This window comes from Nyctereutes procyonoides, unplaced genomic scaffold (genome assembly GCF_905146905.1).
Source record: "Nyctereutes procyonoides isolate TBG_1078 unplaced genomic scaffold, NYPRO_anot_genome, whole genome shotgun sequence".
NCBI classification, from domain to species: domain Eukaryota; kingdom Metazoa; phylum Chordata; class Mammalia; order Carnivora; family Canidae; genus Nyctereutes; species Nyctereutes procyonoides.
The window spans coordinates 35,474,814-35,618,992 of NW_026575139.1; positions in this window are offsets into that span (position 1 = coordinate 35,474,814).

Consider the following 144,179-nt stretch of genomic DNA (forward strand, 5'->3'; position numbering starts at 1 on the left):
TAAAGTCAGTGGTACTGTAATAATGTTGTGTGGTGACAGATGGGAGCTACACTTGTGAACATAACAAAAAGTATAGAGAAGCTGATTCACTATGTTGTCCACCTGCAACACTGTGTGTCAGCTATACTCAAAACATTTTTTAGGTATTCTCAGACTTTCCACTAGCTCATATAACATTCCCATTCTGTCAGAAACCAAAGGGATGAGGAAACTGATTTTTTTTTTTTTTTGAGATCTCAGGGCCATCAACCAAATTATTATCCCTCAATTTCTAACACCTAACCCAAATAAACATCGATCATCAATTCCACCTGAAGCTACTCACATCCCAAATATTCCTGGGATTGAAATACCTCTTTATTAGTTGCCTAGTCCTCAGTAAGAGACCCTCTGCTCTGGGAGCCCAAGTGTAAGTAGATCTTCCAGAACCTAAAAAATCTTAACAGCCTCCTTCTCTAGACATCCCTAAGTACTAAAAGCCCTTTTTTGTCTACTTGTGCATGAACCAACTGGACAAACTCTTAAGGGTTTTACTCATGAAAACCATCAAAAACCCATCACAGTGGCCTCATTCTTCACCCAATTGCAAAGGCAACTTGTCTTAGAGCAATAACTTCTGCTATAATATTTGTTGATGCTTCTTTTGAACTAGTTCTTGGTTTCCCACCTGACCTAGTGGTCCTTCACGCATTTTAGACATCACTACTGATGAATACACAACACTTTCGTCTAGGCAACTACCTTCTTATGAAATTGTGCTACTTTCTTTCACATACTATCCACTGCTGCACTATGTGAACCCCACCATTCTCCTACCATTGTCAGGGAACCTCATGATCATCTCACCTCAATCAGGAAACTTCCTGCTACTTATTCAGATTGATTAGAGACTTATATTGTAAATCCAGACCTAGTATTCTTTTGTTATTGGATCATGCCTCAAAATTGAAATTGGGGGTGGGGAAGGGGCTTAGTAAGCAGGCTCTGCTATCAGTAATTTAAGTCTCCTTTAAAACATAGACCTCCGAGGTAAAATCAGCCCAGATGGCAAAATGTAGTCCACTTACTAGAGCTTGCCAACTAGCTGAGAACCAGAGTAAACATGTGTATGGACAATAAGTATGCTTTTGGAGTAGTACATGACTTTGGGAAGCTTTGGAAACAAAGCTTTTGCCTGGCAAAACTAAACAAGTTAAGGAACTGTTAACTGTATTTGTACTTCCGGTAACTTGTTTGTTTCTTTGTTTCGAGTCATAGCTGACATACAACATTCTTTTAGTTTCAGGTATACAACATTATTTGATATTTACATATATTGCAAAATGATCATCAGAGTAAGTCTAGTTATCATGTGTCATTTTAGTTACAGAATTTTTTCTTGCGATAACTTAGCAACTTTCAGATATGAAATACACTATTATTAACTATAGTTGCCATGCTTCACATTATATCCCATGACATTTGTAATTTAAAATTTGTATCTTTGATTCTGCAAAAGCCCTTTAAATACCTTCAGATGGATTTTATCCAGCTTCTACCCTCCAAAACAGGTTTCAGTCACTTGTCTATTTCTTGTCCAAAGGCTATAACCCTTAAATCCCTATAATTCTGATTGGTTTTGTGTTTCCAATCTAAGGCATACCAAATTTTATACTAAATGACTAAAGCTCATACTTTATGGGAACCATTATAAATGAACTCCAACATTTTACCTTTACCCAAAACTATACTACCTTTATCAACCACAATCTGGAAAGATAAAAAAAAAAAAAAAAAAAAAAAAAAAAAACCAACGGCATCCTTAAACTAAAATTAGGCAAACAGTCAAAAATCCTTGAACTGTCTTAGCAAAGTTACTTGCAATACCCGAAATGGCCCTCACAGGCATGCAGCTATCCCCTTATGAACTAGTAACTAGAAGGCCCACATATTCTGATCACTTTCTATTCACTCCATTGTTAAAAAATAAAGAACCTCTGCTCTAAATAGTATGAGATGATTAACAGATAACACTTGGCACTGAACAGATGATATTTACAGCAGTTTATTAATCATCTATCCTTAAAACCTGGAGAAGGAAAATACCAAATTCCATGTAGGACCATATCAAGGCTGTGCATGTGAACAGAGTGAACCACCACAGGCTGCAGAAGGCAGGTTTTGCAGGATAGATGACTTTTGCTTCCTGCAGGAGGATATGATTGACTTGTTTAGATAATTTCACAGGCTGTCAGGGAGGTGAAACTCATTAAGTGGAGGACTGGATGGTCAGCAGCTGGTCCAGCTGATAAAGAACTAGCTGAGTGGAAGGCTTTTCCCACTACACAGAAGGGCATGTCTATCAGAAGGCATAGCTAGGTCTTTAGGGCCCTAGAGGCTCAAAGATATCAAGACAGCACATGAAATTGTAAGTCTTATAATAAATACACCACGTGTTTAGGGAATTCACCTCTGGTACTAAAGTCTTCTCTGCTGCACATAAACATGGCAAAAAATTGCAAGGGACTCATGTACTTACTTATTCCTATTACCAACAGATTTAGGCTGCCCTCCCACATCTTCCTAAAAGGCCTCTATAGGATCTTCAACCACGAGATTTTATCTCCTTGAAAAGATATCAGAGAAAAAAATGCTCTTGAACCCTGTTGAAAGTACGGTTAACAACAATATAGCAGTTAACTCGAGAGAGTCAATCCTTGATTCACATGGTTCACAACTAAAATAATTCAGAACTCCACACAATTGGAATATTACTCCAATAGAGGATTCAAACTCAGGATTCTCCGAGATCCTCTAGAAGCATCTGATCTTTGAAAACAAACAGATGACCTAAGATCTTTGAAACAAGCAAACGACCTCAGATAGTGGACAGCTTCTACTCAAGACATCAGACCAAGACCTCTAATTCCTGCTTTGGTTTTCCTCTGCTTGCTTATAATCCATTATTCTTCTCATTTTATAATATCTCTTACTGTTGTCCACCAAGAATGACCCTTTTTCTCTCTCTTATTTTTTATAATGGTTTGGTCAGAACATACTGATTTCTAATGCTTTTCTCAGATTATTCCAGACAGTAGCCATTGCCAATTTATCAACTGCTGGATAGGTCATTCATCACCAGACTCCAATTATAAAAACTTCTGGGCAATTGTAGCCTCATCAAATGAAACTATAGAGAATTATAGCAGATTGCATTTCTACTTGTACGGATATGGACAAGTGACCTTAAAAAATCAATCCGTGTCTTTGCTATAGTCCTTCTCTTTTAGAAAAAGAATGAATTTTTACAGTCTTTTGATCATACCATGGATAAGTTGAATTCAATAACCCTCACAGAGCAATAAGCCAATTTCTTGCCACCAGGAAAAATCTAATAAAGATTAAAATATGAAACACAGCTAATATAAGACCATGGCTCTTACCTAATGTCATTAACAACTACTATTTTTCCTTGTTCATCATGGAACAGTCAGATACTACTTCCTTTATAGCCAGGATGCCTGGTCCTGTTTTCCCCAGACTAACACTTATGAACTTTTAGAAGAACATTCTAAGACTTATCTGTACACAGATAAGTCCTTAAATCACCAAGGCTGAAAATTCCAACCCAAACACAAGTTCCAAAACAGGGTTGTACTTGATTATTTAAGCACTCAACCTGGGGAATTATTGACTCATTATTTATGTAAACAATCATAGCAGTGTTGCCAACAGTAGAGATCATTACAAAAAGAGAGAAGAAAAAATGCAAAAAAAAAACAAAACAAAACAAAAAAAAACCCTTATCACTAACTCTAGCAGAAGTTATTAATGATGCCACTTCCTAAATGGACTACAGATCAGTCTCAATTTGTTGGTATAAGTAATGATGGACATTGCTTTAGACTTTTTTTCTTGGCTACTAATAATGGCATCTACCCATTGCAAATATTTCTCTGTATATTTGGGTCAATGGAATAGACAACGTAGAGTAGGCTTGTTTTTGTCATAGTGCTCATGATGCTTCTCTGGTGCATTCTACCCAGGTGCTAAATGCTTCTGTGCAGCCATTTCTAATGAGATGATTACCATGGTGACACAACAATAACAAAATTCAGAAGATCTTACAATACAGTTGACTCTGGAAACAACTGAACAATTCTTGAGTGGTAAAGATCTGGATCTCTAGCATCCCCTAAATTAGTCAACTTCTCACAAGTGAAAGAATATCCCAAAGGGAAAACTGAAACTGAATATGCAGTCAATGGCTAAACAATGTATGACAACAGAACTCTGCCCACAACCTCTTCGGCAATCAAGTTGCTAAACCATCACCTTTGCTGCAATAGACCCAGACCAGTCAGGACTCAGTCTATGACTTCCATAATTGTCACTCCTGCTGCCATCCCAGGATCAACCAGAGAAAGTCAAATATGTTCCCCAAACAATCATTTATGAAGCCTCACTGCTAATTAACCTACTTTCAGCTTCCCTATGCCAACAACCTCCAATTAGATCGTGCTTGAAGCCTTTCTTTTTTTCCACTATAAAGCTGTGCTAATCCTTTGCCTGCTTTTGAGTCTCTGCCAAGTACAAGTGAAGGTGACCTGACTCTATTGCTATAGCAAATTCTAAATAGCCTCCATGTGTTCTTATTATGTGATCTTCTCACACATGAGAGGTAATTAGGAAAGAAAGAGACCTGGGTTAGGGGAAGAGCATTTGCAAAGACACTATGACATAAGATTCTGAAGATGTAAATGACTAAAATATGATCACTATGATGGAACAGAAAGAAGTAGGGGAAGGCAAGCTATGGGTTACATCTGATAGGGTCTTTTCTTAGGCCATTTCAACAAATTAGTTTTTATTCTAAGAGCAATGGTAAACTTAAAGGACTTAGGATAATGGCAACTAAGGATGTTCTGTACATCTTTATTTTAATATAAAATTTATTAAAAAGTTAAAAATAGTATAAGCAACTCCATATATTAATTAGATTCACTAATGTTTATATTATTACATTTATTTTATCAGTCTCTTTGTTTGTATATGTGTGAGTTTGAGAGTAACTAGGAGATATCATATGCCATCATCCCTAACTATATCAGTGTATATTTCCTAAGAATAAAGACCTTCTCTTAAATAACTACAGTCTCAAGAAAATAACTGGATATTTACACTGCTGTAGTACTATTATCTAATCCATAGCTATATTTAAATTGAATTAGTTATTCCAATAATGTCCTTTGTAACTTTTTTTGGTTTGAAAACTCAGTTCAAAATCAAGTATTACATTTAGTTTTATCTTAGTTTTCTTTAAATTTAAAATTGTTTCTTAGCCTTTTCCTGTTTTTAACTTTAACATCTTTTAAGAGTACAGGTCAGTTATTTGTCAGAAAGTCCCTCACTATGTGTTTGTGATATTACTTCATTATTAGATTCATGCATTTTATCAGATCACAGAAGTGATGTTATGACCTCCACAGTGTGTTATAACAGCAGACAAATGATTTAAGTTTATTCTAGTATTGGTAATGTTAGCCTTAACATTTGGTTAATATAGTGTCTGCCAGGTTTCTTCCCTGCAAAGTTTTTATTTTTCCCTTTTGCAATTAAGAAGTAATTTATGGGGAGACATTTTGAGTCTATACATACCTTTCTCATAAAACTTTCTCCTACTAGTTTTGGCATCTACTGATGACTTTCTAAATCTATCATTTCTTCTACATTTAGTAGTTATCATCTACATTAGTAGTAGATGATTACATTTAGTAGTTATCATCTACATTTAGTAGTTATCAAAAAAGTTTCAAAATATATAAAGCAAAAATGTTGGAATTTCTAAAGGGAAAATAGATAAATCCATACTCATAAATGGAGATTTTAATACTCCTAAATAATTGAATAAATGACTAGAGGAAAAATTAGTAAGGACATAGATCTAAAAAAGCACTATGCACACATTTGACCATTTCACAATTTACACTCACCAACTGCCAACACAGTCTTTCCAAATGTATAAAGAGTGTTCATCAGGATATAACCACATGCTGGGTCATAAAATAAGTCTCAAATTTGAAAAAATTTAAGTATTACAGAATATATTCCCTGACCACAACAGAATTAGAAATAATCATAACTCTAGTATAATTTTCTGAAAATGTTCTCTAATTCTTTAACACTCCTTGTTTCAAGTGAAGACCTTAGTTCCCTTTGCCCTTGAGTGTGAGCTGTACTAGTGATTCCCTTTAAAGGGTTAAAATACGGCAGAAATAATGTGCATAAATTTCCAAAGAAGGAGATAAAAGACATAATAACCTGTAATTTTTGTCTTGGCTCTCTTTTTGATCACTCATTCTGGAAAGCTAACTGTCCTGTCATAAGGACACTCAGCCCTACAAAAGGATCTTGTAGTGAGGAATTGAAACCTCCAGCCAAACACTAGCACTAACTTTTCAGGTGTGTGAATGAGTCAGCATCGAAGTCAATCCTGCAGCCAGTCAAGCCTTCAGGGACCTGCAGTCCTGGTTAACATCTTGACTAGAACTTCATGAGAGATCCTAAGCCATAACTACCCAGCTAAGTCCTTCTCAGATTCTTTACTCACAGAAACTTAGAATGTTTGTATTTTGCTAAATCTTGGGATGATTTTTATATGCAAAAGATCATCATATCTGAAAAGCCTCAAATACTTAAATGTTAAATGACATATTTCTGGATAATCTCTAGAAAAGTTACAAATATTTAAATATAAACAATGTAAAAAACACAATTCTAAATAGCTTTTAGGACAGCATGATATCTGAAGATATCTGCTGTCCAGGCAAGATATCAGATATCTTGCTTCAGATATCTGATATCTTGCCTGGACTAGAAGGTTCACTTCCATGCTAACTCACTCACATACTTAACAAGTTAGTGCTGGTTTGGGGTCACAGGAAAAAAAAGTCACAAGTAAACTCTTTTATATGATAAATAGAATGGTATAGAAAACACAATATATCAAAACTGAGAAGATACATTTAAGCAGTGCTTAGAAGATATTTTATAAAGTTAAATAATATTTTTAGAATATTAGAATAAACATCATTGCTCATAATTTCTCTCCTAAGAAGCTAAAATGATTGATCAGTTAAACATAAATACACAGAAGGAAAACATTATAAGAGCAGAAATCAATGAAATAAAATGCCAATGACAGTGAAAGTTGGCAAAACCAAAAGTGGTTCTTTAAAACATTAATAAAAGTTGATAAGCCCTTGACAAGACTAATCAGGAGACTGAAAAAAATAAATAAAAATTACCAATATCAAAAATTAGGAAGGAACATCACTAGAGACCTTAAGTAATTAAAGGAATAACTAAAAGAATGCTGGATAAGTTTCTGATAGGTCTAGTGACCTAAGTGAGATGAACATTTCTTCAAAAAAGCACAATTTACCAAAACATTTCCTAAAATCAATAAAAAATGTGAAAAACTTTTTAGTAAGAAACATAATTCATTATCAAAAACCTCCCAATGAGAGAAACTCCAGTCCATGGTGGTTTTTACTAATGAATTCCATCAAATATTTAAAAAAGAAACAATGTCTATTTTAGAAAAACTCTTTTAGAAAATACAGAAGAAGGGAATGCTTCCTAACTTATTCTGTGAAGTAAGCATAACCCAGACCCTGTAACCTCACAAAGATATTACAAGAAAAGTATGCAGGCATTGACAAAAATTGCTTAACGAAATGTAAGTAAATCAAATTTGGTAACATCTGTCAAAAACTAACGTGATTATCCTTTACGCTATGCCTCACATATTCTATCTTTCATATCTAACTTAGAAAAACAGGTATACATGTACATGACATTATATACTGGAATGTTTACTGCAAGTTTTTAAGTTTAAAAAATGGTAAGTGATCTAACTAGTGTCAGGAGTGAAATAGCCACACATCAGTACTCTATGGAATATTTACTACAGCAAGGAAACTCTTGTAATAGTTCCATATTTAATAAATTAGATAGGTATCTAAAACATGCCATTAAATATAAAACACAACTTGTAGAATACAAAAACAAGGTAGAGAATTATGAAAAAAATAAATATTTTATATTTTCTAAGAGAATTTAAATATATAGGTATAGTAATGCATAGAAATATAGCTGGAAAGTTACATATTGAATGGCTAAGAAGGGTTATTTCTGTGAAAATGGAAAAGAAATCAAGGTTGGGGACAGTTGGAATAAAGTGTGTCAAGGGAACTTCAGCATTATATATAAGATTCTAAATTTAAACACTCTAGTATGAAAAATAATACAGACAATGTATTTCTTATATAATTTAAAAATCAATAAAAATAATATGGTGCTCACAAAAAGATGAGAGGTGGAAAGAGGGAAGAGGGCTGAAAAAAAGAAATGGTGCTAACATCCTCAATGACCAAGTAGGGAATGAAAAAATATAGAAACAAACATATTGCACTATCTCAAGTTACAATGGTAAACAACCAAGGAACTAATAACAGTGATAAAAATATATAGGAAGGAAGGAATAAGAAGAGTTTTTCTTTTTCTTTTTATTCACAGCACCTCTATTTGTAACAGCCCCACCAGCACTAATCCATATAGTCATCAACAGGTGAATAGACAAATTGTTTTATAGGTACAGGATGGGATACTACACAACAATAAAAGGAAACAAAGTCTTGATAATTATGACTATGAAAGAATCTCAAAATAGTTAGTCTGAGAAGAAGCCATGCAAAAGAGTACATATGAAGAGTTGAAAGATGTAAGTGACCTTATCCTGATCTGTCAAAGCAAGAGCCAATCTAAAAATCCAGACAGGGAGATAAGCAACAAGAGTTAATGCAGGTCATCCTAGAAAGCAGGACTGCATAGGGGCAGGGACTGTTGCTTTTCATTATAGGTCCTTCTATTACTTTAATTTATCGTGTACACTGTCACTATTATTTTAAATATAAAAAGATTATAAAACATTCAACTCTGCATTTTCTATAAAAAACTGAATTATCTTGTGTTTCATTTGAGTGTAGTGATATGGAAAAGGAGATGATTTAATTATTATTTGAACAATAACAAATTTTTTGTTTTTACTTCTCAGTTGTGATCTCTTAAACTTTTCATTTTAGAATTTTTAAATGCATAATAACTTGTGAAGATGGATAGTACAGAGAGTTCTCATATCCAATTTTTCCTATTATTAACATCTTACATTAATATGGTTATATTTGTCATAATTAGTGAGTGAATATTGATTGATACAGTAACTTAAGCCAAAACTTTATTCAGCTATCTTTAGATTTTGCCATTTTCCTTTTTCTACACCATGATACCATCAAGAATATCACATTATATTTAGTTGTCCTATCTCTTTTGGCTCCTCTTGGCCATCAGGCATTCCTTATTTTTTATGACTAACAGTTTTGAGAAATACTGGTTAGTATTTTGCAAAATCTCCCACATTTGGGATTTGTGTGATTGTTTTCCTCATGATTTGACTGGGGTTGTGGGTTTTTGGAAGATCCCAGTATAGTGCTATTCTCATTACATCATATCAAGAGCACATACTATCAGCATGATATATAAATCTTGACCTTGATCATGTTGCTAAGATAATATTTGTCAGGTTTCTCCACTCTAAAGTCATCCTTTTCCCCCTTATCTTTTTTTTTCTTTCCCCCCTTTTCTATATTGTATTCCTTAGAAGGCAGTCACTATGTGCACTTTACATTTAGGAAGCAGGGAGTTATGATCCACATCCTCGAGGCGGAATGTGTAATTATTTACAATTCTTCCACAAGGAAGCTTTGCTTATTTTCCTACATTTATTTATTCAATCATTTGGTAATGTCAATATGAACTCATAGATATTTTATACTTTGGGTTATAATCTAATGCTATTTTATTTTGTTGCTAAAATTTTCCCAACTTTGATCATTATGGGGGCTGTTTCATTTGGTCCCTCTGTCCCTTTACATAACATCATTGCTTGTGTGAGTGTTTAAGTTAAACACTTCCTGCATAAGTAACCCTCTACAAGGACCATGGACAGTTCTGAGGATTCTTGTTATAGAAATTATGAACTTTAAAGGAACAAGAATAGAGCTGCTCTAATCATCACAGAATTCTTGGAAGCCTGCAACCTCCAACCAAGATAGCGAGATGCCCAACTAGAGCAGCTGACTTTATCACACCCTGTTGTTTTGCACCAACATGACAAAAATCATGCAATTGCCATGAACACTAAACTAAAAAGTGTCTGAGACCTTGTTCTTAATGATGGAACTCCTATTCCATTTTGTAACTTTAAATGGTGTCCTCTATATTGATAAGGAAAAAATGAATAAGGCTACTTTTGAACTTGAAGATAGAAAATTTTCTCATTTGAAATAAAAGTACACAATATATCCAACCACTTTCAGACTGTGCTGGTAGCCTGTCTGTGTAAGGACCATCTCAGCTAAGACTCTTTAGCCTCCCCTCAGTGACATTCACATATTCCTCTCTTCAACCATTTCATCTGTCAGCCCTACCATCTCCTGCATTCTAGTTTCTAAGCTCATTAATTGGATGACTTTGAGTAGATGATAGCTGAGAAACCCTGTCCAAACAGATCCTCATCATGTTTGTCATTAGCAATAGCACCACCAGTAAGTGCCAAACATATTCAGGACACAAAACAGAATACAGAATTGGACTCAAGATCTGCCCTGTGGAATCAGCATCAGAATTAAAATGCTAAGACAGAAATGTGAGGCCAAAATGATAATGACTTCTGCAGAGAAAAAACAAATTCCTTGATGGGGCAGAGATTTCTAGGGGTGCTGTCAAAGTGAGTCACTCCTGTATTAGAAATGGTTTGTATGAATTCCCTTTAAATATGTGGGAACAGTATGAAACAGATAAGCACTACCAGATATGTAATACTAGTCAAACTTTCAGCTGTTATTTCCCTGCCTTGAGTTCAACAATAATGAGGCAGGAGGAGGGGAATATAACTTACCCAAAAGCATAGCAGATGTTGTCATATTAAGAGTTTCTTATGCAGACGGCCATGCAATTACATGGCCATGACCTGGCTCTAAATCCTGCCATCACTCCTTCTAACTCTCCCTGTGCTCCTGCTTCAGCTCTCACTTCTCCTTGCTTTTGGAAAGTCTGAGATAATTTTGAGAGAAGACCCCTGTCAAATTCTAGCACTTTGCTTTAAGATAATAGGTAATTGGGTGATAAGCATTAAGGAGGGCACCTGATGTGATGAGCACTGGGTGTTTTATGCAACTGATAAATTATTGAATGCTACATCTAAAACTAATGATGCACTATATGTTGGCTAATTGAATTTAAACAAAAAAGGATAATTAATGTTACCTGTGAATTGCTCCCTATAGCAGTCTCTAGGATATGAGATTACTAAACTTTGGTTGGGCAGGGGGAGGGAGGGAGGAAGGAGGGGGGGCAATGCACAGCAGGTAAATGTGACTGAGCATCTGAATTTGCACAGGTTGCTTGTAAACTTGGCTCCCTGTGTGGAGTCCTGAGGAGCCCTGCTCAGCCGTGACTCTGTTCTGATATCTAGCCAGTTTGTAAAGGAAGCTTGCTGTTCTCCTTTAATGGATATGACTAAAGATTCAAAGGACAAACAGCCTGGTCAGAAAAAAGGTTATTTAATAAGCTTTAGATTGTACTTACACATAGAGAAATCTAAACAATTGTAATCTCATTACAACCTACTATAAGACTTTAACAACGATGTTAAAGACATGTTTTATAAACTAATGACCTTTTGTATTAAAGAAATTTAGTCAAGCTAACACTTCCATATACTATTTCATTATGGTGTGGAACAAACTATTGAGAGCACCTTATTTGAGGTTATGGATCTTGAGTATTTAAACTTCAGTCCAGCTAATCTTTCTTTTGACATTTGATCATAGATTTGAGCATTCCTCCTGATTCTGTTTGGGCTCATGATTATCTCTGTGTATTTGCATTGGTAAAGGAGGATAGATTCTATTAACAATGTCAGAAAATGAAATTCCTGAGATACTTGGGGAAAAAACTGACGAAGTGAACCAGTGTCATAAATATTATAAGAATAGTTATATTATTTAGGGTAAGTCATTTTATCGACCATCCTTTGACTCAGTCTCTCTATCTTTCTATTTTATTTCTAAAATGAGGCTAAGATTTTCTTCTCTCTTTATTTGACAGGCTGTGAGAATCAAACATGTGTGAAAGAATCTTTCATATTAACAACAGCCCAGCCACTATAACCAATACTAACAAAATCCATTCACTTGTAAGGTTCTGCTTCAAGTGTTTTTTTTTTTTCCCTCAAACTTTTTACTAACCACTCTCTCTTATTCTTGCCATTCTTTTGAGCACTTAAGCATTCAAGAATAATCATGTAATTTGGATTTGAAAAAAAAGGCTAAGCCTTAATGCAAGCCCAAGACTTTACTTCTTTTGATAATCTCTTTCCTACCTTTACATTCTTGCATCATCTCCGTACTTTCTATCCTGATGACCACAGTACAGCCTCCTCTAATTACCACCCTATAAATCCATCCTAAAATTCATTGAAAGCCATTCTTTTTACCTCATCTGAGTACTCAATTTGCTTTCTCTGCAGCTACCATGGACTATGCTCCCATACCCTGTCATGAAAGTGGTCCTGTTTGCCATCCTACCCAACAAAGCTCTTCTAAAGGATGCACTCCTTTGATGCTCATTTCCTTTCTATGGCATTGAGGTGGAGGATGGGACCATTGTTTAGCCTACATCAAACCCAACACTAACAAGCCTGTAGTAAATTTGTAGAAGCAACGAGGAAGGCTGATTTGTCTGAGCCCATCCACCATCAATTACACTATTGAACAAGGGGCAGAACAATCAACTGCGGGGTCTGCTCAAATGCTTAATTAGGTTCCTAATGAGAACTGCTTAAAGGCAGTGTCTGAACGCTTATATTAATGAGGGTACCATCCCAGTATGATGACTGAGAGTGCCGTCAAAAGTCCGTCTTGCTTTTGAATTTAAGCTTTCTGTTCAAACTACAAGACAAAGTTGAAGATTTAAAACAAAACAAAAAAACTAGAAGATGGCTTGGTTCACTTGGGTCTGTAGGCTATTAAGAGTTTTATAAACTTGGGTGGGTCAGGAAACTTCTCTGTCTCCATCCCCCCATCTGTTAAATGGAGGTAAGATCTAGTTCAGAGGATACTCTAAGTATTAAATTAGATCACACGTATAAAGAATCCAGCACAACACCTGGAACTTCACAAATCTTTATTATGGACTCCCATCATTAGATTCAGTTTATTTAAAAAGCAACACTTCATTTTTTATATCTAAATGTGAGTAATGAGAGTGAGGAGAGTGAGATTAATGAGAAAGAACTAAAGGAGAAGCAACCATGTATGGGTGGTTCTTCCAAGTAGGGATGGACTTCCATAGACCTAAACCCCAGTTTAGCACAATATCCAAGAAAAAGGACTCTATAGGCATCCTAACAGCAGATCTCTGCCTCAACTTCACCTAACTTTCCATACCTTCCCCAGATGTGGCCTACATTTGTTGGTAGTTTCTAGATACTCTGAATCTATATCCCTTTGCAAAAGGATGGTATAATAAACTCAAAGAGCATTAGGGAAAGGGAAGACTGATTCAAGTACATTATGTTTATACAATATGGTTCAGATTCAAAGGCTTTTATAATAGAGACACCAGGGAATGGCACTGTACTTTGGGAAATGGTGGCTCAGCATAGGAGTGCCACCAAAGCATCTATAACCTTGAAGCCCTAAAGTAGCATATGCATGAAATAAATGTACATGGGCCTGAAGCAGTAAGGGATGGCTGCAGAGTGGGTTGTACTAGATCAAATTTTCTCTAGTGACACTGTACAACACTTAATGAATTGGATCTGAATAGATTAGAGAATGGCATTAAAGATGGAACAGCCTGGACAAGGGTGCAGAAGTGGACACACATAACTATTTTGGGGAGATAGGATATTCTGGCTTGGCGGAAACAAAGTACACTTCAATAAGTAGAAATGAAGCCAGAAGGGTCAAGTAAATACAAATGGAGAGCAGGCTGAAAAGTGTAGAGTGCAATTTGATAAGCAAAAGAAAGCAGAAGCTTGTTGATTAGAGCAAAGATCTGCTCACAACCACCCTTAATAGAATAATTAATTCTGAGGTGTTGAGTAAAGCACTGTGGAGGGAGACAGAGGCTACTATTTCAGGTTGAGGTTATAAGGATTTTTGACTAAGGCAGGAAGAATTACAGAAAAGGGTGAGCCTGATAATAATGCAGAGGTCAAATCCAAAGAACTTAGGAATTTCATGCATGTGGGAATGAATTTAGGGTACAGGGAATAAGATGGACTAATGGAAGGATTAAGATAACAAATGTGAACGTGTTTCGTCAACTATAAAGTGTGATACAAAAGAATTGTGGATGGCATAGTAAACTGATAGGAAATCAGGAGGTGTGTCTTCTTCACGGTGACAGTTATGTACATGTCAGTATCAGGTAGTAGAATAACACCCATGTGCTAATGCCCTTAAAACAAATGAAAATAGGATACAGGTCCAGTGCTTCAGGGAGTACTTAGGACTAAAAGGAAATTTAAATATTAACTGTAGGGAAGTGGGCGGTATAATTTTAAAAAATGGAAAAAGTCTTGGTGGAACAGTGTGAAGAGGAAAGATCCAGAAATGGTCCTTTGTGGCCTATATGCATTTAGGACATACAAGGGTACAGAAACCCAAAATGAGACTCACTGCAACTACTTTCTGCCATTATAGTGTGAAATCAGCCACAGAAAAAACATAAACATGGCTATGTCCTGAAAAATGTTTACCTAAAAATAGAGCAGGCTAAATTTGGCCTATAGGTCATGGTTTGCCAATCCCTGATTTAGGCAGGAGAACCATGAAAATACAGCATATCTCAGAAGAGAATTTCAGAAAGAATGAGGGGATTTTCATTATGCTGTAGAAAAGATCAGGAAGACAGAGAAGCTTTTAAATCTGAAGATCAGTTATGTTTTGCAAAGTGCCTCCTATAAGGGGAGAGAAACAAAGGATGACTGCCAAAGAGTAAGGAAAAATTGAATGGTGCAAAATGGGTTGCAGAACACTGAGATTTATTTCATGAGAACCAATAGTGGGAAAGAAAAGGTCAAAGAACCATGGGAACTAGCATCAGGGGACAGGAAGATGGCTGGATGACATCTTTCAGGACTAGAGAGATTTAAGCTTGTTTTTAGGTTTGAAGGACAGAATGGAGAGAAGAAAAGATATAAGCAAGAACGACTCCAATTATTTATGTCAAAATACAAGCTGTTCATTTGAATAGAAGATTAGCGGAAAATGTCACTTTTCAAAAGGCTCATAAAAACTTTACTTGACTCCCATGGCAGTGATGAGACACGTACAAAAGAGTTATTCTCAGCTAACATGTAGAAAGGAGTTATGCTCAGTTAACATAATAAAACAAAAAGCTAAAAGAAGTATTGTGATTGTCCTGGCTATGTTCTAATTCCAGGTCTCTCCCTTACCAGCATAGTGACCTTGGGCAAGTCATATCATTTCTCTGAAGTAAAATGGGGTTGATACAAATCATACATATATCATAAAGTTATTGTGAGGATCAAGTGACATTTAGCATAGTGCAGTTATAAAAGACTTAATAGAAATAGAAGGTGTTGCTCTGTTTAAAATTCTGAGTCTTGAGACGCCTGGGAGGCTCAGTGGTTTGGTGCCTGCCTTCGGCCCAGGGTGTGATCCTGGAGACCTGGGATCGAGACCTACGTCAGGCTCCCTGCATGGAGCCTGCTTCTCTGTCTCTGCCTCTCTCTCTCTGCCTGTGTCTCTGCCTCTCTCTCTCTGTATCTCTCATGAATAAATAAATAAAATCTTAAAAAAAAAAAAAGAAAAGATAAAATTCTGAGTCTTTGTAGGGGGAAGAAACTGGCCTAAGTTTTCTTGCTCATGATAGGATCATGTGAACTCAAGGAAGACTGTGGGCTCACTGCTATACCGAAGACAATGGATCCTGCAGAGAACAGTAAATAAAAGTAACCATCATTGGGTATGGTACAGTTTGACTCTGAATAGCCATTTTACAAGAGGAAAAAAAAAGAACACTGGAAAATTCCACATTTCAATACAGAGATCTTAGGCTGATGAGGAACAAATGCCAAGAGATAAATCACTCAGTGTTATCCCAGCAGTTGAATTCTAGAGCAATAAGAGAACCTGGGTTTCTGGTGTTGTTTATAACTTCTCCACATTTGTGGGATATTTTCTTTTTTCTGGTGGGGAAATGGACTGAGGGTGAGAGAAAAATTTTGATTAGACCACTTAGCAAACTTTGAACCTTATTTCCCCTGCAATAATTTTCCTGTCCTTAGTAACAAATGAAAAACAACCTAGGATATTCATCATTTTGGGTGAGGCTGTCTTTTCAAATGGATCCCAAACCTAACCATAGATCTGACTATTCCACCTAGACATTAAATTTAAAAGTCAAACACTTTCTGATATAAATGATAAAAATTAATCCCATGCTCATCAACCTGTCCATATTGCTTGACTAGCTGTAAGTATATGTGTTCAGGCAAGCATGTGCATACATGAGGTCAGAGCACTCCTAGGTACACAGTTAAGGATTTACACAGCTAAGTAGAATTTCATTTATATCTTCTCAATTTAAATTCTGTACAAGTAGAGAAAAATGTAATTTCCCATCTTGTTAATCTCTCCAATAGATTCCAACAACAGACCTATATTTACTTTACCCAGTTTGCATTAGATATGAAATATAATCATTTTCTCTATATTCCCACAGTCAAGTAAGTACTTAACATATGTTTCTGTTGAAGAAATTATGATGCTCATTTTATTTCTATCACAGACTAGTAGTTTGGAGAAAAATCTTTATTTTAAATGTACTGCAGTGATTCTCTTGCTCTGTTATTTTTCTGTTGCAATTTATCCTTCAGAAAAAAAATTCATGAAAATAATTAAAGCTATAGCTTTTTCAATGACTCGTATTCCTCCCCCCCGTCTGCCCTCTGTAACCTCTTAGACAAGGATGCAACTTCATTGCAACATTCTTCAAAAATTTTTCTGATAGAAGTTAGTATTTAAGACTAGGAAGCTTCATCTTAAATAAGCTTTGTGTATAGGCACTCTCCAGGAGAAGTAACATATACCATCTAAATTTAAAAGATGTTGGGACAAAAATTAAATCACCAGCTATTCATGTAATCATGTGACAAGCTCCTGCTGATCTTTCCTACTGGAAAGGAAAACAGTTATCTTTATTGGTTCCCACGTCTACTTATTCCATTCCTTTTAGGTGGGCTCAGCTCTCTTTGGTGACAACTAGTGGCAGGCAGTATCTGTATCTTTGCCTCAATATCTACTAATCCAATCTACAAAAGCCATCCAAACCTGGGAAATGAGCTCCATCACTTCCTAGTGCTTGAATTTCATCCTTTGTATGGTACATACTGGATGACTAGTTTATACAAGCATGTCCTGAATGCCCATGTTAATCAGTCTCAAAAAAATACAGAATCCCTTTCTTCCCCCTATGATTCTCATCAGGCAGTATATGTACAAGAACAGGTTGTTCAGCATTTAAGGCCATAGGTCAACCCAGAGTGTCTCCTTTGTAACAAGAAAGTAGATGGCAGGCCTTGATCTCTTTGGAACCCTGGCTGTGCAAAGAGGGAAAAGGCTACAGATATTTGCTAGGCTAGTTGCTATACTATAAAAGTTTGTTGCATGCAGATTCCAGCAGTGGATGTGAAAAGTGAAATCCATTAAACATAAAATTAAGTCCAACTATTTCATATAAAATTAATTATAAAAGTAAATGTAGATTTCTACTATAGACCATAATATATACTGGATTAACTGTCTTTCTGTAGGCAACCAAAATACTGGACCAAATATGTGAAAGAACAATTTGCAGACATTGAACAACAGACAGTGCAGAACCAAAGGAAAGGAAGAAGGTGAACTATATAATCAATTTGAATTTCTGCCCAAAGGTATTTGGGACCCAATGGGTTAAAAAACAGACATGTAACGAGGTAACATTTATACTGCCCAGCATCTAACAAAACAGACAGACATGAAAAGAACCATAAAGTATATTCCATAATCAGCAGAAATATCAATTAAAATAAAATTAAAGTAAGATAAAATTAGCAACCAAATTAGCAACCAAAGACTTTACATATTATAAATATGTTCAATAATATGAAGAAAAAACATGAACATGAGGAAGAAATAAAAACTTAAAAAATGGAAATATGGAGCTAAAAACAATTCTAATATCTGAAATGAAGTTTTCACTGATGGGCTTCAGAGCAAATCTGCATCACAGAAGTAAAGTTAACTTGAAAACAGGAGAAAAGGACCTATCACTACTGAAGTACAGTGAAAGAACTATCAGACAAAATTGTTATTGTCTCAATGATATGTGAGGCAATATCAATAGGTATAATACATGAATAACTGGAGTCCCAGAAAAGAAGGAGAGGCAAGTTAGAAAATAGAGAGGAAAGTTTATTATTTTAAATGCAAAATGTACATCACAAAACTAAAAAAAAAATAGGAGTTTCAAGTCAATCACTTAGGCTTCTGCTATACAAATCTAGAAAAAAAAAAGACAAAATAAAAACCAAAACAAACAGTAGGGAATTACTAATAAGAACATAAATCAGTGAAAAAACAGAAAAGAGAAAATCAATAATAGCAAATGCCTCTTTCTGAAAAGAAATAAAAACTGTAAGTCATTAACTTGATTTATTGATAAACAAAAGCCAGAGGAAGACAACATAAGTTTCTAAAATCACCAGTGAAATAGAGAAAAAAAAACATGACCTACAAACTACTATCATCATAAGAATAAATATGATAAACTTTGTCAAAAATCAACAACTTAGATGAAATGGACAAATTCTTTAACAACAAAATTGTCAAAACACTTTAGAAGAGTAGAAGTTTGAATAGCACTGTAACAATTAGAAAAATTCAATTTATAATATCAAGTTTCTATGACACCCTCTGCCTCACCCCTCGCCCCCCTCCACACACCACATACACACACACACACACACACACACACACAAACACATCAGGCTCAGTTGGACTCAGTGGAGAATTCTATTAAATATTTATGGAATAAATAAAGCTAATATTACACAAATGTTTTAGCAAATAGGAGAGGAGAGGTAATGTCCTAGTGCTTTATCCTGATATCAAAGACAGACAATGATAAGGAAATAAAATGGCAAACAAATATTCCTTAAAAACATAGATACAACATTCTAATTAAAATACTAGAAAATTTAATGTAAAAATATACAAAAGTATATCATTAATAAGTGATACTTATTCCATTAATATAAGATTACCTTAATATTAAAAAACAATGTAATTCATGAAACAGAATAAAGGAAAATAAAATTTACTCAGATATAAAGCATTTGACATAGTTCAACAATCATTCACAATAAAAAGGTACAAAATTTTTTTAAAAGGTTTTCTTAACCTGATTAAAGGCAACTCTAGGCAACTGTAAGAATCTACAGTTAATATGTAACTAAATGGTTAAAGAATAAATACTATCCCACCAAAATCAAAACAAGGCAAGAATGCAAGCTCTCATCCTTCCCAATCAATATTCTTTTTTTTAAATTTTTTATTCATTTATGATAGTCACACACACACACAGAGAGAGAGAGGCGCAGAGACACAGGCAGAGGGAGAAGCAGGCTCCATGCACCGGGAGCCCGACGTGGGATTCGATCCCGGGTCTCCAGGATCGTGCCCTGGGCCAAAGGCAGGCGCCAAACCGCTGCGCCACCCAGGGATCCCCCCAATCAATATTCTACTCGAGGTTCTACCAGTGCAATCAAGCAAGAAAAAGAAATAAAGAAATAAAACTTGACAAGGGAATAAGTAAAACTATTTTCATTTTTAATTAACATGATTGTGTACATAAAGCAATCCTGAAGAATCTATAAAAGAATGGAACAAGACAAATACTCACTAGAGCTACTAATTTGGCAGGATCATAAGATACAAAGACACTACATAAAAATTAATATTTCTATATACTAGAAATGAACAATTGAAGAATAAAATACAAAATATAGCAATACTATTTATATTTGTATCAGAAATATGAAATACTGAGGAATAAATTTACCAAGTGGTTGGAAAAGCCCCATGTCAAAATTTAAATTATTGCCACAATTAAGGAAAACCTATATAAATAATCATGTTTACCAAAGAGCCCATATTATAAAAATGACAATTCTTCACAAATTGATGTAAAATTCTATGTCAACCCCAATCAAAATCCCAGAAGACTTTATCTGCAGAAATTGATAACCTCAATCTGTATTTTTTTGTAGAAATGCAAACAACTAAGGATAGCCAAAATGATTCTGAACAATGACAAAACTGAAGGATCTATACTATCTGATTTCAAGACTTTCTATTATGCTATATAATTAAGAGAGTATAGAAAATGCGTCACTATTCTTCAAGTCATATTTTTCAGATTGGTGCATGCTTCTGTATGTAAATTATAGAATCACTACAGAACCACAAATTTCATTTGAAAAGACCAAAGTATTAAATTTAGTTTTCAAAAATTAAGATTTATATAATTCATATTGAAAATTACATTGCAAGAATATATATCAAATAACCCACTTTTAAGTCCCAAGATTATATAAAGAAGGGCAAGTAACTTAGCCAGGCTCCTATAAATGAAAACATTGTACACAGGGTGTATTATTTTATTTTTTACTTTGTTCATTTCAAGACATAGGTCTTAAAAGATTCCTACAGTTAAAAACTAGTAGAGTTTAAAACTGTCTGCCTACCTTATCCCTGAAGATAAGAGCAAATAAATCATAATCCACATAGCAAAAGTGGAAAACAAAATAACCATTAAGATTTCAAGAGAGAAAACATGATTATAGAAGCACAGAAGTAAAACTATCAGCTATACAAACTATCACTTGTATATGAATGAAAATGTTTTGGTCTTGACTTAGACATTTAAAATTAATTTCAAAGAATATTTGAATTACACATATTATAAAAGAGGATTAAAAAAGCAAGGTATATATATGTGCAGTAGGTCTACATTTTATTGTAGTATTCCCTATCTTTTAAAAGATCTCTCACAAAATATAATCTGGCTAACTGGAGAATAGGATTATAAACGATTATATTCTTCATACTTTTCTGTACTAATTATCTTTATAAATAAGAATTATGTTGACATTGAATGCCCCACTGTTGGTATAGAGAAACACTGTAGCAAATACAGAGATCCACTTTCATGCTTGATATATAAACAATTCTACAAGAAAGAAACTGAATTTTCCTTTAGCATACAAATAAGGAAAAATCTTTGTAATTTGAAAGTTAAAGCATTATCAAATCATTTTTTCTAGTGTTAAATGTCAAAGGAAGCAATTTAGAAAAACCTGTCTCTATTGTTCTGAAGGAGTCCTTGAACCTAGCTTTCCTAAATAATTTTCCCTGTACTTGCTATATGTATTTCTAATTCTCATACCTCCCTCATATCCTCTTCCCTGTTGGAAGTCAAATACTTTTCTCTAAAAGTACTTTGCCTCCACAGCTTCTCGTCACAGGGAGAGGTCTGTTTAAAAATGTAGAGTAACTTCATGGCAGCAAGGAAAAGTGGTAGAAGTCTTTCTGAAATTAAGTAGTGACTTTATTTCATTAAAAAAAAAAACAGTGTAGGCAGTTAATTTCTCTTTAGTGTTGCACTAAGTCCATTACTAGAGTTACTCTCATTGCAGGAATTGATTAGAACATTTTGGAGCATTCTGGATACCTTGATAGTCATAAGGGAACAGGATAAATGTTAAAAGGTAAAGCAGATATGCATTTATCCCTATAGCTAGAAGAATGGCATTTGGTAGTCAGATTTAAATATTACCATTTTATAGGTAGTCATATTAATATTTAAGAGATATGCCCCACATCAACATAGTAAGTACTATTGAAACTTTCCTATATGAAAGGCAGAAAATTAAACCCACTTTCCTTCTCTCATTGTTTAAAATTATTTGATATTTCCTCTGTTGAAATTCAGCTTTTTAAATGTGATAATAGAAACAAAAATCAAAAACAGAAATGGTAAAAAGATCACCAGAGGCTTGAAGGTCAAGATGGCTTGCTTAGCACAGTCTCCTTCTTCTCAAAGGACCATTAAAATGACAAAAGAAATATCTAAAAATAAAAGTAAAATATTATAGTTTGGGAAAGTTAATATATTGGTACCACTACTAGACCAACCATAATGTTATGAGTTATAGGAAGGGTATAAAGCAGATGGAGAAAAATTGATAATGTAACCCCACAGGGCTGGGGGAAGGACCCATAACCCCAACCTATCAAAAAAGAACCTCAAAAAATGAAAATTGTAGGCATAATCATAAACTACAATAACAGGAACATCAGCTTTAGCCACTCTTAACCCATAGCTACACTTCAACAAGCCACAAAAGAAGCACTAACTATCCATCTTCTCTAGTAAACCAAGGTAATCTTCCATCATGCCTCATGTTCCTATTTGTGTCATCATTTCCAAAAGCCTAAATTAACCAGGTCACCCATGAACTCTTATCCCCATACTGTAGTACAAGTGTATATGCCCTAAAGGGCTGATATAGTACCAATCTCTATCTCCTCTTCCTCCAAAATCTTTCACTGTCCCCATTACTGTTCCTGATCTAAAATAAGCAAACTTTCCTACAACCTCAAGCTCCTCTCTGAATATACCTTTCCCTTCCTCACCCAAAAGAAAATCCAGAAGTCTCTTGAGCATTTGGTGTCTGCTGACACTCTTCCAAGAGAGGCTTCAGGAATATGATGTGAATAGGTGTTCTCCTTGTCCCTTTAAAGCCATATTTCTCCTTCCACTTGTTTAAAACCAAGATCCTCTGAAATATAGTCAATTCTTGTTCTTGGTGATTACTTATGCTCTATAAAGTTACAGCAAATACTAATTTAGCAATTACTGAACCATTGTTTCTAGGGGAAACTTGGTGTTAGGTTCCTGCAAGCCACTAGTCATGTTTTCACTTCAAACACTTACAAATTAAGAAAACAAAATAGATGTACAAAATAGCAGAATGGACAAAATGGAGAATTAAATTAATTAGTTGGATAACTGAGTTAAAATATTTAACCAAAGTATGACCCCATGGACATGAAGAAGAAAAATATGAAACATATAAAAGTAAATACAGAAGTTCCAATATATATCTTACGTTTTCCACAGAGAAAACAGAATAAAGAAATAATAAAATATCTCTAAGCTAAAAATAAACAGCATCTTCAGGTTTAAAGGAACGTTAACAGATGATCATGAATAATGATAAACTATGGAAATTAGAAACATCCCAGCAAAATTTCAGAATTCTAAATACAAAAAAGAAGACATTAAATGCATCTGGAGAAAAACCAGTTACCTATAAAGGAAGACAACTCAGAATGACTGCAGTCATCTTATTTCAAAACGGTATTTTTAAAAAGTAGAGCCAATGTCTTTAAAGTAATAAGAAAAAAACAATGTAGAACTTTACAGCCTCTAAGATGGCCCCCAGTGACTGCTGCCTTCCAGTGTCTATTTCCATCTGTAATTCACCTCTCCTTGAGTATGAGCTGGATTTAGTGCATCACTTCAAACAAATACAATACAGAAGTGATGGGATGTCAGTTCTGAGGTTAGGTTAAAGACTGTTTTCTGTCCTAGGGACACTCTTTTCCCCCTCTCATGTTCCCTAGCTTTTGAGGGAAGACAGCTTTCATGTTGTGAGGGGCACTATGCAAAGGCTTACTTAGCAAGGAAAAAAAGAAGCCTCTAGCCAAGAGCCTGAGGTGAACTGAACCTGGCCAAGAACCATGTCATAGAGCTTGGAACGAGATCCTTTCCTTAGTGATCTTTTTAGATGTAACAACAGTGGCTTCATTAGAACCTCAAGTGACTGAGCCAGAGGCAACAAGCAGAAATGTACTCAGATTCCTGACCCACTGGAATTATGAAAATTAAGTGTTTACCATTTAAGCCATTCAGTTTAGCAGTAATTTCCTATGGAGCAGTAGGTTACTAACAAGCATTCAAGTATATTAGCAAAACAAAAATATCTGGTAACAAGGATTCAAAACTAACTACTCACAGGTCTTTCTGTAAGAATTATTGAGGATCTGTTCCAGCCAAATGAAAAATTAACACAAAAAAGAGACATGAGAAACAATAAATTTTTAAACACTAAAAGATATAAAGTTGAACCACAGAAAATATAGTTGGAAACCTGATTGTTAAGAAATAATTTATAAAAAATTAGAATTATAACAGTAAGAAATTTCTGGAGCTTAAATTTCAAGGTTTTCAAGGAGACAATTTATAGGGTAGGGACAAGGAAGAGTAAATTAGAGTAGTAGAGGAGTGCTAAGAATTTTGTCTTCAGGAGAGATCAAAAACTTTTACCAATTATTTAAATTCATAAAACAATCTTTCATAATGCTTGTTAAAAATGAAATGCTAACTACTAGAAAAAAAATGCAAATATGGCATATAACCATTATACAGGGAAAGGAAGGAGAAAACTTATCACTAAAGCTAAAGAGCAAGGAGGACCCTAGAAAAAGAAAATTTTAAAAAAAGAATAAGATCAATTAATATCAGTACCTGCAAGTAATGACTATGTGTTAAATGACTATAACATTCAAAGACAGTGATTCTTGGATTCAGTTTTTAAATGAGCTAAACATTAGTTACAAAAAATATACCAAAATAACATGAAACAAAACCCCTTTTGTGGTTGAGAAAAAGTGATGGGCATAGATAAAACTGACAAAGGATAAAAAAAAAAATTGAGTGGCAATCAAAAACAATCTAAGGTAAAAAAAAAATTTAAGAGAGAAAAGAGATTATTTAACATTGATAATGAAGATATATCATTAAATGTTATGCATCTAACATTGACATATATTCAAAGCAAAATCTGTTAGTTACACAGAGAAATTATAACTCCACCAGCATAGTGCAAGGCTTAAATGGACCTTAATACTACTAAAAATTTTGATTTTCTTGTCCAAAAAATAGAGATTACACATTATTTTCTAAAATGTTTTTAACATTTACTGAAAATGGCCATGCATTTGTCCAGGAAGAATAAATTCCCAAAACTCAAAACTCTGTTTTCTCACTGGAAAGCAAGAATATTTTAAATTAACAAACTGAACACAAAAAAATCTACCCAATCAGAAACTAAAACTTATATAGGTATTTAAATGGTAAGCATCAAAGCAGAAATTACAAACTATAGAAAAATTTTTGACAACATGTCATCTTATAGGCTAAAGTCTAAGGTATAACTTAATTGATATTCTGAGGAGATTATGTAAACTGTACTTACCAGAAAATAAAAATTGAAAATATTTACCTTCAGAACCTATAATATGAACACTTAAACAATCTCTAAGGAAAAAGACATAGCAAAGATACAAGCAAAACCTGATTACATTCAATGTTGACTAGGGTATGAAAAAATTAAGACTATATACTTTCAGGCATCAGATTGTTGAAGCCTTTTGAGAGGCCAATTGAGAAAAATCTATTAAAATTTCGAATATGAAAAAAAAAATCAAAATTTCGAATATGTACAAACTCATGCTTTTTGGAAGATATCTAACAGTCACTCCTGTCCCCACATACATAATAGAAGGCTACTCATACTAATACTTTTTAATAGCAACATTTTGGAAAGGTATAAATGCCCATTAATAGGAGTCTAATTAAAGAAATGTTATTTTCATGTACAAAATTTTCTGAGTGGCCAAAAGAATGATTGCTCTCTGCTCTGTCATAATTAACTCGCATTTGTTATTAAAAGTAAAAAAGCATGGAATAAAACATTATCTTTAACATAGTGCCATTTAAAATATTTTAAGTTCTATGTTGGTGTTAAGTATTCAAAAGTAGCTTTATGTAAAAATGTACTAGAGAATACACTAAACCATAAATACTTCTTACCCTGTGAAACAGGGGATTAGGGGATGTTCTGACTAGTGAAGTAAATGAATTTATTTTTTAGCCACTAACCATGTTTAACTTTCATAATTAAAAAAAAAAATCAGCATCATTAGAATTTCCTTGACAGGACAAAAGGCGTAGGCTCCTGTCCCAGCTCTATATTTTCACATTAACTTTTAGCAAGTCCTAAACCCCGAGTGTCAAGTTTCTTATTTGTTAAACAGGGATAAGACAAGCTGGCCTATCTACCCAGCAGGACCGTCGGGAAGGATAAATGGAAAAGTGAATGTTAACATGTTTTCGAAATCTACAAAACACTGTACAAATGTTAGGGATACAGGGAACTGAAGTAAATGAGTCATGAAATGCCATCCAAAGAGGTGGAAAATAATATTGCCTGACTTATTTCAACTTACTGCTTGCAGATGGAGACATAGATTCTTCGGACAGTTAGATGTGTCAAAAAGAAATGCCCACAAAGAGCCTGAAGAAGCTGTCAACCCCTAGAAACAGGTTGATGTAGGAGAGGGTCAGGGCGTAGTCTTGAGGAGCAAATAAGTAGACGGTATAACAACTCCTGTAGAAGTCAACCAGTCAATCCTTTTTTTACTTTTACTCTTGGGTAAGCATATTGTTCTTGCAAGCTGTCACAGAACTACCTTTGCAAGAGTTTGTCCCCACACTTACTTAAAAAGTTTTGGTTTTAAAAGGTCAAAGGAAGACCGCCAAATGCTACTTATCAGCCTATCTGAATTTTGCTGGTAAGGAGAATTTCACTTTTGTAATCAGATTCCAGAAAACAATGGAGAAGTGACTTGTATGCACATTATGCCATTTGTGTGCAAATTTTCTCTCAAATTTATACTTCAAAGAAACCCTCTACAAGTGTTTTGCTAGCCCACAGCAATAAAGACATATAAAAGATTAATGTCCTGAGACAGAGTAAGTAATTTTAAAGCTACATATTTTGATTAATACTTTTATTTTTAAATGACCTTGTTATATTTGGCCTCAGGACATTCAAATTTTAGGGAGAAACAAAGACAGTAATAGTTAATAGATGGTAAGCCTACTAGGCAAAAAACTATGTTATTTTCCATTTTCTGTACTACCTCAAGGCCAGTGGTACTAAACAAATGTTAAATTATTACAAAACCTGACCTTAAAGGAAAGGCCGGTGAAAAGGAGAATAGATCACCTTGTAACCTTACCAGGAGCATACAAGACTTCTGATGGTCACTGCAAGGACTAAATAAAATGAAAGTAAAAGCGTCCTTGGTGGTAAGATTACCCCAGTTTTGAAACCAAGCTTTCTGTTCTCTGGATGTATGAACTATGACCACACCTTCGTTGTGTCCCTGTTGGGTCTCTGTCATGAGCGTGCTAGGAAGGTGCACACACGAGTTGTGTCTTTCCATAGGTCAGCTTTATTCAGCCACAAAGCAAGGTTAACTTTATTATAAAGCAGGTTTACATGTTTCACTTGGCTTCTTACACATCACACAAAGCAAAGCACTAGACAAGTCACACAACAAGATAGAATGGGCAGGTAGTTAATGAACCAAATGCAAAGCAGGCTGTGAGTGCGCCATTTAGATAAGGCCTGGGTCAGATCTGCACTTACTGCTTATTATGCTCAAGCGGTCAAGGATCTCTGTTCTTTCCAGAGATCTAGCAGAGCCTTGAGCCACAGATGCCTTTTTGAAGTGGTCAGATATAGACGGTGTCAGTGTCTGAGGAATCTGACAGTTTGCTGCAAAAGTCCTCATTTTAAAGGGATCTAATCAGGCTTGGGTCCTTGTGGACCTTCTGTTTCTGCTGGTTATCAGTTCAGAATGCATCATCAGCTGGCGCTGGTCTCAGCCATATCTGGTCTTAGTTGCAAGGCCCATGACTGCTTGCATCTTTGCCTGACCAAGGCCCCTGCTTGACATGAGTGACTCCATCTTGCCCTCTACAATCTCCCATGTCTAGCAGTACCTGGCACATTAAACATACAAAGTATTCCCGAAGTTATGGATTTTTTTCCTCTTCCCATGAATGACATCATAATGTAGATTCATAGAAACTGAGGGCTTCCTGAAGCTCTGACCTTTCTTTACTGATTAGTTATTGCAATATTTGGAATGGATTAAATAAGGGAAGAGATGCATGGAAATTGGTAAGTGGCTCTTTTCCATCTCAGACAATGTACTGGGATCTGACCAGAAAGCTATCATTACCTAATACCTTACTTAGGGGATAACTCTACAAGCAAAGGTTTTCAGGGATTTGGGACGTCTGGGTGGCTCAGTGGTTAAGCATCTGCCTTCAGCCCAGGGAGTGATCCTGGAGTCCCGGGATCAAATTGGGCTCCCTGTCTGGAGCCTGCTTCTCCCTCTTCCTGTGTCTCTGCCTCTCTCTTTCTCTATGGATCTTACCGTGTCTCTTCCAACCAAAGGCGGTATTTTTGTAAACAGTCATATTGTATAATATAATATACTGCAACTACCAGAAGTATGAATTTTATATGTTTGAAATATGTATACACCCTTGAAACCATCACCATAATCAAGATAATGAACAAATCTATCACCTCAACATTGTATTATCTATGACCACCTTCATACTACAAAAGCAGAGTTGAATAGTTGTGGCAGAGACCCTGTGCCCTGCCAAGCCAACATTTATACTCTTTAGTGTTAATTACAAAAAGAGGAAATGCCTGTCAGGACCCAGCAATTGCACTACTAGGTATCTACTCCAAAGATACAGATGTAGTGAAAGAAGAGGCACCAGTCATAGCAGCAATATACACAATAGCCAAACTGTGGAAGGAGTCATGATGTCCTTTGACAGCTGATGGATAAACAAGATGTGGTCTATATATACAATGGAATATTACTCAGCCTTTAGAAAGGATGAATACCTGCCACTTACTTCAACATGGATGGAACTGGAGGGTATTATGTTGAGTGAAGTAAGTCAATCGGAAAAAGACAATTATCATATGGTTTCACTCATATGTGGAATATAGAAATAGTGAAAGGGATTATAAGGAAAGGAGGGAAACTGAGTGGGGAAAATTAGAGAGGAAGACAAACCATGAGAGACTCCTAACTCTGGGAAACAAACAAAGGGTTGCAGAAGGAGAGGTGGGGGGGGTATGGGGTAGCTAGGTGACAGGCACTAAGGAGGCACTTGATGGGATGAACACTGGATGTTATATGTTAGCAAATTGAATTTAATTTTTTTTTTAAAAAGAGCCTAACTTAGCATCTGCAGGGAGTAGAAAGCTCAGTAAATGGCAATAATGAATCATGGATGGAGGGAGCATGTGGCAGGGGAAGCGCTAAGCAAAAGTTCAGTGAACAACAAGCTGGTAGGTCTTCCAGGAAGTCATTATAGATATGAAGTGAGGTTTTGAGCTTTTCAGGTCAAGAAACAATTTGGCCTGTGCCCTGGGAATAGGATCTTGTCTCAGGGCCAATAAAAAACAAAAACAAAAAAAAAACCCTAAGCTCACAAGAGACTAATGAATAACACAGCATAAACTTGTGGCAGAAAACCTTTGGCATTCTTTGAAAGAAAAGTTCTTTCAACCAACTGGAAGTAATTTTACTTGAAAGATAGTAACATGAGAGAGTAAGAGATCATTGTTCTTGTTAAGGAATGAGTTTGCATCCTGAATGTACAGAGAAACTAGTTAGCTAGTGAGCAAACCTGTTAAGCACTTATGCACATCTTAATGAGACTTAATCTTCTACTTATCACCATCTAATTGTTAAATCCTGTAGTAGAATGTGATGGAGGCTTTATTTCTAAGTAAAGAAATATACCCTGCACCCCAAAAATAAACATAAAAATGAACAAAACACCAAATGATCATGCTGTGACAAAAGTAAAAATAAAGGAAAATCAAGGGATGTGGTATTTCTTAGCCAAACTAAGAAAGTTTTTGTTACCTGAAAAGTGGAACTTCCTAATATAGAGGCTTGTTACACTTTTTTAATGGGGAAAACTGTATATATACTACATGTAGGGGAAGTTACTCTATTTTATAAGAAAAAACCATATGCTATAAGGGTATTTGCATATTTGAGAGGAAGGAAGGAAGGAAGTGGAGGAAGGGGAAGAAGGAAGGAAATACTAATGATACCTAGAGAAAAGGTTCTAGTGAAATATTTCCCAAAATTGTTTCATTAAATTGTAATCTTAGGATATGATTCCCCCAAAAAAGGATCTTACTGTCGAATACATTTGGGAAATGCTTAATATCCATCCTCTCTTGGAGAATCACTATGAATAGTAGCATATCCAATGCTCTGAAAGGCCTGTAGTAAAAAAACAAACTTACATACTTGATTTGACTTAGGATTTTCTCAAACCTGTTTCACCATCATGACCTTTTAAACCTACTAATGTCTAAAGCAAAGGTCAAGTGCTTTTAAGTAAAATATATCAATAGGATAACCTTAAAATATATCCAGAATTCCAAATTTTTAAAAATTGTGTTCTTGTCCACAATTGTTCAGGCTTGAATACAATGAGCATTCAATGGAGGTTTGAGTTCCACCACTAGCAGGAAACAACACTTAATCTCAACTTGGTGTCAGTTGATGTCAACTTGCTGACTAAATAAAGTTTATAAAAACTATGCTTCTTGTCATTTTAATCTTTACATTTTCCTCTCATTTTTCCTAAGCTATAAGAGCAAATGAAACAAAATAGTCAAACCCCGCTCAAACTCTGCCCAGGCTAAAATAGCACCATTTCAGAAATTGAACCACTGGCAGTACATGTTGCCATATTTATCTGTAACTAATGTGTGAAAGTGTGAATTTCTCAAAAGTCAAACATGCCAACACTGAGAACCTCTATATAAGGTAGGGAAGGAGTTCAAAGATATGGTAATGTTTCTCAAATATTAGGAAAGTCTCTAGTAAAAAAAAAAAAAGTCTAGCTTGACTAGTATTCAAAGATAAACTACCAATCCACAGAGGAACAGGGAAATAGGCAGGAAGATTTGAGGCAAAATGATAAAAGGGTCACAAAATATTTGGATGCTTTCGAGTAACTGCTGAATCAGGTATACAGCTCATATCAACTGTTTCATATTGAGATTATTACATTAACATTTGATGTTGGAATGTTTGATGCCCCTTATCTACAATTAAAACCTAGCTTCCATTTATGGAATGAGTAAGTCACGAATAAAAAGCACAGCATAAGAAATATAGTCAATGATATTGTAATAGTGATACAGGGACAGGTGTAGCTATACTTGTGATGAACACAGCAGAATATATAAACTTGTCTAATCACTATGTAGTACACCTGAAACTAAGGCAATATGGTGTGTCAACTGTACTCAAAAAAAATAATTAAAACATTATTTTAGGTATCACAATACTGTGATTTATCATAAGAAATACATATTTGGTCTTGGTCCCTTTTCTGGCACAGAGATCTTAAAACCCTTGGAATTTCCTAAATGATGAAAACCACACAAGTGTCTTGTTATGTTACTAAGATGACTTTCAGAAAGCACCTAATAGAGGTTGGTTGCCAAGGAAACCAACCTTGAGAGTAGAGGATTACAACCTTCAGCCCCAACCCCACATCTCCAGGGAGGAGAGAAGGGCTAGAGATTAAATCATCCCTCACTGGTCAATGATTTAATTAATTGTAGCTATGTAATGAACCCTTCATAAAAACCCAAAAAATAGGATTCAAAGAGCTGCTGGAATGGTGAACACCTGGAGGTGCTCAGAGAATGGTATTCTCAGAGCACACATGAAAGCTCTGTACCATTTTCCATGACCTTGCCCCGGTATCTCTTCTGTCTAGCTGTTCCTGAGTCACATCCTTCTATAAAATACTGGGTGATTTAGTAGATAGAGTGTTTTCCTGAGTTCTGTTAGCTCTACTCCAGCAAATTAATCAAACTCAAGGAAGAGACTTGGGAACTTCTGAAATAGAAATATAGGTAACAACCTGGATTTGCAATTGACATCCTGAGTTGGAGGGGATCATTGGAACCTCCAATCTACAGCAGTTGGTCAAAAGCACAGGTGACAACATGGGCTTGTAATCGGCATCTGAAGTACAGGGTAGGGGGCAAGGGGGAATCTAGTAGGACTAAGCCCTTTACCTATGGGATCTAATGCTATCTCCAGGTAGAAAGTGTCAGAATTGAGTTGAATTATAGAATACCCAGCTGGTGCCTGAGAAATGCTTGTCTTGTGTGGGGTGGGGGACCCCCCCCATACAGGGTTTAGTAACCTACATTATAGGCATGCATTCTCCATTTCAGGTAACTTCGTGTTCATGTTTCATGCTCAAACTGCCCCTTTCCCAGGCATCTAAAACCTAAATTGCTGCTTTTAAGGATTTACTCATGTAATTATCTTGAAATGGCCTCCATCTCCCTGGGCACAGATCCTCATGACCACCTGCATCAGACTGCTACTATCCTAAAATGTCCTCTGGCTGTCTGTACAGAAATTTCCCCAAAGCTCCAGGTCGATCATCTCACATGGAAGAGGTATTCTCACTGTCTAGGTCTTATCTGTCCAGTATAACCAGAGTTTCCCCACAGGTCACAAAGCAGGATACAAATTAAGTGGTAGCTACACTTATGATGAGCAGAGCATAATGTACAGACAAGTTGAATCACTAAGTTGTATGCCCGAAACTAACATAACATTGTGTATCAATTATGCTCAAAAATTTTTCTTAAGTATCTGTAATGAATAAAAGAACATAACAGATCCAAAAATTAAGAGTATTTGTAGTAAATATTTGTTAGTTTTGCTCAGGGAACTATAATTGGACTTTGAGCCCCATTCCATACCTCCATTCACTTTTCCTTATTCCTCATCCAGTGGCTTCTCAGCTCTTCAGGGAGCCCCTCACATTGCTCTGAAGCAGTCCCCTCAAATGGTTTATGCAACATGCTATTTCCCTTATCTTGCTCTATCTCCCTGTGGTAAAGACTACTTCCCAAGAGCCACTATTCATGCCTAGGTACTGGTAAGACCACTTCAAAGCTATTTCCTATTGCGGACAAAGCACTCTCGTGAGTGCCAATGCCTCTAGCTCCAAAGCTGTGGCATCTTTCCAGGTTTAAAGAGTCTTTCCATGTCTCAGAATATAAAAAAATATTTTTTCTATGTATTATAGCCCTGAAGGTACTATATTTTATTTTCTCCAAATCTAAGGCATTGCTTATGATTAAAGTGATGATGCATCTTCGTTTGCCTGCAGACAGTCCTATTTTGGCTTAAATATTAATAGTGTCCCATTCTCAAAGGCAGACTGGTTTGAGTAATAATTATATAATCACCCTATCCACTCAATCCTGTGTACTTCATTCTCTTACCCTCTTAACTCTCTTCAAATGGGCTCATGGTAATGTATTTCTGTATTATATATTCAAGTTCTGTAAACACACCTTGGTATATAAAGCTGTGTACCGGTTACCAACATAACATAAACATTAGCATGAATTTAAATCTCAATATTAGTTCTTTCTGTTTATTCTGGCTTATACATTTTCAATTCAAATAATTTGTGTTACCCAAAATAGCAATATGAAATAATACTCAACTATGCAGTATAATTGACCTATCATTCAAGTTTTCACAATATGATCACGTAAGTAAATAGTACAGATTCAAGCAATGATCCTTAAATAATTGGTATTCCATGAGATTTTCTCAAATTTGTACTTCACCATTTCATATATCCTAGTAACAGTCATGAAATTGTAATTAAAAGGTATTGATGATCCAAGACTATGCAAATACGTATGGATTTGGTGGTTGTGTTGACTTCAGGATTTCCCATGAAATAAACTACCAATGCTAAGCAGACATTGAAAATACCCTTGAAGTATCACATTAGGTTAAATATAAGCCTATAAGGGTCTTAGTGATTCACCTAAGCCATGGTTTCTTGATCTGGAAACAAAATATGGGGCCAGGTAATTACACTGTTTTGTAGTTAGTGGATTACACTGTTGTTGGGGACTGTCTTATGCATTGTATGATATTTGCAGCATACCTGGCCTCTAACCTCTAGACTTCAGTAGCGGCTCTGTGTTTCCTACCACACCCCTGAGTTGTGGCAACCACCAAATGTGTCTCCAGCTCTTGCCAAATGTCCTCTGGGAGGCAAAATTGTTCCTGGCTGAGAACCACTGTAGTAAGTAGTTGCAAGGCAGAATGGAGCCCTGAGGTGTCTTTCAAACAACTACAGAACTGTGTCAAATTCATATTATCTCCTTAGGTGAGGGTTAACATATTTCATATCAACAGATGTCTGTAGAGCACCTACTATGTGAAACATACTTTTCTAATATTTCAACAGATTAAAAAAACAAGCCTGAAATATGGCTCCTTCCATCAAAAACTTCAATAGATAAGATACCTCTGAAGTAACTGACTTTGTTTCTATTCTAAATGTGTTTACTTAATACCCTTTGGGACATTTAGTAATATATTTACTGGACATTTAACTGAATATCCATTGCAATATTTTGTTAGCAAGTATTCTAAATAGAATGGTCTGAAATAAATCAAAAGCATACAATGGACACATATTATTCCCTTAACAAATATTTGACGGATGAATAAAGAAATCCATACAAATTGCTACAAGGAAGGCTTCAAAGATACTTCAGAAGAGATAAATTTTCTTCTAGGCTAAAATGCATGACAGAGAAATGCTGGTCCTTTTCCAGGGATCAAGAAAGGACTTACAGAAAAGCCTATACTTTAGCTTAGAATTTAGGATACTTTTCTTTGGAGCTTGGGATATTAAACTAGCACAAGTTGGAGAGTTCTGACACAAAGCCTGAGGATAACCAGGTGGATTGGTTGAAATCTGGTCTTTCAGTGGAAGGCCAGAGATGCACTCTTCTGGGCCCAACATGGATAACACAACTGTAGCAAGAGAATTGGCCTGGGAGGCAGGAAACTTTGGTTGATTCCAATTCTAACCTGCAATCTCTTGAGTTATTTAAAACTTAAAAGTGCTTTCCCTGTATAAAGTAAGAATATCATCTTCTCAGTCTACCTCAAATTCAGTTCTGTAAATGAAAACATGAACTGAAATTGGCTGTGTAAATATAAGTTGTTAATAATCTATAAAATTGGATACTTGTACTGGATGGCCTCTCAGGTTGATTCCAGCTCTGAAAAACCCATTATTTTTCCATAAATCTTGCTCATATGTTCAGGATAGCATGTATATTTATGAAAGAATAATATATAGATATCAGCCTCCTAAGATTCCCCTTTTGACCTCCTTAAGCAGGCTAGCCTGAGATCTAGATAAAATGGTCAAGCAATTGGTAATTTTTGTAGGGGACAAAAGGAACTGTAAATGCATGTCAGGTTCCTCATGAGACCTGGAAAAATCCCACTTGAGTTTCAACATTTAGAGGAAGATATGTCCATAAATTTTTTTTGTTCTAACTTGTCAATATAAATGGTGCCCTGAGTATGGAAAGGGCCACAAAGCCCATTTCGTCTCATCCAACCAAAATGTGCTTGCATGCAAGGGAGAAACTGTTGGACATGACTGCTGGGATCTGGCTAACCCAAACACTCCTGGGTCTGACCCACGTCATCCACACCCAGCAGATAGCCCACTACCTCTTCTTTGGGTAGTAAAGATTTCTTCATCAGGTAAGAGGAAGCCACTGGCCCTGGGCTTGAACATAGAGCAAAAGGCAGCCCACTTCCAGAGCAAGATGATTAACATGCTTTTGATTCACATTCTCAGGAAACATACTAACGGTAGCAATATTACTATCTTCTGTAGAGTATTTTACAATATCTTGACATATTTTCATTTTCATTTTTAATGAGAGAAAATTTACTTGGTGAAATGGATATTTTTTACTTAATATGTTATTGCTATCCATTAAAAGTAGACTCTCACTTTTGTGATTTCTCTATTAGTTTTTGCTAAGAGAAACCAGTCCTCTGAAAAACACTAGAAGCTAGAGAAATAGTGATAGATTTTAAAATTATTCCTAATGCTGAGTTAAACCTCAGTCAAAATCAGGTTTCCAATTCCATATGTTTTTCAGGATTCATGGAAAGCAGGGGTGCCAATTGGACTGGAAGGTTCTAGTGTAAAATGAAATTTTCTTACTAAAAACCTAGACTTCATAGACTGTCAGCAAACATAAGGTTTAGATATTTTGTGAAAATATTTCCCCAAAATAGCTACAGTATGCTGCTTTGGAAACGTTTGAGAAAGACGAAAGGCATCAGTCAGGGAAGAATTGTGACTGTGAGGAACAAGATGTTCTCTAGAAGTTGCTTGATGTGTCTAATCTTGTACTCATCCCTGTTTCCTTCTCTCTCTCATGCATTTTCTTTCTTATTTCTGATGCAGTAGCTCAAAGGGGGTACATCTATATTTAGTATTTACTTTGTATATGTGGGAATCTTCAACCTCCTCATATATGGCACAGATGATTCACTTTGTTGTGTTTTTACTGTTGTTGCTAATTGGAGACTTACTTCATTGCAGCCTTGTGCACAAACTATGGTTTCACTCCAGGCTGAATCGTCATTTGGTAAGAGAGATGCTAGTGAAGACAATCCTGAGACCACAGTATTTTAACTCAAATGTTTAAAAATACTTAATGGTGAACCACCACCATTTGGTGATTTTCATGGAAGTTTTTCAAAACACAAAACTGAACTAAAAACAAAAAATTAATCCCATGCTCATTTTAAATAGCTATTACGATACTATTTTGGGCAATAATTTTACACATGGGTGGGAAACATTACCATGAAATATTTATTGCATTTCCATTGTCCAAGAAATCATGTCCTGGGGATAAAATAGTATCAATCCACGAAAAAAGTGTAGTCTGTAGTCTGATGGTGAGACAAGTCACATAGCCCAAGAAGTTTAATGTAAATACAAAATGAAGAGTAAATTACCCAAAATTATAAGAGCTACCTAAAATATTACTTGAGGTATTACCACAGTTGAGTACAGAAAATATTTTATTGGGGCAAATATCTGCATAGAATATGGAAAAGCTTCATAGAAGGAAGATTAAAACCTGGATCTGAAAGTTAGCTAAACTCTGCCCAGGTAGAGGAAGAAGGAAGTCACTTTCCATATGAGGAAGTCCATAGTCTAATTCCAATTAAATACATACCATGCACTGTGCCACACTCAGGTCGTGGGCCCACCACAGTAAACAGAATAGGTATAATCCTTGCCCTGGTAGAGTCAGTAGTCTGGTCCCCTAAAACATGGCTAAGGCAAGTAATGGAGAGAATCAATGGATAAATAAACAAAAGTAGAAATCCTGTAGGGACAGGGTAGGGAATAAAAATAACTTGGTATATTGGCTTGAGATGATAGAAGGTCTGGTACAAATCTATTCCCAAGGGGTCCTAGGATCAGTCAAATCTCAACACGTGATATTCCTGCTGTCATTCTGATCCCTCAAACATGTCTCACAGACGAAACTAAGTGAAAATGAACAAGAACAGTAAGAAATTAAGAAGAAATAATAAAAGAGCCCTGGAATTGGGGCAGAGAGGCACAGTTTGTGCTCAGTCCCCAAATCTGGTTTAATCTACCTTTTAACCTCCACCAATAGTGCTTTGCTTCCCTCCTCATCTGCCCTCCTGCTTCACACTGAAGTGTAAACACATTATGTTCACTGAGCCTCAGTCTCTCCCCTGAAAATGGACATAAAGACACAATTGCCACGAAGATTAAATAAGACAACAGATGTAATGAGCACCTGGCAGAGGAAGGTGCTCGGTATATGTGTTTGCTCGTCTTGGTCCCCTCCCTCTACCTTTAATCAGCAGCGAGCCTTGTGAAATACATCCATCCCTACCCTACTGATGCCTCAAATTATTGTCCAGGTTCACTAAACCCTAGGAAATATTCCAGCTTTGATACCCAAATTGCTGCACCAAATATTCCAGCTTTGATAACCAACTGCTGTATCTTATATGAACAATAAAGAGTAATCACAAATTTGTGAGCCCAGTAGTGACTTGTTTTTCCTCATTCCTATTTGAGTATTTCATATCCTCATGTAGCAGCTCTATGGGAGGGTGGAAAGCACAAGGGAGAGATGGTGAGGACAGTTCTGAACTTCCTGAGCCCATCTGTTGAACGTGTGTTTGAGGAATAGGTAGTAAAATAACATGCTCAATGTTATAGTATAGAAATGGAGTCAGAACTCAGAACCACAGTCAGCTGGTTTTAAGGCTTCTGTGCTCTGTCCCCTGTATACCATACTGCTTGTTTGGAAATGGATCTCTATGTATGCCTTAACTTTGTCAGTGCTTTACCACTCCCAGAGTATCTGCATTTTGAACTCCATTGTAAATCACAAAACAAATTTATGTTTAAGGAATTTCAGGGGTTACAAGAGATGAGGAGGTTTTTTGTGTTTTTTTTTGTTTCGTTTTTAATAAATGCAAGAAACAATATAGATTTGTTCTGAAATTAGATGAGAGAAAAAAAAAAGGGAAAGCAAGTTACTTCTCTCCACCAAGGCTAAGGATTGCCCTGGGACACCTTGAGGCTTAGGATTTGTGTATGGATTCCTGGAAAGTATGCTCTTTACTCAAAATCCCCCCTACACTCCCACAGTATGTATCACTGGGAACTGGGAACTGATGTAGAAAATAACCCCTTCCCCTGAATTGATGATAATCACACCATCAGTATGTTAGTTGGTAACTGGGGGAGAAGTGGAGGAAAAGCTAGTAGTTCCATAAAATCTAATAGCTTTTTTTTGGCTCCAGGTGCAACTCATATAGAGGCCACAAATCTCAAAGTAGCTGCCCTATTGATCCTGGACTCAGTACAAACCTTCAGGATACAGTAAGGAACTGATGAGTTTGGAATCTTGTCGGGTTTTTTTCTTAGAAATCAAAAAGGATTAATGACTGTGACACATTTGGAGAGATACAATACTGAAATCTATCACTATTCTTTTATTTTCTGTTCTACATTAAATTTCTCAGGCAATAACTACTTTTTAAAAATGTCATTTTTAAATATATATACTCCACAATTATAGGAGTAGCAAAGCATTAACAATGACATTTTTAAAATTCAGTAAAAATATAAAAATATTTCAGATTTTTTAAAATTAAGACAATGTCTAGTAGCCTTGACCCAGGCTTAAAACCATGTGTAGGTCATGGGTCAGGTTCTGTAAAATGTCTTCAGAGACATATTTCATTTATTTCCTTCAACTGAAACTCTGATTAGTGTTCATTATGATATCCCAATGCAGGGAGGGAGAAGGTTTTCCCCTTTTGTCACCAAAGACTTGAGTTCCCAAGACTGTAATTTTAGATTCAGCTGAATAATCATAAGACATGACCAGAAAAAGCTACCCAATTGGAGTCAATTGAATTTCTGAAGCCTCAATGGCCCCTATCTTATCCTCCACTTTAGAATTTCCTGCAGCAAATATTTCTTTCTCTTTGCTTGCCTCCACTAGGATATTTAGATAAGAGACAGCCAGCAGGAAATGTTTATTGTTAAAAAAAATAAAACTAAAAAGAATATGATTTTCAACTGAGCAGTCATGAAAATTGTTAATGGTACCCAAGGCCAAAGAAAAAATATCAGAAAATGACTATGGGAAAATGTGATAATCCTCAGAATACAAAATCTGGGGTGTATTATGTGGTGCTTTAACAAATAGCTGCACTTTATAACTGGGTATTTTTAGAACCCAGTTATAAAGGAACCGCAACAAATCCATTCACAAAGGATGTACTGCCCCAACTTGTAGTGCACCTGAATATCTATGTGATAATTTCCTGAAGAAATCTAGTGCAATTTTTTTTCATGAAAGTTTACATTATATTGTAGGATAATATTAAATGTCCTGTAACAATTTTCTTGCTTAAAAGAAACGTGTAAAAAATAATGTTTAAACTAGAATTAGCATAATGTGTTGTTAAGACACTGGCAAAGTCAGCCTTCTACACCAAGATTTAGCTAATGATACTTAACCACCCACCCTACCCCCAGGTTGACTATTCCTTGTGAAACACTTCTGAAGAAACCATATGCCATAAATTAATCTGTAGGCTTCAGCAGAGGGAAGAAAAGTACACTGGAATCATTAAATCTGGACTGAAGTCTCCGTGCTGCTATCCTGTGTGATCTTGGGAAAGTCATTTAACTTCTCCAGAACTTAGGTGGTTCCTCCACAATGTGGGAGAACTAGACAAGAGGTCCAGTGCAGAGTTGTGTTTTTGTCTATGGTTTTTGGGAGTACAAGGCAAAGAATCCTAGTGACTAGAATATTTGAAAAAAGAGCATGTACCACTATGATGTGGTCACTAACAGAAATCTGCCCAGGGCTGATTATACAACTTTTTCTAATGTCTCCAATAAAGCCTCTTGCCAATGCCCCTGCAGTCCTGGATACAACAAAATTTTCAAAAGCCAGCAAGCTTCAGAGGTTATATAATATTAAGCAGGACTAGTCCAAATCTTGACTGTCATTTCCAGTGTGAGTTTCTGAGACTTAGGGAGTAGAAAGCAAATACTCAGCATATATCTAAGAATCACACTGTGATAGTGCAAGCACTAGGTCCCCTGTGCTAATTGCTATGAAAGTATACTTTCTTCCCCCAACTTCCTGGTTGAAGCCTACAAATAATGAATCTGATAGAGGTAGTCTCTGCTCTCAGAGAACTTAGTCTAGACAAGAAGACCTAGACACACCAGCCTGCAGGATATCTATCAGCAGAGGGGTTTGCATCAATGCTATGGAACACAGAGGTTAAGTACATATCCTGGAAAATCAAAGTGGGCTATCAGGAAAAGGTGACAATGAAGCTAAGTCTGGATTATGCCTGGTCGAAGGTACACTGACTTTTAATAAAATAAAGTTTTTATGGGACAAATGATCTCTGAAAATTTACTTGTAAGGCTGTACCATAGAGAATTCGTAATAAGCACAGCCAATAAACCATACTGAGTAAGACAATGTGTATGTTTAGGTGAAAAAAAAAAGTCTTTTTTTTTTAATTCTAGGCACCTTAGTGTTATTTTGACTTCTCTCCCCCTTCACTCTACAACTGGTGGAACAGAAGGGAGGGGAGGGTGGAGAATAGGTAAGAAAGGTGGGATTTGACAATCACGGCACGTGGGAAAGATTGGGCAGCAATCCAGTTGGTTCCTTAAAGGTGTAGCTTCTTCTGTTCTAGGTTTGGGGAAGCATCAATGTATCATCAACACTTGAGGGTATTTAATAAACATTACTTAACAATTAATGGGACTTTTGAATGTAACTTTTCATTGTATGAGGTACATTTGGAAAGGGCAGAAACTAAAACCCCATTTTCCTCAGGAAAGATGTGAAAACAGTGGAGATGTGTCTTGGAGCTTCAGAGAGTATTGTTTTTCCATCTGTGAGCAAAAAGAACAGACAGTACAATGAGAAGATGGAAGAAATTAGTAGTTTAAGGGTGTCATTGAATATGCTTTGCTAAAACAGACTTCTAATGTTACAACACAGAATAGCCTTTAGGGATTGCTCCATTCACTGGTTTCCTAACCTCTTTTTAAATAAAGCTTTAAGAAGAACCTCAATATCCAAATGAATAAGAAAATCTGCCCTGGATGAAGTTGTGGGATAAACCTGAAACTTTCCCCAAAACCCAACTTCTCTTTTTCATGTTCAAACTACCCCTGTGACATTATCAGAACCAAGAGGCTTAGTAGATTTCAATTTGAAAGACAATTACATGGCTTACCTCTCCTTTTAAGAATTAAGCTGTGTATCCCCTTATTTAATTTGCACATTTAATGTTATTTTCAAGAAATTAGGCTTTACTTTGGCTAAAAATCAACTGTACCGGTCAACTTTTGTTTGGTTGCAAAAAATTCCAGCATTCTTGAAATATTGAGCTAATTGTGAAAGCTTTCCTTACCTGGAGAAGTAACTTGACTAAAATGATGAGAGGGACAAGCATGGAATCCAGATATTCTGGCTCAGGCCACTCTGCTCTTTTGCTACTGCCCAGTACATAAACCAAACACAGTCATGCACATTCATCTATGAATTGTACATAGTGTATTTTTTTCTAATATGTAAATCCTTTACTAAATCAAGAATTAGAGAATTAGGGGCACCTGCGTGGCCCAGTCAGTTAAGTGTCCAACTCTTGATTTCAGCTCAGGTAGTGATCTCAGGGTAATGAGATCATGCCCCACATGCTGAGCATAGAGTCTGCTTGAGATTCTCTTTCCCCCTCTGCCCCTCCCAACTCTTGCATGGGCCCATTCTCGTGTTCACTCTCTCTGTCTAAAATAAATACATAAATAAAGTCTTTAGGAAAAAAGAATTAGAGTATTTCATGATAGAGTTATCGGTCTTTCTAGTTGAGGCTCAAGACTCAGAGGGGAAATAAATGAATAAGCGGTAAACACCCAATGACACACTCCTCACACACATGCCTGCTAAGAGAGTTCACATCGACTCATTCTCCTTAAACAAGACAGGGCATTAAATCATATGTTACCTTTTCCTACCATATTTCCCTGGAGCAGAAGTTTCAGATATCTACAGCTAGGTGTGTTCTTGATTAGTCAGTTTTCACTTGTACACAGAAGAAAAAACTCTATCATCTGAATTCAAAAAGGTATTTATTGAGGATATGGGTATAAGATTCAGGATTATACAACTTAAAAACAAAAAGGAACCAAAGATTGGTCATTACTTGAGATTACAGTTCACTACTGCTGGATGCTGCCCTAATTCCAGTCTCATCCCTCTTTTCTCCTTGTGTTACACATCGAATTGGCTAATGCCCACACTTGGCTATCTTGGACCAATAAGAGGTTTTCTGGCCTCTCACTCATAGCCGTACAATGAGAGATTCCCCACCATCAATAAGAACATTCAGATGCTAGAGGGACAGAAAAATGATGGATGTCACACTACCCAAATGTTAGGAGTCAAAGATTATACTATTAGCCATTTAAAATAGATGAAGATAGATGAAGGTAAGAAAGAAGAGTAAAAGTTCAATTGGGAAAAGAATGGAAATTCTTGGACCACAGAGGATAAGAGGAAAGATGCTTTAGGGCTTCAGTACATTCATTCTTTTGAATTTTTTATTCAAGGTATGTTCTATAAAATACATTCTCTCTCAAGAGCTACTCAACATGTATGCCCATTTTGGAGACTCAAAATGCTAGTTAGTCAATAAACTAAAAGATTATCTCATTTAGCATTTTCCAAACTTCCTGACCACTGAGCTCTAAACACCCAAAGAATCAGCTTTTCAAAAAGTACACTTTGAAAAATGCTGCTTCTGATGAAAGAAGCAACATTTTTAACGTCACGAACAATATGAAGCCATTTAACAAGACCTAAGATTTTTCTGGCTGGGAAGAGAAAACTTTCTCAAGTACCAATCCTTGAAGTAGCGTTATTGATGATCATTTTTTAATCTTTGATAACATGAAAATAATAGCTTCTTGCTCTAAATCAGATTACAGAGATTTTCCAAGAATAAGGGCAGATAAGAACTTTGATTCCATCTCAAGGGCCATGCCTAATGGTCAATGGTTAAGTGGGGACTTTTCTCTTCTAACTCAATTAGCACAGTTCCATAGAACATCAAAAGCATCCTTGAAAAGGAGATAGAAATTATAGGAAAAATGTTGGGGCTTTGGCAGGATATGGAAGTCCTATGCTCCATTCCCTTATATGTAGGAATCCTGGGTCCTTCTTTCTCTAGCAGCCCAAGGCCCACGTGCCCTATATCCAAACAGCATTGCCAGCTTCCATGTTGTCCATTTCTATGTAATCAAGATCATGACAGCTGAGAGCATGAGACAAAACTGAAATCACTTCCTTTCATTTACCCCCTTTAATTAAATGGAGATGAAAAAAATTAATCCTTACCATAAGCAGAGTCTGAAAGTGAGAGGTATCAAGTGTTTTATCACATCCTGCCGGTGACTCTGTACTTGGCTTTGTATCCAGGCAGCAGATTATTGTGGCTTGCCCAACAAACATGATTAATAACTCAGTCAGAGCTTTTGTACTGGATGTAGTGTTTGCCAAAAATGGCAGAACTCAGTGGAGAAGGGGCACTGCAGTGACAGTTACTTCCCTGACACATGACCCTTCTTTGTAATTAAAAACCAAACTCAATTATGTAGCAAACATTCAATGACATAAGTCTTCTCCTCCCTCCTTTAAGTGATGATTGCTGATGCTGCAATTATTTTCACAGTTCTAAAATAAAGCCAAAGGAAATATGGTGATCTATCAAAATGTAGTTTCCACATGTAGTTTCTGCAGCCCCAGAATCTTGTTAGGCTGCAAATCTTTATTGCTGTGCATGGCAGGTACAGGACACTACATGACTTTTGAGGGGGGGAAGAGAGAAACCACCAATCTGTTATATTGATGCCCCCTTTACCTGATACCTTTTGAAAACTTGCTGTAGTAGAAATTAAGGAAAATCATGAGGCCATACTATCTAGAGACACTTTCCAAATGAGGCAGCTTGTCCAGGCTATTTATGCTGAATAGTTTTGTCAATTGTACCATTTTTTTCCCACTTTGGTACAGTTTGTTCCTTACTGTTTAATGTGGTTTCTTCCCTGCTGTGGCAGCTTCCAAACAGCAGCTGTGAGGCCACCCACCAGCATCCCAACAATGTCAAGTAACTCAAGTAAACAGGTTGTGTGCTTCGACCCCTCCTACACACGTGCAAGGAAATGCTCATCTATGCAGATTTCAGCCAATAGATGCCTCTAAGGGAGCAGCAGACCCACACAAGGTAAACTAAATCCTGCCTCATTTGATTTTGAAAGAATAATCACTTTATTTATAAAGTTCCCCTCCTACCATTGCCTTGGAAAGCAATTACAATACTGACTAGATAAAAACGTTAATTAAGACATCATAAGCCACCCCAAAGGCACAAGAATAAAAATAAAGGAGGAATTTGCAAATGTGGGGGTTTCAAAGGTTGCCTAAGAAGAAATAAAGAGAAAAAGATTTTTGAAAGCAGAGTGCCAAAGTGTTGAGAGAGCTCCAAGGTACTGCAGCTCCCAGGACCTTCCCTAGAAAGATGGGAGCTGAAAACCAGGTATTCTGTGGCACGGGTGATGGGCCTGCTAGACCTGCCATGTCTCTTGAAAGAATGAACAAATGTCACACTGGTATACATAGGTCTAGGTGTACAATTATTTGGGATTAACCAGGAAAACCCATTTCATTATTTGCATAACTCTTTGTGTGAAAATAATTGTCTAATTCACTCCAAAATAACAAGCATGTGGTTTTTCAATTTTAAACTTATAATCATCCAATATCCTTTTCACCTTCAAGGACAATAGTTATTCCCCAGAAGAAAGATAAAATCAATCTGTAATCAGATCTATAATAAAAGGTATCTAGTAACACTGTGTGTAACAAAAGTTGTGCATTTGTACACAAAAACAGGTGACTCAGTTTTATTGCTCTGACTCATTATCAGAAACTTTAAAATGTGATCTATCACATGTAACCAAGGGAAAGTCCTAGGCAAAATACCCAGAGAAGACTGCCATCCATCATTGTCATCCATCATTGTCCCTTACCCTTTTCATACTATTAAGGGGAAAAAAATCTAGTTCTCCTAAATAAAGCAATGAACATGCTTCAAGTACTTCTGCAGACAGAAAATCATCTAACAATTTCATTTAAGATCAAACAAATTTTTAGAACCATTGTGCATAACAATATGTATTGAGGTAGTTTACCAAGATTAATGATTAGAAGAAAAATAAATGAAAATATCAATAATGTTTTCATTAATGTGTAACATATATAGAAGAAATGGGCTTCATTAAGACATTTATGCAAGATGGCCTCTTCACCTGATTTGACTGACTCTAGGCAATTCTACATTGGTGCTAATTATTGTCATTTAGGAACTACCTGGGTCCAGGTACCTATGCAAAGAACCCAGAATGATTTTTAACAAGGATTTTTAAAAATATATATAATGAAAGGCTTTGTGAAGAATGGCAATCTCTCATTCTGTATCAAGAAATATAAGGCTAATTATATGCAATATATATACATACACACACACACACACACACACACACACAGTGGCCTGAAATGCTTCAGAATGGATTCAAACATTAGATTGCAGTTCATTGTCACTCAGGGACCATGGCCAGAGTAACTGTCTCTATATTGATCCAATCTCTGTGTTTCTTATTATTCTTGTCCCAAATGAGCTCTGATCTTGGTTGAGATGCCAATTTATTATGTTGGGGCCTCTGTTACTATACCCCAGTCTTTGCTTATGCACTTACTCAGTGTACAGTTCCTCATTATTGAGTAGTTAATACTGAAATGCCTGACTAGCATTGGGCTATGCCTTTTCACCTGAAGTGCCTCTGCTTGGTGCTGGACATGGAGGTCAGCAACCTGTGGCTCTGGTGGCTGAGATTGCTCCACATGTCCTGCCTGAGCATAAACTTGGAAGGAAGAAATGATCTGCTTTAGAGTCTTCACTGAAAATAAATCCTCTTACTAACACTGCAAGCATGTCCTTTATGACCATGTTATGGGAATAAATAGTGCCCAGTGGATAAAGACTCACAAGCAAGAACCATGAGGCTATTTTTACTACCAGTGTAACAGAGAAATTTGGGTCTTAGCAAAATTATGCCTCAAGTTTGCTGGTTCTGACCAAAGAAACCAAGCCCAAAATGTGGTTCAAGATTGTGTAGCATGTGTGTATCACCAACAAACAGAAAAGGCATTCGTTTACTTAGGGGGTTTTTATTGGAGGGTGAGGGGAGAAAGAGGCTATGATCACTCTATATAAAGTTAAAAATTAAGTTTATTCAAAGTTACCTCCCACGGATGCCTGGCTTGCTCACTGTGAAGAGCATATGACTCGACCTCAGGGTTATGAGTTCAAGCCCCACATTTGCTGTGAAGCCTATTTAAAATGCAAATTTTAAAAAAAACATTGAAAATTCCCTCCCAAATCTGAGTTCATTGAATTAAAAAAATGTAATTTTCTAACACAAAAGCCTAATCTAGTATTTCACTTAGTGTGATTTCTGGCAATATTCACCCTCTTAGATTCAAAAGTGACAGGTTTTTTATACAACTTAAGAGTGATAACACACACCACACGTAAAAATCAACCTCATGATTTTAAAGTCAATCTTATTATGGTGAATTATTCTCAGCTACTTGAAAGATATGTGTTTTTGGATGTAAGTATAATATTAATAACAGTGTAGTTATGACCAGCAGAGAGAAAATTGGCTTTTGTAGTAATACCACAAATCTCAGATTCAAAAAAGATGTTCTGAGCTCCTGCCCTGTGGTAGAGAACATGCTCAGTGCTGGGTAAACAAATGAATAAGCACAATCCCTTATCTCATGCTGCTCACAGACTAGTTATGAAATCAAAGAATACATAGAGATTAAAAAAAACACGATGACAGAAGCATTATTGGTCAGAAATATATTTGGCAACAAGTAACACAAAACTCAATTCACAATTGCTTTAAGAGGAAGGAATCTGCTTCATTTAATAAGAAACCTGCAGATAAGACAGTCCAGGACTCATACTACAGCTTAATCATGGCATCAGGGACCCAGATTGTTTTTTTCATTTTGTTTTAAGAATTTTACTCCATCATGCTCTATATACTGAGTTTCATCCTCATGGTGACAAAATGGCATAACTAGCACCTACATTCTATTCACATTCCAGGAAAAAAAGCAGGAGGAAGAAGGGATAAAAGCCAGAGAAGCATACCAGTTAATCTGTCCCTTTAAAAAAGCTTTCCCATTGTTAACTGTAAAGGAATTAAAATAAAAAAAATAAATTTCCCCAGAAGCTCTATCTAGAAACACCTACATTCCAGTGGCCAGAAATAGGTCAGTCAATTATCAGCAAGGTAGTATGGGAAGAGATTTTAAATGTGCCATGATGAAGCAGCAGAGAAGTACAACTTGGTAGACAACTAGCAGTATCTGCCACAGAAACTATGAAAACTTTGTAAGACTAGCTAACATAGATCAGGGAAGTTTTTCCAAAGAAAAAGACGATTAAGTGTAATATGAAATTGTTACCAAGAACAAGGTGTGCACATGGTAAGGAGGTATTGGAACACAGATAGGACATTTCAAACAAAGATCACAGAGGTGTTCCTAGCATTGCAAGCAGCTCAGTATGACTGGAACACAGGCTTCATTTTGGGGAGTGGACAGGATGAGACTGAAGGTACATGAAAAGCCTAAAGACACATAGGCATGTGAAATGTTTAAAGAGCCTCATTGGCTATGCCACACTAAGTAGTTTTGGCTTTGAGGTGGAGCTAAAAAGATGATATTGTATTGTGATAAACCTTTTTGGTGTTACAAGCTCACCTCATGTCATCCTGTGGAGGAGCCTCTGGTAAGATAACATTCATTCTCTCTCTTTTCTGAGCTAGCCTGCTAGCTCCTCCTCATGACAATCTCACAGGGCAAGGTCTGCCTTTGCGAAAGAGATCTGCAGTTGTCAGGACTGCCCATGATCAGTAAATCTACTTCTGAAAAAAAAAATGGTTGAGAAGCTCATTGTAGCCTCACATCCAAGCCAACTTCTCCAATCCAGCTTTACCAATTAGTAATGCTGATATTTTGGATTTTTTTTCACCTGATTCTTCTCACAGTAGGTTCTGAAATTGCCCAATCTCAATAGTTGACGACTTCTTATCCCCTGGCCCAGTATCTGTCATTTCATCCCCTCACCCTTGTTCTCATCCTTGGCTGCATGGTTTCTTTGTTCTTCCCATCCTCAGTAAGCACACAGGTGCAATGGGATCTGAAACCCTTCCAGGCTGGTGGATGAGCTCTGCTATGCTCTGCCCAATGGTTTTGTGGCAGGAACTTCTCTCAGGAGCAGTATGTATGCCTACTGTTATTTTTCATTACAAATACATTTGGTTGGGAACTCTGTGCCTGGCACTTTCATCCCGTAGAATATTGGCCAGAACTCTCCACTGTTTCCAAAATAAAGCTCTGCCTTAATTGCCTCTGGCAAAATATTTGAATATAAAATCCAAAAACATGCAAAGTATATTGCTGACATTGAGGGCACCCAAATTGACACATTTGCTGGATTAAAGAATTATGTCAGAAAGAAGCGAAAATAGAAATGCAAGCCACACGATCCTTACCTGGGCATGTTCTCTGGATTTGTATGGAAAGCTCATCAGTATATTCCCTAGCCTCTCTTGATTGGAAAACAAAGAGTACAGCTGTACAAACATTGCTCCAAGAATATCAGAAGAGAATGGTGACATCAAATGGTAGTGTTAATGAGAGCATTGCTGCTCAGAGACAGAAAATTTACAAATGCTGGGTGTGAGGTGGAGAATGCAGAAAGGATTACATAGAAGTAAATGTTTCTATGTAATCAAGACAATGGTAGAGATGGAGCCATTTGCCCCAGGGATGGAAAACAAATAGAACCACCTCGGGATCTCACCCTAGGTGTAAATACAAAACGTGTAGAGACTTTTGGAAAATTTTTCTACCAATGAATTATATAATTCAACTATAAATCATTTTCTTAACATTGGAATCATGAGTTTCTATTAATTGCCATGAAAAATGAATTTGCAAATCAGTTGCAGTTCTATATGTTCTGCATTTGTTCCTTCATTATGCCATTTGACTGAACAGTCATGATAGACAACAACAGAAATGCATTTTTGGTAAGTCTGATTCTTCTAGAATATAGGATGTATGAATGAAGGATGCTAAAAAGAGGACTATAATGGAGATACCTCATCATTTCTGTTGAATTCGCAATGCTATTTGCCCATTCACATGGATAGTTGGCAGCTATTCTTAACAAGGGAGAAACAACATTTGGTCTTATGGTCAGGATCAGTTCTACTGAACAATGTTTATATTGTTAGAAAAGAACAGTAGAAAAGAACATTTTTCTTTCCTAGACGTTTTCTTCATTATGTCTATCCCCTCATTTTGGTAATGTAGTTGCTTCATTATCTTGCCTTCCTCACTACCCATAATTTCTTCAAAAACTCAGTTTCAGAAGCATCTATAATATAAGTCCTTTATCCCACAGAGAAGAATTCTAGTCACCATTTAGATGCACTGGCATTGCATTGCTAGCACCAGAAGGCCTATATGTGAATCCCAGATTTGCCATGCTTCCATGTGTGGTTTGAAGCAAGTTAGTTAGGCTCTCTAGGCCTCAGTTTGCTTATCTGAAATGGGGATGGTGAATAATCATGCCCACTGCAGAGAGTGACTGAAGAAATGACTAACATAGCCTTGCACAGAATAATCCCAACAAATAATAGCTAATCACATTACAATGCCTCCTCCCCTGGCATTTGCACTGTGAACCTAATTTCAACCTGGAACAACGGAAAGATTAGGCAGAGAAATATTTGGTGGGAATAGAAAAGTAGGCTATGCTGCTTAAACATAAAGTTAAACCAAAACTTCAAATAAAACCTATGCTAAATAAATATTTTGGAGTTTGTAATGAACATGACTGGGAAAGGAGATTTTTCTAAAGGCATGATATACCTTGTAGGACCCAGAAATAGTCCATGGGTTGACCTCTTGCCTTAGACTCCCACAAAACCAGGATTAAAAAGCTAACACCACAGAATCCTGACCATACTTTAGCTGGGCCTAAAATTGCTAGATCAATATAATACATTTTCCACAATTCCTTTAAAATAATTTAAACATTTAAAAAGACCATCACCTAGCTAAGAGAATTTAGGAAAATACATGGACCATTCCTTCAAACATAACTGGTAACTGACCTAAGAACCATTGCTTTTTTTTTTAATAAATTAATTTTTATTGGTGTTCAATTTACCAACATACAGAATAACACCCAGTGCTCATCCCGTCAAGTGTCCCCCTCAGTGCCCGTCACCCATTCACCCCCACCCTCCACCCACCTCCCCCTCCACCACCCCTAGTTCGTTTCCCAGAGTTAGAAGTCTTTATGTTCTGTCTCCCTTTCTGATATTTCCCACACATTTCTTCTCCCTTCCCTTATATTCCCTTTCACTATTATTCATATTCCCCAAATGAATGAGAACATACACTGTTTGTCTTTCTCCGATTGACTTACTTCACTCAGCATAATACCCTCCAGTTCCATCCACGTTGAAGCAAATGGTGGGTATTTGTCATTTCCAATGGCTGAGTAATATTCCATTGTATACATAAACCACATCTTCTTTATCCATTCATCTTTCGATGGACACTGAGGCTCCTTCCACAGCAAGAGGAGATGCTCACCGAATACAGAAAGAAGTCCATTCTGCCCAATTCCTTATATGTCAGAAAGAAAGAATAAGGCCATTTGAAAAGGGTTCTCCAAAGTTTTGCTGCTTAAAAATTTTACATCACCTTAGTTTAAAAAAAAAAATTGTAGTTTTTCAGTTCGTTTGTTTTTTTTTGTTTTGTTTTGTTTTGTTTTTTTTTCTAGGAAAGTATCATGAACATTAGTTTCGACTACAGAAAAAAAAATAGAGATGTTTAGGTTCTGCAGAAACAGCAAGTTTTGCCTATGGAAAATTCACAAAATTTCATAATTCTACCAGAGGCAAAGTGTCAGAGTTCCCCCAAAGGAGCTAAATTCCCAGTTGGAAATGTGAGATTTTAGCCAGAAAGAAATCTAGGTATGTTTTGCAAAAAAGTTAAAATTGATTCTCTTAGTTTTAATTCTTGGTAAGGCCAAACCATCCCAAGGTGTGGTAAGTAATGAATAGAGAGGAGAAGATAAGGTCTAGGATCAGAAGAGAGAGGAGGCGGGGGGGGGGGGGGGTAAGTCAACAAAAGCGCTTGGCAGAAAAAGTCCTGGGAAAGATGAAAAGGAAAGGATATGATAGATATGCTGTGACCTTATAGAATTTAGGAGCTTACAGGATTGTTTAAAGACCAGGTTTACTAGTAAATCCGCAACCAAGACCCTGAGACCACGGCTTCTATTCATGGACTCTATTTCTGCCAAATCCAACCTTTTCTCTCTGTTCCTGCCTCTGGTATTTTCCTTTGATGAAAACAGTGCCAGGCTTTATTATACAATTTCAAAGAGAAAGGATTTTGTTTCTGTATTTGGACTGAATTTTCAAGATGTAATTTCCTAAAACAAGCTTTGGAGAAGAACATAAAAGTATAACTTTAAGATGTTTCACAAACATCTGACCCTTTTTTTCCCAAAGGATTGCAAAGCCACATAAAACTTCGGCTTTGTTCTGTGAGTTCCAGCTCCTTGCCTGCAGAATTTTTCAATCTACATCATGTATAAGGCACATAAACTGATTGGAAAGGACTGTACAATGGAGAAATTTGAATATATGGTTTTAATCCCATTAATTACATACTATTATCAGAGGTGGACAGGAGACCACGAATAAGGCACTAAGAACAATTTCTTTATTAAATAAGATGGGCCTTACAGTACCCTGCAGACCTTTTGTGCATCCACTCATTTTATTCCTAATCCCAGCCAGTATTGTCTCTTATATTTCAGGCAGAGAAAAAATATGAAGGGTTTTAACAACAGAAAATTCAAAGATTTTGAGTACATATAACCTTTCCAGGAAACAGATCTAAATACTGCTTCTCCTGTCAGATTTAAACTATCTTTAATATAAAGAAGACTGGGCTCATAAAACACATTCAAATTTACCTCCAGCACTCTGCACAAACTATCCATCCTAATCTAAGACAAAGAAATTTCATATGGTCCTTGATAGTTCTGATGTATATGACGTTTCAGGATGCTCAAAGAAGATAGGTGTGTATAGAGACACGCCATGCTTTTGGAATCATGCAATAGGGGCAACCCAGGTGGCTCAGTGGTTTAGTGCCACCTTCAGTCCAGGGCATGGTCCTGGAGACCCGGGATCGAGTCCCACATCAGGCTCCCTGCATGGAGCCATGGAGCCTGCCTCTCTCTCTCTCTCTCTCTCTCTCTCTCTCTCATGAATAAATAAAATCTTAAAAAAAAAAGTAGAGTCATGCAATAGGACAACTTCACCAGAAAGTTGAAAATCAATCAAAATATTGTCCCACTTCACAGTCCAGTGAAGGAGTTAGAGAAATGCTCAACTACTTGGAATAATAAATCATTTACGAAACACTGAGTATGCATGTATCATAACCCAGACCCTGAATTTAAAAAAAAATGAGAATTTAAGCATAATATCAGGTTCTGCTGTAGTTTGTAAATAATTGTTTAAAAAATTCCTCATAGTGGGGAACCTTGGATTATTTCTCCCTTAAGATGAATTTCATTAATAAGAGTTGACTGCTGAGCTTGGGGTGCCTGAGTGGCTCAATTGGTTAAGAATCCAACTCTTGATTTCAGCTCAGGTCATGATCTCAGAGTCATGAGATTAAGCCACAAGTTAAACTCTGTACTCAGTGGGAGTCTGCTGGAACCCCCCCCCTCTCTCCTTCACCCTCTGCCCCTCCCTCCTGCTCTCTCTCTAAAATAAATAAATCTTTTCAAAAAATTAAGAGTTGGAAACGGGAACTTTCATACACATGGTAAGTGGCTAACTAAAAGAAAGAACCCAAATTATTCATGATAGTTAAGAATACTCAAAGAAATGGAATATTCAGGAAGACAGCATGAGAGAGTGCCTGGGTGGCTGGAAAGACCTGCAGTCCACAAGGTACTCATCTAAGGACTTTTCCAAGGCTAGCCGTATGTGTGTGTGTGTGTGTGTGTGTGTGTGTGTGTATAAGTAAGTCACTAGTAAGTCACTAAGGAAATTGGGTAAAAGAATGAGATAAAGAATGAGAAATCCCAGGGACTAATCTACTAAAAGCAGGAAACCATGAAGAACTGACAATGACCAAAGAGAAAAGAGGTGAGTCTCCTACAGAAAGGTAAGTTTAGTTCCTATTAATTCAGCCCTCTAACCAGCTAATGTTATCTTAAGTGTTTCCCAAGCTTTATTATTTTGTGCATATGAATGACCTGGAGAATCTAGTCAAAATATAAATTCTGATTTAAGGAACTTTGGGGAGAGGCCAGAGATTTTGTACCCAGGTGGTGCTGGTGCTACTAACCCACAGACCATGCAATGGGAATCAATGCATGTAAGGCTGTCTCATCAGATCAGTGAATTTATCACAAACCAATACATGTAGTACACAGTAGAGGTACTAGATAATAATGAAACATCCTGGTCTCTGAAGTATCTCTAGATCCAGGTGTCTTGCTTCTTGCAGGGCATATAACCAAAAGAGTGTGATGGAGATGGTATCCAAATTTTCATTTGAACTCCCTGTGTCCCATTTTCTGACTTTAAAATCAAAAAGACCAATTATTGGTTTTATGAGCCAGATTTCTCTGGCATGGTAATAATTACACAATCCTCAATAAAGCTATTATGATGATCAAAATTAGATTGTGTAAGTAAAGCATATAGTAAGAAGTCAACAAATATCAGATCTTCTTCCTTCTCTCCTAAATTAATAAGTACAGTTATCACTGAAATAGTTCACAGTGGACAATGTACTTTCAATGACACTTTTTTGTCCATTAAAATCCCTAAGCAAGATCCATGTCATCACTCTCTAAAGATGAAGAAAGCAAAATTCAAAGAGGTTTATTGCAGTCATCAAGAGACTAAGGTGCCAATCCAACACACTTCAATTCAGATTCTCTATTCTCTATCCCTTACAGAGACATTTCCATTTGTAGAGTAGCACTTACATTAAGTAAAATACATGCAAAATGCCTCTCAAAACTTCCCATTAGGGGTGCCTGTGTGGCTTGATCAGTTAAGCATCTGCCTTCGGCTCAGGTCATGATCCCAGGGTCCTGGGATGGAGTCCCGTGTTGGGCTCCCTGCTCAGTGGAGAGCCTGCTTCTCCCTCTCCATCTGCTGCTCCTCCTGCTTGTGCTGTCTGTCTCTCTCAAGTAAATAAATAAAATCTTAAAAAAAAAAAAACCACACAACTTCTCATTAAACATAATGATAGTAAACAATTTAAGTCATTGTGGTTAGTTTGCTAAAACTACCATAACAAATACCACAGATTGGAGGCTTAAACAGAAAAAAATTTATTGTCTCACAGTTCTGGAGACTCTAAGTCCAAAATTAAGGTGTAAAAAAAACAAAAAAACAAAATTAAGGTGTCAACAGATAGTTCCTTTTAAGGACCTTGAGCAAAGGATATGATCCAGGCTTCTCTCCTTGGCTTGTAGATGGTTGTCTTCTTATATCTCTTCATATTATATTCCCTCTAAGCCTGTGTCTATGACTAAATTTCTCCTTTTTATGTAGAGACTAGTTATATTGAATAAGGACCTACTTTAAAGACATCATTTTACATTTTTTTCTTTTTTTTTTTTTGACCTCATTTTAAATTGATTACCTCTATAAAGACTCTATATCCAAACAAGGTGACATTCTGAAGTAGGACTTCTACATGTGAATTTTGGGGTGATGCAGTTCAACTCATAAATTCAACTCACAAAGAAAAAATGGGAAACAGAAGCCATTTTGGAAACAAAAATAGAGTTTTGGAAGATGAAATATGGACAGAAGAAGAGATCTAAGAAATGTAAATGTTAAATACACAAGGTGACAGGTGGGATGCAAATAACAAATGAGGGATTTCATAAAATAAGACACCGGAAAAGGTCCTGAAATGGTGGTAACTTATTCTTCCAAAGGGACAAGAGAAGCAAAAGGCTGAAAAGAAGATGTTTGATTGAGAGTATATATTAGGAATAGTTACATTCCAAGGCATTATGCAGTCCATAAGCAGGATTTGTTTGTTAGAGAAATTGAACCATGGACATTATAAACCCAGGAGGATTAAGGGTCCAGGTAGTACCCTAGTGAAAATAGGCAAATTAAGTTAAAGTGGCTTACTGATAACAAGACCCCCAACTCTTTTCTACATCCTGCTTTAGGAATGCTGGCAGCCAGGTAAATACTGCCTCAGGCAAGTAATTGGTACACTATTCTCCTGAATAACTGAATAGTTTCCTTAGGGGGAAAATTTAAAAATACTGACAGTTAAGTTCCCTTCAGGAAACTTTCTAGATCCCTGGCCATTAGATCTTTAGTGAAGGCTATGAGTTATCCAACTTTGACCAGACACAAAGAATTTCCAACCATGTTTTTTAATTCTTCATTCTATTTTATAAATTATTTTAAGATGTAACACATATGCAAACACATGAGTGAAATATATTCAATGAAATATCACATAGTAAACACCTACATAGCCATGAAACAAATCAAAACAGAACACTTCCAGTAGTTCAAATACCATTCCCCTCATGGCCTTCCCAAAAGCAACCCCTCCCTCCTCTTCTCAAAGAAAACTACTATTCTATATTCTTAACACCATAGTTTAGTGTTGCCTGTTTTGGAATCTTACCTAAACAGATGTTTATAACATATGCCTTTTTTGTTTAGCTTCTTCTCCACATTATGCTTGAGAGACTGACCTGTGAATTTGGAAGCATCTAGAGTTTTGGGGTTTTTTTCTTAATTGCCGCATAATATTCTTGGATGGCAATACCACAAGTTAATATACCCACTCCACTGTCAATGGAAATCTATTACCTGTTTTTTTTCTTCAACATTTTATTTGTGAGATTTATCTGTATTCTTGCACTTAATAGTCTACCATTCATAGTCCAGATTTTTCGATGCTGTGTACTGTTCCATTATAAAAACAATTTTGCATCAATTCTACTATTAATGGATGTCTCATTTGTTCCCATTTTCTGCTTATTGTGAATAATGATACTTTGGACATTTTTGCATGTATCTTTTCATATACATATACAGGCCTCCCTGTTGTGTTTTTAGCTAAAGATGGAAGAACTGGGTCATAAGGTATGCATATTTCAAATTTATACACAAACTACTTTTCCCTAGTTATTTTGTATCAATTTACCTTCCTGAAAATAATCTAAGAGAATTCTTGTTCCTCCATGTTCATTAGGCTGTTACAATCTTTTTAAATTTAGAAGCTTTAAAGTGGAACCAAGGTCAACAGCTATTTGAGGAAAACCTCTAATGTAAAAAAAGAAGGAAAGGAAGAAGAAGAAGAAGAAGAAGAAGAAGAAGAAGAAGAAGAAGAAGAAGAAGAGAGAAGAAGAAGAAAAACAAAAACAAAAATGGAGATTGTAAAATATATAGGGAAAAGAGATAAAAATATTTTAGTAGGTTCAGAGAGGTGAAACACTATTAATTCCATATAGAAAAGAATGTTATTATGGAATAGAGAATGAGAAAGTACTAAAATTCAATAAAGAATTGAAAGAAATTTAAGGATTTCTCCCAAAGTGGGGAGGGCTAAATAGAAAGCCAGGGAAAGTTGAAAAAAAAATCCTAATATATCCAACTACTAATTTACAGGAATTCCAGGAAGAAAGCAAAGCAAAAAGTTAGCAAACAGGAGGATATTATTAAAGAGTAGGTACAGGGGAAATTCCTAGAACTGGAGAACATGCATGCATTGAATGAGCTTGCCAAGTGCTTGGCACACAGATTGACACAAAACAAAACCACATCAAGCCACATTGTCACTGAACTTCAGAACACCAGGCAAAAAGAAGATTCTAAAGGACTCAAAGCATAAATCATAGGCGATATAACAAAGGAAGTGGGATTAAAAAATGTCAATAGAACTCCACAAGAGTGACCTTAGAGTTAGAATGCAATGGGGAAAAAGACTTCAAAATCAGGAAATGAGTCAGCTATCCAAGCAAAAAGGAAGAGAATAAACCTATCACACAACCAAAAGCACACATGGCTTATCACAATGATATACTGAAGTAAAAGCATGTGCACAATATGTGAGTGTAAGAATGGTGTGTGTGCGTTACAAAAAAATAAAATCAATTTTAAAAATATTCCAAGAATCATTATTTCCAACTGAGAATTCCCTACCTGGCCAAAATCAACCCTGTGTGAAGGTAAAATAAAGATATATCAGATGGTCAACATTTCAAAACTGTACCCCATGTACACTTTCTCAGGAAGTTACAATAGGAAATGCTTAATTAAACCAAAGAAGATGACACTGGATCCAGGAAACAGAGATAAATGGAGGCCCTGAGAGAACACATGTGCAGCAGGCCAAGACAACTAGTTCAGGGTTAAGAAAACACAGTATTCCAGAAGTTTATTCCTAAGAAAAAATAAAACATAATAGATTTAGCTGGCTTGTTTGATCTTATAGGAAACATGATTCCATGGGATTTTGAAATTTTGTAAGGGAATTTGAAAAATTGATGGTTACATAGAAAATTAAGCACACTGAAGTAAGAGAGAGAGATGCACAAAAAAGAGAAAGAGATACTTTATAGCTCTGGGGGGTGGGGTGGGGAGGGAAATTAAAAAAAAAAGCAAGAGTAATCAGAGTAATATTTGACAGAGCAGGTGATGATCTGTATGTAGTCATGATGTAACCGTGTTGGAATATGTCCATATCGGATAGGGAAAATGCTGGGGGAAGAGAGGAGGAAAAGCAGACATACCAAGATAAAGTCTATGGATAATGTATAAAGTATATAAATAAAAAAATAGTACCATATTTAGATATATAGAAATAAGAGTCAGAAGAAACAAGTTAAAAAGTTTAAAGTGGTTCCATTAAGGAGTAGAATAGAGTGTGGTGGGATGGGGCAAGAGACTTTCATTGTCATTGTTTTATACCTTGTTGTATTTTGACTTTTTTCAACTATGTAAGTGAATTACTCCAATAAATTTTTAATTAGAAATTTAAAAATAAAATGCTTGGCATAGTACAAAGCATAAAGGAAGTATCAATAATGGCAATAGAAACTAACTCCATGAGCTAGACACTGTGCTATATACATTACCTAAATTACAGAATTTAATCTTTTCAACAAACCTATTATATTTTATAGATAAGAAAATGGCCACTGAGAGGTTTTGCTTTACTCAAATACACAGCTAGGAAGGGGAAGAACCACACACGTTCAACCTATAGAATGGGCCCATTATTACAGAGCTGAAGATCTTGCCCTGAACTGACACAGCAGTCTTCTGACCCTAAATCCCATGCTCTTTTCAATATATTCTATTAGAAAACTATGAAATGAAATATTTAATTTTCAATGGAGGTATTTGTTAGAACCACAAAAATTAAAAATGTTTTGCACTTGAGAACTAAAAATTTCTCCTCAGGAAATCCATATTCGGGCAGCCTTAGTGGCTCAGCAGTTTAGCGTCTGCCTTCCACCCAGGGCATGATCCTGGAGACTTGGGAGACTCCCTGCATGGAGCCTGCTTCTCTCTCTGCCTGTGTCTCTGCCTCTCTCCCTCTCTCCTCTCTCTCTCTCTCTCTCTGTGTGTGTGTGTATCTCTCATGAATAAATAAATAAAATCTTAAAAAAAAAGGAAATCCTTATTTGTTTTGCTATACCTGGAATATCCCTGTCAGCTTCCCTCAATCGAAATCTCTATCACATCAACAAAGATAACTTTGAGTAGCTTTCCACTGCAGCAGCATTCAACATGCTGCCATTGGATTAACACTCCTTTAGTCCCCAAAACAGAAAGGGGAGGGAAGCAGAAGCACTCAGAATACAGGTACCGGAATTTAAAGCAGGCTTTTTCTCTCAAAGCACCCACTAATAAAGACAGAGCACCATTTAGGAAATGAAACAGCTAATTAAGAAGGTTGCACAAATAAAAATAATAAATAATAATCCATTCCTTTCTGCCACCAAGATTTTGACTAAAACTATGATGTAAAGGCATTTACTGATTTATAAGTTCCATATGAACGGGCCTCTGACAGATCTGACTTCATCAAACATTCTTTCCCTGCTTATTGACTAGACTTCAGCCACAATCACCTTCTTGTTTTCCTCAAGTACACTGAAATGGCTCCCACCTCACAGCGTTCACACTTGCCCTTCCTTCTGTCTGGAACACCCTTCCCTGAGATCTTCATGTGGCTCAATTATTTAAGGGTCAGTTCATATACCACCTCTTCAGGTAAGACTTCCCTAAGGATTCTAGAGCAACCAGACTACTCCATTCCAGTATGTGTCTCACCCCATTCTAGTACCCTGCTTTATCTTCTTCAGAATGTTTAATTTTATTTGGATTCTGTACCTCTGCTCAATTTTTCATTGTTTCTGTCCTCCACTAGAATATAATTCCATAATTTGTCCACTGATGAGTCAGCAGAGCTTGGCATAGAGTAAGTGATAAATAAATAAATAAATATTTGAGGAAGGGAGGGAGGAAAGGAAGAAAGCTACTTTTTTAGTATTCCCCAAGGTGGCACCTAGCCAGGTTATACCTAAGGTCTTCTGAGGACATTGCCAGTGTCAGTACAAGCCCATTCCAGCCTTCCCTGACATCATCAGTATGGTTGAAAGTGAAATTAAGAGCTGCAAAATACCCAGGTAAGTAAAGGGGACCCTTGCACCAACTGCAACAGAGAAGCAAACTTAAGCAAATGAAACAGAGAAGCAATAGCGAATCATGCTCATTATGTATAGATACTGATTATAGAATATACTTAGAAAAGAAACATATGTCTTATCTTCTAAAACAAATCAAGAGATCTTAGAAAGTAGAAAAATAGTATTTAAAAACAAGTCACCATTTGGAAACTAGAATTTCAGATTCAGCTTTTTGATGTTAGTGTCCAGGAATATAACTGATCTCTATTTTAAGAAGTAGAGCTGTCAGTGAAGCAGTTTAGAATGATAATTTAATGATAGCACTTTAGATGAGAGAAGCTATAAAATCAAAAATTTCTCTGAAGAATTCCAAGGCTTAATTTATATGAAGCACCTTAAAAGGGCTAAGTCCAATTGGAAAGACTTCTAGTAACTCCTTCCAAAACCGAAGCAAGTTTTCCTAAGCAAGGAAGTTAATTTATTGCAGCCTAGCCCGGAATACTCCAACAGAGAACACAAAAATCCTCTAAACTTAAATTCTAGAATTAAGTGTGACAGTGAAACTGATTTGTCATGGGTGGGCCCAGGAAGAGATCTGCACTGTCCCTCACCTTCCCCAAGAGACAGAGGAACCTCTGCCTTATCTAGTGGCCTTATCTCACGAGCATCCAAAGCTCAGCAGTATTCCCACTGATGCAAACAGGGCCACCTAGGCTAAGAATTCTATGAGGGTCATAAATAACTGCCTTCTGTCTTAGGGAATGGGAAGAATAGAATGAAATATGGAATAATTAGAAAAGCAGAGATGTCAGCATCAGTTCATTCATCCCTCCAAAATTAAAGATGGTAGGCATATTTCTCTTGAGAGCAGACATCCTGAGAACTCCTACTTTTTTCTTTGTGTCACTTTAGCATAAATTAATGGACAACCTCTTCCTTACCACAAGCCACAAAGAAAATGAATGATAGCCTTCTTGAAAATGTCCTACCTTGGAATCCTTTTACTCTCTTGGGACCTCTGATTTTCTAACAATTCATTGGACCCCAAGCATTCCCTACAGCCATCATCTAGACCACACCTACACAACAACTACAATGAGGCAAAGCAAAGTGGAATCCAGGGGTTTGCCTGGAGAACAGCATGCAAACATACAGAGCTGGTACACAGACCAGGCCAGTAGAAAGAAAGCCGAACACAGGTGGCCAGGTACTCAGAAAGCTTTAATAGCTAATAGGAGGCCCAGAGCCAGAACCACAGTCACCTACTGGCAAGGATTCTATCACTTAGGTGCTGGAAAAGTCATGGGTATTCCAAGTAAATCCAGTGGATAGGGTAGGTATAAGAAGAGTTTTAAAGTCCAAAACAGCCTCCCAGACTACAACATAGTGTACCTTAAAAGTGCCAACTGAAGTGTTATATCTCCCTTCACATACATACGCATACACACACACTCCAGATGCACACAGGCAGTCTTTCATGAGTCACAAGTGTCAGTATTATATGTGTCTATAAAAGCTGACTTTAGAGACACATTTTTTATCATGTGCTCAATGAGACAATGCTATGACTCCCCCCCATGTTGCTGAGAGCTTCCACTGATAGATCCCTGGTCTTCCCTGTTGCCATATATTGCAAATGCAGAATGCACGAGGTCACCACTGACATTTTGAGATTTGTACTGTAAACCCCATTCTCTTTGCCACTACATAATAGCAAATGCTTAAACTTTTTCTAACTTGTCTATGAAGTGCCAATTCTGCCAGCTTGCACTGTGATCCACCATCATGGGGTAGCTGGAAGAACTACACTGTGACTTGGCTGAGCTGCTGCCAGAATGCGCTCAGTGGGGAGATACTGCTGTTCTCCCCTCCTGAGCCAGTGATGGTTCAGAGCTCCAGAATCTTGCCTCATTAATGCAGAACCACGGGTGTTAACAAATCCCAATTTCTATTCATTGTCCCTCTCTTGCTCTCTAGATTGAAGCCAGGGGTGGAAATAAGACTAAACAATGAATTCCAGTAATAGGTCAGAGGATATTATCTAATGCAAGTCTTCAAGTAGAAGAGAGGGCCAAAAGCCACAGGAGAGGCTAGAAGGATGAACAGCAAAAATTACACAGGGATAGATGTTTAATTCTTTCTCCATTTCCTCTTATTCTTCCTAAGGGAGTTTCAACATACTTGACTAATACAACTGCAGATACTTCTAAAGGAGTATCTGGTGAACAAACCAAAAATAAGTGGAAACCCATGATGAGAGGTATAAAAGATAAAAGCTGTGAGTAATCCTTTTGCAACCAAATTTATTTCATTAATTTGAGTAATAGAAATATGACTGAGGTCATTTTTTGTTGTGTACTTTTATTAATCTGTAAACTTCTATAGCTGTTTAACCAAGGTAGTCACATTATTGCCTTCACATTTTCCCAAACTACCTCTCCTAAGAGAAGACTCTCTTCATTATACTCCATTTAGTGTCTCAGCAACTAGGTTACCTTCCCATTGTCTTCACCCAAAAGTAACAGCTAAAAGATGTCTGTGTATTTATATGTTATGGACTGAATGTTTATGTCATCTCAGAATTCATACACGGAAGCCCTGCCCTGAAATGTGATGGTATTTGGAGATGAGGTCTTTTGAATGTAACTAAGTCCTGAGTTTAGGGCTCAAGTTTGATGGAATTAATATGCCCTTGTAAGAACAGACGTCAAAGAATACTTGCTTGCTCTCTACCATGTAAGGATACAGCCAAAAGGCAACTGTTGTCTACAAGCCAGGAAAAAAGATCTCATCAGAGCCCAACCATGCTGGCACCCTGACCTCAGACTTTCAGCATCTACAAATGTGAGAAAATACATTTCTGTTGTTCAATTAGCTAGTCTACGGTATTGTTATGACAGCCTGAGCAGACTAAGAAAGTTTCTATCCATTTTTTTAGTACATCATTGATACCTGTTGAGTACCTACTCAGTGCAAATTATATTAAACAGCATGAGCACATAAATGTTGATCATATAGGGTCTTGAAGAAGCTATACAGTGAGTGGTTAAGAGTAAATCCATAGTTATCTTAGAGGAATTGAAATAATGCATGCCAAATGCTTTGCACTGTGACCAATATGTGGCAAGTTTTTAAAACTATTAGCCGTATAAAAGAATAAATAGAAGAAAAGTATTTTGGAAATGTGGTATATCAATCAGACTTCTTAACTCTAAACCTTATAAAATGACTATGTTGAGCTGAAGGAGAACTTATTAATAGATATTAAGTAGCTCTCAGAATCTCAGCATAGTCCAGATCCGGCTTATGAATCATCAAGTGAATAATGTCCCCAGTTAGTGATTAACACTCTAGAATCAGTCTGCTAGAGACTCCATGACTACTGCTTCCACCACGTACAGGTTTCATAACCTTCATCTTATCCTGTATAACACTGCTAGAATGTATATTATTGCTACACCTCCAAAGACTGCAGGTAGCTGCTACCACCTTCTCCAGAATGAATGCCCCATAGCACTAGTTTCCTTGTGCCCCCAATTTCTAACTCAAAGTTCAATACACATGGATCTGCCACCTGAATCCTGGCTGTCAAAAGTAATAAGGTCAGAGAAGTAGGGGCTTGATTAAGTTGAGCTTTGTAAGCTGCTATGGAATGAATTGTGTCCTTCCCAAAATTCGTATCTTGTAGCATAAATCCCAACATGATTTATATTTAGAGAGAGAACTTTTAAAAGGTAGCTAAGGTTAAATTAGGTCATAAGGGTAGAGTCCTAATTCCATAAGGTGGCCTTTAAGAAGAGGAAAAGATGTCTCTCTCTGCCTTCTTCTCACTTCTCCAATGTCACATAGATGGAATAATACAGTATGTAGCCTTTTCAGATTGGCTTCCTTCACTTAGTACTATTCATTTAAGGCTCCTCCTTATCTTTTCAGAGTTTGATAGCTCATTTCCTTTTTAATACTGAATTACATTCCATTGTCTGGATGTACCACATTCATTTACCTATTAAAGAACATTGTGGTTGTTTCCAAGTTTTGGCAATTAGGAAACCACTATAAATATCCTTGTGCATATTTATGTATGGTCATAAGTTTTCAATTCCTTTGCCTATATACTAAGAAACTTGATTGTGAATCATATGGTAAATGTATGATTACTTTTGTAAGCAACCACTAAACTAAATTCTAAAGTGTCTGCTTTGCTTTATATTAACACTAGTAATAAATGAGAGCTCCTGTTGTTACCCATCCTTGTTGGCATTTGATGTCATATTTTAGATTTTGCCCATTATAAAAGATATGTAGCAGTATCTTATTGCTTCAATTTGCATTTTCCTGATGACACATGATGTGGAGCCACTCTTCATAAGCCTATTTACCATTTGTATGTTTTCTTTAGTTAGTTATCTGTTAAGGTACCTGTCTTGGCCCATTTTTCAGTGGACTGTTTGTTTTTTAAGTTCAATTTTAAGAATCCTTTGCATATTTTGCATGAGAATCTTTTGTCAGATCAGTCTTTTGGAAATATCCCACCCCCTCAAAAAAAAATCTCTGGCCTATTAATTCTCTTGATGTGTCTTTTGCAGAGCAAAGGTTTTTAATTTTAGTGAAATTCAACTTATCAATTCTTTTTCTCATGGATCACGACTCTGGTGCTGTATCTAAAAAATCATCATACCAAAGGTCATCTAGGTTTTCTCTTAGGTTATCTTCCAGGAATTTTATTCTTTTGTGTTTAATTAATCCATTTTAATTTAGTTTTTGTGAAGGATGTAGGATCTGTTTGTAGATTTTTTTTTTAACATGTGGATATCTAATTGTTTTAACACCATTTGTTTAAAAGATTGTCTTTGTTCTATTGTATTGCCTTTGCTGTTTTGCAAATATCAGTTGACTTTGTTTATAGGAGTCTATTTCTGGCCTTATAGTAATTCTTAAGATTGACTAGTATTGGTCCTCCAACTTTGTTCTTCTTCAATATCATGTTATCTTCTGAGTCTTTTGTCTATTCATATAAATGTTAGAATCAGTTTGTTGTAATTCGCAAAAAAAAAAAAAAAGCTGCTGAGATTTCAACTAGGATTGAATTGAATCTATAGATCATGGTGAGAATTTACATCTTCACAATATTAGACTTCCTATTCGTGACACGGACTATCTCTCCATTTACTTAGTTGATTTCTTTCATCAGAGTTTCCTAGTTTCATCATATATCTTCTACATATTTTGTTCGATTTGTACTTAAGTATTTCATTTTTGAGGAAGCTAATGTAAATAATATTGGTTTTAACTTCAAATTTCACTTATTCATTGCTGATATGTAGAAAGGCAGTTGACATTTGTATATTGAACTTATATCCCACAAACTTCCTATAAATGCCTACTAGTTCCAAGGGGATTTTTGTTAATTCTTTCAGATTTTTTACATCAAAGATCACACCATCTTTTGACAAAGACAGTTTTATTTCTTCATTTTCAATCAGTATACCTCATTTCCCTTTGTTTTATTACATTAGCTAGGACTGTCAGTATGATAAAATGGAGTAGTAAAAGGAGACATTCTTGTTCTGTTCCTGATCTTAGAGGGAAAGCTTTCGGTTTCTCACCATTAAGTATGCTGTCCGATTTGTAAATCTTCCTTATCAAGTTGAAGAAATTCTCCTCTATTCCTAGTTTTCTTATCATGAGAAGATGGGTTTTGCCAAAAGATTTTCTGTATTTATTATAATCGTGATTTCTTCTGTAGCTTGATTTTCGAATGTTGAACCTTGCATAGGTGGTATAAATCCCATTTGGTTGTGGCGTACAATTCTTTTTAAACATAATTGAATTTGATATGCTACTATTTTGTTGAAGATTTTTTTTATCTAGTTCAGAAGAGGTATTGATATGTGGTTTTTCTTACTTTGTTTGGTTTTGGTACTAAGGTGATATTGGATTCATGGAATGGGTTAGGAAATACTGTACCTACTTCTATTTTCTGAAAGACATTGTGTTGAATTGGTATAATACCTTTCTTAGATGTTTAAGAGAATTTACCAGTGAACCCATTTAGTCTTGGTGCTTTCTATTTTGGAAGGTTGTTAATTATTTTTCTGATTTCTTTAATATAGGTGTATCAAGATTTTCTGTTTATTCTTGTGTGAGCTGTGGTAGATTGTAACCTTCAAAGAATTGGTCTGTTTCATCTAGGTTATCAAATTTGTAGGCACAGAATTTTTAAGAGTACCCCCTTATTTTTCTTTTAAGGTCTGTAGGATCTGAAGAGATGTTGTCTTTCATTTCTAGTATTATGTTCTTCTCTCGGTTTTTTTTTGCCTGCCTGGAGACTTACTGATTTTATTGATATTTTCAAAGAAATAGCTTTTAGTTTCACTGATTTTCTCCATCAATTTCCTGTTCTCAATTCCAGTGATTTCTGCTCTTTATTTACTTTCTTCTTACTTTGGATTTAATTCTCTGTTCTTTCCCTAAATTCCTAAAGTAGAAACTTAGATTATTGATTTTAAGTCTTTTATTTTTAAGATATATTTATTTGACAGAGACAGAATGAGAGAGAGAGAGAGAGAGAGAGAGAACATGCAGGAGGAGGAGCAGAGGAAGAATCAGGTTCCCAGCTAAGCAGGGAACCCAATGTAGGGCTCAATCCTAGGACCCCAGGACAGTGACCTGAGCTGAAGGCAGACACTCAACCAACTAAGCCACCCAGGCACTCCTAGATCTTCTTTTCTAATAATCCATTTAGTGTCATAATTTTTCCTTGAAGAACTTCTTTCTTTCCATCCTACAAGTTTTTAATATATTTTTATTTAAATTCAATTTGCCAACATATAACACCCAGTGCTCATCCCATCAAGTGCCCTCCTTAGTGCCCATCACCCAGTTAGCCCACCCCCCCACCCACCTCCCCTTCCACAACCCTTTGTGTCCCAGGGTTAGGAGTCTCTTATGATTTGTCTCCCTCTCTAATTTTTCCCACTCAGTTCCCCTCCTTTCTCTTATAATTCCTTTCACTATTTCTTATATTCCACATATGAGTGAAACTATATGATGACTGTCCTTCTCCAATTGACTTATTTCACTCAGCATAATATTCTCCAGTTCCATCCACGTCGAAGCAAATGGTGAGTATTCGTCTTTTCTGGTGACTGGGTAACATTCTGTTGTATGTGTGTGTCTATATATATATAAGTGAGATAGATGATAGATAGATAGATAGATAGATAGATAGATAGATAGATAGATAGATCTCACATCTTCTTTATCCATTCATCTGTCGAAGAACATCATGGCTTCTTCCACAGTTTGGCTGTAGTAGATATTGCTGCTATGAACATTGGGATGCAGGTGTCTCAGCGTTTCACTACATCAGTGAAACTTCCCACAAGTTTTGATAAATTGTATTTTCATTTAATTCTAGAGTTTTTTAGACCCATGTGTTATTTATAAGTGTTATTTAATCTCCATGTGTTTTCATCTTTTTCCAGTTATCCTTGTTACTAATTTTTAGCTTTGGTTAATTAGCTTCCCATGAAGGCAGACCCTCTTATGAAGAACATGGTAGCTAACGACTGAATAGGTAACATGAGGAAATCTATGAAATCAAACAAGTTATATGTTTCTAAACTACAATGGCAAGACCTTCACAAGATAGAAAATTCCAAAAGGGAGAAATAGGAAAGAAAGAAGGGATGACAGGTGTCAAGCAAGTCTAAAACTTAGCAGGGCAAACTACATTCGACCTAAAGACTCCAGAATAATTCTCTTTGATGTTACCCTCTGGGGCTTCCTGCTCTTGCAGATATGCTGAAGAGATGTTGTGCCCTCAGGGCTCTGCCTGGAGGCCTACCTCCATTGTTTTGTTAGTTCTGCCCCCATAGCTTTGGGCAGAGGTCATCTGGCCTGTTGAAAATAAGGTAACAGTCTGCCATTTTGAAATCAGATATTCTTTGATTCACATTCAGGTCATTCTTCCTTTGTCTTGAAGAATAACAAACAGTTGAGGCTAAATCGCGCTATGATCCTGTACTGTAAAATACAAGCAACCCCACAGCCTTTCACATCCCTTCCCATTTCCTTCCTTTTCAGTTCAAACAGGCAATTTTCTTGCTGGAGTGACCAATTAAGTCCATGGTTCACACATTCATACTAATCTCATGGTTGGTTGACCATACCCTTAGTGTTCTCTCAAACACGCTTTCTCATTTTGCAGTTCAGAGAGAATTGTCCAAATCTTTAAGATCTAATTCCTTTTTGCTGCAAATTGTTTCAACTCATTCATTTCCTCTTTTATTTTACTATAAATAATCAGGAGACACACCACTCCTTCAATGTTTTGCTTAGAAAATCTCTTCATGTAGGAGTGCCTGGGTGGCTCAGTGGGCTAAATGTCCAACTCTTGATTTCAGCTCAGGTCATGATCTTTCATGGGTAGTGGGAAAGAGGCCCACATTGGGCTCCCCCCTTACTGGGGAGTTTGCTTGAAGATACTCTCCCTCTGTCCTTCCCCACAAACTCACATGCTCTCTAAAATAATCTTTAAACCAAAATCATTGTGTATGGTGTTAGAGAATGGTCTAGTTTCATTCTTGTGCATGTGGATGTCCAAGTTTCCAAGCACCATTTATTGGAGAGACTATCTTTTTTCCAATGAATAGTCTTTCCTGATTTGTCAAATATTAGTTGACCATAAAGTTGAGGGTCCACTTCTGGATTCTCTATTCTTTCCATTGATCTATGTGTCTGTTTTTGTGCCAGTACCACACTGTCTTGATGACCACAGCTTTGTAGTACAACCTGAAATCTGGCATTGTGATGCCCCCAGCTATGGTGTTCTTTTTTAATATTCCCCTGGCTATTTGAGGTCTTTTCTGATTCCACACAAATCTTAAGATGATTTGTTCCAACTCTCTGAAGAAAGTCCATGGTATTTTGATAGGGATTGCATTAAATATGTAAATTGCCCTGGGTAACATTGACATTTTCACAATATTAATTCTTGGTGAATTAATTCTTGGTGCTTTCTAATTAATTCTTCCAGTCCATGAGCATGGAATATTTTTCCAACTTTTTGTGTCTTCTTCAATTTTTTTCTGTAGTTTTTAGGGTATAGATCCTTTACCTCTTTGGTTAGGTTTATTCCTAGGTATCTTATGCTTTTGGGTGCAATTGTAAATGGGATTGACTCCTTAATTTCTCTTTCTTCAGTCTCATTGTTAGTGTATAGAAATGCCACTGACTTCTGGACATTGATTTTGTATCCTGCCACACTGCTGAATTGCTGTATGAGTTCTAGCAATCTTGGGGTGGAGTCTTTTGGGTTTTCTATGTACAGTATCATGTCATCTGCAAAGAGGGAGAGTTTGACACTGTTGGTAGGAATGTGAACTGGTATAGCCACTCTGGAAAACTGTGTGGAGGTTCCTCAAAGAGTTAAAAATAGATCTGTCCTGTCCCAGCAGTTGCACTGCTGGGAATTTACCCCAAAGATACAGATGCAGTGAAACACCGGGACACCTGCACCCCAATGTTTATAGCAGCAATGTCCACAATAGCCAAACTATGGAAGGAGCCTCAGTGTCCATCGAAAGATGAATGGATAAAGAAGATGTAGTTTATGTATACAATGGAATATTACTCAGCCATTAGAAACAACAAATACCCACCATTTGCTTCGACATGGATGGAACTGGAGGGTATTATCCTGAGTGAAATAAGTCAATCAGTGAAGGACAAACATTATATGGTCTCATTCATTTGGGGAATATAAAAAATAGTGAAAGGGAATAAAGGGAAAAGGAGAGAAAATGAGTGGGAAATATCAGAGAGGGAGACAGAACATGAGAGACTCCTAACTCTGGGAAACGAACAAGAGTGGTGGAAAGGGAGGTGGGCGGGGGTGGGGGTGACTGGGTGATGAGCACTGAGTGAGGCACTTGATGGGAGGAGCGCTGGGTTTTATGCTATATGTTGGCAAATTGAACTCCAATAAAAAGAAATTTTAAAAAATGTCCTCAGATAAATACACTATTTCATTGTTTTCAAGTTCTACCTTCCACAAAACACTAGGACACAAACACAATCCAATCAAGTTCTTTGCTATTTTTTATAACAAATATTGCCTTTCCTCTAGTATCCAATAACATGCTTCTCATTCTTGTCAGAGTGGACTTTACCATCCATTTTTCTACCAACATTCTGTTACAGACCACTTGGTGCTTTCTAAAAAGACTAAAGCTTTCTTTGTAGCTCTCATCTCTTCTTTCTAAGCTCCCACTATTAAGTCCATGCATGGCAATGTTGGCTTTTTCTCGTAGAGCCCTGTTCCAGGTTGCTGACTGCAAACTTCTCATTGTATCTATACAGAGAAAAAAAAATAGAAAAAATCTCTCTCATGATTCTTATCCATGGACACTAATCCTATTCAATGTAGATATCCTCCCTCATGACTTCATCTAATCCTAATTATTTCCCAAAGACTCCTACTTTCTAATACCATCACACTAGGGAGTAAGATTTCAACAAGAATTTGGGCAGTGGGGAGTAGAACACATTCAATCCATAAGAAACATCTAGTAAACAGAATATTTTAACATTAGAAAAAAATGTATAAATGTAATTCACCAGATTAACATGTTAAAAGAAAAATCCATATGGCCCTTGATTTGGAAAAAATTCTATCAGGAAACTAGGGATATTAAGGAATATCCTTAATCTTACAAAGAACAACCAAAAGAAGCCTACATTAGATTCAAGAACATTCCCTTTAAAATTAAGGGAAAAAACCCAAAGGTATATATTGATCATCACTTTTATTTAGCATTTTACTACAGAATCTAACCAATAAGATTCTGCAAAGTGGTACAGCCAATTTAGAAGAAAGTTTGGCAGTTTCTTACAAAGCTAAACATAGCCTTATCATATGATCCAGCACATACTCCTATATATTTACCCAACTGATCTGAAAATTTAAGCCCACACAAAAAATCTACACACAAATGTTTATAGAGGTTTTCTCATAACTGTCAAAAACTGAAAGAACATGGATGTCGTTCAATGGGTAGATGAATTTTGGTATATCCATACAATGGAATATTTTATAGCAATTAAAAATATTGAGCTACCAAGCCATACAAATACATGGATGAGGCTTAAATGCATATAGCCAAGTGAAAGAAGCCAGTTTGAAAAGGATATGTGTATTATGATTACAATTATATGATGTAGTGGGAAGATTTAAAAACTTGATAAACAGATAGGTGGTTTCCAGTGGCTAAGGGGGAGGGAGCAGATTGACTAGATGAAATGTAGGAAATCTTTTAGGGTGGTAAAACTATTCTGCAGGACACTGTAATGGTAGTTTCATGACACACTGTGTTTAGTTAAAGTACAAAGATATAACAGAATAAAAGAGCGAATCTTAATACATACAAATATTAAAATAATTTAGGAAGTCAGGAATCCTAGGATGGAATGTTCATGTGACAAAAAGAATCCAGGTATATTAGAAATGTATGAAACAACTTCAGTGAAAGGTAAAAGGTTATGACCTAAGTAACACTGGAAAAGAAATAGGCTCTGTCAGAATGAAAAAAAGAACCAGTGCTCACTTCAGCAGTACATATACTAAAAGAAAGAAAAAAAGAACCATATATAAGTTCTATAGTTAACAAAATTAGTTAATAAAATTATTTTTCATGGAGCAACAAGTTAATAATTCTGAAGCCACTATTCATGTATATTAGACCTGAACAATTAAACAAATGAATATAGAAGCCAGATTTCTCACTGTTACAGTAGACAGTAACAAGATAAACAAAGGAAGAATGTTAGATTTATCTATGGGGTAATTAGAATTGGAGATACCAGTATGAACTCATGTTCCACTTAATATAGATACAGATAATTAAATTCTTATGTATATATCCAAAGGTTGGTATGCACATGTATCTCTTTGATCTGTCAGCTGAGAGGGTCTAGAAGTAATGATTCTCAGTAGCAATGAGTATACCTAATGCCTACATCTTGATTTCCAGTATCATTCTTCATTCTCCAATAAATATACAAAGTTAACTTGGAGCAGATTGTAGTGCCAAAAAAAGCAAGTGCTAAAAAATAAAATACATAAAATAAGAATATAACTTGGAACAATGTGAACAACAAAATAAATTTAGTATTAGATTATAAAACAAAGTATCCCTGAGTCCACAACCATGAAAATAAATGATTGCATAAATAAATAAATGGGGTACAAGGGATTTCCTGTGCACAATTCCAAATAATTTGTGTAGATATTTTACCCTAAAGGAAGACATGCATAACTCTGTGGGCATATTGCACATCTGCACATAGGGACTTCCTTCTAAAGGGTGCAATAACATACCATTCTCAGTATAAAACAAATCAAATGGGCAAAAATAAAGTCAGGATATAAAGATTTAAACCACATAATCAACAAGCTGAATCTTTTTCATATCAAATTTTATGCTTTGATAGTAGACATTACACCTTCTCAGGTGCACGTAGCACATTCTCAAAAGTTGATCATATATTCAACCACAAAGAAAACATCATTAAGTTCTATAAAGAAGATATATTAGAAACAATCCTCTCTGATCACACTACCATAAAGTTAGAAATTATAAATAAAGAGGAAAAAATTGTCCTTTATTTTGGAAATTAAAAAACTTTAAATCTTCTATTAAGTAACTCTTAAATAAAAGGAAAACCTAAAACAGAATTACAGAATTTCTTTTAGAATAATAAAAATACTACTTAGCAAAATCTGTGGAATATATTTTAAAAAGTGAAAAGAGAAAAATTCAGAGTCTGAAACACTTATCAATAAAAAGAAAAGAATTAAAATAAGCTAATTAAATTCTCATCTCAAAAACCTAGAAAAATAACAATGAAGTAAACCAAAGGAATCTTCAAAGAAGGAAATACTAAAGGTAAAAGTAAAAACAAGGTACAGAATAGAAAATTAGAAGATTTAACTAATAAATCAAAATCTTAAAAAAAAAATAACCAACACACAAGCCACTAGTTAACTTAATCCAGAAAAACAATGAGAAAGTACAAACATACAAAATATGAAATTGCAAGGAAAAATAACCACTGAAATAGAAGAAATGTTTTAAAATCGTAAGTGTGTTTTAAAAAGCTCTATGGAAATAAATTTGCAAATCTATACGAAATGGATTGTTTTTTAGGGACAGCTTATGAAAATAGTCCAGTTAGTGATAGAAAGCTTAAAGAGATGGATTTCCATAGAAGAAAAAAAAGCAAAGAAATGGCTGAACACAAATTAAGCACCAGGCCCTGATGGCTTCACAAGGGAGTTCTGCAAAATATTTAATGACCAGAGAGTAATGCTGCACAACATGTTCCAGAACATTGATAATAAAAAAAGTTCCAATTCTTTTTATGTAATAAGAACACTGATGATCAAGATAATTAAGATTGTACAAACAAAAGCTCCTAGTTACAATATTAGCCAAAAGAATCCAGCAGAGTAATAAGAAAACAATATTCCATGGCCAAGTTTGCTTTTTTCCAGGAATATAAAGTTGGCTCAATTTCAGGAAAAAAAAAAAAACTTATGATACCATATTAATACATCCAAAAAAACTTTATTCTCATTAATGGAGAAACTCTTTTTTTTAAGATTTTATTTATTTATTCATGAGAGACACAGAGAGAGAAAGAGAGAGGCAGAGACACAGGCAGAGGGAGAAGCAGACTCCATGCAGGGAGCCTGACATGGGACTCGATCCCAGGTCTCCAGGATCACACCATAGGCTGCAGGCAGCACTAAACTGCTGCACCACCAGGGCTGCCCTAAAGAAACTCTTTAAAAGATGTTAATACATATTCTTGGTAAAAATCACTCCACTAAATAGAACTCAACACATGTTTTCTTAAAATGAGTATTGAGAATATTCATGGATGCCCACAAACTATAGCACTCTTTAACATTTTCTAAAGGCCAATGCAATCAGATGAGAGAAAACACAAAAAGGCATAAGAGTTGGAAAAAAAAAAAAAAAGAAACTATTGCTATTTGCAGACAATATGATTATATACCCAGGTAGTCAAAGACAAAGCTAGTTCAAAAAAAACTGAGAAAATAAAATTAACATGTAGACATCAAGAGCTTTTATAAACACAAAAGGTAATCAGAACATATAATGCCAAAGAAAGCCTCATTTATCATAGCAAAAAAAGGAGATAAGACACCTAGAAATAAACAGGCAACATACAAAATTTATATAAAGAAAACTTAACACATTTGAGATATATTATACTTGAATAAATGGACATTCTTCGTTCCTGAGTCATCTTTCTTATACTAATAAAAATTCAATTAATACAGTTCTGAAATACGAGTTCTCACCAAACAGATTGGTAAAGGTTTAAAAAAACAACAAATTGTTTGCAATGTTATGGAAATACAAATTTGAAAAATCTGTATGAAACAGATTTTTTTAGGAACATATCCCATTAGTTTAGAAAATGATCCCATTAGTGATAGAAAGTTTAAACAGACAAATTCCCACAGAAGAAAAAAAAGCAAACACAAACTGCTACACACAAAATAAGCACCAAGCCCTGATAGTTTCACAGGGGACTTGCCAAATATTACTGGTAAAAAACGTAAAATGGTGTGTCCTTACAGAAGACAATGTGGCAACATGTAACCAAAAACCTTACATGAAAAAAAAATTATATTTGGGGAATCTAGATGAAGGATTTGAAGAAACCCTTTGTACTATTCTTGTAGCTTTTCTGTAAATCTGAAATTACATCAAAATTAAAAATTAGAGGAAAACATTGCTCTGGATGCTCTTGAAAACTGACTATAAGGAGGAAAGATATGAGAAGAGAGTATTTGCTGTATTTCAACCAGGATAGTCACAGCAGAGATGATGGGAATAAGATTATTTGAAGCTGTATATCTCGAGGATAGAAATGTCACCATTTCCTCAAAGGTTAGATGTAGGGTGGGAGAGATTGAGAGAGTCAAGGGTAATTCTAGTATTTTTTGCCTGGGCAGATGGAGTTACTATAAACTAAAATAAGAAAGAAATTGGTGGTACAAATTTGGAAGATAAGTTCAGTTTGGGACATATTAATCATGAAATGTTTATTAGATATTTAGATGGCAATGTGAGTACCACACTTAATGCTTGCTATAGCTTGCATCTGCCCAGTACTCCACATATTCTGAGACTTTGGTGTACAGAAGAACAGAGAAGACAAGGAAAGAGGGAGACTTTGCCTTCCCAGTGAGGCCCCCAAATATTAAGAAGATATTTATTTCAATAATACCTTCATCAAACATTTATCCTCTTGCTTTTCCTTGCTTTCTATTGATTAACAGACTTCTTTGACCACATACTCTTAAACCTAGTGATTCCCCACCCATTTCATATAAACTGAGAGTATAGAACTAAGGCCACTGTTCATTTTTCTATTCTAGTAAATCGGGGTTGACTAAGAATGAAGTGCTTATATTTTGGAAGTTGCTTTAATTCTTTCAATAGTGAATAGCTATTAAGACCACACTAGCGCCAATTGGGAAACCTGACATTTTCAGTGTGATGAAAGCTTAGACCTAGATTATGCCAGCATAGGGTTGAATGTATTAATTCAAGCTTTTAATAATCTTTAATTTCTCAGTGAAAATGTCTTTTTTCAGCAAAAATATTTTCAGTGAAAACGTCTTTATCATTCAGTGCATTTTGCCCTATGAATTACTTAAATAGTATCTAAGTCTACTCTGGCATTATGTCCAAGTGCTCCACCATAGGCATATATCAGGCAGCCATTAAATGCAGAAGACTTCTTCAGTAATTAACAGAAACACCAATGGACTATGGTATATTTAAATGGAGAAACAAGAAAATAAATCTTTCCAATCAATGCCTAATGTGGTGACAGAGTCATGCCTGACACTCTTGTACTCTTCAAGTATGACTTCTTTTAAGACCTTATATCGAGACAACGATCTATGAACGCTAAGCATTATCACTTACCAAGAAAATGCTTCTTTTTTCCTGTCCCAATTTACAATAGTTCTGGACTCCAAATTAACCTTAAATAGGGGGGAGATGCCCTCCAGAGATCAATGTAGATAACTATTTCAGTTTTGAGCTGAATAAAGAAAAATTTTAATATGGCATATTTCTAAAAGATACATATTGCAAATATGCACTCATAAGCCCATCTTTTGCTACCCCAGTACACATTGGTTTAAAATGTGTTTAAATATGGGGCACCTTTGTGGCTCAGTCAGTTAATTGTTCAACTTTTGATTTCAGCTTAGGTCATGATATCAGGGTTGTGAGATAGAGCCCCAAATTGGCCTCCATAGGGGTTGTCTGCTTCAGATTCTCTCTTCTCTTTTTCTTCTACTCCTCCCCCTCCTCTCTAAAAAATATAATAAAATGAATCATATGTGTTTAAATCCTTCCCTTTTTCTGTCTTACAAGTGTGTGACACACATGTTTTTCAGAGTTCACTTACCCCTTGGAAATCTAGGTATGACTGGCTCAAAGTGCTGCTAATTCTCTACTTTGTAAGGATGAAAACCTTCCTAGTGATTTCTGCTAACTTCTGTGGGGTGTAATTTTTCCTGTTGGTCTCTGACTCCAGATTTTGCATACAATTCTGCAGCATATATTTAGGCTTTCCACCAAGTTCCACAAGCACTGTATCTACTCTGAGCACAGACCTGGCAATACAAATAAGTAGCCCTGGACACATAAACCTGTGGGTTTCAGTTCAGTGAGGGAGGAGGGGTTGGGGAGGAGGTTGGAACTGAGAAAAATTGAGCCTAATTAACCTGGAGTTGGGGGCAGTATAGAGTGGTAGGTAAATTCAATGCAGTGAATGCACAAGATAAAGCATGTGAAGAAAGAAGGGAGGGAAGGAGGGAAGAAGGAAGGAGGCTAGGGGGCCTGAGAAGGAGAGGGAAAGAAATGGAGGAAGGAAGGTAGAAAGGAGGAAAGGAGGGGGAAAAAATCAAATAAAGGAGCGAGAAAAAGGGTATTATGAGGATTTACATGCCAAGTGGGAAAGCTGTCATATTGTGTAAGTGGACAGCAAACCACTGACAGGCAGGCTCAGGAGTCCCAACAATGTGGGGTAAGATAGTGAGCTGCCCAGATCATATATGGGGCAGGATCTGTAATCAAAGCTAACTTCATATTTGTGTAGAAAGTGTAATTCAAGTGTTTAACATACTATTAGTATATTCGTTTCGATTCTGTATTATCCATCCTGTTTGCTTTAAGATCTAGTACCCTTTTTTTTTAAGATCTAATATCCTTAACTACATACTATACATATCAAAAATAATCCTACCAGTCACTGAACAGAAACTCAATGGGAAAAAGAAAACCCGAACTCAACTTATTAGGTAAAGTGGCAAGGCCAGGCATTTTACAGAATCTGAGTTCCCCATGACTGCTATACTAGCATAATACATAATAAATGCATTTTTTTGAATAAAGCAGCCATCACATTATTCTCTCTGGACTATACACAGGAATAACTGCAGCAGAAGTCTAAAATCACATCTCCCCCGTAGCACCCTGCTTTCTCTGTTGCCATGACAACTCTAGAGAGAATGAAATAAGGTTTCAAGATATCATCAAATTCATTGATTTTTTTTAAATCAGGTTATGTATTTCATGAATAGCAAATCCTGAGTACTGAGTTAAAATTAAATTAGAATATATTGCTTGAATTATCTCATTATACATATTCAAGTAAGAGACTTCACAATCTAGAATTCAAAAGAACTGTATCCCTAGAGTTGCTAAAATAAGTCTAGTATCCTCTTCATTATGTTTTTACAATGAACATTGAATCATCTGAATGGAAAAGATGAAGGGACTCTACTGTCTGCAAAGACAATGAGCTGTCACTTTCTATTACCAGCTGCAGTCTAGAAAACAGCTGTTCAATAACCAGGTATCACAGCTCAGTGTTTTGATACATTATTTAAATGATAAACAGTATTCAGATATTTGGCAAAAAAAAATACACAATACAAGTAGGAACAAATTGCAAGTAAATAGCCTTGGGAAATATCAATTAATAGATAACAAATAAATATATCAAAGCATAAACATGTAATATTATTGCCTGATAGTTAACACTGCCCTAGTTAGGCTTAGGAGAAATCTACGAAAAGCAATTTTACTGAAAAATTTACTTTGGACTTAAAAATACATTTCATGTTCTCCATCAATCCCTAGAATAGTATCTGCCATATTTTTGCATCAATTTATCAATATTTGGTATGTCTAGTGTCAATTTTTAATAGCTTATAAAAACAATGTATATGTTCATTTCAATGAAAAATCTAATGTTTGTTTCTTTTGCATTCTTTGCTTTTTAGGATTGGGTCAACTTCCTGTAAGTCTAGGCTCATTTGTTTGACAATCTACTTCATAGGCTATGCACTGTGGGACTTACGACAGTTAAAGGCTTTTAGCTGCCTCACTTCATAGCTGAGAATTTTTATGTGAGTGTGAAAGGAGGTCAGTTTGTAAGATGCACTTAGGAGAATTTAAGGGGGATGGCATGTAAGAGAAAAACATTCCCTGGTTCTTTATAAAATAATAATAATTATTTATGGCCTATGTTCAGGGTGAATCTAAAATGACTAAGTATTCTTATTTTGAGAAATAGAACAATAGTAAAGAAGTCTCAATATCTGGAAACAATGTGATTTGATGGTTCCCCACACTGTATCCCCTAATTTGGGAGCACAGCAAAAATTGGTATAGTCAAATATTAAGGAATATGTCTCCCCAAAATTCATAGGTTGAAGCCCTAATTCCACAGTACCTTAGAGTGTGACTGTATTTGAGATAGAGCTTTAGAGAAGTAATTAAGGTTAAATGAAGTCACAAGGATTGAGCCTTAATCTGACTGGTATTCTTTTAAGAAGAGACATCAGAGATGTTGGCAGAGATAAAGGTCAAGTGAGGACACAGCAAGAAGGTAGCTGTCTACAAGCCAAGGACAGAGGCCTCAATAGAAACAAACCTTCTGACACCTTGATCTTAGACTTCTAGCCTCCAGAACTATGGGAAAACAAATTTCTACCATTTAAACCATCCAATGTCTGGCATTCCATTATGTCAGCCCTAGCAAGCCAATACATGAATTCTGAGAAATTAAAATCAATTCAAATCACTTTATTTGGGGGGATTTTATGTCCAAGCATCTCAACTCAGGGAATAGTGCAGAGAAAAGCCTATACATTTTATCAGTCTCTGACAAGTTAGAGATAAATGAATTTATCTATCTTCAAAGGTAAGAACCAAGATCAAGAGCCTCTGTTTGGATTCCTTCTTCCTGGAGTCTCTTGGATGGAGTCTATACAATTGCTATAGTAAAGGAGTAGCCTAAACAACTTGGACCTTGAAAATCACTTTATAAACAGTTAGTTAAATGTGTGATATTATTCGGAAGTTGGTTAAGTCTCTACAACTTGCAGAAAAGGGGAGGTGGGGCAAGAGAAGTTGCTCTGTTTAGATACTATTTAAGGTACTAGCAAAATCTACCATAGCCCATAAGTTGCTGTGTCATTAACCATTTTTCAGCTATTTTAGGGGAAGTGAATACATAGGATTCCCATCATACTTATATGAAGATCTTAATTGAAAGATTATGGAATGTTAAAAAAAAAGGACAGGAATACAAAGGAAACAGTAATAGAAGTAGAGTCCATTCCTGCCCTGGGAATACAGGCATATTGTTTCTGTACTGAAAACCTAGATAAAGAAAACTTATAGATATAAAAACCTTAGGAAGTATCTCAATCATCTCTAATTTCTGCCAGTTTGTGTAGAGAGACCACTCCTCCCACTTGGGGTGATTTAGTCTTAGGGTTATACATAGATATTGTCAATAAATCACCTTTTTGCTGGAACACAAAAGATTGTCTCTGCTTAATTTCAACCAGCTCAATCCCCACAAGAATTAATTCTGAAATTTTCTAAATTACCACTCTCATGTTTTACCCAAAAGTTTTACCCAAAAGTCAAGTCAGAAAGATATTTAGGAAATGATGGATTTTAGACTCAAACTGACCTTTAAACTTAAAGTAGGTGAAGACACTGACGGCCATAAGCAGTGACCATTTCCAGGTGCATTCTCTCCCCCAAAAACATGGCCATGGTTTCCACCTCCCACCAGCCCAATGATATACTAGCCAACTGTACCAATTCATAGCTGTTACTTCTGAGGGACGGAGAGGATGTGGAAAGTAGGGTGAAAGAATAATTCAGGAAGCATGAAAGATGCATTGGAATTAAATAGGCTTTTATTTAGTAGCATACTTAGTTAAGCATGAATTTTAGAAATCATGTGCACTACACGTTTTAGCTTTTAGGCTAAAGATAAGGAAATATTCACAAATATTCAATTACTATGGCAATATTTCTACCTCTCAGTTAGAAGAACCCTGATTTAGGCCATTTTGTGCATTACCATGTGCAGGGGGCCTCCTGAGCAAGAACTTTCAGTCTTGCTAGCTGAATTCACATAGGCTATTACTATTAGTATAGTTTAACAAACATCCAGTGTGCCTCTACTACATACCTGGGCTACATTCTAGGGATTCAAAGATAAATACCACAAGATGTGGCATGCTGAAAGCCAGCCAGCATATCCATCTGTAGAAATATACTGGAAAAGTCTCTCTATATATAGTCCTTTCTCAAGATTTCTCATAAGCCATTCTCATCTTCTGTCTCTCCTCCACTTCATTAGGTAGTGCATATTAAAATTTCCAGGGAGAGAGTCTATACTTAGTAGTTGTATTTTAAATAACTATTTTGAGATACTGAATCACAAGTCCCTTATTAATATTTAGGAAATAGTCTATCCATGACACACTTGAAACCTAGCCATAAACAGGTGACTCATGCATGAATGAGTGAAGTGAATAAATAAATGAATTGACAGACTCGTGAATCATCTTTAGGTAGATCAATTCCTGGACACATGGCTCCTCCTATCTATAGTGGTTTCTCCTGGCTTCAGTGTCAGAGAATGGTGACTTATGGGCTTGTCCATATGGGAGTGGTTGATGGAGAACTCCATCATCTTGAAACCAATGAACCTCTTACACAGATACAGAATAACTTAGAAGATTTAGAAAAAAAAATCTTTGGCTCTTTTTCCCTAGCCTCATTGTGTTATTCAGTCAAAGGACAATATAAAATACGAACTATCCTAAAACACAAAGAAAACTGTGTGGTGCCTATGAATAGCCACACTGGGAAACACACTGTATTGGCATCTTTTGAACAACAAAAATGCAAGGTTGAAAAGGTAACTGTTACTTTAAGCTTGGTGTTAATAACAACAAAGTCCTTGTTATTAAGCCCCTGCACTTTGTGTCTGGTCACTCACCTCTCAGCATAATTATTCAGATTGCCTGGTGCTGATAGAATAAAGACAACACTTCCTGCTTAAGTCGAAGGTCCTTCTCAATCTGGTCCTCATCTGCCATTTCATCTTCCCTCCTTAACCTCTAACAGGAACCATTACTCCCCACATGGCTGAGGTACCAGGGTTGGTCAACTCTGCTGATAACATTAACTGTACATAAAGGTTTTCCAACTCCTTTGCACCTATTCCTACAATAGCTATTCTCTGAGGATCACAAGAATTCTTATCTCCCATTGACAGTTCATAGTATTGTGTCCAGCTCAACTCTGAGCTCTTAGTCTCTCTACTCTCTGGATGACTATTTTGACAAACAAATCATCCTGCCTGTGGCATTTCTTGTCTCAAAAGTGCCAGGTATTTTTTTTTTTATAAATTAATTTTTATTGGTGTTCAATTTACCAACATACAGAATAACACCCAGTGCTCATCCCGTCAAGTGTCCCCCTCCGTGCCCGTCACCCATTCACCCCCACCCCCCGCCCTCCTCCCCTTCCACCACCCCTAGTTCGTTTCCCAGAGTTAGAAGTCTTTATGTTCTGTGTCCCTTTCTGATATCTCCCACACATTTCTTCTCCCTTCCCTTATATTCCCCTTCACTATTATTCATATTCCCCAAATGAGTGAGAACATACACTGTTTGTCCTTCTCCGATTGACTTACTTCACTCAGCATAATACCCTCCAGTTCCATCCACGTTGAAGCAAATGGTGGGTATTTGTTGTTTCTAATGGCTGAGTAATATTCCATTGTATACATAAACCACATCTTCTTTATCCATTCATCTTTCGATGGGCACCGAGGCTCCTTCCACAGTTTGGCTATTGTGGACATGGCTGCTAGAAACATCGGGGTGCAGGTGCCCCGGCGTTTCATTGCATCTGAATCTTCGGGGTAAATCCCTAACAGTGCAATTGCTGGGTCATAGGGCAGGTCTATTTTTAATTCTTTGAGGAACCTCCACACAGTTTTCCAGAGTGGCTGCACCAGTTCACATTCCCACCAACAGTGTAAGAGGGTTCCCTTTTCTCCGCATCCTCTCCAACATTGAACTTGGCCACAGTAACTTCTTGCAAGATACATCCACGAAAACAAAAGAAACAAAAGCAAAAATGAACTATTGGGACTTCATCAAGATAAGAAGCTTTTGCACAGCAAAGGATACAGTCAACAAAACTCAAAGACAACCTACAGAATGGGAGAAGATATTTGCAAATAACATATCAGATAAAGGGCTAGTTTCCAAAATCTATAAAGAACTTATTAAACTCAACACCAAAGAAACAAACAATCCAATCATGAAATGGGCAAAAGACATGAAGAGAAATCTCACAGAGGAAGACATAGACATGGCCAACATGCATATGAGAAAATGCTCTGCATCACTTGCCATCAGGGAAATACAAATCAAAACCACAATGAGATACCACCTCACACCAGTGAGAATGGGGAAAATTAATAAGGTGCCAGGTATTTTTATTCTGAATGACTTATCTTCTAAAATGCACAGATCCTAGTTTTCCTCAATCAGTCCACAGAAAATTTGTGAATGCAGAAGTATAAATGTTTTAAAAATATTTTATCTTGAAATAAGCAAAAACTATCTCTTGAATCCTAAAAAAAGAAATCAAGTATTTTTATCCCTTGAAGAACTATTGGAATGGAGGAGTCAAATCTTCTGTCTTCTGTTGCTTTTGCTGTACTTATCTGCCCAACACTGGATTTCTTTATAGATATACTTATGACATTTTTATGATTCCCCATTAAGATTATAAATCTCCTTAAGATCAGTATCTGAAATCTCCTATTTCTTTAGAATATGCAAAGTGACACACAGCAACCATTCAATAACTACTGATCCTGGTCAACTGATTTAACCATGAAATTTGAGTTTCCCTATTTTAAAAACATATGATCCTATATAGCTTTCAAAAACAGCAAGCTCTGCCTGAATGATACCAATATGCATCTGGCACATAAATGGTATTCACAAAGTATTGTGGAAGGAAAAAAGGGAGGCAAAGTGGTGGGAAGGAAGGAGGGAGAAAGATGCTAGGACTTCTAGTTTATGGTGCAGAATATAAATTGTACATTAATGCTATTAAGCACTGTTATCAGGTTCAGGTACAAACAGAATACATAACATTTCCAGAGTCAAGAGCTATCGATCCCCCTACTCTTTGTTTTCTGTTTGTATTCAGCTAATATTTATTAAAATACATAATGTCACTTTTTTCTCCTGTCCCCCATCTACTTAGATAGCAGCAAAACTATTTTCCTTTTACCTATAGTACCAGAAACATTCAAAGTAACCATATTTTGCTACCAACAATAACAACATTTAACAAATAACACTTTGCATTAGGAAAAAAAATCAACAAAAAATGCCAAATTGCTGAATAGCTGATGTAAATTATTAGAAGCCAAAAACATGCTGAAAATTTGTAACTATGCCCAGAGCTACATTTAAGCAAAAGATTCATTACTTTTACTTTGAAGAAAAAGCTTCTAAATCAGCAAAGCAAAGAAAGTCAGCTGAACCTTTCTCTGAATTATTTGGCAAATAGCACATTTAGTAATATTTTGTACACAAATGATGTCACTTTTCCAAGGTGCTCAAAATATTTTGCAAACAGCCAGGCAGCTTCAGAGTATCCTGATTAAACCAATAGCAGTATTTATACCTTTCCATAGGAATAAAACTCAATGTCCATAGTAATCAAATTATGTAGACAGATTAAACCAATAGCAGTATTTATACCTTTCCATAGGAATAAAACTCAATGTCCATAGTAATCAAATTATGTAGACAGAGCCCTTCTCACCCCTGACCACTCCCATCTATTCTATAGGTCTTTTCCAGATCCTGCCCTAAAACAGAAACTGATTTTCCTACCTGGGATTTCCTGTAAAAAATAAAAAAGCAAACTTAGGCATGTCTGGCTGCCACTCAGGAATAGATAGATTTGAAAGGTAAGATTAAGGACATTTTCAGCTGAAACAAACTACAGCTAGCTTTATAGATAACAATTACTCACTGATAATTGTGGTGTACTGCTTCCAAGGACATCCACAATCCCTCATAGCTTTCCAGGTCTCAGAAGAAATAACTGGCAGCCTCTTTTCCATGACATGGTAAAATAGAGTTTTTATAAACGCACTCAAAATTTATTTCTGATAGCAAATAAGCATATAAAAAGATGCTTCACATCATATGTTGTCAGAGAAATGAAAATTAAAATGAGATATTACATACCTACTATATGTTCAAAATCTAGAACACTGACCACCAAATGCAGGTGAGCAGCAGAAACTATTTATAATGTTGATGGGAATGTAGAATGGTCTAGTACTTTGGAAGAAAGTTTGGTCACTTCTTAAAATCCTAAATATATGGGCAGCCCGGATGGCTCAGCGGTTTAGTGCCACCTTCAGTCCAGGGCCTGATCCTGGAGACCCGGGATCGAGTCCCACATTGGGCTCCCTGCATGGAGCCTGCTTCTCCCTCTGCCTGTGTCTCTGCCTCTCTGTGTGTGTGTGTCTCTCATGAATAAATAAATAAAAACTTTTTTAAAAAAACAACTTAAATATACTTTTATCATATAATCAAATAATCATACTCCTTGGTATTTACCAAAAGGAATTAAAGACATATGTTCACACAAAAACCTGCTCATGGATATTTATAGCAGTTTTATTCATAATTGCCAAAACTTGGAAGCAACCAAGCCATCCTTCAGTAGGTGAATGGGTGCATACAGACAACAGAATATTATTCAGCACTAAAAAGAAATGAGCCATCAAATTATGAAAAGACAAAGAAGAATCAAAGCATATTACAGACTGAAAGAAGACAATCTTTAAAAGTTACACACTGTATGGTTCCAACTATATGGCACTCAGGAAAAAGTAAAACTATAAAGACAGTAAGAATATCAATGGTTGGGGCGCATGGGTGGCTTAGTCAATTAAGTATCTGCCTCCAGTTCAGGTCATGATCCCAGGGTCAGTAGGAAGCCAGCTTCTCCCTCTGCCCCTCCCTCTGTGCATGCTCATATTCTGTCTCAAATAAATAAAATCTTAAAAAAAAAGAAAGAAAGAAAGAAAGAAAGAAAGAAAGAAAGAAAGAAAAAGTCAGTGTTTGCCAAAGGTTAGTGAGGAGAATGGGATGAATAGGTGGAACACAGAGAATTTTTAGGGCACCACAACTACACTGTATGGTGCTATCATGGGGGATATATGTCATTATACATTTATCCAAACCCAAAGAATATCCAAAGAATATACAACACTAGGGATGAACCCCAATATAAACTATGGACTCTGGGTGATAATGTTGTGTCAACGTCCATTTTGTCAATTGTCAACAAATATACCACTCTGGTGAGTGATGCTAATAATGGGGGAAGCTATCTGTATTGGGGGCCAAGGAGTATATAGGAAATATCTGTTATCTTCTCTATTTTCCTAAAAACTTAAGACTGATCTAAAAAAATTAAAATTTTAATCCTTGGGGTGCCTGGGTGGTTCAGTCAGTTGAGTGTCCAATTCTTGATTTTGGCTCAGGTCATGATCTCAGGATTACGAGACTGAGCTCCATGTCAGGCTCCATATACTAGGCATGGAACCTACTTGCCATTCCCTCTCTCCCTCTGCCTCTCTTCTTTCATTTTTTTTCTTTCTTCCTTTCTTTTTTTTTAAAGATTTATTTCAGAAATAGAGAACACAAGGAGGGAGAGGGGCAGAGGGAGAAACAAATTCCCTGCTGAGCAGGAAGCCCAATCCGGGACTCGATTCCAGGACTCTGGGATCATGACCTGAGCCAAAGGTAGACTTAACCAATTGAGCTACCCAGGCACCCCCAACCCCACTTCCCTCTCTAAAAAAAAAAAAAAATTAATCCTTACCCGTGCCTACTGTCTTCATAGAAGCCACTAAGGATAGTGACTATAGAAAGTACCTACTCCTTCCCCCACAAATACCCAGAGAGAACTTTGCTCCTGATTACTGCAGTATTCTCCCTTATGATAATGTAAAAGCCCACTGTCAACTCACTCTTTTGGGTCTTTCTTATGGGCTGCTCTTTCCTAGTGTTCCCCAAAGAAGACTCATGGTAGTTTACCATCTGATCCCTCTCAACCAGATTCCTTCACTAACCCTACCATCTAATGCTCATGTAATCAAAACTGTGATTTGGAATCCAACATTCAGTACTGACTTTATGATTCTCACCTTCCAGCACTCTTGATATTCTATATCTCCTGATATCCTTAGCACTTCTTTAGTATTTGTATTTAGTATTTTTCTTATTTCAGCACTTTACTATTTAATACATGAACTCGTAATTTTAAGATCCTGAATCTAAAGTTCTGGTATCTTTAAATCTAAAATATAAATTTATAAGTATAAACCACACTATTATAAACAGAGAGAATCAATTATATTCCTAGGCAGAGAGATTAGTTCAATTTCCAGAATGGCTGAAGTTGAGACTTCTATTCTCACAACCTAGTGCTCTAGGTTAGATCTATTTCAGGATGTGGGTAAGAGCCTCGCTGCATAGGAAATTTTCCAATTGCATTTCTAATATTAGATTAATACTGTTGTTTAATTTAACGTGATATCTTGTACAACTATATTATTTCAGAATTATCCATCTGAGTCCCTCTTTCTCTGACTCTCTCCTTCCTTTCTTGATTTAAGCTCCCAAAGACAAACATGATGTGCTATTCTCATGTCCCAAGGCCTAGGCCAATGCCTGGACCATGGTGAAAGCTCCATGGATGTGTGTGGATAGACCCATTCAATTTGTGAGTAAAAGATTAAAAGAATGAATAGTATATTCACTAAACATATCAACTCTACATAGAGAGAAACAATGTAGATAATAGTGAATGGTGAAGTATTGTCATTGTAGAGTTGGCAGGGATCATAGCAGAAGCTTCTCATTGGAATACTCCTCTAAAGTCTAAATTACCGAAGTGAAGAAGGCAGGGCAGGGCTTAATTGTGTCCCACCAAACATTAATATGTTCAAGTCCAAACCCCCAGGACCTCAGAATGTAACTGTATCTGGAGATAGGGTCTTTAAACAGACAATTAAGTCAAAATGAGGTGATTAGAGTGGGCCCTAATCCCATATGACTGATATCTTTCTAAGGGGAAAGTTGGATACAGACATTATGCAGAATTAAGACTATGTGAAGACACAGTGAGAAGATAGCCTTATATAAGCCAAGGAGAAAAGCCTCAGAAGGAATATAGCTTGGGATCCCTGGGTGGCGCAGTGGTTTGGCGCCTGCCTTTGGCCCAGGGCGCGATCCTGGAGACCCGGGATCGAATCCCACGTCGGGCTCCCGGTGCATGGAGCCTGCTTCTCCCTCTGCCTGTGTCTCTGCCTCTCTCTCTCTCACTGTGTGCCTATCATAAATAAATAAAAATTTAAAAAATATATTTAAAAAAAAGAAGGGATATAACTTTCTGACACTGGTCTTAGACTTCTAGGTTTCAAAACTGTGAATAAATTAATTTCTGTTGTTTAAGTCACTCAGTTTGTGACAAACTAATACAGCAGAGCATGAGCTGCTTTAGAAGGCAATGGTGCTTCATACAATGAAGCATCTTTCATAGAGCAAAGAAGAAATGAAGGAAACTTCATGATTGCCTATGATAAGCCTGGGTGCAGTGCTAGGTCGTTCATGGGAATCATCCTTTTAGCTCCTCCCCAAACTGTATAATGTCACATTATTAACCCAGTTTTTAAAATAAGTGAGTTTTAGAGATTAAGAGGCTTTCTTATGATCGTTGGCCAATTTCGGTAACAGTTTCAATAATGCCTAGGTGACTTCAAAGTTTTTATTCTTTTTTGAACAAAGTCTATGTTCTTTATGACTTCTATAGGACAGAAGGGCTCTGATGTCTGGGGGTCTGGGAGAAAGATGCTGCTATCTCCACAGGCAGAAGAGCATCTCCATACACAATCTGGAGGTAGACAGCACACAATTGACATTTTTTAAAATCACATCTCTAAAATTATAGTATGTGCCAGAATACAAGATGCAATTTTTCAGATACACAAAAAATAGAAAACAAAGAAAAATAGAAAGCAAAGGTGGATGAGGGAGAAAGGGAAGAATCTGCAAGTGACTTTGCATCAACTGAGTTGTTATTTTGCATGGAGAGCAAACACTTAAGGCCAGAACTAGAATGAACTGAAGGCAAAACACAAAATATCACCCCTGTAAAGTTCAAGTTAGCAGTAATTTCTGAAACAGAGTCCTATCACCTTGAGATGAAAATTAGGTTATACCTGGAACATATTAAATCTAAATCTGTTCCTACTTTAATCCAGGAGTCAAAGCAAAGGAGGCACTGCTATATTTCTATTCAAATTAAAGTTTTCTGTTTGTTATATACTGATTATATACATACGTTCATTATTACTGAGATATTTAATGATGGGGGAAACAAAGGCAAAAGAAAATTTTCTTACTACTTACAGCCCAGGGATCCCTGGGTGGCGCAGCGGTTTGGCGCCTGCCTTTGGCCCAGGGCGCAATCCTGGAGACCCGGGATCGAATCCCACGTCAGGCTCCCGGTGCATGGAGCCTGCTTCTTCCTCTGCCTGTGTCTCTGCCTCTCTCTCTCTCTGTGACTATCATAAAAAAAAAAATTAAAAAAAAAAATTACAGCCCATTCACAAGTCCTTGAAACAGGCAGAGTGACATTCCTCTAGGAGCTCAGTTGCATGGATATTAATCCTTGCTGAGAGCAAATGACCATCTTAGCCTGACTCTCAGGATCCTTTGAATCTACTTTAACATGTAAAAATTCTTTTGGAAACTTCCTTTATCTCTACCCTCCCCCAAGAGGGTATCTTGGGGGTATCTCTACCCTGTCTCAAGATACATGTTGGATATCATCCCTCAAGCATATGATTCATCGATACACATCTAAAGGGTCTCATGACTAAGGTTTTTTTAGACAGTAATAAATTACCTTTTCCTAACAATAGCTAGCCCCCTCAAGCTCCTGGAAACCTTGCTTCCAAAATTCCTTACAGAGTTAATGTCCTAATCCCCTCTCAACTTGAAAGTATATAATGGGTCACTCTTCATTACCCCAGTACAGCCCTTTCTGCTCAAAGGTCCTGCCCTGTGCTTTAATAAAACCACTTTTTTGCACCAAAGACATCTTAAGAATTCTTTCTTGGCCGTCAGCTTTGAACCCCGACATCTTTCCTACATGATTTAATATTTGTCCGAAAGTGATTTGGATTCCCAGGAGACATTTGGCAATGTCTAGAGACACTTCCGTTGACATAATCGAGGGCAAGTGGTACTGGCATCTAGTTGACAGAGGCCAGGAATGTGACTAAACATCCTACAACCCACTTAACAGCCCCACATCTCCACCTTGCAACAAAGAATTATCCAGCTCAGTATGTCAATAGCAATGAGGGTTCCTACAAAAGAAATCACTCCTTTTCTTTGCCAGCTTACTTTCTATCAGCTGTAATGATATATTAGTTCTGACTGTACGCAATACATGTAATATAGAGGAATTCTTTAAATGTATATAACTTGACTTGTTTTAAAACTAACCAACATTACTAATATTTGTTTTTTTATAGAACTGCGTGTATGGTGGGGCACCTGGGTGGCTCAGTCAGTTAAGTGCCAACTCTTGATTTTGGCTTAGGTCATGGTCTCAGAGTTGTGAGATCAAACCCTACCTTGGGCCCTGTGCTTGGTGTAGAGCCTGCTTAAGATTCTCTCCCCATCTGCCTTTGTCCTTCCCCCACTCCCCAAAAAGAACTGCATGTATGGTATGAAACTTCATTTACCATTTAACATGTTGTGTTTTGTGGTCTATTATTACCTGATAAACAGTTAATACATTTTTAAAGTGTGATTATCTACTTTCCAGAATTAGAACACTAATATCCAGAATATCATAGTATCATATCCAGAATATATTATTTTGCACCTGGAATCCAGTATATAATATATAAACAAACAATGTATTTCTTTTAAATGTATTTTTATGATAATATCATGGAATGTAATTTTTGCCCAATATTATCTCTGAAAAATTGACACATATCTTATAGATCTTTGTGTCCTATATATAGTATGAAGTGACATTAGGGAATTTTTAAGTTAAAAGTTCATTTAAATTCCCCATCCATTTCATTTCTACATATTAGATTTGCACAGATTAGGCTCAATTCAGCAAACATTTACTGAGCACCAGGGCAATAATGATGATAAAGAAAGCCGCTAGCTGTGAAAAGCTCACTTCTGGCCAAAGAGAAACACAAATAGCAAGATATTTTTCATTGCAGTTGGAATTACAACAAGATATAAAATGAAGTTTCCATCTTTGTATTTATTTTCTCCCCCGTCTACCAATCAGTTTTCCTGTTTCCTTACAATTTTAATGACTACCAATTTTAAGAATTTTAATGTTATACTGAGTCAAGATCCATGATTTCTTTTTAAAAACAATTTATTCATGAGAGACAGAGACAGAGAGAGAGAGGCAGAGACATAGGCAGAAGGAGAAGCAGGCTTCCTATTGGGAGCCCGATGCAGGGCTTGATCCTGGGGTCCTGGAATCACACCCTGAGCTGAAGGCAGATGCTCAACCATTGAGCCATCCAGGTGTCCCAAATATCCACAATTTCTAAAGCAAATTTTGAATCATTTGGGACACTTTCTTTCCAATTGCTCTTTATAGATAACAGTACAATGGAAATTTCAAATATTTGCATTTTATTTTTCTTTTAGATTATTTCCTTAAAATAAGCTTTAGAAAAGTTGGATTGTTGAGTCAAATACTGTTAACATTTTTTTTACTCTAAGTATATTATTTTGTTACTTATAAAAGCACTGTACTAACTTCCATTGCAATTTAAGTAAAAAAAGAAAAAGTCACTGCTTATTTTTTAGCATGGAGTTTCATCCATAAAAGTGTTTTGTAATTGAATGATATTTTATATTTAAATTTTTTATTTAAGTTAAATTTAATTAACATACAGTGTATTTTTAGTTTCAGGGGTAGAATTTAGTGATTCATCAGTTGTATATAACACCCAGTGCTCATTATATCAAGTGCCCCCAATGCCATCACCCATTACCCCATCTCCCACCCACTTCCCTTCTAGCAACTCTCAATTTGTTTTCTATAGTTAAGAGCCTCTTATCATTTTCCTCTTTCTATTTTTATTTTATTTTCCCTTCCTTTATGTTCATCTGTTTATTAAAGTCCACATATGAGTGAAATCACATGGTATTTGTCTTTATCTGACTTATTTCACTTAGCATAATTCCCTCTAGAGTTCTATCCATGTCATCGCAAATGGCAAGATTTCATGCCTTTTTGATGGTTGAGTAGTATTCCATTGCATATATACACCACATCTTCTTTATTCATCCATCTTTTGATGGATATCTGGGCTCTTTCTACAGCTTGGCCCTTGTGGACATTCTTGCTACTAACATTGGGGTGCATGTGCCCCTTCAAATCATTATTTTTGTAACCTTTGTAACCAAATACCTAGTATTGCAATTGTTGGGTCATAGGGTAGTTTTATTTTTAAATTTTGTAATTGAATAAGATTTTAAATGTACCTTCAATTTTGTTTAAAGTTTAGATCTCTGACTACTAGTATGGAAGAAACACTTTCCTATATTCTAATTTGCCCTATTTTCTGAAGTTAAATATTTATGTCATATGTTGATTTGTCTGCTAAGAGTCCCAAGATTTTTTCAGAAAGTTAAACAGATTATTTATTAATCAAACAGTCCCACTATCATTTGGTTTAGAGATTTCTTTTTTTGTATTAGTTTCAGAGGTAGAATTTAGTTTAGGTTTTAGTTTAGTTTAGAATTTAGATTCATCAGTTACATACAACTCTCAGTGCTCATTACTTCAAGTGCCCTCCTTAATGCCCATCACCCAATTACCCTATTCTCTCACTCACCTCCCCTCCAGAACACTCAGTTTACTTCCTATAGTTAAGAGTCTCTTAAAATTTGCCTCCCTCTCTGTTTTCGGCTTACAAATTCTTAAAGGATCCTTGTATTCAAGGTACATTTAAGCAGGTTTTGAACAACCAAAAGAAACTGGAATCCTGAGAATATTCAATACTTTCCACAAAGATGGGTGGAGGGGGAGCAGAGTTTAATGTCTATGACAACAAAAGCCATAATACTGGTTATCCACTTATCAAAGAGGCATAATTTGCTTTCAAAGTGATTGTAGTAATCCAGTTTAAAGTAAATAGGAAAAAACAAAAACGAAAAACAAAAGAGATACCATCTGTTGAAATTTCTTTTATTCTTGCCTTTTCTTTCCTTCCACTTTCTCTGGGTGAGTAGTTTAAGGGGATTAATGTGAACATCTGAACATGCTGTTTTGCACCAAGCTCACTTAGCCTTTTCTTCTCAAGTCCTTGACCCAGATAAAGAAAGATATGATTTCCAAATTCAAAGAAAGCTTCAATTGGAGGGGAGGAGAAAAACGCTATCTCAGCTCAAAGTCTGATTTCTCTGCTGTCCTACAGTTGTAATTGCAAAATAGAGCTTCACTTAAAAATATCTCCCTTTGTTCATCCAGACCTCACAAAATCATGATGTGGCAAGGGACCTTGAGATGTCATATACCATCATGGACCATATACTCTGAACCAAAACTCAAAAGAAATAGCCTACCTAACAAAATACTTTTTTCATATTATTTGCTAATGTATTTATAATGACCTTGTAAGTGTTCAAAGGTCACGTGATATATACACAAAAATCAATCTCCTAAGTTTTGCTCATCTCTTGGTCCCTAGGCAATCTTATCTACTGTCAAAAGCATCAACAGGATTTATGTGCTGTCCCTCCTCATTCAGCTCTTTGATTGAGTCTGTTTATCCATGTGCCTATAAACATGTCTCTCATGTAAATGCACACCTCACAGGTTTCTAAACTCCACGCATCCAAAAATGAAATCATATTTCCTTCCAAACCAGTTTCTCTATCTCTCATCCTCTCTCCATGAACAATACCATACCAAGCCAGAAAACTCAGAGTGTCCATGGGCCCTTTTCTCTTTTTCCCACACTGTCACCAGAGCCTGTCAATCCTACCTGAACAGAAAATCTCTCTTGTACTTTTTCTTCTCTTCATCCTCACCACTGCTGACTTAGTGCACATTCTTACAACTTCCTGAGCAAATTACTGAAGGCACATCCTTTTGCCACCAGTGTTATCACCATCTACCTCTGCCCCACACATCACCCCTCTGGATGCTCCTTATCTTGGTCAGAGATATTTATAAAATGCACATCTCATCATGTAAGCACAACTCTTTATGATCTTATTTTAAACATTTGAGTTTGCTGCTGTAACTGAAATAGTCACGAATGAAAGTCATGTTCGCTACCACAATAGGGCAAAGTAAGAAATCTTGGATGGTTTTAAAGAACAGTTGCCAGGCTGATTTTTTTCCCCCTAACACAGGACTTCTGGGTTTGAAAACTGCCAAGCAGCCTTGAAATCCTGCTTGTCCCATGCCCCACTCTGTGCTCCATCCTGTAATCCCATTTCAGAAAGTCTCTTCCATTTAAAATACAGATTATGAAAAATTAATTAAATACAGATTGTGAACTCAGTAATGGGACAGACAGAAGATAAAATATATGCAGACTTCAAAAGCTACAAATAGACTACAAACAGCTACAAAATATAGCTGTTTAGTTAAAGAAACTGACAGATCCTTCAAGTCCTCCTAAACTGTTATCAATAATATTCAATAATTCTATTTCCTTTGAGGTACTCTGAGCCCTATAAAAAGCAACTCTTTGAATAAACAGAGCTCATAGAAAGAGTGACCATAAGAAAAATCTTTATCCCTTTCTCACCATTAAAAATAATTCCTTGGGTATCAAAAAACAGGGAAATGAGAATGATTCCTTCTTATTGATGCATAAGTTCTTCCAGTGGTATTTTTTAACTATAGTGGGCCAGTGTGCTATGGGAACCCAGAGAAAGCCCCTTATTTTTCCAGGAGTTTGAGGGTAGTAATAGCATCCAGCATGAGGATAAGTACCAAGGATCAGTACCAAGACGGTGTGCAATAACTGTGGAATGAATATTAGAGGAACAGTGTTGCAAAAATGATGAGACACTTGAAAAAGAGGCATGTACCTAGTTTAGTGGGGGTATAGAGGAGGAGGCCTGGTACCTACTGGTTTAGTGAGATGAACTGGTACCAAGGAAGACTTCTAGGCAGAATGTTCGAGACAGGGCTCTTTGAGTTACTAGACAGCTTGTGCAGGTCCCATTTCTGGAAATTCCCTTACCTATTTCTCTATATGCTGAACTCTCACTCATTATTCAAGACCCACATGAAGTCTCCTCAGTGGAGCCGCTCCCCACAATTACACTCCCATCAAAATCTGTTCTCCAGAAGTGGAGCGCTTCATTTATAACAACTTTCATACTATGTTCTTAACACATGTTAAGGTCCTCTAGTTTATCGATTTTGTTGGAACACTTATGTAGCACTTACTATGTAATAGGTAGTGTCCTCATAGCTTTGCAATATTACCTCACTTAATCTTCACTCACCTATTATCCCTATTTCACTAAGGAAAACTGAAGCCCAGATTTCTAGAATTCTGCCTTTTGTACTACAGAACAAGCTTCTACAGAGAAAAAAATAATGCATGGTCTCCGTCTTTATAACCTCAGCTTGTAACACATGACTTAACAAATCGTTGACTTTAAAACATACATATATACTGTTAAATAAAGAACATTTTGCAGAGATGCCTATCCAAATTGAAGCAACTCTATTCATTTTCAGAGACCCTTCAATTCTCTTTTATATAACCTTTCCTTAACAACTAAAGTATTTTGCGAATTATTTCTCTCAGCTTAAAGATGATGAAAATAAGAGTTATTGACATAACTATTGACATAACTATGAGCCCAAGTAAAGCTCATCAAGGTCTGGTTAACTCATTTACTTCAGAAAGACAATTCTCAAATCACTGCCTTAAAAAGATGCAGTGCTTGCAAGTTTTCTGTGAGAAATCTCAGATCAGAACTGTGCCAGCATGCTGTTTAATGTGCTACTAAAGAACAGAGGATGTCTACCATTGAAGTTGCTGCTGATGAGCAGATCAACACACTGTCCTCACTACCAATCCTATGCACCTCAGGCAAGTGTGTAGAAAGACCTAGAGCACAGTGACCAGGAGTGACTTGTGAGCAAACCCTCCTTAACCACCATGACTCCAAGTGTCTGGAGGGTCAGGATCTGTGCAGTGTCAATAAGGAAGATGCTGATTGCATAGATGGTGTCAGACACCTAAAAGGTGACAGTGCACTGCATTCATGCAGTTCCATACCAAACAGAGAATCAAATATCATTAGAAACAATCTGACTGGCCTCTGTGTCTCCTAAAACTTTGGCTATTTCTAAGTACCAAAAATAAAGCCTAGTTTGGAGTAATAAAGGCACTAATTTTGTAAAGTGCCAAAAGAACACTGCTTTTCTTTCAATGATTACAATCTCATTCATTTGGAGCAAGTCTCCAATTTAAAATGCCAGCACCCCATGAGGAGGTAAACCTCTTGTCATGATCAGTTAACCCCTAGTTTACCCAGTAATTCCCTCCCAGAGATCAGTACGCCTGCAGGTAAGGATAAGAACAGGACCTGCACTAAGGCCAAGAGTAAGGAGAGGAGTCCTAGGAGAAAAACAACCACTTTAAGTAAGGAAGGCCCAAAAAGCCTTTATACTGTGCTTCACAGTTTTCACAGGCTGACTGTGTCACTAGGACAGAGCAGAACTGCAGGTGGATCCAGGATATTGCAATAATAAGCAGCTACTACTCGGGACGCATTTTCAGTGAGAGAGAAGTGTTTCTTTACCAGTGTTTCTTTTCAAAATAAAAATGGTTTGGATGAATAGAATCAAGGTCTACTGGGCCAGTACCCATAATGCCTAGAGAATAATCCAACAGCAAGGAGAAGGCACGGTGCTCTGACACCAGTTCAGCAGTGACAGGGCTACACAGAATTCAGGGCTGAAATTACTCAGAACTAGTTATCGACTCAGTGTTCTGAAGGACAAGGTGCATTGCTGCTCCCTGCATGCCCTGACTGAAAAATGTTTGTTTCATAAATAGTATGAAGAAGTCATTGAGATGCTGTTGATGGCTTACTCCTACTTATTCAGTTGTGTTCTGGAGACAAGAAATGCAAAAGATCTGCCATCTCTGTCACATTCTAATCATCTGACTAGTGGACCAAAGCTACCTACTAACTGGAACTTCTAAAATGACCAAGGGTGGGTTTAGACTCCAGTGCATTTTCAGTTGAGCTAAAAATGAAGAGAAGCTGAAAGATCCAGGACACAGATGGTACAGGAATGACAACAACAACAACAACAAAAAAAAACAGACTTAAAGTCCTTCCCATTGCACTCAGGCCAAGAGCCAGAGATGCCCTGAACTGTTATACAGGTTGTTCCCTGCACAAGGGCACACAGTCCAGACACACATGAGTGGGAAACTCAATTCCTTTCTGCAAGCCAAGCAATGGCCAAGGCAAGACTGTGCCAGTATCCGAAGGGGTACCTTTTTCTAACTGGTCTGCCTAAAGTGGGCACCTTTTTTTAATAAGTGGTTCACTCAGCAGGTGTACTTTTTTTTTTAGTAGACACAAAAACAATTCATATATATGCCAAGGTCATACCAAGTCCAGCTCAATTGGGTATAAGCAGGAGCAAAATAGAAAACTAAGGGGGTGATCTGGGCTCACACACCATATCCACAGTTCTCATCCTTCCCTCCTACAGACAAATCTCTGCTCTTACAACAAAGGGAGGGACCAGAGGTATTGTGCATGCTTATGAACACCTGCCTAGTTGAGAGATGAGCAGCAGCAGGTGGTTAGTTGAAAAAAGCCCTGTGATGGGACCACCTCTGAGATGGTCATGTTTCTTTGTCATATGTTGGAAAATGAGAAGTTGAAGGGAACTTGGAAAAACCTATGTGTTGAGCAATGGAAATGGGCTAAAGTATTAAAGATAATTTCTGGCTAATTTGTAGGTTTTCCCAGAGCTGGATGTAACTTTCCCATTTGCTTGTCATCGCCAGGTCCACACTGGAATTCTCAGTTTCACATCTTTACTAAAAATCAGAATTACCCTGCTTGGAGATTTCTCTGTGACCCCATAGATTCATCTTCTCATGAACTTGGGGTACCCTCATGTACTAGAGACCCCACAGGGTTTCTCCTCATTGTTGAATACAGCCCCAAAGCTCCCAGCTGGTGTGGAGGAGATACAGAGTCTTACCACATAGAAGCTTCCCTCACCTGGGATGAATCTCATTCTTTGGTCAAGTACCTGGCTCCATTAGTATGAAGGAGCTCTTATGGTAGGGGTGACACAGCTAAGGTTCTGGAAGTGAAGAGCATCCTTTTCTAGCCTCAGGCATAAGCCAGCTTGCCCATGAATTTTGCATTTTAAGCACCTCAGATCTCAGCTTAATTAAGAGCATCACTGCTCCCAGAGCGATCTGGTGACAGAAAAGCAGGCAAGCAAAAAAGAAGGAAACACAATCACCTCAGCAAAATAAGTTCTATTCCTTCAAGCAAGCATTTAAGGAGAAGCTGCTCCTGCCTAGCAGGACACAGGTGGTGCTAGGGAAGCGAGGCAGGGCAAAGAAGAGGGCTGGTAGTCCTGCCAGTATAGCCTGGCCAGGGACCAGACAAAAAGATGAGTGGCCAGAGGGCAGCTTTATAACAACCCATCACCAAGTGTGCAATAGTCTCTTCACAAGTGCAGAGGGCATAGGTGGAGAGGCCAAGGGAAAGGGGTTGGTCCTAAAAATAAGTGTGGGTTACAGAAACCATTAAATGTGAATGTCTGGGAAGTGCTTGAGTGGTGGACCTGGCACATTCAAACTGTAGCTGCTACAGTTATGTGGCCCTTGACCTCACTTACCTCCAAGTCTCCCAAAGGACACCTCCAGGAAGAACTGTGCTATAGCTAGCAAGAACTTTGCCTTCTTATCTTCTGGAAAGAGGTGGACCCAGTCCTTTCCCTCCTAGAAAAGCTAAGCCCAGGAGAATTCATAGAAATGGTTGAACTGAGCCACAATCAATTTGTCCCTTCTCTGACAGCTGACTTCTGACAGCAGACACTTAAGAGCACTTAGAAATGCAAAGGACTCAGCTGAAAAGCCACCCGTTTGAGAGTCACAATGCTGGTTTTTCTTTCCTGCATCATCACCTGGACCTGTAGAAATACATATACATCCAGAATACATGTTTCTCAATGAACTAAATGACATTTTACTTAACAGGGACTAAGTTGAGCTCACTTGGAGCTAAAAGACAGGCAAGAAGAAGAAGAGGAAGAAGGGCTAATGCTTTATTTAAAGCAGAATAGTAAGGGAGACGATGATGAAAGAGAGCACTGGAGTCATCCCACTTGGATGTGAACCCAGTCTTGTCACTCTAACCATGTGGCTTCAAACACAACAGCACATGTGTGATAGGGTCTTAAATGAGCTAATATATGTTCAGTGCTTAAAAACCACAGCTCACACAGGTTCTCTATACTGTCATCTCTATAATCATTAGCTATTAGTACATAAAAACACTGTGAAATAAATGCTATGATGAGAAAATTGAGGCACTCGACCCAAAGTTACACACATAGTAAATGACAGGAATTGAAACCAGGGCCTGTGATGTCCACTAAGCTCTACTGTCTCTTAAGCTGTACACTTTGCAAGTCGGGCAAAGGGATTCTTATTTAACATAACAAAATTAAAAATTAATGATTTCTCATCAGGGACCATAATTTCACACATTCTTTTATATCTTAGTATGAAACACTAACCCAGGTAAACCAAGCCATTTTCATAAGTGCTGACCTGCTGGCCCCTAAGCCCATTATCTCCTTCTGAGTCTGCATATTAAAATGCAATTCCTAGCTCCCCACCCCAAACCTATTAAATCAGGTTTTCTGAAGTCTACATTTTAAATAAACTTAAGAGTTTACATTTTTAACAAGCTCCCACCCACATACACAACCATCCCTATCACCACCCTCCCGCCTATAATTCTCATGCACCCCAAAGTTGGGAGTCATGGCTATAGATTCTATCTATCCAATTTTGTTTTGTTCTTTATATATCCTTAATAGGTACCTGAAATGTTCTCAGTAAGTTTCAAAACATCAAGTTCAAAACCTAAAAAAAGGCATTACTTGTCTTGGCTTTTACAAACAACACAGTCTCACGTAAAAGTGCCGAGTCTGTGGAAGGTACAGGTTGCAGAATTCCCTTTGCTACCATTTATCCAGACTGTTTCCATTAGGAAGGGAAACATTAACTTCATAATTATCCCCACATCCCCAGGTCTGTGGTAGTTCTTTTAATCACTTGTTAGGATGAAAAAGTTAACTCTTTCCTACCCAATGCATACTTCCCAGATACACAGAAGCAAAATGGACTTATCCTTGCTACATCAAGGGCTGCCCTGGTGACCTGTGATCTGGAGATCAACTGTTCAGAGTGAACACATCTGCCAGATACAAATTCCTCCTTCCTCCCTCACTGTAATGTCACTACAGAGGACTTTGTATTTCTAGTACATTTATTACTAAATTACTAAACAAAAATGTGTGCATTTCTAGAATAACATTTGTGATTCTAAACAAAACAATTGTTTGAATCAGTGAAAATGCAAAAAGACTAATTGACCCATGAACTACCCAGTCTCACCACCTCCACAAAAGTTCACAATTCAATAATGCAACTGGACTCTGGGACATTCAGAGACCACATACTGAGAGTATAGTCTTATTCTTTTTTTTTTTTTTTTTCTTTTAATTCTTATTTACTTATGATAGTCACACACACAGAGACTGAGAGAGAGGCAGAGACACAGGCAGAGGGAGAAGCAGGCTCCATGCATTGGGAGCCCGACGTGGGATTCGATCCCGGGTCTCCAGGATCGCGCCCCGGGTCAAAGGCAGGCGCCAAACCGCTGCGCCACCCAGGGATCCCAGTATAGTCTTATTCTAATAATACAGCAAAAAATAATTCCTAAGCTCTGTGTTCAGTGTTTTTCATAATTAACTGACTGATACAGTGAAAAGTACTGGGAAGAAGGGAGAAAGCTGCTCGCCTTTGAAAAATGACAGTGAGTTCACAGCAAGTTTGCTGTGGTGAAATCTATAGTATGCAATTTACCAGTGCCATGGCCCTTCCCCTTGGTGTTCCTGGCCCCCAACCAGCTTGCATGTGATACCCCTCCAGCTGCCCGCCCTTTGCTGATACAGTGGCAGTTACATAAATAATATTTCAGTCTGCTGGAAGCTCTGTGGGATTTTCTTCCAACACAGCACTTATGGGATTTTAGTAGAGGACTGGGTGGAAGTAGGGGAGCAGAGGGGCGAGCAGGAAGAAGGCGATAGAATTACTTCAGGTTGAAAATGAAAAGGAGTAATATATGCAGCTGGCCATTCCCAGTTAAACAACAGCTCCTTGGTTAGCAGTAGTCTGAACCTGCAGCATTTGGGTTGTTTTTCCACTGAGCTATTTAAGATGTTCATTAGTTCAAAAAGAAATCAGCAAGCAAGCTGCTAATAAAGGTAGTAAATTTGCTTCTCTACCAGGCTTATTATGGAGCATTTTTGGCTTATTATCTTATTTAATTGTCTAAGGAAACTAATTGTTTTGGCTCATTTGTTGAAGTTTATAATCTTGGATCATTTTCTTTGCTTGCAGAGCAATCCAGAACATTTTGGCATTGAAGAATGTGTAGTTGATCTATGAGTATAGACTTTTGAATATGCATTTTGACTATGGTGGAAAATTTATTTATTCAAAAGCTCATTAGTTTATGTTGGAATGTTCCTTAGATGGAAATCAATAAAATATTCTATAGGTAAAGGTGTCTCTGTGCATAAGGAGAGGAGACACCCAACTCACTGGATCAGGATGAATCAGAAACCTTCTTTGCCCCAGTAAAATATAGTTCATAGACAATACTGTGCTGGTGCTAATAATAATAGGAGAAGAGGAGAAGAAGGAAAAGAAAGAAGAAACTGAGAAAGAATCAAACAAATAGACTTCCCAATCGTTCAGATCTGGGGTGAAATTATATTCTGCTACTACCAGCGCTGAACTTCATTTTTCGTAGTTACTGCCTCACAAGGTTGTTGAAAGAATTAAATGTGCTAAAGTATATAAGGCGTCTGACCCATAATAGAGCTCCAATGAAATTCATTCAAGTCAGAACTAAGGTTGCCAGGTAAGATACAGGACACCAGATATCTCAGTTTCCTATTGCTCCTGTAACAAATTACCACAAGCTTATCAACTTAAACCAAAACTAATAACGTTATTATACAATTCTGGAGGTTAGTAGTCATTTGTTACTGCATGACTGTATTTCATCTGGAAACTCCAGGGAAGAATCTATTTCCTTGCCCCCTCCCCCACTTTTTTAAACTACTAGAAGGCACCTATATTCCTTGGCTCATGGCTTCTTTATCTTTAAAGCCAACAGCATAGCATCCTCTCTACTCTTTGACCTCTGCTTCCATCTGTGTATCTTCTTCTTTATAAGGACCCTTGTGATTATCCGACCCCTCAAGATAATTCAAGGTAATTTCATTTGTAGATTCTTAATTTATTCATATCTACAAAGTCCCTTCTGCCATATAAGGTAACAAACCGACATATTCTGGGAATTGAGACTGGAACAATTGTGGAAGCCACTGTTCAGCCTACCACAGTTCGCTCTCTGGCCTCCAAAGGCTTTTTTTCACATCTTACAGAAAACACATTCACTCAATCACAATACTCCCGAGTGTCTCAATCTATTATAGCACCAATGCATTTCAAAGTCTAAGTATCATCAACTCAAAAGTCCTAAATCTCACTTTAAATTATATATGGGTCATAAGTCTCAGTATGATCCATTTAAAGCAAAATTCCTCTCTATCTGTGGATCTGTAAAAAAAAAAAAAAAAAGTCATGTGACCCCAACATACAATGATGAGACAGACATAAGATAGCAAATATATATTTGACAGATGAATGCATAAATGAATTTATAAATAAGTTAATGGTTTTTAAAAGGCCATGAATTTCTCTAATATGTAATCATATGCAAAAGAACCAACAAGGCAGATTAATTCAATTTAATTTGATCAGTATTTATTAACTGTCTATTTTGCTTTTTGAAGTCAGGATTGATGTGAGACATATAACAAATACGAGAGCTTAGTCCATTCATTCATTCACTCATTCATTCTTCACATGGGCCAGGCAATGTGCTTGATGCAGAGTTGTTATCAAAAACATCTTGGCAATGGGGGCACCTGGGTGGCTCAGTGGTTGAGTGTCTACCTTTGGCTCAAGTGGTGATTCCAGGGTTTGGGGACTGAGTCCTGCATTGGTCTCCTCGCAGGGAGATTGCTTCTCCCTCTGCCTGTGTCTCTGCTTTCTCTCTGTGTGTCTCATGAATGAATAAACAAAGTCTTAAAAAAAAAAGATAACAATTATAGTCATTCCCATTCAAAAGTAAGGGTGAGGGGTAAAATGAAAAAAAAAAAAAAGAAGAATCACTGGTTCCAGGCAATACTGAGATAGAACTGGAAAAAATTAATTAGGTTTCAAGGCCTGGTAATAATCCTCTGTGGTTCTCAGCTTTATGCTCTGGGCCCTCACTTCCATCCTTGGGCATGAGGTTCTGCTCTCTGGACAAACAGCTCTGCTGCCTAGATTATTCTTCCTTTTTCATGAAGTGGAGATCATATTTGCAGCTGAGTAACTTTTCTAGTCTATTTCCTGCAGGCAGAATTTTGGACTATAGCAGCTTTCATTTCTTCTTTTCTCTATCCTTTTTAGTCCAAGTTGTCTGTACTTCTGAAGTACAGAACGTCCTCGAGAACATTGTGCGTATACCATATATGTGTTATGGATTCCCTCCATTAGACGAAAGGCTGCTCCACAGATCCTTTCAGATAATTTTGGCTCTATTTTTTACTTCTCCTGAGATGACTGAAAGGATCCATGAGTCGAATGCATAATCTCCTCAAAGGGACCTCTACACGATTGAATACTTGGACCTTCTGATCCTTCCAAGGAATTAGTGAAAGGTTGCTGAGCCACACCCTAGGCTTTCTCTCCAGATCATGCTTTCCTGACAATCTCCTAACTGCATCTTTGCAATATGAATAGGCTAAGAATTTTCTCAATAATCAGTTCTTTTTTCTTTTTTGCTTAGAGTTCTTCCCTCAATCTCTCTCTTTACTCTCACATTTTACAATAAGCAGCAAGAAGAAACCAGGCTGTGCCTTCAACACTTTAGAGATCTCCTCAGTTAAATACCTAAGTCCATCACTTATAAGTTCTGCTTTCTATATAACAATAGGACACAACTTAGCTCAATTTTCTTTCACTAATATAACAAGGATTCCCTTTACTTTAGTTTCCAGTAATACCTAGCTAAGTTCAAATTTCAGGTTAAAAAAAAATGATTAACATTTAGTACAAGGAAGTCCCAAATATTACATGGGACACACTGAAACTAAAAAGTTAATACTATTTATCTGAAATTCAAGTTTAACTAGACATCTTGAATTTTTATTTGCCAAATCTGGTAGTCTTCATGAATGGTTATGAGAGAACAGGAGACAGGATGAGAAAAAGCTGAAAATGAAGAAAATAGAAGAAATGCACTGCATAAGGCTGTGTCTGGGAAAGCAGACCTTATTAGGGAGCTATGGCAGGAAACTGAACAGACAAGGAAGCAACTCTAAAGGTTCAGAGATGGTGAGGTATGCAGGGAGGGGAATTAATCCTGAAAGAGCTAGAGGCACTGAAAATGAACACCTTGCCTCTTTATTTAGCTAAGGGTCATGCCTGCCAAGAGAACTTCATTTTAGCAACACTTATCTCTGGAGGAAGAAAAGTACTCTTCATCATTCTCTAGGCTTCTTATGCTTAGAGACACACAACACACACACACACACACACTGCATGTGTGCAAATTGAAGTACATCTCTGTGCATGGCAGCACCATGGTGAGTTTTGTCACTTATTAACAGAAAAGTTTTCCTCAATGGGAAGCCAACAACTTTTATGCTCCAAGTTTATAGACCACAGTGAATTTATTCTTATTTAATTTGCTACCAGGAATTTAAGTATGGGTCAAGTTGTCTCACACACACAATTATATATGTGTGTGAATATATTTATTTATTTAATTTATATATGTATACATACACATATATACAATGTATATATACTTATATTTCTATTGTGTATAATGTACTTATATCATGTGTGTGTATATATTTATATTGTGTATAATGTATTTGTATTCATCTATGTATAACACACATATATATACATATATACAAACACATACATATATTATGTATAATGTTACCTTATTTATATGTGCCTTTTCCAAAGCAAAGGGAATTTGAAGTGTATCAATGGCATCTACTGCACTTAATTGTTTGCTTCACTGCCCTTCCAACCTCCCACTAAAAGCAGGAGAATCCTTCACTTAAACTTCTCTGCCACTTGAGGAGAGTAGAAGGAAGACCACTTATCTTGGAATGGCTTTATAGCTATTTCAGGTATGAACCACCTTTGCTCAGTGGTCTTCAAGGTAGAAACTGAACAAGTTGGGAGGGGAAAACATGATTGCTTCTTCTGATTGTTCCTGAATGCAGTTTTCAGGAGAAGATTCTTCCTAACAGTAATATCACATGTTTAGTTCTTTGTGTGTCAGGAGGTCTTCTAAGCATTTTACATATATTGAATCTCAACAGAACCGAATAAAGAAAGTACTAATGTCATCCTTATTTTATTAATGAGAGAATACTGAGACACAGGTAGATTAAATAATTTGCCCAGGGTCACAGTTATTCTGGGTCCAGAATCTAAGTTCCTCACCAATCTGCACCCTGTCCCTTCCACTATTTCAAATGAATTTCTAAGATACCAGGCACACCTATAACCCAACATGAGTGACAAGACTCATCTAACAGAAGTAAACAGAAAGAACTCTAGTTTATGTGAGAAGATCTCAGTTTAAGCACCCTTGCTGACTTAACACCTGGAAAAATTCCTTAGTTCTTCATTATAAACATTTTTAAAAATAAAAACCAAAGTCAAAAGAGGAATGAAGCACCCATAAGCACAACTAATACATTCTGGCTCTTCAATACAAATGATTGCTTTAAAAGTAATTATGTTTAACATTGAAAAAGTATGATTAACTAGACAACTTTATCCACTGCTGATCAAAGTGCTAGCAAAATGGATTCTCCCTTCTTGCAAAGCACTTGGTCAGAATGATTCAAAAACATTTTATACCTTTTGATCCAATAATTATCAGACCGTCCTAAGAAACTCTTAAAGAACTTTATAAAGATGTTCATCAAAGCACTACTATGCACATTGAATACGCAAACTGTGTATAATAATACTCTCTATTAAAAATAATGAGTTCTCAGGATACTTTAAAAATTGACCTTTTGCTTAAAATCATTCCTTGACTTTCTCAATATCACTGAAGGCCAGAGATCATTCCAGTAAGGTAGTGATGAACTGGCAGTTAGAACTTCAGGTTGAAAAAATTACTTTGTTGTTCTCTTCCTTCACACACACACACACAAAAAAAAAATTACAGGAAAACAAGATGAAGCAAGGAAATTTGTTTCAAAGAAACCCCTTGCACAGAACATCCTGGAGTCACTCATTTCATCCCTTTCTCCTACTCTGCCTTCATCTTTGTCTTGGTATCAAAGAGTCTTCAGGGTCAGAGTGATGACACAGAGCAAGTCTGCAAGATCCACCTTCATCTAAGAAACATGGCATTCTACATCCAGGTAGCAAACAGTTTTACAAAGATTTCCAATATTCACTAACAACTTTTTAAAAGTTTTTTTTTGTTGTTGTTGTTCAGAGTATCAAGACACTCTAAGCTGTTCAGATTTCTTCTCATTTGGATAAAGGGAATGTACATAGGAGAATGTTAAATGCTTACAATATTCAGAGAAGAGAAACAGCTGAGATTAGAATTCCACATTTTAGATTTAATCTATAAATTCACATCAGCATCATATCCTTCTCTTGTCAGTTTACATGTACAAATTATAATACAAAGGGGTAGGAGCGATCTAATCTTTAGACAGGTAATCATATGACCAGCCCTTCAAGAAAGAGTTATATCTTATGCAGGCAACAGACTGTAATAGACTATGCTGTCTCAGCCCTTCTCTAAGGCTCTGAATGTTGGCTGTACACATCAGTTGATCCATTAAACTAAAGTTAATTATCCCGCAATGAGTACTCATATTCTGAGCTTAATAACAGAAAAAATTCCTGCAAATGACTGACTCTCCCCTCTGTAATGTACCATATGCATTTTTCTAAGCCATGAATTCATTTATTCATACACATGCAAACACACGCTATAGGGTCATTGTGAAATTACCTTGAGTCCTTCTTGGTAAGTAACTGGTAAAACCCTTCATGAGCCATGGGTCAGAATTATCTTCACCCAGACCCCATCTGAATCCCCTTTTCTCCGACCCCCCATCTTGATTTACTGTTCTACTTCCCTTTTACTTCTTCTACCTCATGCTGATCTGAATTGGAAAGGATTATTCCTTAGATCAAGATTTTTACACAAATTTTTTCAAGTAATATATACTACTGATCTCATTATTCTTTTTTTATATAAATTTATTTTTTATTAGTGTTCAATTTGCCAAATTCCCCTTCCCTATCTCTAAAGTTGCTCAAAGGCCTTAATGTGATTTCAGAACTTCCACTGACACACATCTCCTACTCTAGTCCCTCCAACTCAATGCTCCTTCTATCCTGGTGTATGCCCTGCCAGTTAGTTAAGATTATTCCTACCACTATGACCATTGCAGGACTTTGCCATATAACCACTTCCAGCTCATTCCTTAACAGAATTGTCCTTAATTTTGGTGAAGTGTTGGATTTATTTTGAGTAAAATTTCATGCATCCTGATTATCCCAGGAAAACATAAGACCACTTCCTAAGTAGCCCCACAAGTACAGTGGGTCCAAAAGAATTTTTCTCTGTCATGGGGAGCATAAGGAAAAAAAGTAAAAGCTGGACAACTCCAACCAAACTTAGGGCCCTTCTGGCACAGAGTTTTCCCTGTGTTTATTCACAAAGGATGGGTGACCTTTTGCAAATTATTTAGCATCTGATATGATGCAGAAAAAAAATGAACTAATTTGAGTATCCCAGCTTAGAAGTTTGACTTACTAATTAGTGGTACTGATACTTGTATTAATAGATAACTTCTATAATTACCATGATGCCACCTGAAAACATACTAAAGATTTACAAACCTTTCCAGAGAAAATAGTAATCATTTTAATAAGTATCATTTATTTAATTCCTATCTTCTTCCCTGGATTAGTTATATAAAAACCTGCAAAGTGAGTCATTTACCCATTCAACAAATATTTACTGGGCTCCTACTGTGTTTCAGGCACTGAACTAAGACTCAGGTTGCAAAGGTGACTATGACACAGACCTTGATGAGGAGAACATACTGCACCATAAAAGATGCTCATATGAGTTGCAAAGGAAGGTGATAAACTACCAGGGGAGATCAGAAAGGGCTTCTTTGAGGAGGGAGCATGACAAGAAACTATTGCACAAGTCCAAGCACTGAGTGACTACAAGTAGAACAAAGACATTGGCAGTGTGAATAAAGAGCTTGTGGTGGCCAACTGGATATAAGGAAGGAAGGTAGAAAGTCTTGACCTACCAGATGAATGACAGTGCCAATATCCCAACTAGGGCCTATTTGAGCAAATTTGGGAGTAGGTAAAATAATGAGTCCATCCTTATCCTACATTTAAGGAAACTGAGTCTCAAATGGCTAAAGATCTTTTTTTTTATTTAAATTCAATTTGCCAACATATAGTGAACATTCAGTGCTCATCTCATCAAGTGTCCTCCTTAGTGCCTGTCACCCAGTCACCTCACTCTCCTCTCCTTCCACAACCCTTTGTTTGTTTCCCAGTGTTAGGAGGCTCTCACAATTTGTCTTCCTCTCTAATTTTTCCCCACTCAGTTTCCCTCCTTTCTCTTATAATCCCTTTCACGATTTCTGATATTCCACATATGAGTGAAACCGTATGATGATTGTCCTTCTCCAATTGACTTATTTCACTCAGCATAATACTCTCCAGTTCCATCCATGTCGAAGCAAGTGGTAGGTATTCATCCTTTTTGATGGCTGAGTAACATTCTATTGTGTATATATATATATATATATATATATATATATATATATAGAGAGAGAGAGAGAGAGAGAGAATAGAATATATTGTATATATATATATAGACCACATCTTCTTTATCCATTCATCCGTCGAAAGACATTGTGGCTCCTTCCACAGTTTGGCTATTGTGGACATTGCTGCTATGAACATTGGGGTGCAGGTGTCCCAGCATTTCACTACATCAGTATCTTTGGGGTAAATACTCAGTAGTGCAATTGTTGGGTCATAGGGTAACTCTATTTTTAACTTCTTAAGGGACCTCTACACTGTGAATAGCTGCACCAGTTTGCATTCCCACCAACAGTACAAGAGGATTCCCCTTTCTCCACATCCTCTCCAACATTTGTTTCCTGACTTGTTGATTTTAGCCATTCTCACTGGTATAAGGTTACATCTCATTGTGGTTTTGATTTGTATTTCCCTGAAGTCAAGTGTTGTGGAGCATTTTCTCATGTGCTTGTTGGCCATGTGTAGGTCTTTTTGGAGAAATGTCTGTTCATATCTTCTGCCCATTTTATGATTGGATTGTTTATTTCTTGGGTGTTGAGTTTGATAAGTTCTTTATAGATCTTGGATACTAGCCCTTTATCTGATATGTCATTTGTGAATATCTTCTCTCATTCTGTAGGTTGTCTTTTAGTTTTGTTGATTGTTTCCTTTGCTGAGCAGAAGCTTTTTATCTTGATGAAGTCCCAATAGTTAATTTTTGCTTTTGTTTCCCTTGCCTTGATAGATGTGTCTTGCAAGAAGTTGCTGTGGCCAAGTTCAAAAAGGTTGCTGTCAAATGGCTAAAGATCTAATTAAAAATCACACCAGTGATTAATGGCCAAGCTGGAATTCAAGTATACTTTGGCTGCCACCAAATTTATGTTCTTTTCATTGCTCTACCTGTTTTGTTAGTCCTTTTATAGGAAAACTCAAGGTGTAACAGTTAAATTTTGTTAGGGAGACAGTAAGGGGTATTTATGAAAAGCAAACTTAGTTTCCTTTCTGTCCCTGTGCTCACCAGAAAAGATACCAAATCTGAAACTCTTTTTCTCTTCCCACCACTCCTTCATCCCTTTGTGCTATTTTTTCTATTAGATTCCCTACAGAACACTGAGCCCTGAGAAGGAAAGGCATTAGATGCTTCTCACATAGCTCAGGATAATTATCATTATCTACAAACTACATATTTACACTTGTCTATATTGCCCAATTTTAAAGTCTTAATAAAGTTGTGCATTTGTGTGGTTGTTTTCATGGAATTCAGAGGCAGATGCAGGTTGTAAAGTCAGCACTAAAGAGAGCATACATCTGCTGACAGAACTCCCTTATAAATTTTACACATTGAGTGGATTACTAAATTTAGATGTCAAATTAATGACCTTTTCAGATGGTTGGAATTACCGACCACATAAAAAAAGAGGTATACCTCTTTTACCCCATTTTTAAAAATTGCTACAACCCTTTATACTTTGCTGGAAGATGGTAAGTCACAAATCTTGAACCGTCCCACAACTTCTATAGTGAATCTCAAATCTAAATGTGACACTAAAGGATAAAATTGTTCAGAATTTAAAAGTTTCCCCTTTTCACCCAAAATCTATTTGTGTAAATTATATAAGTAGAACTCTCTTGTTAAATTAGAGGATGTCCAAAAGAGCTGCACAAAACTTCAAAATTTTACTCTCTGAAAGTTTTTAAGAATCATTTGAAGTCATTATGGTAACCTCTTAATAATAACTACCCAATTATACAGAAATAAGTACTTCCATTTATCCCTGTAAATTTTACCAAAGTTCATTTATGTGAATACAGTACAAAGATTAATATTTTTATTCACCTGATTTGTTAATACTGATGAATACAAATTGTTCATTGAAAATACACTATGAAGGTCCCTGAGTGGCACAGTCACTTGAGCATCAGATTTTGGTTTCAACTGGATTTGTGATCTCAGCGTTGTGAGATCAGGCCCTGCATGGGGCTCCAAGCTTGGTGCAGAGTCTGGTTTAGATTTTCTCTCCTTCTTCCTTTGCCCTTCCTGCTAGTGCTCTCTCTGAAAATAAATAAATAAATAAATAAATAAATAAATAAATCAATCAATCAATCAATCAATCTTAAAAAAAAAGAAAAGAAAAGAAAAGAAAATGCACTACAAAGAAAATGCCCCCAGGAGAATTACAAAATAATTTATTGAGAAATGGACTCTTACCTCAAGAAAGTTCTTAATAATTAACAAAAGGAAAATCTTCTAATAAAATCCAAAAATCGCAGTATATCATTCCCTGGTTTATCCAACTACAGATGACTCCAAAAGCTAATAATCTGAGGATGAGTCACAAGATGAAAGGCAATAAAACATGATCATCAAATGTAAGTATGAAAATGTGACATGTTCTGGATTTATCCATATCATTTATAATAATTTCTGCTTATTGTTTTCATTCATTCAACATATATTCACTGAGTTTAAACTTATTTTACCAAGTACATCTAGTTCTTCATGAAATACCCAGAATCATGTGAGATATTTTACCCAAAATCCATCTTTATTCCTGATACTCATATAAGAAAATTAACATTAAGTATTTGGGCACTGAAGCTGCTTGAACAAATTGTTTTGAGGAATTGAAGATAAACACCTTTGAGGAGCTTATTGTCTAGTTGAGAAAAACTAATTATAATAGAAAAACAGATGAGGTACTATAGTTCAGGCTACTTCTAGTTTCTCCTTGGATTTAAGGGAAATAATGCCAAGTGATTTTGAGGTACAGATAAAACAAAGCAGAGGGTTAAGAATAGTTCTGATATTGAACTTTCTCCTTTGCATTCTACACAGTGCCCTAGACCAAATCAGGGCATTCTTGATGGAAAAACCAAGCTTTAGGGATTTGAACAAAGATTTGGAAGAAATCCAGGATTTAAAGATGGAGGAAGAAGAAACAGAGAGTGGTCTGTCCATGTTGAGACCCTGAACTTAGGAGCCGAGTGCAGAAAGGGAGGCAATGGCAAGGCACAGAGCTTCCCAGGGGCAGTGAGGTCTTCAAGAATGAAGAGTGACTTGAATGAGAACTATAAACACCACATTATGCAAGGGGATACAAAGCCCAGTGTAAACTCTGGGCTTATTCCTAAGAGCCTAAGCAACCTTTTTTTTTTTTTTTCTCTGAGAGAGGTGCTAAAATGAATAATAGCACATATCTTCCCACAGAAAACCTTTGTCAATCACGCAACTTATCTGGAAACTAAAATGGTAAGATCTCAGAATTAGTGTTTATACAACTCTAGTCCCTAGACTGGGTAACAAAACCTGGAAACCTATCAGTGGTAACAGATCTCTTCACCCTCTGTACATAAATTTATCCCACCAAAGATCACAGTCATTCAAAATCATCCAAGTGTTATGGGAGAAATACTGCTCAATATAGAGATTTCCCACCAGTATATTCTCAGAGAAAGACTGAGAGTTGCTTGTGATTCAATTAGTTGGGACCCAAAGTCTAGGCTTGCTCCCTAGAGACCCAACCCTGAATCAACCAAATATTATTAAATGTGATATACAAGGTGCTGTGCACAAGAGTTGATAAATAGCAGGTTACATTTTGCCTCACTCCTAAAATGCAACTCGTGATGAACCCATTAGTCACATGACACAATACTCAGCACCATTTTTTCTTTTAAGTATTTACGCATGGATCTTACACCCTTCACACAAACTAACTCAAAATGGATCATAGACTTTAATATAAGGCACAAAACCTTAAAACTCCTGGGAAATAACATAAGGGAAAAACCCAGATGACAGTGGATTTGGCAACAACTTTTAGATATAACACCAAAAGCATGATTCATGAAAGAAATCATTGATAAGCTAGATTTCATTAAAAACTTTTATTCTGTGAAAGTCACTGAGAAAAGAGAATGAGAAGGCATGCCACAGACTGGGAAGAATATTTACAAAATGCTAATCTGATAAAGTTTTGCTATTCAAAATACATGTATTCAGAACTCAATAAGAAAACAAGCAATCCAATTTAAAAATGGGCCAAAGACCTTAACCTGTATCTTATCAAAGAAAATATTCAGATGGAAAATAAGTATATGAAAAGGTGTTCCATATCATATGTGATCAGGGGAATGCAAACTAAAACAAGATACCACTACACATCTATTAGAAAGGGCAAAATCCAGATACTGACAATGCTAATGTGTTGCAGTAGGAACTCATACATTGCAGGTGGGAATGCAAAATGATGCAGCTACTTTGGAAGAAAGTTGGTGCTTTCTTACAAAATTAAACATACTATATGATCCAGCAGTCATGTTCCTTGGCATTTACCCAAAGGAGCTGAAATTTGTGTCCACATAAAAACCTATAAAGAGATATTTATAGCAGCTTTATTCAGAATTACCAAAACTTGGAAGCAACCAAAATATCCTTCAGTAGGTGACTGGGTAAATAATCAGTGGCACATCCAAACATGGATTATTATTTATCACTTAAAAGAAATGAGCTATCAGACCATGAAAAGACACAGAGGAATCCTGAATGCAAATTACTAAGGGAAAGCAGCCAGTCTTAAAAGGCTACACATTGTATGATTCCAACTACATGGCAAAGGCAAAACTATGGAAACAATAGAAAGATCAGTGTTTGTCAGGGGATGGGGGAAGAATGAATAAATGAGGCACAGGGGATTTTTTTTAACATGCTGAAAGTACTCTGTATGATAACATAATGATAGATACATGTCATATAAATTTGTCCAAATCCATAGAATGTACAATGCCAGGAATAAACCCTAAGATAAACTATGGGCTTTGATAGATTATGATGTGTCTATGCACGTTCATCAATTTTAACAAATGTACCATTCTAGTGAGTGATGTTGATAATGGGGAAAGCCATGCATGCATGTGTGGCAGGGAGCATATGGGAAATCTGTAACTTTCTCTCAATTTTGTGGTGAATCTCAAACTGTTCTAAAAAATAAAGTCTTTTTTTAAAATGGTCAATAATAGGGCAGCCCACGTGGTTCAGCAGTTTAGTGTCGCCTTCAGCCCAGGTGTGATCCTGGAGACCTGGGATTGAGTCCTACGTCAGGCCCCCCTGCATGGAGCCTGCTTCTCCCTCTGCCTGTGTCTCTGCCTTTCTCCCTCTCTCTCTCTCTCTCTCATGATTAAATAAATAAAATCTTTTTTTAAAAAAAAAGCCAATAATAGGCTGAAACAGAACAACAAAATTTGAAGTACCAAAACACTGAAGCTGAGTTTACCAGCTTTCCCTTCAGATCCTCTAGCCTAGATTTAAAAGTAGCCCAGACTCCAACAGTGAGCACTGGCACACAGACAAAGAGCTCCTGAAGCCTTCTAGTTCTGCCTAGAGGAAGGGGAAAGAGCATGAAGGAGCCCTGTTTTTTCTTTTTTCCCCTCCATCCTCTTACCTCTGGTCCCAAGGCAATCCCTTAGGAGTAGCAGCACTGACAGTGGCAGAAGTTAGAGGCATGCAGGTGCCTAAAACTCTGAAGCAGGGAAATGTTCCACTCTGATCAAAAGAGCTCTGACTCCAAGAGAGTAGAGTAAACGTCTGTCTGTCCAGTTTTCTGTACAGAGAATGCAAAGGACTAGGCCAGATTGGAAAGTACCTCAGAAGTTGTGGAAGGGAAGAGATTAGGCTAATAATGCCATAAAATTATCTGTTGATTCCTAGACTCAATCCTGATCAGTATATGTGTGGATCTGATCCTTAAAAGCATTCCAAGGCTTTAAGAAATGAACTAAATAATATATGACCAAATGGGTCCTGTACTGGTCACTGAGTGGTATCCACATGGGACAGATTAGAAAAGCACAGCAAAGGATTTTAAAAAAGAACTACCAAGGATGCCTAGGAGGCTCAGTGGTTGAGCATCTGCCTTTGGTTCAGGGTGTGATCACAGTATCCCACATCGGGATCCCTACATGAAGCCTGCTTCTCCCTCTGCGTATTTCTCTGCCTCTCTCTCTGTATCTCTCATGAATAAATAAATAATTTTTTTTAAAAAAAAAGGAACTACCATTAAAACAACAAGACACAAAATATTTGTCTGAAATCAACTGGATTAGCTGGATGCTGACACAAAAACAAGCATTTTTCATGGGACTTAAAGCAGACTCATAGTTTCATCATCACATAGCATCAAAATGTCCTGGATACAATCCAAATTTCCTTGGCATAAGAAGAACCAGGAAAAACTCAACTAACATGAAGAAAGACAATCACCAGATGCTATCACTGAGATGATAAATGTGTTGTAAATATTTGGCAAAAACTGTTAATACAGCAATTATAGAAATGTTCCAAAAACTCAAAATGGATGAAAAGATATACAGTCTCATAACAAATAAGATGTATACATGAGAAACAAATGGAAATTGAAAAAAACAGTTTTCTTTTTTAAGCCACTAGATGGGTTCAATAACAGAATAATAACCAAGTAAAGAATCATTGAGCTTGATACCTGGACAATAGAAATTATCCAATCCAAATAATGGACAGAAGTTTGAATATTAGCAAAACTTCAGGAATTGGGGGATAATATCAAGAGGATTAACATTCAGCAAACCCCAAAAACGGAAACCCAAAGAAATTTCCATTCAGAAAAATTGTAAACTGCTAAAAACCAAACACAAAGAAAAAACATAGTGAATGCCAAGAAAAAATATGTATTATTTATAGGGAACAACAAATTGAAAGGCTACAGACTTCTCAGTAGAAATAATGGAGTCCAGAAAGAACTAGAAACATTACTAAAGTTAACAAAAATAACTATCAACCCAGAATTCAATATCCAGTATACTATCTATTAAGATTATACAATAAAGCAATGATAATCAAGACAGTGTGATACCAGTCAAATTATAGACACACAGATCAATGAAATAGAAAACACTCAGAAATATGGCTCAATTTAATAGGTATAAAGAAAATGCAATGGACAAAAGATAGTCTTTTCAAATTGCTCCAAGGGCATTTTCACACAAAAGGGAAACAAAAGCAAAAATGAACTTCTGGGACTTCATAAAGATTAAAAGCTTTTGCACAGCAAAGGAATCAGTCAACAAAACCAAAAGACAACCAACAGAATGGGAGAAGATATTTGCAAATGTCTTATCAGATAAAGAGCTAGCATCCAAAACCTATAAAGAACTTATCAAACTCAACAGCCAAAGAATAAATAATCCAATCATGAAATGGGAAGAAGACATGAACAGATATTTCTTCAAAGACAACATACAAATGGCCAACAGACACATGAAAAAAATGTTCAATATCACTGGGCATCAGGGAAATACAAATCAAAACCACAATGAGATACCACCTCATACTGGTCAGAATGGCTAAAATTAACAAGTCAGGAAACAACAGATGTTGGTGAGGATGTAGAGAAAGGGGAACCCTCTTACACTGTTGGAGGAAATGCAAACTGGTGCAGACGCTCTGAAAACAGTATGGAGGTTTTTCAAAAATTTGAAAATAGAGCTACCCTACAACCCAGCAATTGTATTACTAGGTATTTACCCCAAAGATACAAATGTAGTGATCTGAAGGGGTATCTGCACCTCCGTGTTTATAGCGACAATGTCTACAATAGCTAAACTGTGGAAAGAGCTCATATATCCAACAACAGATGAAAGGATAAAGATGGAATAGTAGTCACCATAAAGGATGAAGTCTTAACATTTACATCGACTTGGATGGAACTGGAGAGTATTACGCTGAGCAAAATAAGTCAGAGAAAGACAATTATCACATGGTTTCACACACATGAGGAATATAAGAAACAGCACAGAGGATCATAGGGGAAGGGAAGGAAGACAGGAGGAAATCAAAGGGAGACAAACCATGAAAGACTCTTAACTATGGGAAAAATACTGAGGGTTGCTGGAGAGGAGGTGGGGGGGATGGAGTAACTGGGTGATGGGCATTAAGGAGGGCACACGATGTGATGAGCACTGGGTGTTACATGCAGCTGATGAACTACTGAACTCTACATCTGAAACTAAAGATGTACTATACGTTGGTTAATTGGATTTAAATTTTAAAAAAACTATTCCAACACAATTGGTTGATAATCCATATGCAGAAAAACAACTTTGACCTAAATATTATCCCTTGTATAAAAATTAAAATCAAAATGGATCACAGATATAAATACAAAACATAGACCTTTTAGGAAATATGGGGAAAATCTTGACCTAAGTTAGGAGAAGAAATTATAGACATGACACTAAAAGCACAACCCAAAAAAGAAACAAATTAGACTTTATCCAAATTTCAAACTCTTGTTATTAAAATGACTGCTAATAAAAAGATACAGACCAATGGAAAATTTTTGCAAATCACATATTCAATGAAAGCTCTATACCTTAGTACATAAAAATATTCAGAGATCAATGGTTAGAAAACAACCCAATTTAAAAATTGACAAGGGTTGCCTGGCTGGCTCAATCAATGGAGCATGTAACTCTTGATCTTGGGGTTATAAGTTAAAGCCTTACATTGGGTACAGAGAATACTTAAAAATAAAATCTTTAAAAAATAAAAATGAAAAAATAAACATGGACAAAAGACTTCATGAAGATAATATTCAAAGGCCAAAAAGCCCAGGAAAAGATACTTAACATCATTAACCATTCTGGGAAATCAAATTAAAACCAGGATGCTTGACAATATACCACTATATACTAATTAGGTGACAGGCATTAGGAAGGCATGTGATGTGATGAGTACTGAGTGTGATATGCAACTGACAAATTACTGAACACTACATTTGAAACTACTGATGTACTATATGTTGGCGAATTGAATTTAAATTTCAAAAAAATGACTAAAATGAACAATACTGACAATACCAGGTGCTGACAATAATAGAAAGCAACTGGAATCCTTGTACACTACCTGAGGAAATACAAAATCTTACTGATGCTCTGGAAAATTTGGTAATTTCTTATAAAGGTGAACATACATCTATATATCATCCAGTAATTCACTCCTACTTATTTACCATAGAAAAATCAAAACTTATGTTCACACTAAAACCTGTACATGAATGTTTATACCAACTTTGGTCACAATAACCAAAAAATTAAAATAAACAAATGTCTTTCAATGGCCAAATGGATAAACACAGTATATCATGACCATACAACACAATACTATTCAGCAAGGAAAAGAAATGAATGATGGATACATGCAACAGTATGGATGAGCCTTAAAGATTTCAAAATCTGCATACTATATGAGTCTGTATATAGAAAATTCTGGAAAAAGAACTTCATGTAGAGAACAGATCAGTGGTTGTCAGGAACAAGGGTTTGAGAAATGGGTTTGACTACAATGAGACAGCACAAGAGTGTCTTGGAGATAACATATCTTTTCTGTATCTAAATTACCCTGGTATTTACATACATCGACACATGTACTAGAATTCATACAACTGTATTTCCCCCAAAAAAAGTAAGTTTTACTAAATGTTCACTTAAAAAATAAAACTTACAAATATACAGACAGGTCTCCAAGGGCTGAAAGTATAATGGAATGAGGAAGACAATAGATTTCACCCACATACACAGTCTGGTCCAGACACTCAACTCAATTCAAGCTTTCAATTACCATTCTCAGGCTTGGGAATTGTTATCAGTAAATATTAATAAATAGTTAAGAGATGCTACATGTAGCAGCCAGAGAATGGCTCACTGATAGAGAATCTACCACCTTTAACCCATGACGCCTTATCAGTACTGGACATTTAATGTTAAGGAGAAGAAAAGGAGGATGTATACCTCCATTCCTGCAAAGATCACTGTGAATGAGAGCAAGAGTGTATACTATGCCCACTTAGGGGTGGTACAGGAGCAGATTAAGAGAGTGCACATGTGAATCCACAAAAACTGTATACTGGGTGAAGTCAATGAGGAATGATTAGGGATGCTGAGGCATCTGACTTGAGCCCATTTTTATTGACACATTGGCCAGGCTCTCCCACCAATTCCAGTGAGGGGAAAAAGTGGCCCACTGGCCCTTGTTGTATAATCTTACCTCTGTGCACAATCCATTATTTCAAAAGCAAGAGTGTCTCCCAGGTCTCAAGAATATACTTTGACTACTATCTTCTCTGTTTTATCACTAAAGATACTCCTTTCCTTTCTAATAAGAATCTGCTAGAATAATTTATGTTGCTAAATTCTTCAGTTTTGGTCGTAAACACAGTGTAACAACAACAACAACAACAACAAAACAAACAAGTTTTGCTCTGTGAGAAAACAAAACTCTGATCTTATTTTATAGACATGGGCAATGAGACCTAGAACATACAGGTTACAAAAAAGAAAATGAGTAAGACAAATACCCTGCCTTCAAGGGCTTAGCAAAGGACAAAGAATTATAGTCTGTCTTGAGTATTTAAGTGACTGGAGAGAGAATTACTGCAGGAGAGGTAACATCTGGAGAAGATAGGTGTGGTAAGGTGACATCAAGGAAAGCTTTATCGAAGATAATCTTTTAGCCTTTCTTTTATTCTAACAATTGCCATTTACAGAGTATTCTAAAATCTTTCAGGCACAGAGCAGATGAGGACAGTAGATATCCACTCAAACTGTATTTTTGGTTTCCAGAAGATAAACTGAAGAGTTAAGTAACACTACCTATGGTCTGTTCAATCACTCTTTTTCCAGAGTAGGTACATAACTCCTTTCCTTTCCAGCGAGACCTCTTAAAACAAAGATGGATGTTTGGGATGAAGGTTAAGAGATAACTTATCTCAGGCCAAGCACTTCCGACACTGTTCTAAGACACTGTGTGAATCAGAAAAAAAGACTACCACCCACTGTCTGAATTATTGCTAACTCTGGTTTCTTCTCTCTCTCCTCAAATTCGGTCACATTATTTCCCTTATAATAATGCATTGAGAAGCTATTTATATCACAGCCTAGGAAAGAAATGTCATTCCAACTTTTAAAGTTTTCATTATGTAAAATTAATTAAAAAGAAAACCACATGCAATGTTCTATGCTACCTCCTAATCCCAAGGAAAAAAAGATCTGTAATTTCATTTTAATATCAACTTCTGGAAAGGAAACTTTAGAGAATCTTCCAGAGTTGAGTTATTTGGGGGATCTGAACCATTGCTTTTTCTGTTTTTCTCCAAATCTATGTTTGTATTTATCAATGTAATAACATTTTTTCATGACTAGTTCTATCTCAAAGTTAATTACTTAGTTGTTATCACTTGTATCTTTTATATAATAATTAAAATCAGAGCCACACTTTGTTGCATTCCCACAAAGTATCAGGCATTTCGTTGTTCCCATTTTATAAATGAGAAAACAGACTGAGAAAGATGAAGTTATTTGCCCATGCTGGCATATAGTAGAGATCTGACAGAAACTCACGTTTATCTGTCTCAAAGGCTTTTTTTTTTTTAAGATTTATTTATTCATTCCTGAGACACAGAGAGAGAGAGGCAGAGACACATGTAGAGGGAGAAGCAGACTCCCTACAGGGAGCCCAATGCGGGACTCTATCCCAAATCCCAGGATCTGGCACAGAGGAAATAAGCTAGGCATTAGATGTGAGACAAGTTTTTATTAGACTTAGGAGGAATTTTAATGCTTCAAATCACGTGATAGTTGCCAAGAGACCATTCTTAAATTAAAAGGACCAAAACTATAGCATTTGCTTGAACTACCATCACAAAGGAGAGACAACAGAACAGTTAAAATACAGTGGGGAGGGAGAATGTATCCAGTTTGATTCCCCCAAACAGGTACATTTTAAAATTATGAAGCAATATTTGACAAAGCGATACTGATTAGAGCCAAAGGAAACCATCTAAAGTAGTATTAAGGCATTAAAGATACAAAATAGTGTGATAGAGTTGTTGTTTTAAAGTTGTGTGAGAAAAAATAGTGCTTACCTATGGAGGATGCCTTGTAATCATGGAGGAAAGTGAAGGAGAATTACTTTCCATTTTATACCCTCCACACTCATTGAATTTTTACCATGTGCATATGTTATATTTATAGTTAAAATGTCAATTAAAAGCATTTCATTTACTTCTAGATATAAAGGAGACTTTTAGCTGAGTGAAGTAAGTCAATTGGAGAAGAACAAACAGTGTATGTTCTCATTCATTTGGGGAATATAAATAATAGTGAAAGGGAATATAAGGGAAGGGAGAAGAAATGTGTGGGAAATATCAGAAAGGGAGACAGAACATGAAGACTCCTAACTCTGGGAAACGAACTAGGGGTGGTGGAAGGGGAGGAGGGCGGGGGGTGGGGGTGAATGGGTGACGGGCACTGAGGGGGACACTTGACGGGATGAGCACTGGGTGTTCCTCTGTATGTTGGTAAATTGAACACCAATAAAAAATTAATTTATTTAAAAAAATAAATAAAAAAATAAAGGAGCCTTTTAGAAAATAAAAATTTCAGCCAAGCCTCCAGTTATTTTATGTACTTCTAAGAATCAGAATAGGGGCAGCCCCGGTGGCGCAGCGGTTTAGCGCCGCCTGCAGCCCAGGGAGTGATCCTGGAGACCTGGGATCGAGTCCCACGTCAGGCTCCCTGCATGGAGCCTGCTTCTCCCTCTGCCTCTCTCTCTCTGCGTCTCTATGAATAAATAAATAAAAAATCTTAAAAAAAAAAAAACCTTTTAAAAAAAGAATCAGAATAAACATAACTGACATTGTTTTCACAAAACAATTGTATATTCCTCCTTTTACTATATTAATCCGTATTAAGGAGAAAAGAAACCATGGTCTATTCATGAAAATCCCCCTCTGCCTTGGATTGTGCCTAACTGTACTTCTATCACTACTGTACAGTTTAGGTAGGATTCTGAAGCAGCCAGGACTGTGTGCACTTATGCTATGGCCCTGCTTGGGATGAAGGCTGCAGGAAGCAAATTGGTCTGTGCACAGGAAGATCTCATTTGCTGACAAGGGAGTTCTAGGGTAATGCCAACACTGTCACTGAAACCTGCAACACAGATCCTCAAGCTCCAATTATCACTCATTTTCTCCACCTTCTTATCACTTGTGTTTGACAGCTGTTCGGTGACAATGAAAGAAAGGTTTTCCATCTCTAGGTATTATGCTGGTTGGCCAGATTAACCTCTGGAAAGATTTAATTATCTTTGAGAGGGCAGTCCCTGTGACAACATTCCTTTATCTGTCTTGTCCAAATTGGTATTTGCTTCGGTGATTCTCATCCCGAGACTTAGCTCCCCTGTCACCCGTACACTGTGAGTGGGCTTCATCAAACACCAGAGGCTGAGCCTCTTTTCAGGAAACGTTAATTCTGTAGCTGCCTATTTCCAGCTTTATCTTGATACACAGAAATGTGCTTGAGGTTGTCTATCAGGATAAGCATTAAAATTAGGTTACAGAAAAAAACAGGTTACAAAACTGCCTGTATGGAATGAGCCCTTCAAAATGAGTATGTGTGTACGTACCAAAGTAGTACAGAAAAACGCGTGAATACTATCACAGTGACTGTCTGTGTGGTGGGATTGCTGATTCCCTATTTGCTGCATGCTATTACATTTTCTGATTTCAGGATACATATATTGCTTCTTTATTCACAAAATTTAAAAAGCTATTTTAAATATTTCAGTATTATTTCAAAGTTAAGGAATTTTTAAAAGATGGTTGGGGGTGCCTCCTAACTTGAGAAATAGCTCTATAACACCCTTATTTGGGGATTGGCAGATATGATATCCTACCTTTTTCTAATTCTGACTCATGGGATTGCTGGAATTGTTTATTTGAAATTGGTCTACTTTCTGTTTTTCTGATTGAGTTTCTAAGAAGAAAAGAATGGAAGACTGTGTGGCATCAATAATTGAATAGCATGGAAACTAGGCAAGAGTTCATTATTCTGTAGACAAACTAAGTGTACATGTGGGAAGATGTGTATAAAACCTTCTCTAAAAGGTCTGGTGGGCAAGGGTTACAGTCAAAGCAAATCAACTATCCCAGGAGCCCTCAGCTGGAGACGGTAACAAACCCAAGATAAGGAGTGTTTTCTCTAGTACCCACTCTAAACTGCCTTTTTGACTGCATGCTACAGGCATTCCCTAGTAGTAGAGCATCAGATAAACCTAGGGCTTTCAAAGCAAGCATCTCTTCTCAGAACACTGCTGGCCATGAAGCTGCCCAGAAGCAGAGGAATGAGAAAAATGATCACAGAGGTCTCTACTCAATACCCAGATGCTGGCATTTGGGGAAGTAAACCTGGGATCCTTCTACAGCCAACATTCTGAGGATTATTGCATCTCTGTAAGATATCAGGTTATGTTAGGGTTTGTGGAAATCCAAGGAATCATATTGTGTTCTCTTGCCTCAGTTTAAAATCTAGAATGACTGAGAAGTTGAAAAGTTGAAAATCAAGATGTCACCTTTGTTTTTGATAGAACTATTAGAGAACATGGCTTAGGTATGGCAATATTGAGCTTCCTGAAACTGAACCACTAATTTCAACAGCTCCGCACAAGCAGACATGGGCAATACTGGAATTGGAGGGCTGTGTATGCTGGAGGCACCCCTATATATATATAGCATGGAAGAGGACTTCAGACTGCTTGCTTCTAGAAGCAGGCTGATCCCTGGTACAGAACAAAAGAGGGAGGAATGGCCACTTGAACATACCTACCTCCTTTTCTCAACTTGCTAAATTGCTAATAGAAGTAGTATGTGAAGAGGGCTGGTAGAGGGGCCAGCTGTGGAGAGAAAATAAATCCCTTGATAGAAGAGAGAGTACAGGAGAATACACTGCTCATCTGTAGTTTGGTCTTACTTACATTCTACTGCTCAGTACCGTATCTACCTCTAAAGCTGGGAAAGGGGGCCGCCTAATGAAGAAATTAGACCTCCATGATCTTATACTTATACGGGCTTCCTGGTCCAAATTAGTGATAACTTAGTATGCTGATCCTGTTTTAATCCTTAGGGAAGGCCTTTTCCCACATTCAGGTAGCTTGAGAAATAATTAACATAATACCTCTGGTTTCATCCAAGTCTCTCGTTTCTTTCAAAGGTATCACAATCCACTACATATGGTTTTTTTTAAATATTTTATTTATTTATTCATGAGAGACACACGCACACACACAGAGAGAGGCAGAGACACAGGCAGAGGGAAAAGCAGGCTCCATGCAGGGAGCCTGACATGGGACTCAATCCTGGGTCTCCAGGATCACGCCCTGAACCGAAGGTGGCGTTAAACCACTGAGCCACCCGGGCTGCCCTCCACTACATATGTTAAGCTAACATGAAGTTAAAACCAAAAAAAATATGAATAGGATTTTAAAATGGGTTAAAACATTTTAGAGCAATTTAGAATCATTAACCTAAGGGGAAACAAAAAACAACTCTGAAAAACTAAATGCTAAATCATTTGTAAAAGTTAGTTAATTAAACAGTCAAGTAAGAGCAAAATTAGGTTGGATTTATAATTTTCTTCACTGAAAATACAGTGGACTAGAAAATGGCTCAGCAATTTGATCCATATCATGCAATTTGTTCATATCTGTTATTCTAATAGATCATTCACTTTAAAATTTGAGTCATGTGTGACAGAATATAAATAAATCAAACTTAGATTAGCTGCCACATTTGGAAACTGAGTCTCGATATGTGCCAATCAGAGGTGGTAGTGAAGTGTGGATATATTACCTATGGTGGCTTGAATCTGCCAAATGAATGTATTCCCTATTGCTGTGGTCTGAATACATGTTCCCCCACCCCCAAATTCACATGCTGGAATCTTAATGCCAATGTAATGGTGTTAGTAGATGGGGGATGATTAGGTTATGAGAAGGGAGCTCTCATATATGGTACCCTAGTACCTTATAAAAATGCCTGTAGAGAGGTCCCTAACCCTTTCTACCAGGTAAAGCTACAAGACATCTGTGATCTACAAGAGGGCCCTCATCCAACCATGCTGGCACCTGATCTCAAACTTCCAACCTCCAGAACTCTAAGAAACAAAAATATCTTGTTTATAAGCCACCTAGTCTGTGCTACATTGTTATAGCAGCCCCAATAGACTAAAACACCCTTTAACACAAGATGCAGCACAGTCCTCAATTGAAGGGGAAATTAATTTCTTCTTAATCTGCTTTTTTGTCCATATCAATAGGTCCTAGAGGAAGTCACAGATAAACCAAACCACTAAGTCGCAAACTGGACAAACAAAGCTAGGGAGAAGAAACTGAACAAAGCTTAGTCATTAATCATTCACATATTCAATAAGAATTTTTTGATTCCCTAACATATGCCAGGCATTTACCATGTTAGGAATTAAAAGTTATATATGATCATCGCAATATAGACAGAAAAAAGCATTTGACAAAGTATGCCATCCATTCATGATTTTTAAAAAACAACACCCTCAACAAGTAGGTTTAGAGGGAACATACTTCAACATAATAAAAAACTTAGTGAGAAACCCACAACTAACATCATACTCAATGATGAAAAACTGAGAGCTTTTCCTCAAAGATCAAGAACAAGAGAAGGATGTCCAATCCCACAATTTTTATGCAACACAGTACTGAACTCCTAGCCACAGTAATCAGACAGGAAATGAAAGGCATCCATATTGGTAAGGAAGAAGTAAAACTTTCACTATTTGCAAATGACATGATACTATATATAGAAAACCCTGAAGACTCCACCAAAAAACTACTAGAACTGACAAATGAATTCAGTAATGTCACAGGAAACAAATCAATGTGCAGAAATCTGTTGCACTTCTATATACTAATAATGAAGTAGCAAAAAAGATAAATTAAGAAATAACAATTCCATTTATAATTACACCAAGAATAATAAAATACCTAGGAATAAACTTAATCAATGAGGTGAAAGACCTGTACTCTGAAAACTATAAAACAATGATGAAAGAAATTCAAGATGAGACAAACAAATGGAAAGATATTCCATGTTCATGGATTGAAAGAATAAAATGCCCATATTACCCAAAGCAATCTACTGATTTAACTCAATCCCTATCAAAATGCCAACCACATTTTTCACAGAACTAGAACAAACCACCCTAGCATTTGTAGCCACAACAGACCTCAAATAGTTATCTGTAAAAAAAAAAAAAAAAAGTACCAAATTTAAGGTATCACAATCTCAGATACCAAGATAGTCTACAAACCTATAATAATTTAAACAGTACAGTATTGGCACAAAAAAATGATACATTGATCCACACAACAGCATAGAGGGTCCATAAATAAACTCATGATTATATGGTCAATTAATTTAGAACAAAGCTGACAAGAATATCCAATGGACAAAGAATAGTCTCTTCAACAAATGGTGTGGAGAGTTACATGCAAAAGTATAAAACTAGACCACTTTCTTAAACCATACACAAACATAAATTCAAAATGGGTTAAGGATCAGAGCACCTGGGTGGCTCAGTGGTTGTGCTTCTGCCTTTGGTTCAGGGCATGATCCCAGGGTCCTGGGATCAAGTATCTCATTAGGCTCCCCACAGGGAGCCTGCTTCTCTCTCTTCCTGTGTCTCTGCCTCTCTCTGTATGTTTCTCATGAATAAATAAATGAAATATTTTTTTAATGAGTTAAGGATCTAAATGTGAGACCTGAAACCATAAAAAAAAATCCTAGAAGAGAGCACAGGCAGTAATTTATCTGACATCAGCTGTAGCAACATTTTTCTAAGTATGTCTCCTGAGGCAAGGATAACAAAAGCAAAATTAAATTATTGGGATTACATCAAAATAAAAAAACTTCTGCACAAAGGTAACAACAAAACTAAAAAACAACTTACTGAATGGGAGAAGATATTTGCAAATGATATATCCGATAAAGAGTTAGTATCCAAAGTATATCAAGAGCTTATATAACTCAACACCAATAATAATAATAATAATCCGATTAATAAATAGGCAGAAGACATGAATAGACATTTCTCCAAGGAGACATACAGATGGCTACCACACACATGAAAAGACATTCAATATTCCTCATCATCAGGGAAATGCAAATCAAAACCACAATGACATATCACCTCATACCTGTTAGAATGGCTAAAATCACAACACAAGAAACAAGTGTTGGAGAGGATGTGAGGGAAAAGGACCCCTTCTGTACTATTGGTGGGAATGCAAACTGTTGCAGTCACTGTGCAAAAACAGCATGGAGTTTCCTTCAAAAATTAAAAATAACCATATGACCCAGTAATTCCACTACAGAGTATTTACCTAGAGAAATGAAAACACTAACTTAAAAAGATATATGTACCCCTATGTTTATGGCAGCATTATTTACAACAGCGAAAATAAAGAGGCAACCCACATGTCCATTAACAGATGGATAAGAAGAAGTGCCATGTGTGTACCCTATGGAATATTACTAAGTCATAAAAAATGAAATCTTGCCTTTTGCAACAACATGAATAGATCTAGGAGGTATAATGCTAAGTGAAATAATTCAGAGAAAGACAATATCATGTATCACTCTGTGTGGAATTTAAGAAAACAGATGATCAAACAAAAGAGACAAACAGATTCTGAACTATAGAAAACGGATGGTTATCAGGAGGTTGATGAGGGAATGGGTGCAATAGATGAAGGGGATTAAGAGTATACTTACCATGATGAGAACTGAGTAATGTATAAAATTCTTGAATCACTATACTGTACAACTGGAAACTAATTTATTACTATACATTAATTATACTGGAATTGAACAAATTTTTAAAAAGAATTAAGGGTTATGGTAGTAAATAAAGCAGTTATTTTGGATTTTATTTTGGATTTTCTAACAAATAAGGCATTTTCAAAACTGATTGAAACAAAGTGAACTATTTTATCAGGACCATGGTTAAGAAGGCATGATGAAATATTCCAAACAGAGAAATTTGGTCTACTGATGCTTCATAACAAGGCTTCTCAGGCACATAACAAAATGAAAAAAAAAAACAGACTTGCATGTGTACATGTGAGTGCATGTGTGTGAGAGAGCAGGTGTGAGTGTACATGGGCATGTGTTGAGTCAAGCTGCCTCCTCAGAATAATTATTTTTTATTCCAAGCTTAGTCCTTCCAACTTTAGTATAAAAAAGGTTTTTGTAATGTGTGGAATTAGAAAGTGGTTGATAAAAAAAAAAGTGGTTGATTTTCCTTTTGATGTCCTTATTTTGCCAACTGAAAAGCTAGCAACCCTATGTCAGTCCCCAAATTGGTTTGGAAATTTTACTTGCTCTTGATTACTAAAGATTAGGAAATTTTATGCTAGAAGGACTGAAGAAAATGTACAGGCTGAGTCAGCAGATGTTAATACACCTTGGAAGAAAAGGGAAGCTGTTAAATCTCAGATTAATAGATGTTGACATAGTAGGAAAAACAGGTTGACACAGAATAAGCACAAAATCATTGAGTCAGCTTTCCCTACTTTGTTGGTTGATTCTGAAGCTTGGGTTAAGACCTGATTATATCATAGATCTTTGGAATGTAGGATATGTATTTTTTTCAGAATGCCCTTATCGGTAGTGGTAAGCTCTTATTGTCTCATCTTCACATATGTTTGGGATAAGACTAAGGGAGAAAGCAGCTGGCAAATTTAATAAATACAAAAACCCTCCTCTGAACAGAAACCTCCTCTTTCTATTCCTGAAAGATACAAAATAAAGTTATAAGAAACTAGATACAGACTATGAACAGCCTAAGTCTGGAGCTCCTGTTTGTAAAGTAACATTGGGTCCATATGACTTTGGGGGGATCTTATGCAATGCACTCTGAAGAGATAAGCACTTTCCTGGAGCAATCCGGCTCTTATAATTTTCTCTACAGAAGCTGACATGAGAGGGGCAGAGGAGGAAAGAGAAGACTAGCAGCAAGTTTGAGGTAGCTGAGACAACCAAAAGTAATATGGTAGTGGGTAAGTCACAAAAGTCTTAAACCAAAGACCTTATATGCGTAATACCCTTTTCCTCAACTATCATGTTATGACCCTATGTTCACATCCATAATTAATTCCTATTTTTCAGGTGTAGCCTTGTCATTTTTTATTTAGTCTCTTTCCTCTTTCCCCATGTTACAAATACATTAGTTGCCATGGGAACTATGATGCTAATTCTAGTGGTGGAGTCCAGAGACCACTATAAACAGAGGAAGAGAGATTTAATTTCATGGTTTGAAATACAGACCCCACATTGGAAAATTGCAGAAGTTGAATAAACCGTATGTAACTTCAACCTCACAAGTACATCGTGCTTGGGCCAGTTTACCCTTGAATCACTTAATAAAATTCTAACTGTAAAATCAAACTCAGGCAGAGATTTCTAACGCTATTCTTCACTGGAGCTCTTTACATAAACTAATCAATCAAGGAAAGTGGTTTCCATAAAAGCATCTGACTGAAGGATTTATGTTTCCTTATCTCTCAAGTGCCAGCCAAAGTCAAGTTCTTACAAATCCTTACCCTTTTTTCTATGGATGCCAATGTTATACATTGCCTTCTGGTAAATGTTATCTAATTAAAGCCCCCAAGCCTTTCAAACTTTCTCATCCAACAAGAAGTTTCTGCAAAGGATCTATCAAAAGCAGCCAGGTCTAGAGCACTTACGTCCCCATCCCTCCCAGTGGTAACCACTGCCATGCCTCTCCCTCCAATCTTCCCCTTGGCCATGAGCTCAATGACTTCACCATGAGCACCAGCACACCACTAGCCCAGCCCAGACATTTTACTCTGGATCTCTCATCCAAGGTCACTGAATATTTCCTCAATACACCAGAATTCATGTTGAGAAGTTCCTTTAAAACCCAGAGTGTTCTGAAAGTCATTTATTCAACCAAATCCATTCAGTTCTCTTTTTCCCTTTTGTTCAACCAAATCCACTCAGCTACCTCAAACTTACTGCTTCCCTTCTCTATTTCCCTATTCAGCTTTACACAGAAGATAATAGTGTTTAATCATCTAGTAAATTTCTGTCCTGCTCTTCAAGCAGTACTCTCCATATCCTGTGGAGCTAGACTTGGAAAGGGCTAAACCTGAACCTCAGGGTTGTAGAATCAGGTAAAAATGTTCCAGAGACTTCCTACCAGTAAGTTGGTAGGGAGACATCAACCCTCTTAATGTGCACCAACTAGGAAAAAGTGTACTCAATAGGAGTTGACGCTCAATCAAGAAACAATACTATGATGTGACAAGATTTCGGGGAACAAGCAGGGACAGTACATAGAACAAGCAACACTGAGGAGTCTTCTAGATCTGAAGGTGCCATTGGACTGCAGGAAGAAGTCATAGAAGAGCCACGTGAAAGGAATTGTGGCATTTCATACAGTCGTGCAGCTCCTATCAGACTGCAGTCCAGCCAAAAAGGAGTGGGAAGGATAAATACTGTAACTTCTCCCTCGCTCTCTGCCTCTGTTGCCTCCCTGTACTTCACCCTTTGTCTGAACCTAACTAGAAGAGAGAAGACGTGGGAGTCAGCCTCCTCAGGCAAAAAACAGTATGGAGAAGGGTGAAGGGAAATCTGTATAAGCAAACAATATGCAGCATATAAGTAAGTCTTCTTGTTGGTAGACTTGTAAATGAGCCAGGGCCCACCAAGAGATGGGAGGCTCTTCATGTGTGCTAATACAAACCTTGGGAGTTTGTAGCATTTACCTTGCTGTTGAAAGAAGAAAGACACACAAACCAACTGGAAAACATTAATGAGCATACAATGTACTTACCACCAAGACAGACAACTCGCAGGCACGCCTAGGAAAATAAAACTCATGCTGCATCTTGAAAGTGTGATTCCTCTCAAATTTTGCATTGCACAGACTAAACTCAGACTCTGGAAGAAATCATCATAACCACAATTGTCTGCTGTGAAATTCTGTGATGTTGTGTAAATACATCGACACCTGTTCCAATATGATTTCAGATGCTGGTAACATGTAAATAATAAATAGCAAAACTGGATTAAATTTAGGATCACAAGAGATAGTTAAATGCAGGGTTTAGGAGTGCTGGCCCTGGAGTCAGACCTCCTGGGTTCAGATTCTGGTATTGTTACTGACTTGGTGTGTAACTTCTCTATTTAAATCATTCCATTTTCATCATCCAGAAAATGGGGATAATGATACTGCTTGTGTCAGAGTTGTTGCAAGATTTAATTAATTTGAGTAGTGTTTTGAGTGGTGTTTGGCACATGATATGTCCGATGAATGTCAGCTATTACAATTGTGGTTATGATGATTTCTTCCAGAGTCTGAGTTCTTAGTCTGTGCAATGCAAAATTTGCGAGGAATCACTTTCAAGATGTAGCATGACTTTTATTTCCCTAGGCGTGCCTGCGAGTTGCCTGTCTTGGTGGTAAGTACATTGTATGTTCATTAATGTTTTCCAGTTGGTTTGTGTGTCTTTATTCTTTCAACAGCAAGGTAAATGCTACAAAAAGTCCCTCTTTGTTCTTGCCCTATCAGGTAGGGAATCCAGGCAGAGTGTTCAAGCTCTAGGTATTCCTACTTTCTCTTCTGTTGTCTCCAGACAGGGTAAGCACACTCACCCCTCCTGCCACATTCTCTCAATCTCATGGTCCTCCTCTGAAACTCAAATGAGTCACTTGCAAGATAAATGAGTCCTCCATGAGTCCCTCTAAGACTCAGTTTCCACATCTGCATGTATTTGCAGTATGCCCTATGAAGGTTCCTCATGCCAGTGCAGAGTAAAGGTTTAATTTAATATGTCTTAGTTACATGGAGAGAAAGAGCATAAATAGCTAATCAAAAAAGGTTCTCAATTTTTTCTTCGAAAAAGAAAAAAGTGATTCCCACTTCCCTCTGAAGTAAAAGTAAAAAAATAAAAGTAAAAGCACTATTTTCAGAGGCAGTCTGTGTCAAGTGAACCAGTTATCTGCTCAGGTATAACAAACTTCATGATTGCTGTATTTTCCCTAAAGATCTAGGGCAAATCCGGTTTCTAATTGCTGTGATGAAGATTCTCTCAGACAAAGGAGCTATTCCTGGAGCACACTTATTACTTATTGATCTCATCAAACGTGATTTGGTCACCCATGACAACCATTCAACAACTCCCTTGTGTAACACACTACCCATGGTACACAATGACTTGTCAGGAATCTGTGCAGGCATCCAACACCAAAATCTGTGTCAGCTTAACTCTGGGAAACGAACAAGGGGTAGTGGAAAGGGAGGTGGGCAGGGTTGGGGTGACTGGGTGATGGGCACTGAGGGGGGCACTTGGGATGAGCACTGGGTGTTATGCTAAATGTTGGCAAATTGAACTCCAATAAAAAAAAAATTTAAGAAAAATCTGTGTCAGGTCTCAATCTCTTCAGATGCTTTCAACCTCAACTCCATTACTCAGCTGCAGAGCAATGATTCAAGCATAGTTTTGGGTGGCCTCCTTTAGGGAACAAATGTAGACACATTAATGAGACTACTTAATGGTAAATATGACTAGCCTATCAAAATTTTATCTAAGGTCCCAGCCTGTAGGTGAACATGAAAGGGATTACCATTAAATCTTGGAGGAATTAAATCCTCTGCGGTGAGCTTGAAAAAAATAAATACAAGAGCAATTCATGTAACCAGTAATAGGGAAGAGCCAACATGGTACCAGATTCAGAGGAAAAAGTACCCTTCTGTAGACAGGGCTCACAGCTTGTCTTTGGAAGATGAGTAGAATTCTGTGCTAAGGGGAAGCAACAAGAAGCCAGTCAAAGTGAATGGTTTTGCTGAGGGAATGACAGAACGTGGATGAAAGTGTAAAACATGCCATGTGGTTGGAGAAGTAGGAGATATGACTGAAAATGAAGCTTAAAGCCAGATTATGAAGAACTTTGAGAACTAGGCTGCAGGATTTGAACGTAAATGACATAACTCTCAAAAAATCAGCTATAACAGAATGGACTTCTCCTAATGCAATGTCCATTATTAGTGGTTGATTAACTAACACTAGATCTGTTAGGGGGGAACAATTAGAGGTTTTCTGTTATATGTTGTAGAATACAGGATCAGATGATCCAAGAAAGTATGATGTAGGGGAGCCTGGAATATAGAGCCAAAAGAGTTGGATTTGAGACCAGCACTGCCTCTTACTGCTTTTCTTATCATGTGGCTTTCATGCATTTCATTTTATCATCTATAAAATAAGCATAATAGTACCTATCTCACAGGGTGAGTAGATATTCAAAATACATGCATTGTGGCAATCTACTCTGTAAAAGTATGATACATGTTATCATTAATATTTATGAATGTTAAACTCTCTTCTAATTTGCAATTTGTTGGTTATATCCTTGGAAGTGTTATGGTCCAGAGGAATGTGTAATGGTGAAAATTATGTTGTAACAACAATGGAACATTTATAGCAAGTTTGTTTACAGAGGAGAGAAGTAGAGGTAGGAAGAAATTTCTTAAGAGCCTATGATAGAGTCATGGGTTGGGAAAGGCTGAACTAAGTGGGAGCAATGGAGAAGGGAAGGAGTAAGGAAGTGACAAAAGAATTCATGAAGGAAGATTTTATGAGAAGGCTCTAGGCATCAATGGTGTCTGGAATTATAAGCAAAATAGGTTGCTTGAAACATCTTCATTCCAGCATTTCCAGATTAAGGGAGAGAGAGACTATCTAAACTTTGTTACACAATACAGTCATCACTGGCCACATGTGGTTATTGAGCACCTGAAATGTAGCTAGCTCAAACTGAGATGTGCAGCAAGTATAAACTATACACTAAATTTCAAAGATCCGATGTGAAAAACAAAATACAAAATATCTCAATTTTTGCTTACATGTTTAAGTGACATTTAGATTCTGAGTTAAAAATTTTTAACTAATTCCACCTGTTTCACTTTTTTAATGTGGCTACTAGAAAAAATTAAGATACAGTTGTGGCTTATATTACTATTGAACTGCACTGGTCTAGTATGTAATTCTCAACAGAATCATAATGGAGCGTTCCATCAAGACATTTAGAGGCCTCATCCAGGGTACTTAAATAAGCAGAAGCTGTGAGAGACCATCTGTATTTTTGTTTCGTGTTGCTTTTTACTGAAGTTTAACTTTCACACAGAAAGGTACATGCATCGTAAGTACAGCGTGGTAAATTCTACAGATGACATTTTCATCTGTAATTGGTCCTAAAATCAGTAGCTAGATTGGCAAAACACTAACAGCACTATAACATGCCCTTTCACATCCTTCCCAGTCATGACCTTTCCCCTGAATAATCATTTACCTATTTTTTAAAAGAACTTCCCCAATAATTATAAGCTGTAGGACTGTGACACTTTAAGTATTCTAAGTGTGCTTCTTAAGTTTTATTTCAGTTTCAATCATCACCTGGGGACCTCATTAAGAAACAGTTTCCACTCCCAGATATTTTGATGAGTTAGGTCTGGGAAGGGTGTGAACTCCTCTGGAATCTTTATTTATTGAGCTCCCCATGTGATCTGATGCAGGTGACCCAAGTACCATACAGGACAAATGCCACTCTCTGGGCAGGAGGTAAGGAAGTTACCAAATTAGGTAGACTAGGAACACCCACCAGGCAGTGCAACAGCAAAGTGAGGGCAAAGGGAGAAAGAGGAGGATGAAGAATTAAAGAATTTACATTTCAAAAAAATTATCAAGAGTCATAGGAAATTAGAACTGTTTATCTTAACTTTCTTACACTTACATTTTGATTTAGAATTTTTTTATTGTTATTGAACTACATGACAGTCAGGGGTGGGTACCATAATTCTTTTCAGACCTCTGTGTCTCTAAAGGTCTCATTCTGGCCTTTGGTGAGAATTAAAATATTGCCCCAAATTGGGAGGCTGCTCCATCTTATTCTGTAGGCCTCTGGGATCAGAAGGATTTGTGCACACACCAACCTCAGGTTTCATTAATCTTGAAGGCAGAAAGTCCCACCTTTTTGCCTCAATTTACTGGGTTTTGGCAAATCAGATATTTCTGGTAAAATGGGGGGGAAAAACTACTATCTTCAAAGGAAGATGGATCTTCTAGTAGAAAAGCATTTCTGGCAGAAATTCTTCAGCTCATTAAACACCCAAGTTTAAATCTCTCTTGCAAAGCCTTTAGAGGGCTGGCTGGTCAACATCACAGCGTAAGAATCAATACCTTGGGCAAACAACTTCCGATCTACAGAAAGTAACTATTCAAGGACTAGACTCTAGTGCTAGTTAAAAGCCTGCCTGCCTTGCTTGGACTGCAGGGGGTCCAGGTCCAGGCCCTGATTCAGCATCTCTGCATTCTACTAATATCAAATCACACTAAGAGCTGCAGCTTCCCCCTCCACACCCCACCCCCACCCCAGCATTCTCCCCTTTTTTTCTTAATTTTAAAATGGGGATTAAGGAGTACACTTGTTATGGTGAGCACTAGGTACTGTATTTAAGTGTTGAATCACTAAATTGTACGCCTGCAACTAATATTACACTGTATGTTAACTGGAATTTCTTCTTTTTTTAAAAAAAAAGATTTTATTTATTTTAGAGAGAAAGAAAGCATGAGCAGGGAGAGGGGCAGAGGGAGAAGCAGGCTCCCCACTGAGCAGAGAGCCTAAGGAGGGGCTCTATCTCAGGACCCTGGGATCATGACCTGAGCAGAAGGCAGATGCTTAACTGACTGAACCACCCAACTTACAGTTGTAAGGGTTTTTTATATGTATATTTTTTATTGAAGTTCAATTTTCCAATATACAATAAAACACCCAGTGCTCCTCTCGTCAAGTGCCTCCTCAGTGCCCATCACCCAATCACTCCATCACCCTGCCGACATCCCCTTCCACTACCCCTTGTTTGTTTCCCAGAGTTAGGACTCTCGCATGTTTTGTCACACTCTCTGATTTTTCCTACTCATTTTCTCTCCATTCCCCTATAATCCCTTTCACTACTTTTTTATATTCCCCGAGTTGTATGGTTATTAGTACAGAGGTGTAATGTACTACATGAAGACGACACTTAACTTTTATATATACCTTATAACAGTGTTGAGAGTAAATCCTAAGAGTTCTCATCACAAGGGGGGGAAAGGGTTTTTTGTATCTATATAAGATTTTGGGTGTTAACTAAACTTATTGTGCTAATTATTTTAAAATTTAAGTCACATGATTATGTTATACTCCTTAAACTTATGCTGTATGGCAATGATATCTCAAAACTGGAAAAAAGACTCTTCAATTATGGAACTGGGACACCTGGGTGGCTCAGCGGTTGAGTATCTGCCTTCTGCTCAGGGTATAATCCCAGGGTTCCAAGATCCAGTCCCACATGGGGCTCCCTGTGGGAAGTCTGTTTCTCCCTCTGCCTGTCTCCTGAATAAATAAATAAAATCTTAAAAAAAATGGAACTAATTAAGGACTAGATGCCTTTAAAAAGTAAAGTTATAAATATGTATAAAACCCTTGATATCACACACAAAAATAATCACATCATTTCATCATTTATTTTAGTTTTCCTATGTAATCAGCTTTAACAATAACTAATGTATTCAATATTATCAAGTGTAAAGCACTGGGCTAATGTGAACATTACTAACCCCATTCTTAGTAACACTAAGGAGTTACTTATCTATATTCATACAACTAACAAGTGGCAGAGTCTAAATTCAAGTCACTCCACTCCATATGCAAAGTGGACCCTCTTAAACCCAATTCTACAGCACCTCATAGAACCATGTCACCTTCCATGGATGACTGGAGTGTTAAAGCTAGCTCACGGTCCTGCCAAAAATAAACCCCTGTCCATGTGACCCACCACACACACACACACACACACACACACACACATACAGCTGCCCATCTGCAGGATGCATGGTCAGCTTACTATGGGAAAGCAGTGTCAGGAGAGTCCTTCCCTTAAGGCCACTTGATGGCTGGATCTCTCCCACTTCAAAGCACATTCCTTAAACTTGAAATGTAGCTACCCAGGATATCCTCAGGAGAAAGAAATAGGAGCTGTAAAGCATGTTGTAGGACAGGGCAAAAGTACAACCTCCTTCACAATTTTGCTACAAACACTCCAACTATGGAAGGCAAGGAAACAAACACAGTTTTCCCCAGCCCCAAAGTTCTCCTCTATTCAGGAATCTCTGCTTCCTTCCCAATCTCTCTTTATCTACCTCTCAAGTCCTGGAGTCTGACTCCCATCTCACTCTTAGCTGATGACCTGTCTCGGGACATTACGCCACTTGTAACTGTAACATTTATCATTCAGATAAGGACACTTAAACAACGTAGAGGAGCATAAATATGTTGAAACATCAGATATAAAGCTGTGCTAGATCACCCAATGAATGGTCACCCTATCCTATCTCCCAGTTGCCCTCCCTGCAGGATAGGTTTTTAATAGGCAGTGGAGGCAGTGGTCTATCTGCAGAACCAGTGCTTTCCCAGTGAGGACTCTGTCCACAGTTTCCTCTTCTATGGCATCTCCCAAACTGTCTGCTATCGCCAGCACACAGAACTTAGGACAATTGGCAAGTTTGGTTGGCTCATTTTCAATCAGATTTGATTCCTTCTATCAAAACCTAATTTCTTTTTCAAGGGGCACTAGTTGAAGATAATTTTTATAGAGATGAATTTCTTAGTAAACTAGATCCAAAAGGCATCATGGGAAAGGCAGGATACATCCAAACTACAGAATTTGGCTGAGACACTTCCACCCCAACCAGGAGCGAAAAGGAAGGTTTGCTGCCACCTGCTGGTAAATATGAGTCCCTGCTAAGAAGAGGACAGGAGCCAGGCTCGACATTGGATTGCTTCAGTAGGTTGCCAGGAACTCAAGATTTAACTTACTCAGAGAGGAGGTGATCCTATCATCTTAAGCATTTATTCAACAACTATTTACTGTGAACCTGCTGCACCCCAAGCCATAGGGGAGTCAGAAAGATTAAGATAAGACTCCTGCCCTTGATGACTTTAAGTCTATATCACTAAGGGGCAGAGGCAAAGATTATCTCAAACATCTTTGTAGCTTCAAAAAGATTTTTTAAAAAGATGTTGAAATTTGTATTTCCCAAGAAAGATGCATATTCTTCGTCATTTCTCTGTCCGTTTTAATACAAAACAAGGAAAGTGGCACGCAGAAATAATCCTAGAAAAATATAGAAAGTGGGGCTTATCCTTATTCCTACTTACTGCTTCTACTTTCCTTATGACCTCTACCTTTTCCACTATTTCTATCATATCCATATATTCCATGCTCTCAGAATAAGAAGGGAAAACTGAATTTCTGAAGTTATTTCTAAAGTACAGTATTAAATGCTTTCCAAGTGTGTTTACATATTAAAGGACTCAGAGGAGGAGGAAGAGCAACCAGAAATACAAAGTGAACATAACATTTATGAACTAATTAAACAGCAAAATAAGGTATCACATAAAGTTTTGGTTTGGGGGGTTTTGTTGGTTTTTTATTTTGTTTTGTTTTTTTACCTCAACTGTTGATGCTGGGGCAAAATTAGGCTTCCCAAATTGTACTGCAAAGACAAACAGGGTAGTCTTTGAGGCATGAACTTGAATTTGACTGTTTGGGTTCCAATCAAGGCTTTAACTTTTAGTAATTATGTAGCTTTAGGCATATGATTTAACTTCTCTGTGACTGTTCCCTCTCTTATAAAATTATAATATGACCTAGCTCAGAGTGAAGGACACTTTGAAAGTGTAAGGGGGCATGGGGCACCCGGGTGGCTCAGCTGAATAAAGACCAGGACTCTTGGTTTCAGCTCTGGTCAAGATCTCATGGTCATGGGATGGAGCCCTGCATCTGGTTCTGGCACTGGGCATGGAGTCGGCTTCAGATTTTCTCTCTCCTTCTCCTCTTCCTCTCCTCCATTAAGAAAAAAAGTGTTAGGGGGATGAATTAATATTATGATTCCAATTGAAGTATTCAGAGAATTAGAGGAATTAAAATAGATCAAGCAGTTAGAACAGTGTCTGGTGCACAGTAAGCCTTCAAATTGTGCATGTACATGCCTATATGCTTGTGTTTCCATTATACCCATTCTGTCATGTATCTATATTCACATAACCAGGGAAGAAACTACAACTTCTACTGAGGGTTCAAGGACTTTACCTTAACCAGTGTCCAAGTGGAGGCTGGAGCCCACAGTAGTTGTCAGTGAAGTGCAGTCTGTGGACTAGAACAACTTCCACACTACTGTCTACCACTTTCCTCTTAACAGGTCTTTTTCTTGAGAGTTGGTGAATCACAAACATAGGATACATAAACTGGTTAAAAAACAAAACCCCATAAAGTAGCAAATGATTCACTTTAACTACTGATGTCAGTATGGGGAAACTGATAGAGTGAAACAAACTCCAATGTCAGGCTTGCAACAGTGGGAAGGGATCATTTGAGAGGTACTCTGGCTGAAAGTCATTTCCTCCTTTTCCAAAAAACAGAGGTTATAAAGCCTGTCCACTTCTGCAACATATATATTTTACAAGCAGTAGCAGCTAAAATAAGCATTTTATCTAATCAAAGAAATGGTACCTTGAAATCCCCAGTTTTATGTCCCAATACAGACAAAAATGCAGTCAGTAAAAACTGAATTTACAGTTTAAGCCTTGAACATTTGCAGAAAGAGAAACTAAGAACACTCTGGAATTGGTAAGCTGCACTGATCACAGCAGGTGACCTGTTGGATTTGAGTGATCAGAAGGCAAAGCAGGAGAGAATCAGGGCAGGAACAGAATAGCCATGACATGAAAGGAAGGAGATGCACACAGAACCAGGAATGAGACATTTCCTCTGGGCACGGGTTTTCCCCAGAGCTTAATAAGGAAGGATCATATTGTAGTTGTAGCTGTGTGATTTATAAGGTCTCTTCAGGGTGTATTTAAATCTGTTAGCAAAATGGGTACTAATCTTTCCAAGGTCTCTTTCAATCTCAATCCATCACTTATTTGGTCTTCATAAAATCCCAAATTTAAAATAATCTTTAAAAAGATACCTAAAACAAGTGCATTCTTGTTTTGGTACATGGTTTGTTACACTTGCTTTTTGTTGGCTATTTTTATGCCCCAAATGCAATGTTTAGGCTATGAGACTGATAAACAAACCTTAATGATCCAATGATCATCCTAGAAATTGGTCATCAGAATGACACAAGATTAAAAGTGGTGCCTAAAAACATCAACTCCATAGCTTCAGACTCATATTAATGGCTTGACACTTTGCGCAGACACTAGTTTTTACACAAAATAAAGTCATTAGCCCCTTCGCAGCTCACTGGAAACAGGATGACAAATTTTTCATTACCAATTATCTTGATGTTATCCCTATAATAGTTGTCAAAGAGTCACCTACCACTTTATTCCCTTCACCCTGAATTTTGATTTATTTTTATTAAATTTTATATTAGAATATATTTTTCATGGCCCTAGCAATGTTTCTAACGAAGGCAATTACTAGTAAAGTGGGGGAAATGCCAGACTCTGAGTTATCATACAGAGGAGCTGATGTGGCATTGAGAGGACAGGTCATCCTACTTTATGTTCATTTAAATTAATGCAGAAAAAGGAAAAACTCAGTATATCAGTTTTGACTGGGTAAGAATTTCCAATTTGATAGTACAAGGTAGACAGTATCCACTAATGAATTGCTCAATCAAACTTGGTTGGTGAATACTCTTGACCTGTGACAAGGACCAAGGAAATCTCAGGCTAGTATTTCTTTTCTGACCTAAATAGAGTCTAGTTAATCACCTGAATAACTGTCCTGCACATCACAGATGAACTATTCAGAAACTGCCCTTTAGCACCTACACATCAGCACTGAGATGCTACATGTCACAATGTGGTTGTTACAAATTAAGACAAAGGGAAATTCAGAATATCAGATGCAACATAGTTTCTTTCAGAGAACACAGATGAAAGATGAGAGGAGAAAATATTTCAATGGAGGAACTTTATTAACTTTTCCTCTCCATCTTATTAATTGGTACATCCACTAAATCATTATCTCCTGCCAGGCTTCCTACTGTGACACCATATTGAGAAAGATGTGACCCTGTTAGGTCTCCCAAGGTTTATTCTACTTGAATCCATTTTTAAAACTTTCTTTCCAATGTTCTGTTCTTTCTCATCTTCTAGTTATTGCCTCTTATTTAAAAGGAAATTTATAGAGTAGGGATAATCTAATCATATGAAGGATTAGAGAAATTATCTATACTGATTTTCCTTTGAAAGACATCCAATTCAAAGGCCTGAACGGTCAGCATAAGTTGTTTCTTCTAGTGAGCATGTGTTTAATAGAAGGGAAAGAATAGGCATATGGCTATTACAGGAACCTAAAAATAGAAGAATATATTCTATGTAAAGGGACACTAGAAAGTAAGAAGTTTTCTGCTCTCTTCAACAGCTGGTGGCAAATGAATTCTACAATATGGGGGCATTTCAAAGTTTACAATGACATTCATTCAGTCAGCCAACTGGGGAGGTCACTGATTACAGAGGGACAAACTATTTGGTATTCTATTTATGTGAACTACTGGAAAAAAAGATTCCTATTCCAATCCAGAGAGCCAAGTGACAAAAGGCTGTAAGCAGTCCTTCCTGGAATAGGGAAAGAAGTTTATTGATGGTGTATCCAGCTTGTGTGCACTCATAACTAAGCCACATGCCCAACATTTTTTATTCTGAGATGGCTATTTTTGCCTAAATATCCATTCAGTCCTCATATCCTGAGCTTTCATCTGTTCTTGCATTTACTCTTTCAACCAATGACTGTACAAGTTACTGGGAAAGTGCTGGGGAGCATTAAATGATCCAGAACACACTCTTATGTAGTTCAAAACCTAATGCATACTTTACAATTAATTCCATTTTACAAAGAAAATCATTCCTGTCATGGAGATCGTGTGTGTGTGTGTGTGTGTGTGTGTGTGTGTGTGAAGAGGGGAGAGGGAGGGAGGTATTACCAAGAGCTTAGGCAAGTGCTTCTGTCAACCTGGGAAATGAAAAAGATATCACACAGAAGAAGGAATGTCTGGACCAAAACTGCTTGACAAAACCTTCTTACCTTCAATAATAGAATGGGCAAGGTAAGCCATGTTTAGCGATCCAAAAGAACAAGAGAGCAGAATCTCCAGGCAACTACGAATTCTGTGACCATCTTCAATGTTTTCCTATTTCTTTTTTTGGATGAATCTTGATGGACAACAGTTTCATAGAACTGGCCAACTGAATTCACCTGATGTGAAAGAGTAAAACCTTTAGAATTAGAAGGCACTTTTCATGACTGTTATTAGTTGTCATTGTCAGTGAATTCAGCAAGTTAATAACGGTGAAGAACAGTAGCCCTAAAGACCAAGTACCTGTACCAATGGTAGGGGATATGGGGCTAGGAATGAGGGCTCTGGAGTGATGATGCCTGTAAGCACTATGGAGGATGATGACACTGTATTTAGCATAATGTGTGGCACATAAAAAGCACTTAACTATCAGATGCTATTACTGTATTATTAAAATCATCATTTGGAAGTTTACTCTATAGTGAGACTGTGATATTTATGAATTTTGGTATCCAATAAAGACATTTAAATCTACAGGTCAAGAGTTGACAAGATGAGTAATATGAATTACCTGATATTTCAAAAGAACTTAACTCTATAAATCTGTGCAAGTTGTCTGAACATAAACAGACTATGTTATATATTTGTGTAATTCATATTCATATGTTTCTATCTACATCTATTCTTGATGTAAAGGAAAAAATGGGAGGTAAACAGATGTGATTCTTGTTAATGGTAGATATTTGTGAAAAGATTTCTTTTTAAATATTGCTTCCTAAGGAATGTTAGCTCCTTACATTTCATTATTTGTTCACAATGTCTAATGGAAAGATATTCTAGGTCAGTTTGTGTATTTGTCCTCTCCTTATGGTAAATGAGTGTTACTATTTGGCTATTCCACCCACCCATAAAAAAATTCTGAAGAAGTCAAATATTTTAAACCTAAAACAAAAGTTAGATTTTTAATTTTGGTCACATCACTACCTTTAAGAAATAAAAGAAAATTTAACCACATAAATACAAATGAATTTTAAGTTGTCCAGTGACTTTAAAAAATCTGAGTCAAAAATAACATGATGAATCAGTCAACCAAGTCTCAGAAAACAGGGGGGAAAATACTAGATTTTTTCCATTTTAACATCAGTTGATAAATACTAACTTACTAACATCAATACATAATAGATTGAAACTGATGACTAGCTTATGGCAATGAAAACATAATATCAAAAAAAAAAGAAAACATAATATCTTATTTAGAAGAAACAGTTATGCCTAGAGCGGTGGGAAGGCACACTGCATACTCTGTTGGAGTCTAAGAGTGACCAGCATCATTCAACAGTTACTCCTGGAGTGGGAAATATCAGAAAGGGAGACAGAACATGAAAGACTCCTAACTCTGGGAAACAAACTAGGGGTGATGGAAGGGGAGGTGGGTGGGGGTGACTGGGTGACAGGCACTGAGGGGGACACTTGACGGGATGAGCACTGAGTGTTATTCTATATGTTGACAAATTGAACACCAATAAAAAATAAATTTATATATAAAAAAAACAATTATTCCTGGAGCCAAAGCTCCAGGCCAGGCAGTATTCTAGGTGCCAGGAAGACAGAAATGCACAAAATGGACAAAAACTATTGCCCTCATGTTGCTTACATTCCAAGATATTTTTCAT